The sequence below is a fragment of the Sminthopsis crassicaudata genome, chromosome 1 (genome assembly GCF_048593235.1).
Source record: "Sminthopsis crassicaudata isolate SCR6 chromosome 1, ASM4859323v1, whole genome shotgun sequence".
Classification (NCBI taxonomy): Eukaryota; Metazoa; Chordata; class Mammalia; order Dasyuromorphia; family Dasyuridae; genus Sminthopsis; species Sminthopsis crassicaudata.
Window position 1 is genome coordinate 348,573,690 of NC_133617.1, and position 142,533 is coordinate 348,716,222.

The 142,533-nt window shown below is 34.2% G+C and overlaps 1 protein-coding gene across 3 annotated transcripts; it reads left to right on the forward strand.

Moving 5' to 3' along the window:
* The first annotated feature begins 7,233 nt into the window (after positions 1-7,233).
* On the forward strand, positions 7,234-92,515 carry SLC6A3 (solute carrier family 6 member 3). Of its 3 annotated transcripts, XM_074279163.1 has the most exons (16): positions 9,394-9,602; positions 10,123-10,487; positions 12,351-12,679; positions 18,577-18,708; positions 29,267-29,498; positions 39,716-39,854; positions 41,914-42,048; positions 48,541-48,644; positions 53,548-53,672; positions 69,910-70,022; positions 71,430-71,558; positions 72,762-72,861; positions 77,057-77,157; positions 82,119-82,286; positions 86,059-86,130; positions 90,175-92,515. In XM_074279163.1, exons 3-16 carry the CDS (start codon positions 12,424-12,426, stop codon positions 90,196-90,198), a joined length of 1,830 nt encoding a protein of 609 aa, XP_074135264.1. In that variant the 5' UTR covers positions 9,394-9,602; positions 10,123-10,487; positions 12,351-12,423; the 3' UTR covers positions 90,199-92,515. The 3 variants fall into 3 exon arrangements, with proteins under 3 accessions (XP_074135266.1, XP_074135264.1, XP_074135265.1); XM_074279165.1 differs by lacking the exons at positions 9,394-9,602; positions 10,123-10,487 and adding an exon at positions 7,234-7,729; XM_074279164.1 differs by lacking the exon at positions 10,123-10,487.
* The last annotated feature ends 50,018 nt before the right edge of the window (positions 92,516-142,533 follow it).

The following is a 142,533-nucleotide window of genomic DNA, read 5'->3' on the forward strand; positions in this document are numbered from 1 at the left end:
TTTCAGTGCTGCCAGAGTGGTTTGATTCAGAGCAAATTGCTACTTCCCTGGTCTCAGCTCTGCAAGCTACTGACCTAGGTTTCTTTCTGAGCACCAGGAAAATGCTGCTAGATTCAGCCTCTATTAAGCAGATGGAAAAGTTCTATTGCTTCAGAATGGCAGCATTGTCAGCTTCTCTTTAGTCTGTGATTCTTATCTCACTTATTGTTCTGCTGGTTGGACTAAATACCAGAACTGAGTCTTTGTTCTTTTCCTGGGGATCTGAGCTACACACTCCTAGTACTTGCCCTTGAATTTCTTCCTTTTTTCAGGAGGAAAGTCCCAGAACCTCTTTACCACCAGGCACAAATCCATTCTGCCCTGGGTCTGTGAATTGCAATTGAGTAAGTGGTGACAAAGTTGCAAGCTAGTTTTAATCTTAATCAAAATCTTCCAGTATGAACTAAGTGGTGCCCTGGTATGGATCTGGGACATCTTGTCTAGTCGGTGCAGCCTCTCTTTGGGCACTGGAATGCTTCACATCATATTCCATCTTCAGTGTCTTCAGACCTCTGTGTTTGTTTCCCTATGCTGATCTAGGATGGACAAATGACTCACAGTTATTTCTATTGGATTTCCCCAACAGTATTTCATCTGGTATATTTTCTAGGTCTTTTGGGGGGAGTTTTGTAGCAGAAAGTTCTACTGACTGGATCCTGCTACTCTTTCATCTTGCCTCCCTATATAGTTATTTTTGAGGGAAAATATAATCCTTTTATTTTTTTATTTAAATTGGAAACTTATTAAATTTATTAGAGCATATTATTTCATGACTAAAGTTAAAGATTCTTGAAATCTTCTCTTTTATGAAAGAGCTCTATATTTATGACACTGTGATCTTAGTTTTAGTGAAGAAACACATTTCCCTAACTAGAGAAATTAATTATGAGAAGATAAACTTTCTTGCACTAATTCTTCCATCTTGTGGGTTTTTTATTTTGCGAGGATTGTCACCAAGCCTTTTAAAAGACTTATTTTTTTGGTTGCTTGCCCCTATAGATAAAAATGGGATATGCTCTTGATACCTTTTGAGATGGCTAGGAGTTACAGTGAATAGACAGTTGAATCTGGGATAAGAAAGGTCTTAATTCAAACTTGTAAGGCTTGTTGTAAAGCCTGGGACACAGAAACTGAAATTGTTTTCTGCATCAATTTCCTTATCTGTAAAAATTGAGCTAATAGAACTGCCAACTTCCCAGAGTTGTTATAAGGTTAAAATGAGATAATATTTGTAAAGCACTTTGCAAACCTTAAAAAAAACCATATAAATGCAAACTATTATTTTTAAAAAGAGTCAGCTAAATGGCACACTGTATAGAGCAGTAGAACCAGTGTCAAGAAGACTCATCTTCATGAATTCAAATCTGGCCTCAGACACTTACTAGCTATGTGACCCTGGGCAAGTTATTTAATCCTGTTTGCCTCAGTTTTCTCATCTGTAAAATAAACTGGAGAAGGAAATGGCAATACATTTCCAGTATCTTTGCCAAGAAAACCTCAAACGGGTTCATGAAGACTCAGATAGGACTGAATAACAATAAGATGTATTTCGTGGGCAAAGGGTCTTTCTTCTTCCTATTAAAGACATTTAGCAAAATATCATGAAGCAAGGGCAACTAGGTAATGTAGTGGAAAAAGCACCAGCTTTGAAGTCAGGTTGTCTTGGAGTCAAGAGTCAGGAGTCAAAAGGATCTGAGTACATAATCAACTTCAGGCACCTGACACTTTCTAGCTAAGTGGGCAAGTCATTTAACCCAGATTATCCTATTGCCCTCCCCCACAAACACCAAATATCAAAGAACAGTAGATAAAAATTATCTTAGTGGCAATATTTTAAATACAGTATGAACATGCTCACATTATGCTTTTTAGCATGTGAGAAGTACTCCAGAGAGTAAGAAGTAAATTTTAAAGTTAGAAAATGATGAGCAATTGGAAGTATTGTGGATCTAGCACTCATACAAGAACTGTGACTATAAAAAGGTAAAGAATAGTGGAGTGATTGCAAAGGATTTTAAGGTCAAGGATAGATTGAGGTTGTTTCCCCCCCAAGATAGGGAAGGTTTTCAGATAAGTGGCAAGAAGCCAGTTTGATGGGGAAAACTCAAAACTGATGTGGGAGAGGAATGAGGTAAATAAGGGAGCAAAGTGCCCTGAGTCTGAGAAGGAACAGGATCTGCATAGCACAGGGATTATCCTGTGAGTGGAAGAGATACTTCCTCTGAGACTTCAGGAATAATTCATAATAATAGATGACCTTTGTATAGTCTTTTAAGGTTTACAAAGCCCTTTACATACCTTATCTTATTTGATCCTTCCAACCTGCCTGTTTGGAAGGAAGGGGAGTTGTGTGAGGTTCAGTACCACAGGTATTATCATCTCCATGTTATTATTTTGGGCAACTAGGTGGCCCAGTGGAAAAAGCACAGGATATAGAATTGGGAAAACTTGAATTAAAATCCTGCCTCTGATACTTACTATCTCTGTGACTCTAGGCAAATCACTTTATATCTACCTCAGTTTCCTCGAAATGGGGTAATAGCATCATCCACTTCATAGGACTGTTGTGGAAATCAAATAAGATAATACTTGCAATCTAACTGCCCTTGAGGTTAATCCCCTTTTAATAATAATTGTTTGCATTTATATAGTGCTTTAAGGTTTACAAAGTACTTTACAAATATTGTCTCATTTTAACTTTAGAACAACTCTGGGAAGTAGATGCTACTATTAGCTCAATTTTACAGATAAGGAAACTGATGTAGACAGCAATTTAAGTTTCTATACAATTGACAATGCTGGCATATTTATTTGTTATTCAGTCATTTCAATCATGCCAACTCTTTGGGGTTTTCTTGTCAGGGATACTAGAAAGACTTAACATTTCTTTCTCCAGTTCATTTTACAGATGAGGAAACTGAGGCAAACAGGGTGAAATGATTTGCCCAGTGTCACATAGCTGTAAGTGTCTAAAGTCAGGTTTGAACTCAGGTTTTTCTCATTCCAGGTCTAGCACTCTATTCACCTTGCCAACTACCTGCGCTTTTAATAGAAGCTTGCCCCTTTCTCTTTACAGATAAAAAAAATCTGAGGCTCAGCAAGATTCATGGGTTATGGGTCACATGGTAAGCAAACATTGTAAGCCTAGAGCTGTTCTTTAAGTATGAGAGAATAGTTGTAGAGATACATTGAGAAGAGAGTAGCTTGCCAAGATTGTTTTTTTGTGTTTTTGTTTTTCCTGAGGCAATTGGGGTTGTGACTTGCCCAATATCACACAGGCCAAAATTGGTTTTGTTTATGAATAGATAGGTCTTCCATCCTTTCTCCTCTCTTGTTAAGTATCTAGGATGAATAAAGTATGTCTCCTCCAAGATTTATATGTTGATAGAGCTGATAACTTGTAAGAAAAAAGATGGCTTTGTAAGAGTATTGCCACTAGGCAATTGTGGGAAGAGAAAGATTTTCAATGGATTTCCTCACATCTTCACAGATCAAGTGTCACAATAAATAATCTTCTTTCTTGACTTCTCGGTGAAACTCTTGAGATTTCTAGAAGTGTATCATGAGAAATTGTTATTAATTGGGAAGAGCATAAAAACCCACTTTCCCATCAATCTCCAGAGAACAGTAGTTAAGGCAAGAAATGTAGAACAGGTGCTTTTTGAGGGCAACACCTGCTATAAGTGTTGTAACTAAAGATTTGCATAAATCTTTAGCTTTGTTATTGCTTATCTTTGAAGAGGATCTTGACTTGGGGAAGTCATACCTTGCAAGTGAAATTGGACTTAATTGAAGAAGGGCTGTGCAAAATCATCAGTCTCACTGATAAAATACTGTTTAGGGATTTGTTATGTTTCCCTCCTTTTAAGAAGAATAATAGCTAAAAATTTCATAACATTTTAAAATTTGAAAAGCAGTACACAAATACTATTTCATTTGATCCTCATAAAAACTCTGTCTTCTTCAGTTTCCTCATTTGTAAAATGAGGATTATTATCTGAACTGAAGGAAACTGAAGGAGACAGATATTAAATGACTTTTCTCAGCTGGGGTCACACTAGTAACATCTGAGGAAGAATATGAACACAAATCTTCCTGACTGAGTCTAACACTATCTACTACTATTTTAGTAATATTATGCACTATTTACTTGCTAGTGGGCAGTTGCTCTCAGAATACAATGTCCCACAATAAAGCATTGTTGGTGCAATTATGAAATGATCTAATCATTCTGGAGAACAATTTGAAATTGTGCCCAAGAGGCTATAAAACTGTATGTACCCTTTGATCCAGCAGTGTCACTACTAGGTCTATAGCCCAAAGAGATCATAAAATAGGGAAAGAAATTCACAGGTGCAAGCATATTGGTAGCTGCTCTTTTTGTAGTGGCAAGGAGTTGGAAACTGAGTGGATGCCCATTAGTTGGGAATGGATGAATGAGTTATGGTATATTCATATAATAGATTATTATTGTTCTATAACAGCTGTTGACTTCAGGAAAGCCTGGAAAGATTTATATGAACTGATACTGAGTGAAGTGAACAGAACCAGGAGAATATTGTATACAGTAACCACAAGGTTATGTGATGATCAGCTGTGATGAATTTGGCTCTTCTTAGCAAGGCAGTAATTCAAGATAATTCTAATAGACTTAGGATGGAAAATGCCATTCTCATCTGGAGAGAGTACTAGGGAGAGTGAATGTGGATTGAAGCATAGTATTTTCACCTTTTATCTGTTTGTTTCTTTGCTTGCTTTTTCTTTTTTGTGTTTTTCCCCTTTTGGTTTGATTTTTCTTGTCAAAAAAACAAATATGGAAATATGTTTAAAAGAATCATGCATGTTTAACCTATATCAGAGTGCTTACTGTCTTGGGGAGGGGGAAGGTAAGGGACAGGTGGGAGAAAAATTTGGAACACAAAATCTTACAAAAATAAATGTTGGAAATTATGTATATTTGGAAAAATAAAATGCTGCTGAGAAAAAAAAAAGAATACAATGTCCCAGGTTTCATGAGTGGGGGCTAGTAACCAAGAGAGTAAGAATGAGTGGATGAATCAACCATTTAGCAAATGGAAAAGATAGGCCTTGTTCTTAACAAGATCACATTCCAATGGAGAAGACAAAATATATGGTAGGTTTCAATTCCAAATGAAATGGAAAGGTCCCATAGTCCTTAGGGTTCAGCATCTGTTTTTAAATGTCATTTCCATTAATTATATCTATTGTTGTTGAACTATTTGATAGTGCCCTCAACTTTGGTGTTCAAAAACTTCCTTTTCAGGGTTTTAAAAAATGTGTTTGTATCAATTGCAGGACCCTTTAAGTCTCTGGAAACTCATCATCCTGTAACATCAAGTCCAACTGTGAAACTCACAGCTACTCAGTATCCTCTGCCTTGGAGTTCTTCACTCCCTCTGATTGGAAAGAGTAAAGAGCAAACATCTGGAAGGTCTTCTCAGATCTTCCAAATGTCTCATCATTTCTTCCATAACTTTGGTCCTCTGAACTTGGTCATGCCCATAGCAGTGACCTTTCTTTCTGAGCTTCTTCTAATGTGTTATCTTCCCCCATTATATTGAGATGTTTTTGAGGGCAGGGATTTGCTTTCTTTTTATTCCCAGTATTTAGCGCTGTGGCTGGCACATAGTGGTACTTAATTAATGTTTATTTCCTGATAGACTGATATTTGTCAAGTTGATCTCCAAAGCTCGATGGTGAAGTGGATAGAATACCTGGAATTGGGAAGACTCATCTTCCTGAATTGAGATCTGACCTCAGATACTTACTAACAGTGTGACCCTGGGGAGTCCACTTCACTTTATTTGCCAGTTTCCTCTTCTGTAAAATGAACTGGAGAAGGAAATGACAATCTATTCCAAAGCTTTTTAGGTTTAGAATCCTGAGGTAACTCCATCAGAGTCTGGAGGAGATGATGCTGCTTCATCTGGGATAGCTTGCACAATTTGCATGTCATGATAGCCCATCATACTGATTCCTTTCATTTGGTTTTAAGCTCTTTGAGAACTATATAGTATCTGTACCTAGCCTTCAACTTAGTAGTCTGTTTAATACTTACATGATATTTTTTGCAATGTATTTCCCTTTCTTTTTTAATAGCATTTTATTTTTCTAAATAAAAGTAAAGTTAATTTTCAATGTTCATTTTTGTAAAATTTAGTGTTCCTAGTTTTCTCCCTCCCTCCTTTACTTCCTCAAGACATCAAGCAATCTGATATAGGTTAAATGTATGCAATTTTTTAAACATATATTCATATTTGTCATGTTTTTAAAAAGTCAGATCAAAATGGAAAAAAAAACACAAGAAAGAAAAAACAAGCAAACAAACAATAAAAAGGTGAAATTACTATGCTTTAATGCACATTCACTCTCCATAGTTCTCTAGATGCAGATGACATTTTCCGTTCTGAGTCTATTGGAACTGTCTTGAATCATCATATTGCTAAGAAAAGTCAAGTCCATCACAGTTGATTATCATATAATCTTCCTGCTACTGTGTATACTGTTCACAGCATTCTGCTTACTTCATTCATTATCAGTTCATGTAAGTCTTCCCAGGTTTTTCTGAAATCAGCTTGATCATCATTTCCCATAGAACAATAATATTCCATTACATTCATATACTATAACTTAATCAGCCATTCCCCAACTGATGAATATTCAATTTCCAGTTTCTTGCCACCACAAAAAAAAAAAAAAAAAAAAAAGATGGCTACAAACATTTTTGCACACATGGATCCTTTCCTTTCCTTTATGATCTATTTGGAATGTGCTTCCCTTTCCATCCTTATTTTCTATTAAGTTTCCTTCAAGAGGTCTCCCTTCTAGTCAAATGATCTGCTAGCTGCTGATTCTCCTTCTTAAAAATTATTTTGTATTTTCGTTATATTTGCTTGCTTGTACACATGCTTCTTCCCCACTCCTCTCTCAGAATATAAGCTCTATGAGGACAATGACTGCCTTTTTTTTAATGCCTAGTGCTTTGCAAGTAAATGTTTATTGAATTTAATTGAGTTGAATCGAATGTTTTTATTTGTATTGTAAAGTATTACGAAACTCTTCTAAACCAATAGTCTGTTTCAGAGTTCTAGTTCAGTCCTAGGGACTCCATGCAATTCAATTAATTGCAACTGTCTTGGAAAACAGTATCCAGCAATTGCAGCCGTTACGACAACCAGTCCTCTGGACCGATTCAGTTAGCCTCAAGGAATTAAATAGCTTAACTACTGAGGGTACGCGCTCTCCTCTGCAAATGTCTTTGCGAACTGGGGTGGAAAGTGGCGGGGTGAGCAAAAGAAAGAAGGATGCAGCGCGTTTTCACGCGACATTGTGCTAGCACTTTATCTGCTTAGAGAAGGAAGAGTGGCTACGGAGCTTCTCGCTAATCTCTCGGAGTCAACTTGCGCCCCAAGCACTTGTGTTGGAGGCGCCCAGCTAGAAAGAGAAGAGAGGAGGGTTAAAGACAGTCCATGTAGCAGAGCTAGATCAGAAACCGAAAAAGAAAACAGAGAATCTTGGATAGATCACGGAGCCTGAATGGGGGCGGAGAACCTGACATCTGTATGGAAATATCCTGAGCTGGGACTCTGATACTGGGCGCTGGAGGGTCTGACATGCTAGGGGGCTCTGCTTAGCTTCAACGCAAAGATCTGGGAGTTTTGCCTGAAAGGTAAGTGACATGAATGGTCGTTTTAATCTCCCTTTCCCTTTTCGCAAAAAGCTGCCTGGTATGCCCCAGTCCTGCTGAATCTTATTCTCTGAGTGCTCCATAATGAGTTAGACAAAGGAAAATTGAGTTTTTTTGTTTTGTTTTGTTTTGTTTTTAATGGGGACTTCGGGGCAGGCCTTCCAGGAGCTCCATCCCAACTTCTCGAGCTGGTCAGAGGTCCCAACGAAGTCAGCAGGTGTGTGGAGGAAAGAGATACTGGGGAGATTCAGGAAGCCTCAGTACTGATGCTGCCAACTATCATTTATTCCACAAGTCACTTTACTTGAATCAAGTCACCTCTCTGGGCCTCCTTATTTGTGTACTAATTCGTATTCTTAGATGCATAAGAAGGGAGTTGAATTAGATCAAATCGAAACTGCTTTCCAGATCTAATAATCTATGTATCTGGGAGCGTAAAGAGGAGATTGTAGTTAGAAGAATCGCTAAATTAGACTCAGGTTATATTTTGAATATAACTCATAATAATAGAAATTTTTACATTTAATACATATCTAGAACCTGCTCAGCTTTTCTTAAACATAAAAAACAAACTGTTTCGTTTACCAAGTCCCCCAATCTTTGTGCAAAGAAAAAAAGGTTTGTAAATAGCTTACATATATAAAGTACTTTTAAGTTTTGAAACTCATTTTATGTACATTACCTCATTTGAAGTTCAAAGCAATCCCGAAGTACTATTATTGTTTTCATTTTACAAATGAAGCAACTTAAAGAGGGTTTTTTTTTTTAATTTCCAAGACAATTTAACTAGTAAATGTCCAAGATAGTTTTAAGAAGTTATAGATTTATGGATGGAAGGAATGTAGTACTCTACCTACCCCCACATAACTGATGGGCAAATAGAGAGATTAAATGATTTGCCCTCAATCATCTAAAGGGTCTTCCTGACTCCAAATGCAAACCTCTTTCCATTACATAAATTTGCTTACCTAGGTAGTAAGTAGGAAGGGGGCCAATGCAATCTGCTCAAACTACCTCTTCCTGATTAAGTCAAATCCTCCTTCAAAACTTTCACACATACAAACTACTGCGAAAGGCCTGAACTTTGTTTCATGGCGACTAAAGGCAGGTGATGTGGTTCAGCTACTAAGACATTCTCCTAGAGACTTTGGAAGATCTCAGGAAGCATGGTGATAGGAATTTTGCTTGGTCCGGTGCATGAAGTTAGGGCTTTAGCTGAGAATCTAGAAAAAGGGATTCCCCACCCCCGAGCGGAAGCAGAATCTCTCTCTCGCCAATTCTCTAAAATTTTGGAACTAAACTTTTAACGCAGAGATCTCTTTGCAGTTCCGAAAACAGGGTGCAGGGAATTTTGGGTGGGCTAGTCTCTTCGTTTCTCTACTTCTCGCTTCCCCTACTTCAAAACCAAACTCTTCGAGGGGAAGGGAAGAAGGGCAGGACGGAGGTGGGAAAGTCAACCACTTGATTTCAGTATTTTGAGAACCTTAGACTTGGGAACGAGCTGAAGGTCCGAAAGCATCTATCTACCTAGTACAGGGTGAGGGTGAGGGGTGGGGGAAGGGAAGAGGAATGAGGTCTAGGAGTGGAGAGCAAAGAGTGATTTGGGGTGGGGCGGGGCGGGGCGGGGCGAAGCGGGAGACAAGGCTCTCAGCTGGGAGCCCTAAAATGAGATAGAAAGAAACCTTGAGGTCCCGAAGAGAGTCAAAGGCCATACCCACTGGCTCAAATCTACAGAGAAGTCTGCTAGGCAGTCCCGCAGACTTGGAAGTCCTTCTATGAAGGTGAAACTAAGACAAACCAGTCGAGTCTTGGGGGAAAAACAATAATCTGGAGGGCCAGCTTCCTCCATAGCCAGGTAAGGAAGCGACTCGGGGAGAAGCCCTTGACTTCTACTAGGGTTAGGTACCTACCTGGCTGCACCTGTGTTCACCCACCACTCTGCCTCGGGGTCTTACGGACTCCAACCTTCTTCCCCCAAGCTCCCGCATCTATCCCCATTGCCCACTTTCCCCATTGTTCCTTCGCGTCAGCTTCTTCTCGGGAGAGGGGTTTTGCATCCACCTCCCCTGCACCCTCCCAGCTTGCCTTGAGGAGCGATTTCTCCGAAACTGTCTGGGCACAGGGTGTCCCTTAGGGTAAGAGAACTTTCACCCGTCTCCACGTGGGTTTGAGAATGAGGGTCAGCAGAGGCAGCAATTTAGAGAAAAGGTAACTAGAGACCGAGGCAAGTGGAAAGCACTCCCACCTCCCGAAAAGTAATATCATAAAGAATTAGTATTGAAAGTTCTACTCGGAATTGTTGAAAAACATAAACGTGGGCACGAATAGGCCTGTTTGAGATAAACTGGACTAGCATTCTGCGCTGTTTTTTTTAGCCATTTCGACCCTGGAATAAGTGAAGAGAAGTCTTTGTTTTGTGCTCCGCTACTTTGAAGCCAGAGTCGTGTCATTAAGAGAATCAGTCCTCTCTCAAACTCAGAAGAAACTCATTTCTTGGGCATTCGGGCAATATCTCCTCTCCGGAGTCTGGGACTACGCTGCCCACCTCCCCTAAGAAACCTCGTTCTTCTCAATCTATTTTTTCTAAAGCGCTGGTGAACTGGGAGGAGGAGCTGCTGCAGTTTGCCGAGTATATGCCATGCAAGAAAATAAATTAAAGGGAAATCATAGGTCCAGAGAAAACAATCCCATCCATTTTTTCCAGGGCACTGACTTGTAATGTTTTCCCCCCTTTAAACAGGTGAGTTTCTTCAGAGTATAGTGTGGTTCACCTAGTGGGCAGTCAGTATGTGTTTGTTGATGTTGTTTTGTGTCACGATTTCTTCTTTAGTGAATCAGAGAATCTGACAGTACATAAAGAGTCTGATTCGTTCCTCCCAAAGACATAAAGGAAACTGTGATCGGCAAGCATAACCCCCAATATTCATACACATAATTAATTTTCTCAACAAATACACTCTGTACAGAGCTTCACAAGAAAGATGATTCATTGGGGGTTAGGGTGGTGTGTCTGCTTTATGCCTGGCTGGGGAAATCTTTGCCTTTGATGTCACAGTACTCAAGGAAGCAAAAGGAAAACGTGCCCTGTTACCCCCTCTCCACTGAACTTAGTGGAAATCTCTCTCTTTAGAGGGTGAAGAGACTGGACGTCCATGGCGCTTTAAAGGAGAAAAATACTTACTTTCTGTTACTTGGATTTGTGTCTACCTACATCCAAAACGTGGTTAGTGGGTGTGTGTTAAATGGTTGTACTTACTTTTCATTTCAAGTTCATGGCTGGAGAAGAAACAAACGAAATGACCTTTTACAAAGCACAAATGTCAAAGCTTTGAAATCTAGGCAGATTAATGCCACTGACTACTAGGGTTTTTTCTTAGGTTTTTTTTTTTTTTTTTTTTTTTTTTTTTTTTTTTTTTTTTTAAACCAAATGCATCTTTAAGCAACAGAAATCTAAGAAGTCTATGTGCTGATTTTGCCCTTAGGGAAGACATGAGTCAAACATTGCAAAACGTTTAACAAAAAGGAAATAATTGACCTTAAGGTGATTTTCTTTGGAAAAGAGTTGCTGGGGAAATAATTACCTCAGAGATAACCATCGTTTTTACAATTCCATGTTCTTGTGGGGAGAATGTTACATGATAAGGCAACATGATAGGATAAAGGGGTGTGGACAGACCTGAATTCAAATCTTGCTACTTGCTTAAATAACCATGAGCAAGTCCCAACTTTTCTGGAACTCAGTTTTCTTATCTTTAAAAGGAACTATTCCAGTGGGGTTTGAATGTGTGATTTTTAATGTCTCTTTGAACTTGAAAGCTATGATTCAAATTGGAAGTTGAAACAAATATTTTAACCCAGCTTTTCCTATTGGATTGTAAATATTGGGAGGGAAGCATCATATTAAGAACAGCTCAAAGTGTGAGATATTGTCTTAAGCATGAGTAAAACTGAGGTATCTTGGTGCCCTTTTAATATCTTACAAAGAAATTTACTTAAATGACAAAGCTTCCTGATATATTAGATGCTTCTGGTTTTTCTCTCTTTGAGTGGATAGTTCATAATATAAATCTTGAAGCCATGTGCACGTTTCTTTGATATTTGGAGGAAGAGGAACGTAAGAGAAATTATATGGGGTGAATATTATATCATTAGGTCTTCATAGAAGAAAAGTTTGGTGGTGTCTTTGATTTTGTGTTGTTAAAGCTAACTACATTTTTATTTATAATTTTCAAATGATTTTGCTTATCTACATTTTGCTTTATATTTTTAGAATGAACTTAAAAGCACATGTTATTTTTAAAGGTTTGTTGCTATATGATCTTGATGAATATTAAATTACTATTGATAAACAAACTTTATTATACTCAAAGCAGGGAAAGCTTTTGGTACTGGAAAACCTTTATTTTTAATGTAAGGAGTACATTTATATTTATCATCTTTTCCCTTTAATAGGTGCTTTACAGCTTCATTCTCCATTATCTCCCTTTTCTATTCCATCATGTTTAATGCAACATAATATATGGTATATTTACAAATGGTTCTTGTCTGTTAAATAATTTTTTTCTTTCTTTCTTTGTTTTATATTGATGATCCACACAAAAAGAAGCTGAGAAACTTCATAATATTTCTTCATTCCCAAATCTGTGCATATTAAAGCTAGATCCCCAGTGGGACAGATGTCTTCAGTAGTGACCCCAGCTAAAGAATCTAATGCCATGGGCCCCAAAGAAATGGAGCTCATTCTTGTTAAAGAACAAAATGGAATGCAATTCACCAATTCAACTCTCATTAACCCAACCCAAACCAGCATTGAAACAGAAGAAAGAGAAACCTGGAGCAAAAAGATTGATTTTCTCCTTTCTGTGATTGGCTTTGCTGTAGACCTTGCTAATGTTTGGAGATTTCCTTATCTCTGCTACAAAAATGGAGGCGGTAAGGCCCACCACAATATTTCTGTGCATTTCTAATAGCTATAATTTAGGTATTTAATGGATAAGAGTAAATAGATACATAGACATTCACGAGTTTTACATAGTTTAATTGATAAAAATGATATTTAAATAGTATAATGGAAAGAGCACTGAACTATATGTCAAAAGACTTGGGTTCAAGTTTTGGATCTCTCACTAATTGGCTTTGCAACTTTGACCAAGGCATTTGACTTTTAGAAGTCTTGGTATTCTCACCAATAAAATGGCTGGAATGGATCTGATGATTTCTAAGCCTCTTTCCAAGTTGAGTTCTCTAGTAAGTCTATGATACTTCTGACCCATTATCAACATGGCATATTTAAGGCTATTTTTATACATTTAAGTGTTAAGATACTTCCAGTTATAGGAAAAAGGATGGATTTATGATGATCAATCTATAGTTTTAAAATCTCAAAATGTTAGTAATTAAAAAGAACCTTACAGATCAAGTTGAAAGCCACAAACAGGAAGTGATTCACCAAAGTTTTTTCAAGTAGCTAATAGCAGAGCTAAGACTATTTTGATAAAAATTATTCTTCAAATTATATAAAATTAGAATAAATGTATAGTTCATTATATAAGATCCCCAATGTATTATAAAATATTTGTGCAAACAAAAATAGTTAACAAATATTCTTTAAGTATCTACTGTGTATCAGATATTGATTGTTCTAAGTACTTAGAAACACATGCAAGAAAAAAAAAATGAAACAATCTCCACTCTTAAGGAGTTAATACTTTATCAGGGAAGACAAAATATGTAATTTAAGTATTTGCAGAAGAAATATGTGCAAAATAAATACAAAATTAATATTAGGTAACTATATTCAAGAGAGCTAAGGAAGGGGGCCACTAACATTTGGATGGACTGGGAATATCATGAATCATGTCTTGAAGAAAAAGAGAACTCCTATGAGATAGAGGGTAAGGAAGAAGCACATTTTAGGCATGGAGGTTGATGAGTAAAAATGGATGAAACAGAGAGGGAATAGAGTGCCATGAATGAAGAACAGAGGGAAGGTCAGTTTGCCTGAATTGTAGAATGCAGGGAGAAAAATGAGATAGAAGGATAGAAAGAAAAATTATGCCCATGTTGTGAAGGATTTTTAAAAACCAGAGGTGTTTATAGTTTATCATATAGGGAGTCTTTGGAGCTTTTTGAATGAGGCTGTGATTTCCTCTGATCTTTAAAGGATGGATTAGAGTGAGAGGAAAACTGAGGCAGAGAGATCAATTAGGAAGTCAGTTGTCCAGGCAAGAGGTATTGAAGGCCTGAATTAAGGTGCTTTGTAAGTAGAGAGGAGTTCAATTCTAGAAATGTTATGGAGACTATAACCACAAGACTGATCGTTGATGGGATTGAATGATTGCTTACGAAAAGATCCATTAAAACCTATAAAGTATATGAATGAAAATAAAAAATAGTACTCTACTATATTAGGGAGCTAGGTGGCCCAGTGGATAGAGTGCTAGGCTCAGAGTCAGGAAGATCTGAGTTCAAAGCCAACCTCAGACACTTATTGAGTCTGGGCAAGTAACTTGTCAATTCTCTCATGTGTAAATGACATGGAGAAGGAAATGAAACTACTCCAGTAGATTCCCAAGATGGAATTAGAGAGATTTGGACACAACTGAACAATGATAACAACTCTACTGTATCATTATCATCATCATCATTCAATTAGTTTAAAAGTACTTTAAGATTTGCAAAGCACTTAAAAATATTATTTCATTTGTTAATTATTATCTCACAACAACTCTGGAAGGAAGGTATGATTATTTTCTTCATTTGACAGATGAGGAAACTGAGTGAGATAATGGTTGACATAAATTGATAAGTGTCTAAGGCCAAATTCAACCTCAGATAGTCCAGAACTCTAATCACTGTTCCATCTATTCATCTGCCATTCAACTTCAAACTAATGAGTAAGCTACAATAAGTATTCACTAAACATTTAGGTAATAATAATTGTATCGCCTATTTAGAATCAGCGAGGAGGAATAGGGCAATGGAAAAGGCACTGAATTTTTCCAATTCTGATTCCATTGTTTATTATCTATATGTCCTTGTATGGTCCATTTAACTGCCACATCCTTTCCATTATACCATAACGATAATCTCTCCTCTGATGCTGACAATATCTTGGTACAGGCCCCCTTCATTTCACATTTGAACTGTTGCAGTAACTTGCTGCTTCATCTCCATGCCTCAACTCCCTTCTCTCTTCAGTCCATACTTTAGATGCCAAATTGATCTGATCAGGTCCAGCCCATGTCACACCCCTATTCAATAAATTCCTATGACTACTTGTTACCTCCAAAATCAAATACAAAATCTTCCCTTTTGTTTTTGCAGCCCTCCATAAATGGCCTCTTCCTACTTTTCTAGTTTTTGTTTACCTATTCCTCTTCATGAGTTCTCCTATCCATTCCCACTGGACTCCTTGCTGTTCCTTGCACAAGAAACTTCATCTCCCAGTTGCTCTTCTTTCCTGGTTTTCTGAATTCTAAAATCTCACTTGCAAAAATCCCTTTTAAATCTTTCTTAAAGCTAGTACCTTCCCTCTGGGACTATCTATCTATCTATTCATTTCTCTACCTATCTATTCATTTATCTATCTATCGATCTATCTATCTATCTACTACCTACCTACCTATCAACACATTTACCTATCTATCCACCTACTTATCTATCTACCTACTTGCCTGGGTTGGTTGTTGTCCTTCGTTCTTGAAGAGGACCAAAATGATATCATGATGTTACAATCAAGTTAGTGTGTCTAACTGGTTGATTGGACCAATCTACTTATCTATCAACCTACCTATCTATCCATTCATCTATTCATTTATCCATTTGTCTACCCATCTATCTACTTATCTATCCATTTATGTATTTATCTATCTATCCATCCATTCATCCAGTTTTCTACCTAGCTATCCACACATAAACATATATATGTATGCATGTATATACAAACATTCACACACATATTTATATATTTATATATATGGGTATGTGGGTATGACTGATTATACACATCTTGTTCTGTCTTATAAACTCTCGGAATAATTTTAATTCCAACTCTTCAAAGTAGTCTCCCTATTTGTTGGCAATGATAGCAGTGATATTGCTGCTGATAAAGATAACCTAGTAATAATAATCAAAGGATGTTTACATAATATTTAAAGACTAGAAAAATGCTTTACATACATCATCTCATTTGGTTCTCACAACCCAGTTAGATAAAGATGATAGGCATAATTATTCCCATTTTCCCAAGATTCAAAGATTAGAATCTGAGGACTTTCTTCTGCTGTGGAATATCCACTAGAACACTTCATCCATTAGTTGATATTATGTGAATTAGGTCAGAAAATGCCAATTATTTGCTTCCATAGATGCCAAGAAAGAACTTTTGGTGGATTCTTCTCTTTGCTTCCCTATGTATAGAGTGATCAATTGTGAAAACACATCCCCATAGCCCTATGAGGTTATACAATTGTTTCATTTGTGTCTAATTATTCATAACCACATTTGGGGTTTTCTTGGCAAAATTATTGGAATGGTTTTCCACTTCTTATCTCTAGTTAATTTTACAGATGAGGAATTGAGGTAAACAGGGTGACGTGACCTGCCCAGGATCACACAGCTAGGAAGTGTCTGAGACTAGATTTGAACTCACATTTCTCCTTATCTGTGCCATCTACTAAGGGAAAACTCCCTTCTCTCTACTACTTCTCCCATAAACTCATCCTCAAGCACTTCAATCCTAAATATCCATAGTCCATATCCTCTTCTCCCCTTGTGTTCAAGTATGCCCTCTGGATCTCCCACTCTGTTTTTAATGGACCCCTCTTAATCCTAAATCTTTAATAAAAATGTACTTATTCCATCTTCTGGAATTAACAAGTATTCTAAAAGATATTGCATCCATGGCCATCTTATGCACTTTCTCTTATGCTGCCCAGCATCCTAGATCAGAAGAAAAAGTAAACAATCTTTGCTTCTCATTGTCCCTTCCATACCCCCTTTTTGCCATTATTGAGTATCCCATCCCCCTGGGAGTTTCATTCAATCTGGCCATATTACTCAGACACAATTCCAGGGCAGAATTGTACATTGAAAAGAATTGGGTTTGGAGGTTAGAATCTTGTTTCATTGCTTACTATCTGTGATTTTAGGAAAGTTACCTAAACTCTCTGGACTTCTTCATCTATAAAATGAGGGGATTAGACTAAATGAACTCTAATGTTCCTTTTAACTCCAAATATATAATCTATTAATCTTCAGATCATTCTTTCTCTTCTCTCAAGGAATTTATGACTTAGCTTACTTTCTTCATCTCCACCCTAATATCTGCTTTTATACTCAAGGGTTTTGATATCCAGGTTCATATGCTCTCAAACATCTTAACCTCCTAGTTCATCAATCTTCTCAACTCCATGGCTTCCATCTTCATTTACTCAGCCACCCATAGGAGTGATCATATCACCCATAATTGTGCTACTACCATTATTTTTCTTACAGAGTTATTTTGTCTGATAATAAATTATTTTCCTTTCATCTATCCCTCTGCCTCACGCCTCCTAAACCTATTCTTCATTCTGACCATAACCTCCTATCCCTCTATCTCACCTTATTCATCTAATTCATCACTCCTATTCTGTCTCACTTTCATTCTAAACTGGAATAGGAAGACAAATGTGGGTAGTTCAGAATTGTAAGACAGAAAGTAGTACAAGATCGAGTTAGAAATATCTTTATTTCTAGCCTGCAACATTAAAGAATATGGTTACATAGCAAATTGACCAGAAGAAAAGTTTCCAATGGGAAATAAAATTTCTAACATTACTTTAGGGATTATGAGAATGTGTTATCTACCCATAGTCATTCATATTAATATCTGGGTTTTTGGAAGCAAAAAAGAGAAGACAGGTTTAAAGTCTCAATTCTATAATCCTCATTTATCATTTTCTTATTTTGTTTTTATATGAGGTTAATACCTCATAACATATCCATAAAGTCAAGATAACTGAAACTGTTTTGCTGATGAAATAGCATTCTAGGCATAATCAAGTTCAATGAATTGTTGAAAATCTAAAGGGTGTTCACAGTTGGGATGGTGGTCTTACAGCAGAGATATCAAACTTAAGGTCTTTGAGAGTCACAGCCACAAAACTCTCAAATGCTGCCTGCCCAAACCAGATTAACATGTAATTTATAATAAAATAAAAATTCAGCATAAATAATGTTAATCTGTGGTTTTTTAAGTCAATATGTGGTCCTTGGGGATTTGTTTATATTTGAGTTTGAAATCACTAGTTTATAGCACATACTCTGTGCTCCATACACATATGGCTATCAACATTCTACTATTCTCACAAAGCAGTAATATTACCAAGATTTCTACCAGTCCCAAGAAGTCTCAGTCCTGGCATATCTTTCCAGTTCATTGATTTCATAAAGATTTTCAATAATTCAAATCCCCCTTAAGTTTATATGCCTATATATATTATGGGGAGACAATCCTCTAATAATCCTCCAGTAATTTCTTTAGCAACCTCACTCAATGCCATTTAGCATGGCATAAAGGAAAGAGTGATGGCTTTGATGCTATTTAACACTATTTCTGACATTAACTAACTAATTATAGGCAAGTGTCATAACCTCTCTAACTGAATTTCACTACTTGTAAAACAAGAACAAGAATTCTTATATTACCAACTTCACAAGATTGTTATGAGGTATATGCATTTGGTAAACCTGAAGGCACTAAAAAAGTGGGCTTATTGCTTCAATGACAGGAATCCCAGCATATCAGTCACCTTGGTGATCACATGTTATCCTTCCTTTTGCAGGAGCCTTCCTGGTCCCATATTTGTTTTTTATGGTGATTGCTGGGATGCCACTTTTCTACATGGAATTGGCATTAGGACAATTCAATAGGGAAGGAGCTGCTGGAGTCTGGAAAATCTGTCCAATATTAAAAGGTAAAGTTGCAGCTTGGAAAATGGGATAAAGATCTTATTTCAATACATGGAAGAAAGAAGGAAGGAAGGAAGGGAGGGAGGGAGGGAAGGGGGAGGGATGAAGGAAGAAAAAAGAGAGGAAAAGAAGAATAAAGGGAAGAAAAAAGGAAGGAGAGGTCTACAAAAGGAGGGAAGGAAGCTGCGAATGATGGATCAATAAAGGAGAGAAGAGAAGAGGAAATGAAGGAAAAAAGAAATGAAGTAACAAAGGAAAGAAGGAAATATGGAGGAAGAGAGGGGAAGGGAGCAAGAGGGGTTGAGAAAAGGGCAAAAAGTGAGAGGGAGGGAGGAAGAGAAGAAGACTATATTAACTTACATTGCAAATAAGTAGTAGGTGTTGATATAAATGCAAGCAAAAAGAAAGACAGGCCCTGCCCTCATAGAGGTTAAAACACAATGAAGGAAAACAAGAACCAAAAGGGAACTGAGAAAAGGAGTAGGGGAAGAAGTTGAAAGCACTGAATATGGAGGCATGGATTAAAATTCCAGAAATCTACAACAGGGTTACAAGGGGAATGAAAACTTGCTTGGGCTGTTCCACAAAATGGAGGCCTCAGGACAAATTTAGTAGTGGGAGAAGAGGGGAAAACTTACAAAGAAATATCCTAGATTCAGAAAGCTATAGGGGTGATTGGGTGTTGCAGGTCAAGGAAAACTGAGGTGTTGAGGGAAGTTCCAGGATAAGGTAACAGCAGGGGTATAGTTTTGAGTCTGGAAGTTAGAAATGGGGCCAGGGAGCCATTTTGTAAATAATAAAAGTATCTACCATTTATGTAGATAGTAGTTTAAAAGCATGAATTTTAAATCCCATTTTTCATATATACACAATTATTTTAGCAATCTTTTTTAAAAAAAATCAACATTTTTCCAGAATTCCAATTCTTTAGTATTACAATGTATAAGTTTGTTTATAGGCAAGTTAGAAATGCTCATTTGTTTTGATGGGTCCCCAGCCTTTGTCCCTGAGTTTCCCCAAAAGACAGAAAAGGAGAGATGATTGGTCAGAGCTGAGGACTTACTCATACACATATACCTAGCTAAGGAATGTGGAGCAATAAACCTTTTATCTGTTGCTCCTTATTTTGTCTGCAAAAACCCCATTCTGTCTGATTCACAATACCTTATTAAAAGACATCTTGCCCGATCACAGATATTTTGCTAAAAGGCACTCTGCCTCCTTACCTAGATAAAAAAGGCATCCAGTCTTCTTACTTGACTCCTTCTTATCCTTCTTTTATAATTTACAGCCTTCTAGACTATTAGCTTGCTAGCTAAGCCCCAAATTTTCAGTATCTAAAGAAAGTTCTCTCTGAACTATTTCTAATTTGTTAAGATTTTTTTTAGGGGCTAGCCCATAAGTAATGGTGCAAATAAACTTTCATACTTTAAGAGTATCTCTTTGAATTTTCAAGCTATGAACCATGACTCTCACACACTTCATTTGTGGGTTTTGTTATTGATCTCTGAAACAAAGTACCATTTGCTTCAAAAATGCCTGACTTTGTATCCAGAACCTTTAAACAGACTATGCTTTTAAAAAGCAAAATAAGGAAATCAAGGTCATTAGGAGAGAGAATAAAAAGGGGTATTCCCAGGAAAATAGCTGTACAGAAGGAAATCATAAAGCAGAAACATTTCATACCAATCAGTTCTCCAAAGAGAACTATGAAGTTTCATAGTCCTCTTCCTTCCCAAGAACTGCCTCCAAGGGACAAATGCAAGGATCAAAAGAGTAGTACAATATAGTGAAAGATACATTGAATTTAGAATTAAAGGGTTTTGTACTTTCTTTTATAAGGCCTCTTATAAAGTCTCTGGGTTTCAACTTCCTTCTCTATAAAATGAGGGATTTAGAATGCGTGGTTTCTGAGATTCCCTTCAGTTCTAAACCTTATGATACTATGTTTTCATTGGGGATGAACATCCTCTACTTTAGAGGTAGATCAATCAACCTAACAGTAACCACCAATCCTAGCTCTACTTTTACCCGAATTAATGAATAAGCACTCAGGGTCTATTTTTGATTGTTCAATTTTCTGAATGAAGGCACCATAAGATTATACTGTTCCTTAACCTTGAAGTAATGACTATTTAGAAGAACTATTTATTATTTTTATTATAATATTTATTAGAACAATTTATCCACTTTAATAAAGATGAGCAATGTTCAGACATCAATATGGATATTTACTGAAAAGTTCTAATAGATAAATATGATAGAAAAGCCTAAAGCCAACATATTAGGAACCCAATGAATGATCTTGATTTCCGGACCAACTTATCAACTAACAGGTTGATTGCTTCTGTTTACTTTGTATTTTTCAAATTAATTGTCTCCCCTTCCTTAAGCTAGTCTGTCATGGTTTTAAAGTCCATCCTGGTCACTGTTCTCTGTGCACTCGCCAATTTATGTATTTCCTAAAATATGGCACCTCAAACTGAATACATTCTTCAAATATTATCCAACTAGAGCAAAGTATAGCAAAACAACCACCTCCCTACTTATGGACATCATGTTTTTCTTCATAGAATCAAAAATCACATTTGCTTTTAGGGCAATCGTATTATATTCTTGTAGTTCATTAAGACCTTCAATTATGTTTCAGATCATTGACTCTCTAGCCCATTTAATACTTCTGAAATTTATTTTTGAATCCATACATTTTTCCTAATATATTTTATCTTTTTTAATTTGGTTCAGTGTTCTAGCTGGTAAGAAAAATCTTTTGGGATTTTGACTATCATTTAACATGAAAGTTATCCCTTCTAAGATTTTTGTCATTGACAGGATGATCATGTATTGCCAATATGTACATCTGGTTGGGCCAACTCACTTCTTCAGTATTGAAAGCTCTGGTATCCCTAGTGATACTGCCATGCTTCTCTCTTCTGTTTTCTGTTGAACACCACATTTTCACTCTGAGCTGAACATCCCTTTTGACTTACGGTTGGTGGGCTACTCTCTGCTACTATCTGCTAGTTTTCAGCTATCTAACCACTTCAAAGCCATTTGCTATCCTCCGCTTTCATTTGCTACTGGTACTAATAATCCTCTCCTTGTAAGAAAGAAGTAAAGTTCTTTTTTCACATAGCCTGGAATTATGAGCCACCACATCCAAAAGCCAAAATCAGATGAGATACAGTCTTTTGCCAAATTTTTCTTTAAAAAAAACAAACTATATTTTATTTTTAAAATCAGCAAAAATTTGTGCTCTTTCCCTTCCATCCCAACCTCATCTCTAATTAAAAGCAAAAGAAAAACAAAATCCCCATGCATGTATAAAACATATAATCAAGCAAATTAAATTTCCACAATGACCATGTTAACATGTTAACAAAAAAATCTCATTCTGTATTCTAAGTGCTATCAGGAGATAGATAGGATGTTTCATCATTAGTAGTCTGAAATTATGGTTGCTGATTATACTGACAAAGAGTTCCTAATTCATTTTTAGTTGTTTTTCTTTATCATAGGGCTATCTCTTTATAAATTGTTCTCCTAGTTCTGTTTACTATATTCTGCATCAGTTCAAATGAAGCAGCTGTCTAGTGCATAGACACTAAGCTAAAGTTAGGAAGATCTGTGTTCAAACACAGCCATAGACACTGACTAGCTGTGTGATCCTGGTCTAGTCACATGACTTCTGTCTGCCTTGGTTTTCTCAGTAACAAGAGAACACCTTCTTTCATGGAGTTATGAAGATCAAATGACATAGTGTCTGTGTAGAACTTAGCATTATACCTGGCATAAAGCAGATGATTAATAAATCTTATTCTCTTCCCTTTCCCCAAATAAGTCTTCCCAGGTTTCTCTGAAACTATCTTTTTCTTTATTTCTTACAATAATATTTATATATCATAACTTGTTCAGCCATCTCCCAATTTATAGGGTAAGAATTCCATTCTTTGCCATTTCAAAGAATTATAAAGATTTCTGCACATCTTTAGATTTTTTGTGCCTAAGATTAATTTGTCTTAAACTACTCTCCCACTAATTCTTCCTTCTTTTCTTTACTTCCATTTTGCTGTTGAATAAGATATATTTTTGTACCTTTCTGTGTGTGTATGTATCATTCTGACTGCTACAGAAAAGAGTGAGGTTCAAGTGTCAATTATTTCCCTTACTCCTTCCTTCTTGTTTATAATACATATCTTTTGGACATTTCATTTTGTAAGATAATAGATTCTTTATGATCTTTATGGTGCTATGGTTTAGAGGGGACACATCTCTTTAGATTAGAATATAAGCAGATTATTCTCATTTAGTCCTTTATCAATGCTCATTTATTTGTCTCTTAATGCTTCTCTTAATTCCTGTCTCTGAACTTCAAAGCTTTTACATAGATTTGGTCTTTTCATCAACAATTCTTGGAAGCCCCCTATTTCATCAAAGGTTGATTTTTCTTCCTCTAGGGTTATATTAAGTTTTGCTGGATAAATGTTTCTTGACTATGAGTCTACATTCTTTACCTTCTGGAATATTGCATTCCAAGCTCTTTGACCCTTGATAGAAATGGCTGTTAAATCCTTTGTGAATTTGACTATTGATCTGGAATACTAGGATTTTTAAATTTCTGACTGCTTGCAATGTTTTTTTTTGTTTGTTTGTTTCTGTTTTTTGTTGTTGTTATTGTTGTTGTTGTTTTGTCTGTTTCTGACCTGAAAGCTTTGGATTTTGATTAAAGTGTTTCTGGATATTTTTATTTGGAGGTTTCTTTCAACAGGTGATTGGTAAGTTCTTTTTATTTCTACTTTGCCTTCTAATTCTAACATATATGGAAAGGTTTTTGTTTTTTATTTTTAGTTTCTCAAAATATAATGTTTTTATTTTAAATTTCATTTTGATCATGGCATTTAAGTAGCCCAATGATTTTTAATTTTTTTCATCTCATCAATCTATTTTCCAGGTCAGTTGTTTAGATACTTTAGATTTTGTTCTATTTTTCCCAGTCATTTGACTGAGTTTTAATATTTCTCATTGTCTTATGAAACCATTAATTTTTATTTGGTCCATTACAATTATTAGAGAGTGTGTTGATTGGGCAAGATTTTGAACTTATGTCAAACTGTTAATTCTCTTTCCAATTCTTTCTTCCATAGCTTTAATATTTTTCTAATAGTTTTTCTCTAAACCTCTTATTTCCTTGAAAAACATTTTAAACTCCTTTAAAAAAAAACTATTATCTTCATTTCTTCCAGAAACTTTAGTTGAATTTGTGTTTGAAGCTTCATTTTTCTTTAAATCTCTGCTTGTTGATTTTCTGGAGTCATTTCCTTCTTCTTGAGTTTGTCTTGAACATGTGTCATCATGATAGGTTTCTTTATGATAAGATAATTTTTTCTGTTTGTTAATTCTTTCAGTCTACTTTATGACTTTTGACTTGACGTTTGGCCAGACTGTGTACTTCTGGAGGGAAAGTATTGATTGGTCTTTTTTGCTACCTTCTTGGAGTATTGATTGTTGTATTATTCCAGAAATTCAGGCATATCTCAGTCTGGGGACCTGCAAGCTTTTAGTGTTCCCAAAGTGGTCTGATCCAAGATAAAGTGAGATTATTGTCTCCCATCCTTGTCTAAGCTCTGCAATTTCCTGACCAGAATTTGGTGTGAGCAGCAGAAAGACTGAGTGCTGCACTCAACTACTCTTAGCCAACTAGGAATTTCTATTGGTTCAGTGAGAGAAATGTAGACTCCTCTTTGGTCTGGAAGCCCTTCCTTCTGCAGTTTTCAGAAACACACTGCTACTGTTTTTGACTCCTCCCAAAGGGCACACAGTGTAGGACCTGATCTCAGATTGGAGAGGAAAGGGAAACAAGATCATTTCCTAAACCTGACTAAATGGATAGTGGGTAACAAAGCTGCCATTTGGAATCAGATCCTGTCAAGGAGCCCAAGTATGTAGGTCTTGAAGTACCCAATATGATTTTTGGAACTTTTTGCACTAGTACAAAACCTCCTTCTGTGCTGGAGTCCTTAATACATAATGTGCTTGGTACGAGACCCCATCCCCATTATCACCACACCTATCTGTTTTCCTGTGTCAAACTGGACTAGAAAAATGACTCACTCTGACTTCATCTTGAATTTCTCCATCAGGGTTTGGCCAAGTATATTTTCTAAATCTTTTGAAGGAAACAAGGCATTTTGTGTTTTGATGCTCTAGACCTTTTTAAATTTTTTTCCATTCATAACCCTTTTTTGCCCAAGAAATTTTTACATAATCCGGAGTGTATAGATATATAAAATAGTTACGCAAATCAAACATATACTGATAATAAATCATAATTTTGTGACCCCCCACATTCAGTTACGAGACCTTATATGGGATCGGGAATCAACTTAAGAAACCATTCTAGGCAACTCTCTAAAAGAACAAAAAGTTGCAGAGAAGGTGTCAATCTATAGTAGTAGAGAATGTCTCCCTATTCAAGAGTTTTTTGTGCCTGTGATATAACAGGTCCATTCCCTCCCTATTTCTCTTCTCCCCACTAGCAACAAGGGCTGATATAACAAAGTGGGGGCCAAACTGTGAACCAGAGTAGTGTCATAGAAGCTTCTTATAAAAGACCCAGTAGAGCAGAACTAACAGGAAAACCCAAAGAGAGAGAGGAGAGGGATGAAAGGATAGTTGTCCTTAAACTGAAAACTGTTCTTCGGAGATAATAAAACCCATAGGAAGCCCTATGGCTGGAACAGAAGAATCTTGGCAAAGGACTTATTAGATGTCTCAACTATAATTCCTTTCCCATATACAGGCTACTGTATTTCATAAGGTTTTGCTTGTTTTAGTATTGTAATTTGTATCTTTATAAACATAGGATCAAGGATTTAAAATTGCTTTAAGATTCCTCTATCTCTGGGGCTCTTTGGTCTCATGGGCCTCTTTGGCAGTTTGATGAAATCAACAACCCCTTTAAATGTTTGAAATAAAGTACATAAAATCAAAAAGAGAAACAAATTATATTGAGATCCTTATTAACATTCTAGACCATTTGTACCATGCCCTCCTGGCAGTTACAATTACTAGCCTGTCCTAGGCCCAACAGAGTACCTTTGACCACTGACCTTTGCAGTGTCAACTCTACCCGGCTCACCTCCTCTGAGGCCTTCAAAGATCTCTGGCCATGATCTCTTGAATCTATAGTTTAATAACCAGTAGCACGCTCAAGAACAGCCACATGTAATCTTAAAAGCCTTTATTATACCTACTCACATAATGCCCTGACTTGTGGTTCCCTAGTGAACACTTGGTCAGAAGATCCACGTGTTCACTACCAAAATCCTTACCTCTCTGGGCTATCCATTCTAGACCTCCTGATTTCTAGCTCAGTCTCCTCATTTCAGAGAAGACTGTTTTGGAGACCAGAGAGTTTAAATTGTTTGCCCAAGATTACCTGGATAGCACGTGACAGAATTGGGGCAGAAACTCAGATCTTCTCATTTACCCTCCAGTTTTGCCCTTTTTATAAAAGGGGCCATACTAGAAGCCAAAGTCATAATTGTCAAAAGTAGTATTTCATGGAATACCAAGATGCAGTCAGGAGAGGAGAAGCCTTTGTTTTCATAGAGTGTCTTCTTCACATCATCAAATGATTTAAGAAAAATAGTCACTCTTGAAAGTCACAGGGTATGCTTTCTGCGTTTGGTTTGGTTTTTTGAAACTTGAAACAAAAGGGTAATGTTAGATTAGCAAGAGAATGAATGAAGAGGTAAACAGTATGAATATTTTTCTTCCAAGCATGGATTCCAAACATTAAACAGGCAGTTTGTTTTCATGGCTAGGCTTGTTTTCAGTGTTAACTTTTATAACCAGGTCATTGTTTTAAATGAAATTTTGTCAAGAAAGCATTTTGAGACTAGTAAGAAGACTTGAAACAATCTGGACCTTGAATTATGTATAGTATTAGCTACAAAAATAGCAGGAATGTTTATTGAGAAAACACTCACTGACATTGCTTAGAATTATAAATTGTTAGAACTGGACAGGATCAGTTAATCTAACTTCAGTTAAGTCCAAAGAGACGACTTAAAAATTTTAAAATCTATTTGGTTGAAATGCTTGATAGATATTCTCTTTTGAAAGAGAACCAAAATGTTAGCAGTTTATAAGTTATTCTTTGTGACTTTGCATTTCACAGCACTTTAAAATATACAAAAAATTGTATCTCTATTGTTTAATGAGGAAAATGATATTCAGAAAAAATAATTGATCTTGGCAACATTTGATTTGAAAGGGATCATGGTTGCTCTCATTCTTTGATCCTTATGATTTAATAAATAATCAAACAATTATCAAGGAATGGAATTGTAAATATATGTATTTAAGCTCTTATTTTAATGAACTTTTCACTTGAAAGGCACATGCCTTTCATAAATAAAATAAAACTAAAAACATCACAATCATCAACTATGGGCCCCATCTTTTCCCCAGACCCATCATCTCATTAGTATTGAGAGTTCTTGTAAGGATCTTTCTTTTCCACTACATATCATCACATTCTTTGTAATTTAAAGTTTTAGAGAGCTTCCTATACACTGAGTGTTTATGACCTGCTTAGGGAGCACTGACTATGTAGAAAGAAAATCAGAATCCAAATTCTTCTAACACCAAGACCAGCTCTGCATCCATTTTGCCATGCTTCCTGATGATTTGAGAACTATATTAAATTTGTTATTGCCCCCAAAGCAGCTATTATGTTGATTTATTTCTAAAATATTTCCAAAGCAAAAATATGACTTGAATTCTCTAAAATGTAGCATATCTGGGGACTGGAGTGGCATAAAGATTGCAAAATTGGATATCCTAAAAATTCTTAACCTTTGTCCTCTAACACACTAGAAATTCTAATCTAGACAAAATCTGGCCTTCTCCCCACCTCCTAACCCCAGCTATAATTAGTAATTTGGCACCTGAAGCAATTCAGTTAGGGAGAGACAAAGCCCTTCCTTCTCATTTAATTAGTACCTATACTCAAATAACCCATAATGAAATACTTTTAAAAACAAAGATTCCCTGAGAAATATTTATCAAAATTATATTGTTCAGCTATTAAAAATACCATAATAACTGAATTTGTAACAGCAACTCTAAGCATTTATGAAGAATTATCTAGGCTATTTCACAAGCAGTATGACTAGTCTTTGGCCAATGTTTATTATATTAAAGTGAAATTAATTCAGGCAGTTGGGTCCCTATTATAAAACAGGGAGACTAAATTGGATGCTTTCTAAGATTTATTCCAATTCTAAAAATCTATGGCTCTATGACACTAAATATTTTAGAATAATTCTTACTAGCATGAAAGAAAAATTCTGGAAAGGATATGTTATTCTAAAATATTTAAGAAAATTTTAGTTTCTTGTGTTCAGGGTAGCAATTCCTAGTTCCAAATAACATTTTGGGGTTCAGCACCAAATTTTGGGGTTCGGTCGGTCATGTGAAGAATTTACAATAGCCATTCTCTTGGTAAAAGGTAGGTTTATAATAGGAGAAGAGGTTGCAAAACAGAGATATAATAGACACCAGAAATGGTAAATATGAAATAGAGTTGGGGGAGCATATGAAAGACAAGTTCCTCAGTGGAAGTTACAATTAGCCAGGAGAAGGGGAACACCTCATGAGGTTGGAGTATGCCCTGGGCTGGCAGCCTAACTCCATAGAGGAGCTTAGCATCCTAAAAGAGTTAGCTATAAAAGGATAGACACCATAAGGCATTGTAGGGAGATGAAAAAAAGACACCAGGAGGCAGAGTGCTATGGCAGGCTAGAACCCCAAAAATGATTTCACAAAAATGGCATGGGCCATGGACAGATATTTTTGGCTGGATAATGTTTAGTTTCTGGTTGTTTCAAAAATCAGAGCTAAATTTGAGATTCTAGAATTTAGAAATTCTTGGAACTTGGAGGTTGCTCACAAAAAAATAAGAGAATTAAATGGACATAGATAGTTTAAAGTGAATTTGCTTTGAGCAATGAATAAATTTATATTTAAATCAAAATAATAATGTAGTGAGGCAGCTGAATGGTGCAGTGGATACAATGCCAGTCCTGAAGTCAGAAAGATTCATCTTCCTGAGTTCAAAGCTAACCTTAGGTACTACCAGTGTGACACTGAGCAAGTCACTTAGCCCTGTTTACCTCAGTTTCTTCATCTGTAACATGAGCTAGAGAAGGAAATGGTAAACTATTCTAGTACTAATCTTTTCCAAAAAAAAACAACAAAAAACCCAAGTGGAGTCTCGAAGAACTACATCTATAACAATGATGTAATGGTAGAATACTTCTGAAATACTACATATATTAAGTAGAAAATTTTCATAGTCATTTAGATTTCTTGTAATAATACATTCCTCAGTGCAAAAGTAACACAAATGGGGACTTTCCCCTTTTTCTGTGAGAAAAGAGAATATTGACAAAACTATAAATGTTTTATAGGAATGAAGCTATTTGATGAGATAAGTAAATTGCCAATCGATTCAAAAGCTTGATCATTTCTTTCATTCCTTTTTCTTCATCTTAGGTGTGGGTTTTACTGTTATCCTTATATCCCTTTACGTTGGATTCTTCTATAATGTCATCATTGCCTGGGCTCTCCATTACTTTTTCTCATCCTTCACTATGGATCTTCCCTGGATACACTGTAATAACACCTGGAATAGTCTGAACTGCTCAGATACTCGTTTTTCCAACTCAAGTGACAACTTTGACATCAATGACACCTATAAGACCACTCCTGCAGCAGAGTATTTTGAGTAAGTAATAGCATGGCTGGTTCTGAGAGCAAAACATTTCATTTTCCTCTTCTAGAAACAGGAAGTTATGAAAAAATGAAATAGTCCCTAAAATAATTCTCACCCTTAGCCCCATCTTGATTCCTTAAATGATGTTGGCTGACCCTTAAATTCCCATTGCTACCCCTTAAGGAATGGCGCACTAGATAGAGTGTTGGACCTGGAGTGAGGAAGACATCTTCCTGAGTTCAAGTTCAGCTTCAGACACTAACTGTGTGACCATGGGCACCTCACATAACCCTGTTTGTCTCAGTTTCTTCATCTATAACATGAACTGGAGAAGGGAATGGCAAACCAGTCCAGTATCTTCTGTGCAATTTTTTATATTATTGACTTCATTGAGGTATTCAGGGATTTTGATTTGTCAAAAGAACTTTGAATCACTTGAATGGTCTCTTCACATCCTGTCTTTGAGATCAATGGCTTTGCCTTGCAGAGAGATCATGATATTGTCCTTTGCTTCCCTTCTACATTTCCCTCCACTTTAGTGTTTTGTATGTAAATCTGTTTATTTTTCTTTTTTCTTTCCTTGGTGACGATTTCTATCATTGATTTGATGTTTTCAATTTTTTTCATTGAGTTTTTCTCTCTCTGTCTCTCTGTTTCTCTCTCTCTCTCTCTCTCTCTCTGTCTGCTTTCTCCCTATCTTTATATATATATATATATATATATATATATATATATATATATATATATATATATATATATATATAAACACTTTCATCACATTTCATTACTAATTTTTGGGATTTCAAGGCAGAAATATATTTCTTTTCCTTTTGAGCCATTTTAGAAGTTTTAAGGCTATTTTATTTTGTTTTAGGGTTCTACAGGATTCATTAGGCATTGAGTCTTTACTTTGTATTGTGTTTGTTGAAAGCTTTGTAGTCTCTTTGAGCATTTATTACTCAACCTAGTTTTAGCATCTTTTCTATCCTTTATTCACTTGTGCTCAGGATTTTTACTGAGTTTTCTTCCTCATAATCTTTAATATTTCAGCCTTTTTTTTTTCTTATTTTTCTCTGACTTCTCTTCCTTTGCTGATGCATCACTGGGGCTGAACTACAAATGGCATTACTTTCCTCCCACATTAGGTGATTTGGGTTTTACAGGCTTTAGTCCCTACCCTTAAACACTACCCTACCCTTTGGAAAGAAAGGATTGGCCTTAAGTATTTTTTTTTTTCTTTCAGGATCAGCACAGTCACTCATGTTGCCTCAGTTCCTATCTTGGTTTTTATCCTTTCCTTCTCTGACTGGTCTGGTTAGTATATAAAGCACTATGGTGAGGGTCAGAGGAGGGCATGAGGAGTACTCTTGGCAAAATCTCTATACTCCTGAGTTTCTTTATAATGACTTCCCCAAACAGAAGATATCATGCTTCCATTTTCTCTGTGGCGTGGCAGAAAGTATATGCTACCTGTTTCAGAGTGGGGAATAAACAGGGGGATAAAAAAGTGTGCTGGCAAATCTTTTGCAACAGGAGACTAACTCAAAATAGACCATACAAAATAGACTATTTGTGATTGCTTCTCATGCCTGGAACAGAGAGGTCGGAGTGAGATGGGTGCTGAATGAACATTTTGTAAAGATTAACATTCTCTATGTTCATTCATAAGGTTTTATATTGTCCAAATTCTCTTTATTTTTTGGTCTGTGGATTCAATAGTAATTGTAGAAATCTTCAGTTTCTTTGTTATAAAAAAAGAGAGAAATGTGTTTCTATTTGATATTTTTCTAATATAAATTGTATGCTATGGTATGGAGTTCAAGATTCCTGCTGGTCTTGATCTATTCTCCCAAATAAAAAATTATCATTTTTAACCAAGAAGCAGCACTAGTTACAAAATATCAAAAATCCCACCAAGTTAAAAAAATTGTCTCTGCTTGATTCCTATTACATGCATATTTTGTTTTAATCAGCTTCCATATGTCTATCTGAGTGTATTTTATTAATTGCCATATGCAGAAATGTTTCTATTTTTCATATTGATAAATAGGATCTATTCATTTTCAAAAAAAATAAGTTTATTCAAGCCTTTTAAAAATAAAGTGAATTTTTAAAGTTTTTAGAATTACAAATCAGGGAGTTTAAAAATTGAACAAAATAGATTTCCTGTGAAAATCAACCTAAGTATTTTTTGTTAATTTTATTGTTGCTTTTTTTCTGATTTTGCCATCAACTCAGTAAAGTTTTAAATTAATTTTATTTTTTAAAAATATTCTTTTTGAATTTTTTAATTTAATGGAACTATTGTAAAAATTAATTTTGTAGGGTTTTTTTAAAGTCCTGAGTCATTTTGCTTTTCACTTAAGTATATCCTATTGCCAGGTGAAAATGGGCCACGTTTTTCATGAGAATTATGTACACACAGAGCTGTACTACAGATATATTACTCTTATCAAGCAAATTTTGTATTTTTAATGAATCCAAGAGAATAGAAGTGTCTAGAGAAAGTAGAAAATAAGAAACTTTCACTTTCTCTTTGGTATAAGCACTATACACCCTGGGCAAGTCACTTAACCCCAGCCTCAGAAAAAAAAAAAAAAAGAAAAGAAAAAAGAAGCCTAGTGGTTGCTTGAAGGAAGTGATTCATGTAAGTCAGTTCATAGGGAGTCACTAATAAAATTATCAGGAAAAAACAAAACCAAATTTAATTATTCAGATACCAAGAGAAAAGAAATATACTTTTCATATTATCTGAATATGATGTAGGCATAAAGAAAAATTGTAGGATGTTGAAATGATTTCTGAAGGGAGTTACAAAATTCTCTGTACAATTTCAGATTTAAAATCAAAATTTCATCAAGTTTTAGTTGTTTAAAGTTCAACTGTTGCCTACATCTGTAGCAGAGCTCTGAGACCTGTCAACAAAATGGATGAATTAGGGATCTTAATAGTAACATATAAAGCCAATGACTGCTCTGTTGTAAATTTAGCATGTGTAAAGGTGCATACAGCTCCAAATACCTTTCTCCTTTTCCCTCCATATTTCTCTTCAAAATTTTCTTTGCTCTTTTTCATTTTTTTCTTTGTTAGCATACTTGCCAATATTTTTCTTCTTGTTTAGGGGGAATAGTTCAATTAAGAATTGGACAGTTTCATTGCAAGGCCAGAACACTGACCTTGAAATAATTTATTCCTATGGGAATTAGGAGCCTGACACATCTTATAGAGTCTTCTAATTTCACCAATTCAGAGCTAGCAATCCAGACAGGCTCTGACAAAGGCAGCATTTGCTAATGTTTTGAAAAACGTCAAATATTCATTTGTTTCATTATTTTTAATAATTGATAAAATAAGTAAGGGGGAAAAGGTTCAAGGAATGAAGATGAGGTCTCCCCATGTAACAGTAAGGTAAGTAACAGTGTCCCCATATATAATGGGACTAAAAGTGACACATGTCACAATGTTGGGATTGAGGTTGGATAGCTAAGGAGAACTTGGGTAAAGAAAATTATTTTTTATTTATTGTCAACTTTGCATAAAATATTACAAAGTCATATGACAATGCTTTCACTTCAGATTTTAAACAGGGAGCTAGGGGACAAAACTGAGCTATATACCTGTTTAAAGGCAGGGTGAACTCTCAGCTGTATGACCACTTTTAGAAAAATATGATGAAATCTCTTCAAGTTATAACAGCAACAGATGTGGCCTGCTTAGGATAACATTCAGGGCACCACTTCTTTATTCCTAAAACCTATGACTTTTTAAAATAAAATTCAAGATGACACTTGTTATTTCCTCCCTCCCTCCCTCCTTTTCTCTCTCTCTCCTTCCTTCTCTTTCTCCCTCCCTCTCTCCTTCTCTTCTTTCCTTCCTTGCTTCCTTCCTTTTTTCTTTTCTTTTCTTTTCTTTTCTTTTCTTTTCTTTTTTTTTTTTTTTTAACACTGCCTAATCACACTAATGATTCACACTGGATTTACAACCCATTTAGGATTTACAACCTATTCATACTGATTGATGTTGAACTTTACCTCCCCCATTCCTATGTTTAGTAATTTTTAGTTGGTTTGTTTTTGTTTTGGGTTTTTTGTTTTGTTTTGTTTTTTTAGCCATGTAAGGCTTTACATTTGGCTACCTATTATTACGTTAGCTATGTATGTTGAATTTCCTCTTAATAGATGCAGTCCAATGTTTCAGTTTTTCCAGATCCTTTCAGATTTTATTTCTGTCATATAATATGTTAGCTATCCCTCTCAGATCTGTGTGATTTGTCAGTGGTATTAGAATGTATCCAAGTCATTGGGCAAAATGTTAAAAAGAACAAGGCCAAGCTTGTGGATCCTGACTGAAGATTGCTTTCCACATTAATACTCAAATCATTTACAACTATATTTGGAACTCTGATCAACACAATGATTAACTTTCATTCCATAGGACTACTAATTAAGAATTAGACTTACTGTTTGACAGAGTCATGATGGACTAATATGCAAATACATTTTGGAACATGACCAACATAGGAATTTTTTATGCTTGATTTCTTATATATTGAAAGTTTTTTTGTTTTGGTTTTTCCTGATGAAGATTGGGGGATGGGAGGAGATGGAAGGTAAGGAGAAAAATAAATGCTTGATCATTGAAAAATTTTGATTTAGAAAAAATTACTACTTTTTGGATGTTGCCCTTCAACCAATTCTGGATGCTTCTAAATATATTATCCATGCCACATCTCTCCATCTTCTTAATAAGAAGAGCATGAGATATTTTATGAAATGATTTGCTAAAATCTAGATGGATTATGTCTACAGAATTCCTTTCATCTACCAATTTAACAAACCTAGAAAGAAAAGAAAAAAGGGATGATGTTAATCTGGAATGAATTATTCTTGATGAAGCCATGGTTCCTTTTTGTAATCATAACTATCTTTTCTAAATGTTCACTAATCATCCCTGTAATGATCCATGCTAGAGTTTTCCTCGGGGCCAAAATCAATGCTCTATAATTTTTGGATTAATTTCTTCACTTCTTTGAAAATCAGTTACCTCTCTTGTTTTCCACAAACTCAAGTATTACTGACAATGACTCAGAACCACTTTTGCCAGTTTTTAAAGATGTAACCCATCTTAAATAAGATATCACCTAAATCAGTGACTTGAAGATATCAAGGGCATCAACATGGTTTCTTACTGTCTCCTTACTTATCTTGGATATAAGCTCCCTGTTGAGACATTTGTGTTTTATCATTTTCAGTACAAAGGTCATTCTCTTTGCTAGAGAAAATAGAGTAAAATAATTTAGTAGCTCTATCTTCTGTTGGAAGTTATCCCATCTACTCCAAATGAAAGGTCATATCACGTCTTTTATCCTCCTTTCAATAAAGTTAAAAAAAAACACTTTTATTTTGGGAAGCAAAGTTAACCCTTCATTATTCTGAACTTTTAGCATTCATGATACTATTTTCACAACACTGTGGAATGTTTTTATATTTGTCCTTTTGTTACCTGACTTTGTTTTCATAATTTGTATATTCCCTTTTAAAATTTAAGTTGATTGACAAATTCTCTGTGTATACTCATTGGTCTCTTCAGACAACTTCCATTATTTTCTTTTTGTTGGAATTATTTACCTCTATGTCTTTAGAAAGTTTCTCTCCCATCCTAGGATGACTCCTCTTGTAGACATTTAATCCATAGAAAATACCACTAATGCATGATGTATGTACTTGTTGTGATTTCTCAAATACTATATGTACATGCATTTTATGTGTGCCATGTGTACATGTGAGTTGCATATTATGTAAGATGCAATAAGCACATGCCCTCCAAAGTTGAAAGATAATTCCTATTTCTTCTTCCTATTTCTTACCTAATGGCTATGATCTATTAGTTCTTCACTTCAGAGTATGGATAAGTAAAAAAGGAAACAAACCAGACTCAAATGTCTATTTTCCACTTGTTTTCTGGCCTAGAAGACCAGTTGAAACTATTAACTAAAATTAAGTCTCTAATTTCATACAAATATAAGAAGAAAAATAATTCTTGCCCTCCTCTAATAGGAACGCAACACATAAAAGAAAGCTCAAAAGAAAGTCCCATAGAGAAGGTGCTCACATAAGGGTATAGTAGAAAAAATCTGGAGAGACAAGAGTGGAACTTGGTAAAGGGTAAAGACATGGCTGGCCTTGATACATTATTTTAACTGAATGTTCTTGAAGAAATCCACCAAACATAAAAGGGGTTCCAGAGGCAGAGTACTCTTCAATTGTACCTGGATGAAGGGGAGGCTTCAGGCAAAATAAACTTTCTGGATGAGAGAAGGCTGTTGTGATGAGGTGGATAAAGACCAAAGGCATAGAAGGAGAAGTTGGAAATCAATGAAAGAGAAAGCTAAGATATATTAGGGAGAAGATTGGAAGGGAGAAACAAAAGATCTTCTTCTTAAGCTCCCTGAAGCATTGGATCAGAGTTAATGAGGTGAAAGAAAAAAGGGAAAAGTAATAGATGACTGGGGTTTCAAGACTGAGTAAGCAGGTGGCAGAAATAACTCATTTCTAAAGAGTCTAAGAGACTAGTTAAGGAATTAATTACTCATTTTCTATAATGCCTTGAGATTGCAAAGGCTTTAAAAGAAATTGATAAGTTGAAAGGAGAAGACTTTGTGGGGGAAGGAAAAGAGAAATGATGAGTTCAGTTTGGAGCATATTGAATTTTAGACTACCAAAGGAGTGTAGAGAAAGAAGAGAACAGATTCAGGGATGGAGTCTTGATGGATTTCCACACTAGAGTTCAGATGAAAAAAATAAATATGTAAAGGAAAGTGAGGAGGTGTTAGGAAAGAGAGAATCAGAAGAGAGCAGGATATCCAGATTATCAAGAAGGTGTAGTCAAAAGTATGAAATACTGTATAGAAGTCAAGGGAAGGGAAGGACTAAGACTGAGAAAATCTGATCACTTCAAAGGATGCATCAAGAGAATTAATCTCTTAAAAAATTTCACTCAGGGTAACATCTTTTCTAGCATGAAATGAGGTGTATATGTGTGAGGAAGAGACAATGGAGGAATACTGCACATAAATGAAGTATTCTCTTTGTGCTTTAGTTGCTTCCTCTTTTTCAATCGATTATTTTACAAATTTTTATTACAGCAGGGCACTAGTATGTGGTTATCTCACCTCTGCTGGGTTTTTGGAGAGAGGATAGCAAATTATATAAACATTTTTACCTCTAAAGGACTGATTTTATTCTCATACTGCCAGTTGGTTCAAACAATACCTGAGCATAGGCAGAAAGCGAATAAGTATTTATATGAAGAAATAAACTTACTTTTATGTAAATGGTTTCAATGGCCTTCACTATGATGGTCCTGTATTATTATTATATTCTTTTGATTAGTCTCCTGGCCCAAAGTCTCTCCCCTCTCAAGTCTATCATCCTGCCAAAGTCATTTTATTAAAGTGTAAGTCTGACTGTCATACCCCTATTCCAAAAATTTCAATGGTTCCCTGTTACTTCCAGAATCAAATATAAAAATTTTTTTTTTTGTTATATAAAACCCTTCCCAACCTGGCTGCTTCCAAAGTTTTCCATTCTTCTTATATACTTCACTCCTCAACATGTACTCTATTATCTCTGACACTATGTTCCATCTTCTGGCTATCTGAATTTGCATTGGCTGGAATTCTCTCTCTTCTCATTTCTGCTTCCTGGCTTCTGTGACTTCCTGCAAGATCGTCCAAATCACACCTTCTGCAGAAAGCTTTTCCTCTGTTTTCTTTTTTTTCTATCCCCCAGCTGCTAGTACTTTCCCTCTGGGATTACTTCCTTTTACATTTTATAGATCTTATCTGTACATAGTTATTTAAATGTTATCTCTCCCATTGAATATGAGCTTTTTAAGTGGAAAAGCCATGTTTTAACTTTATTTATATCCCCAGAGCTTATCTCAGTACCTAGAACATAGTAAATGCCTGCTAAATACTCATTGATTGCTTGATTGGTTATTGTCCTTTGTTCTCCAAGAGGGCCAAAACGACATCACTAAGTGAGAGTGGAGCTCCAGTATGTTCAACAGTGGCTGCTCAGTCGAATATAGGCTTGGAATGATCTGTTACAGGTCAAACACAAATAGTCAATATGAACATTTGGGGTAGCTTCTCTCATTTTATGTATCTTGCCTTTCTTTTAGGCTAATTCAGTTCTGCTTTGCTTATAGAACAGAGCACTTTCCCTATGCGGGCACACCATGCTGGACAGCCCTGTGCCAATGTCTCCTATTTCATACAATAGATTCTAAAATTCTTGAGAGATACCTAGAGAGTGTCATTGTATCACTTTTTCTGACCATCTTGTGAGTCCTTGCCCTGTGTGAGTTTTTCATAAAATCATTTTTTTTTTTTGACAAAACTCCATTTGGCATTCAAATAATGTAGCCAATCCAAAAGAGTTGTGCTCTCTAGAGTAGAGTTAACTTACATGGACTTAGGTATATTGAAGTAATGTTTATCCCGATCCTTTATAGAGAGACTTCTGGAACAATAGTTTATATTAATAGAACAGTAGCTTATTTCTACCAGATCCCTCCATGTTTACAAATTCACTTGAAAATCTAATAAAAAAAACTTTAAAGGTCATGTTTATTAAATTTATTTAAAATCAACCAGATTTTGTAAATGTGTGGGCTGATTTGATTTCATTTAAGTCCTGGATAGGGGCAGCTAGGTGGCGCAGTGGATAGAGCACCAGCCCTGAATTCAGGAGGACCTGAGTTCAAATTTGATCTCAGACACTTAACACTTCCTAGCTGTGTGACCCTGGGCAAGTCACTTAACCCCAGCCTCAGGGGGAAAAAAAAAGAGAATGAAGTCCTGGATTTCTAATTTGTATGGTTAATTACTATATTACTAATTCTCATATAGAGCTATGATTACCATATTGGAAACAGTGGAAACAAACATATATATATATGTAACTTCCCAGTCTTAGGGTGACAACACTTCTCCCTGGAGTTTATTCAAGGATTTCTATGAAACTTTCAAAACTAAAAAACAAACATCTTTCATTTACCCTGATTTTTAAAATCCCCATAATTTATTTGTTATTTCTGTGACAGCTGGAGAAAATCATTATATTAAACAAAGGAAGCTATGCTGTTAATTCCAGAAAAGTCATGAAAAGTCACTATTGTGTTCTTGTATAACTATTGGCTATGATATTTGGCGTTTTGCTTAATCATCGTTTGAAATATATATATATATATATATATATTTTTTTTCCCTCAGTCCCCCCACTTGAAGACATTCACAGAAAAAGAAGTGAAGGAAAATCATATTTTTTCTTTTTTTGCTTTTTTTTTTTGATCATCAACAGTTGCACTTTTTTTCCCTCAATACTATCTTATATTTCCAAATACATGTAAAGATAGTTTTCAACATTCATCCCTGTAAGACCCTGTATTCCAAATGTTTCTCCCTCCCTCCCTCCCTTAATTCTGCCCTCCCTAAGACAGCAAGCAATCTGATATAGGTTAAACATGTGTAATCCTTTTAAATATTTCCCTATTTGCCATATTGTGCAAGAAAAATCAGACCAAAAGGAAAAAAACCATGAGAAAGAAAAAACACAAATAAACAAAAGGGAAAAGGGAAAATACATGGCAGGATGATAGACTTGAGAGGGGAGAGACTTTGGGCCAGGAGACTAATCAAAAGAATATAATAATAATACAGGACCATCATAGTGAAGGCCATTGAAACCATTTACATAAAAGTAAGTTTATTTCTTCATATAAATACTTATTCGCTTTCTGCCTATGCTCAGGTATTGTTTGAACCAACTGGCAGTATGAGAATAAAATCAGTCCTTTAGAGGTAAAAATGTTTATATAATTTGCTATCCTCTCTCCAAAAACCCAGCAGAGGTGAGATAACCACATACTAGTGCCCTGCTGTAATAAAAATTTGTAAAATAATCAATTGAAAAAGAGGAAGCAACTAAAGCACAAAGAGAATACTTGATTCAAGACAATTCCATCAGACTTGGAATGGAAAATGCCGTCTGCATCCAGAAAGAGAACTAAAGACACTGAATGTGGATCAAAGCCTTGTATTTTCATGCAATCATTAAGTACCACAGATGAGGTTAAATACCTTAGTCACCTGGCTCTAAATCCTTCATTTAGCCTATGTAGAAATAATAGAATTGTATACAATCTTTCTCCTCTTGATTTTTCAGACGGGGAGTGTTGCATCTTCACCAAAGCAAAGGAATTGATGATTTGGGCCTTCCTCGATGGCAGCTAACCTCCTGCTTGGTTGTAGTAATTGTGCTGCTTTATTTCAGTTTATGGAAGGGAGTGAAGACATCTGGAAAGGTAAAGCTCATTGACAACTAGATATTACAGAATCAAAGATGCACATAAGTTCAAGATGTTTTTGATAGTAACAGTATAGTTACTATCAGAACCAGGATTCAGTATTGTTTTCTATTTTGAAAGATGATTATTCATTAGTTTAAGTGGACTATGTTATAGATGTCAGTATAAGAAAGGGTTGGCTGAATCTGTATCTCTGAAATGAAAAACATGTAAAATAAAAACATGCCTATAGAAATGAAAGAATTTTACCTAACTATCCATAGAGATAATACCTGTTGTCTAGGTTATGAAGTTCTATGATGATCAACCTCCATAACTTGTCCATTACCATATTTATCTTGGATAAGCATTACAGATGGATCCTATCGGGGGCCTAGAATTAAATAGGAAGAAGAGAGCAGGCCAAATATGAGCTTCTTAAATTTTTTCCACTCATAACTCATTTTTACCCAGGAAACTTTTACATGGTCATACACACACACACACACACACACACACACACACACACACACACATACCTAAAATAGACATACAAATCAAACATTTACTGATAAGAAATTATAATTTTGCAATCTCCACATTCAGTTTAAGAAACTTTGGAATAAATTACTTTTGGGAAACTGCAAACCTTCTTTAATGATCCCAAATTTCTCCTTGAAACAAAGATCAACCTTTTTAGTACAAATATTCTACAAATGATGTTATATCACAGAGTCATGGAACACTATAATCACCAAAGAATGCAAAATGAGTATCACCTGGGGCAATGCAGAGACATGTGGTAGGTGAAACATGCTGCAAGTCTTAAAACAAGCAGCTAAGAAGAAGCAAAGTAAAGGTATCAAAGAAATATATGACCAAAAAAAGAAGCTGGGCAGGTCTTATAGTCAAAGCTAAAAGTAACTAGTGGTCAGCCTTTGTGTCCACTCATATCCTTAAAGTATCAAGAAGGAATGCCTCCTCCCTCTCTTATATATTTGTGGCCCATCTCTGGTAAGGATAGAATAAAAATCTTACAACATGGGTCATATTCTGCCTCTTTGGAATTGATCACACATTCACTTATGTATTTGAGTATAAAAATTAACACAGATTTTCATTTGTTAATAAGCAACAATGGCTTTAATGAAAGAAGGATGCTTTATTTAAAGCAAACTAATGGCAATCCTTCATAGGCAAAAGAAAAAGTAAAGAGGACTCTAATGAATGACTGCACTAATAATATTTTCATGCTGTGGAAATTATCATGGTATTTGGGAATGAGAGAGAATGTAAGCAAGTAACCATTTTATCAAACATATCAAACATTAATCAAAGTAACAAAAATGTAAGCAAAAGACAATTCCCACATTTTTGTGGGAAGATGAATGTATCTATTGAAATTATTTAGTCAGTAGACTTTGAAGAAATTACTAAATATTGGGAAGCAAGCTGAAATGCTAAAGATTAATTGCTTGCAACTAAGCATGTTATTTATATAGATATCAATTAAAAAACCTTTAACCTCCAAAAAATATTTATAGTTATAAAAAAAAATTACTAATTATGCCTCTGAATGAGGTCCAGATAGTACCAATTCTGGGGCAGAGCATGAAAGCCAAGATAAAAGGAGAAAATAGTTACTTTTATTTAATTGTCTTAATGTAGCTGAATCCTATATTTTTTTCAGGTATGTTAGATATCTTAATAGTCACCAATAAAAAATCTTTTTCCTTTTTAAAACATTTTGGTATATTATGCTCATAAATTTGGTGCCTACTTGTTTTTAATAGGTCAATTTATGAGTATCTAATACCTATAGTTATTCTTTGTATAATGCATATGTGGATATGCATGTGTGTGCATAAAAAAGGGAGAGACAGAGAGAGAGAGAAAGAGAGAGACAGACAGACAGACAGAGACAGAGAGGGGGCTCAGAGGGAGGGATGGAGGAAGAGAAGGAGAGAGAGAAGAGAGAGGGAGAGAGATGAGGAGGGAGGGGAAGAAGGGAGAGAGAAACTAAAATGATACAAAGAACAAAAATGAAGAAGGATAATTATCATGATTTTCTATTCAGGTGGTATGGATTACGGCCACCATGCCATATGTAGTCCTCACAGCTTTACTACTACGAGGAGTCACCCTTCCAGGAGCCATTGATGGTATTAAAGCCTACTTGAGTGTTGATTTCTATCGTCTCTGTGAAGCATCTGTGAGTGTGTGTTCTTTATTCATTTATGAATTCATTTTATATCACCTAGAATGTTTATGACAAAGACTTATCTATTCTGGGGCTAAAGATTCATTAGGGAATCAGGAGTTGTGTGCCATGGTACACCTATAGGGAGATTATTTGTATAATTCATAGGGTCCTTAAAAGAACCTACAGTAATGTGATGTCAATGGGAACAAGAAGATCAGTTGGATACAAGAGATATATTAGATAGGGAATTAAATAAAACTTAGTAAGTAAGTAATTGGATTTGAGAGATGAAGGAGAAGAAATATCTATAGATAATCATGACCTTTTCACTTATCTTTTTTTCTGAACCAAGGCCCTAGAATCAAGAAGACCTGAGCACATCCTGTCTCTGATTTTCTGTAATTCTGGGCAAGTCACAATCTTATAAAGGCATCATTTCCTAATGAATAAAAAACTGTTTCACTCTTTGTGACTTCATTTGGGATTTTCTTCACAATGATGCTGAAGCAGTCTGCCATTTCCTTCTCCAGCCTATTTTATAAATGAGGAAACTGAGGCAAACAGCATTAAGTGACTTGCCCAGGATGACACTAATAGCAAATATCTAACCCCAAATTTGAATTCAGGAATATGAATTTTCCTGACTCCAGGCCTAGTACTGTATCATTGGGCTGTTTCCTTATTTCCTTTACTGGGAAACATGTTTATTAGTAAATTTATCAATAAGGTAGGGGAAGATGCTGTGACAAGTAGAGTCCCCATCATTGAGTCGATGTTTTGTGCATCATGATTAACACAAGACAAAATAGTGATCCCATCAATGCAGGCCCTCTACCAGTTCAAACTGAAATCTATCTCTACTCTATCTTCTATGAATCTTGTTTATGTTAATTTATAATTCTCCACTGAAGGCCTATCCAATATACTGTGGTCCTTCTTGTAGGTCTTTTTCAATTTAACATATGTCAAAGCAGCACTTAAGCTCTCTCCACTTATTATCTCTCATTTGTTCAACAAGATGGGGCTCCATCCTTTTTATGATTATATATTTGCTTCCTGATATATATTTTATTATTTTTCGAATATTGAGCATAACTGGAAAAATGATGCAGCCTATCCACATGCTATGTTTTTCTCTGTGACTCTTTGGATTATGGGCACTTTGGTCTTTCACAGATTATGATAATCCAGGGTTGTCACCTGTACAACATTTCTGGGAGAATATTTTTTAAAGATGTGTTTTTACTCTGGGGAGCAGCCTGTGGTTGTTAAAAAGCACTGCTCATTTTACAGATAAAATGTCATTCTTTCATCCATTTGCTTTGATTTGGCCATGATTCATATATCCATATGCAATGCAGTTTTGGATATTTGTACCACCATATGACTTCAATGAACTGATCATTCAACTTCAGTTCTTAATCTGGACAACAGACATTTTTCATCCAAGAAAATGGATTCTCTTTTGAGCACATAGATAAAACTTGATAATATTCTAGGATTTGATGCATTTAGCTCAATATTATTCATAGGAAAAAAACATATGGAAGACCTCACTGTCAATTGAGAATCCCTTTTCCATTTGGATCTTGGGAAAGACATTAAAGGCAGAAAAGGCCCTAGATTTGGAGACAAAGGATCTGAGTTTGAATCTAGACTATCTAGATACAAACTAAGCCACTCTAGGCCTCAATTTTCTCATCTCTAAAATGATAGGATTGTTCCTACTAGCTGTAAAAAATATGATTATCTTCCATTACAATACTGAACACTTTTGCAGAGAAAATCATTCTGTTTTATGTCTGGATTGACATTAATGACCAGAAGACAGATACCAAGTACAACCAGAGAATATAAGACACGATAGTAGCACATAGGAAATACAGACACACTACAATTATCATGTTCTCCTCCCACCACTTCACCCTCTGAAGCTGCTTTCCTTGGCAGTCACCTCGCAGGGCAGAGCACTAAGAATAGCCAGCAAAGGAAGAGTCTGTTCTTCCTCAAGACGTTTCATTCAGTTATTTCACTGCAACTATACCAGTGCTGCCCAAAAGAGAGTTGTGACCATTCTCACGTCCACCAAAAAATAGAACCACCTATCTCCTCCTTCAATGTTTATTCATGTTAGAGTGGCAGCAAAATCCCTCACAAACATTCTGATTGATCTTCTAACTTCTCCTGATTGTATTACTAATATAGAGGTATTTTCCTATATATCCCAACTATCCAAAATATCCATTTTGGAAAGGGATCATCTTCATCTCACAAAGGGAGGGGATTGGAGAGGACCATTTGCTCTTTTAAAAGGATCTAAAACAAAGTAGTTTTTATTTGTTTGTTTGTTTTGTTTTGTTTTTACCATAGTAGGGGATGTGAAGATTCAAGTGGCTCCTTTGCTTGTGAAAAAGCCAAAAAAGTTTCAGAGCATTTCAGCAGATACAAAGTTCTTTTCTCCAAGGCACCTTCTTCTCCTGGACCTTATTTGCATGAGGAAACTTGAACCCAGTGCTATTTGACTATCATCAAATAAATAAATGATGTTTGCCTAGTTAAAACTTGGCCTACAGAATTAAAATTTGGGAAAATGTAGTGATTAGGTTACCCTAATCATGAAGAACATTGAAAGAAAAGGCCCAGAAGGAGTGGTAGAGCTAAGATGGTGGAGTAAAGGCAGGCACTCACCAATATCTCTCCTAAACCACTCCAAATTCCTTTAAATAATGACTCTAAACAAAATTTTAGAGCATTAGAGCACTCAAAAAACTGAAATAGAACATTTTCCAGCACAAGGAAATTTAGAAGCTCAGCAGAAAATATCTTTGACAGACAGCAGGGTAGGAGTCCAGCATACAGTCTTGGTGTAGGCCACATTAGTGCAGCCCTGGACCCAGGCCCCAGCTGGCTCCAGTGTCAGTAAAGCAGGACCTTTGAAAAAAAAAGTGCTCTATATCGTAAACTTCAGTTTTAGCTCTCTGAATTTGGTCTTTAAGGTAACACAACTGGAGAAATTTCTATCATTTTAAAGACTAGGAATGAGCATAACAGTAGCCCAGCCAAAAACTGAAGATAAGTCTGAAATTGGAAATGTCAGGGAGAAACAAGAGTTGACCAGTGATCCTCTCAAAATCCAGACTTGAAGAAAAACTTGCCCTTATTAATACACATGGAAGATGCCCAACAGATTGTATTGACATTGAAAAATGTCAAGTTAGATATTGCCAATTCTCCTTATTTCCCTTTCCCCCCCTTAATTTCCCCATTATAGTTCTAAAGCCATAGGTGTTACTACTATCCCCATTGTACAGATAAGGACTGAAACCAAGAGGTTAGGTTACATGCCCAGCTAGTAAATCACTGAGGTAGGATTCAAAGTCTTCTTGGTTTCAGGTCCTATCTACTATCATACCTAGTTCTCTCTCTTAAGAAATAGAGGGAGAAGGGGAGAGGAAGAGAAGAAAGGGAAGAGGGAAGAGTAAGGGGGGAAATGAAGAGAAGAGAAGGGAGAAAGAAAAATGAAAGAGGGAGAGGGATAAGCAGGAGTGAGAGAGGGAAAGAGAGGAAGAAAGAAAAGGAAGAGGAAAGAAGTTGAGAGGGAGAAAAGAAATGAAAAAGAGAAAAGGGGGAGAGAAAGAGGGAAGGAGGGGGAAAGAAAAAGAGAGAGAAAAGTGATGGGACCATGGAGACTCATCTATTAATTCATATTTTTTGAGTAAGAAGTTATAGCTTTCTTCCTTTATTTCTTATCTGAACAGAACAACCACTTAACTGCTTCTTATTACTTCTGATAGGTTTTGGTAAGTGTAATTTAATCCTCTAGTCTTTATTTTATTTTTATTATTGTGCTGAGTCAGTTGGAGTTAAGTGACTTGCCCAGGATCACATAAAATCTTCTAGTCTTTTGAGAACTGAAATAAAACCTAATAATAATAAAGCTATAGATTCTTGAGTCAGTAAAAGACTTCTAGAGTCATTATAGATAATTTGAGATTTGGAATAAGAAGATTTAAGTTTCAGTCCTAGCTCCTGTGTGACTTTTGGCACATGATTCTAGATCTATGAACCTCCATTTCATCATTTATAAAATGAAGGGTTAAGACTAGATGGTTATTAAATTCATTTATAGCTTTAAATATGTCTCAGTTCCATATCCAAAGCTTGATTTGTATTCATTCTCTCTTTTCTAATTCTATTGATACTATATTAATATAAATACATCTCACCAACCATCCCAACTATCATAATAATTTCTCTATAAAGGCAGCATTTTGTAATGAATAAAGAAGTTACATTCTTTGTGACCCCATTTGGAATTTTCTTGACAAAGATACTGGAATAGTTTATCATTTCCTTCTCCAATTCATTTTATAGATGAGGAAATTAAGACAAACAGGATTAAGTGGCTTGCCAGGGTCACACAAATTTGAATTCAGGAAGAAGAGTCTTTCTGACTCCAAACCATCACTATCCACAGTGCCAGTTAGATATCCCATCATGCTATTACCACTCTTGTTTAACAGATAAAGGTCATATACTTGACCCCTGGTACACGGAATATGCTTAGTCTCTGCATCCCTCTTTAGGAATTGAGGGTGAAATAAATTTGGATCTAGAGAGTAGAAGGATGAATTCTATTATAAGTCCCTTCCAGAGGATAATCAGGACTCTTCTGAATCCATAGTTGTTCCTCATCACCCCTCATTATTGACCTCTCTATCTAAAGAGAATGAAAAGTCATGAGTTTAGGATTATAAAGTGAAGGAGAAATGGTGTTCTTTATCTGCAAAAGAACATTGAAGAAGGATACTGAAAGAATATTTATTACCAAGTTCTTCCTGGTTTCTTCCTCCTCTATCTTCCCAGTCTTCTATTCTATCCACTGAATGGATTCCATACATTTTTAGGTCAGCACGGTAGATGGGCAGGAAAAGTAAGTGTGCTTCATGTAGTTGCATTAGGGCAGGAAAGAATTGTCTGCAAAGGATAAATTGGGAAGAAGGCTCAATCACAGGGTTAGTTCTGTCCAAAGAGCAAGAGCTCTTTTTTTTTTCTTAATTGTATTTCATTTTTTTTTTAAATTACATGCAAAGATAGTTTCAAACATTCATTTTTGTAAGATTTTGAGTTCTAGATTTTTCATTTTTCTTCCCTTCCTTCCCCCTTCCCTAAGACAGCAAGAAATCTGATATAAATCATACACGCACAATCATTTTAAACCTTTTCCACATTAGCATGTGTTGAAAGAAGAATCAGAACAAAAGAAAAACCACAAAAAAGAAAAAAATTTTAAAATAGTAAAAAATAGATCTGCATTCAAACACCATAGTTCTTTCTCTAAATGTAGATACCATTTTGTTTTTGTGTCATCTTCATTTCTAGATATATCCCTCTACACACCTACATACCACACATCCCCATATCCAAAAAAAAGAAAAAAAAAGAAAATCTAAAACAAATATCCAAAGATTTTAAAAAGGAAAGTTAAAAAAAAGCTAAGACTAACCAACACATCAACCAAATTCAATATTATATACAATGCTCAACATCCACAGTCCATCAACTCTGTAAAGAATTAAGAGAGGTCTATTATCATATTCAGGGTGTGCCAGAACCAGCTCAAAGGTAATTGTTAAATTTTCAGTATGTGCCTTTATACTTCCACAGTATGTGGAAAAATAATCAACTTTGGAAATCAGCAAAACTTGCAAATCAGGGTTTGGTTTATTGTTTTGTTTATTATTTAAGCCTAAGAAAGTATTAATAATGTAGAATAGACTCAAGTGGGCAGGGTATTATCACCTATCCTCCCAGAAATAGTAGTTAAACATTTACCAAGGCACTTCTCCTTATATCTCTTCTGAGCCAGGCTTAGTCATGGACTCTCTGTTTCTTAAAGATGCCATAGAAAAGCATCTCATTAAGATTTTAGGACACATATTCAATTTATGAATGTGCAGAGTAACCTGAGTTTTATAAATTACTTTTCTTACAGATGTTATTGCATTACAGTTTTATTTTTGAAACCTCTTTTTAATAGCACTTTATTGGCATATTGGGTTAAAATAGCAATTAAAACTATCCTGAAAAGACACTTCTTTTAAGAATATTCTCTTTTATGTTAAGACCATAGGAAATATTTATTCTTTAAAATATAATTTGATACTAATCATGTTTTGAATAATGTTTTCTTTTTAATAATGAGTTAAGTCTAAACTCATGCCACTTTGCATAAGAAAGAACAGGACACAGGACCCAGGCACAATTCCCCTCTGCAAGAACTCAGGACATGATAACTGAAAACAATAATCTGAGGGGCAGGATTGGGTACATGCATGCATGCAGCAGTAATTTGCAAAATTACCTTGTATTCAACTCTTATCTTTCATCTTTGGACTGAATGAGTTTCCTGCAATTATCTCTAATAACAGCTTTCTCTTTTTCTTGCTCTCTCTGTCTCTTTCTCTTCTTTTGTGTATTTGATTCTGGATCTGTTTGTAGGTTTGGATAGATGCTGCCACTCAAATATGCTTCTCTCTTGGTGTTGGTTTTGGTGTGTTAATAGCATTCTCCAGTTACAATAAATTTACTAACAACTGTTACAGGTAAGCTCTGAACTCTTACCTTTTAAAGTATTTGAATAATCAACTGGTGGATCATTTATTTATTGAGATTTTAAAATAACTGATAAAAAAGTTATTGCCTGGAAAACAAGAAGGAAAACTGCTTATAAAACTTAGAAACTAGACCTTCAATTTATCCTTTTTGTGTATCATAGATTTAGGTAAGCTGGTGAGGCCTGTGGAATCCTCAGAATAATGTTTTTAAATACATAAAATAAAAAAAATTGCAAAAGAAATAAATCATATTGAAATATATTTATCACACAAATTTTTGGACTGCACGGTAACAATTCTCCTACAGTATCTTTTTGAATAATTTAAAATTAGAATTAGGATGTTTGTCTAAAGTCAATTAAAATACACATATTAAATGTATAAAACAAAGAATAAAATATCACCTCTCTAATTCTATAGGATTTTCATGTTCCTAGAATTGATGAATCTAGATGACACTTGAGAGTATCCATGTATAGGAATTGAAAATTTTATTGAAAAGTTCCCTGTTAAGACCTACATTTTTTTTCTTTATAACTTCAGCCTTCCTTTATTATCCCTCCCACCCCATCACTTTCAACCCCTCACATTTTTCTAATAAGTTTTCCCCTAATAGTAGTCAGCAGTCTGGCATCATTATATTTATTGGGAGCTCTTCTAGGACAGCTAGGTGGATGAGTGGCTCTGTATCAGGAAGATTCATCTTCCTAAGTTCCAATTTGGACTCAGACACTCACTATTTGACTCTGGGCAAGTCATTCAACCTGGTTTGCTTCAGTTTCCTCATCTGTAAAATGATCTGAAAATGGCAAACAACTCCAGTATCTTTCCCAGCATCATATTTGAACTAAAAGGGACCTCAGAGGTTATATAGTCCAACTTCTTCATTTTACACAATGATTTAATTAAGGCCTAGAGAGATTGGACTTGACCAAGTTCACACAGATTTCAGTGACTTCCCTGACCCATACTACCATGTTAGCTCCCACTTCTTGTCATTGCTAAATGTTTTCCCCTATCTGCCCCACTCCTTTTCTAATTCACAGAAATGTGATCAAATATCAATCAATCAATCAACAAACATTTATTAAACTATTGTGTGCCAGAAACTATGCTAGATCCTGGGAATACAAAGTCAAAAATGAAAAAAATATATATAATCTGAAATTTAAAACAATGACATTTAATCTTAGTCCAAAGCAGTAAAACTAGAAAATCTGAAGCTCATTTAAAGCACATACCAAATTAAGGAGTTTGACAGCATTCAAAATATATATTCATAACATGCTATAAAAATAATCTTTAAATTAATATTTATACTCTTGTGCACTACCTTCACTTCTGCAGAGGAAAATCTGAAATATGTTGTAAAGAACATTGAATAATTCTGAGTAGCACTAGACTGTCCCTGGATGCGTCTGTGAATGGAAACAATAGAAAATCTGATTGCCTTTTATCACCATGTTACTAAATTTTTCTTCTTTCAAATGAGATCAAATTAAATAATATCTCTGATGATTGAGATAATATTATAAAACACTTAACATACTGTGTGACATAACAATAGGTGCTTAACAAATGTTTAATAAATTCTTTCCCTTTTCTCTTCTTTCCTCCCCAGAAGCAATTGGGTAAATTAATTTGGGGCTGGGTTGCCTTTTAAAAAGTGGTAACATGCAGCTTGTTGACATGAATTCACTGACCAAAGAATCTGACTGAAAATAACCCAGGGATTTTAAGCTGGTGTCTTTGACCTTTATAGACTGATTATTTACCTTCTTTTGTATCAAAAGGGATACTGTACACAGGAATATGGAAAGACCAAATGAATAGCAGGGAAAGAACAAAGCTTGATTTCTGAACATTTTGATTGCTTTAAATAATGTTTATGGAGCAAAAACTTAAAAGTAATAATAATGATTAGCAATCAGTTTATGGAATCTCCTTCCAAATTGCACATTAAGACAATTTATTTATTTGCTTGTTTGTTTACTAAGCCACTTTAAATCTGAATTATCATGTTTGGATTTTCATTTCAATGATCATTAGTTTTCTAAAAAGCTAAATAAAAATAACATAATTTGCCCAAATAATAATGGTGATGATAAATACAAGAAATCAAGAGTCTTCCTGTGAAATTGAATGTTCGATATCTACCCTTCCTCCTAGCATATACTTAAGTGATTGACTAGAGGCTAAATGGCCACTACTTGAGTGAGGATGGTAGAAGAAAGTTATATATTTAATTAAGGGTTGGACCAGATAACTTCTAAGATCCTTACCAACTCTACAACTGTTTCATTCTATGATTCATGATTCTGGACCTTCCCATTTCCTCTACTATTTATGGAATGAATTTTTTAATCCTAGAACCTTCATTTAAGAAAGGCATAACAACTCAAATATTGTTTTTGGAATATAGTAAATATACACATTGAATTCCATTAAAATATTCAAATGAATCTGTAATCTCCTCAATTTGGGAATTCTCTCCAAGAATTCAGATTGCCATCCTCTGGCTCCTATCCCTTTTATCCTCGACTCTTGCCATGGGACTAGTCATTTTTCTCTCTTCCAATCATATATTTCTTGAATGGTACTAAAATCCTTTAATTTATTATATCAGTCAATAAACATTTAATAAGTGCCTACTCTATGCCAGATATAGACTTTTAATCAGTTCAGGAATTTCTACCTTTATTTCTTTGATTTAAATGTCAGAGATTTTAATTTTTGTATCATATTTCTGGCAGAGGGATAAAAACTGGAACTATAACATCATTGGTATAGGAAATTCCTGGGTGGGGAGACTACTTTTATGAGCAGTGTGGCATTTTCTATGTGGCTTCTAGTCTTAGAGAGCTGCCCAAAAGGCAAAAGTTTAAGTGAATTTCCCTGTGTGATACAGCTAACATATGTCTGAGACAAGATTTGTACCCACATCTTGGCTTTAAGGGCAGCTATCTATCCATTATGCCAGTTTTCTTCTCTATCCAGTTACTAATTATATCCTATTTACTGCCCAGCATTGTGTGCAAATAAGCATTTACTTGAGGAACCTTTTGAAAGCTAAGTTAGTTAAGGAGAAGCAATACATTATGGGCGGACCTTGATGTTATTAAGTTTTCACTTCAAGTCCCATATCTAAGGTCCAATATGTCATCCTGAGCAAGTCATTTTATTTCTCTGTGTCCCAGAACACTCTTTAAAACTTTAAATTGTAAAATAGTTGTTAATCTATATTAGTAGAGGCGGTTTCTTACCCCATGAAATTATGGATCTGAGCAAAACATTAGGAAAGTCCCATGAAATAATGTATTTCCAATTTGTCTTCCTCACCTACTTAATCTGAATAATTCTTTGATACTATACTAAATTGATTCCCAGAAGTCCCCCTTTTATTGTTATTTTTGTATATGTATCTGGGTATACCTTGATTTCTACATACGAGGCCAAATGACATCATAAAACATATTTTTTTCTGTATGTATCAGGTAAGTATAATTAACTGGAAGTCACAGAAACTTTTTTTTTTTCCAATATGGGAGTGTGTACATAAATCAGCTTAAAAAGAGAAGAATTATATAGATTAGTTAACTGGTGGCACAGTGGATAGAGTGGCAGGACTAAAGCCAGACTGAGTTCAAATCTGGCCTCAGACACTTAGCAGCTAAATGACCCTGAACAAGTCACTTATGAAACCTTGTTTGCCTTAGTTTCCTTATCTATAAAAGGAACTGGAGAATGAAATAGTAAACCACTCTAGTATCTCTATCAAGAAAACTTGAAATGAGGTCATAGAGTCAGACAAGACTAAATAACTATACTAAATAGTATAGTTATTTAGTTATAGTTTAGTTATCAAATAATTATACAGAACTTCACCTAGAAAATGTATATTATCCTGAAAAAAAAAGTCAATATGCCCATGATACATTATTCTAAGAGAGATACTAATGGTCAAAATTTGGCAGTACAAAAACCTTTTGGCACAAGTTTTCTTTTATGATTAGTATTTGGTGAATCAGGGAAATATGCTCAATAGCTGGCCAGTTTCCTATTTTAATTGGTTTTTGTGGTGGAATGAAAAAACTTCCAGTTTTCCGTGTTACTGATCCAGTACTCATATTATAGGATGGAGACAAAGAGGTTTTATTTTTCCTTTTCTTTTGATACTGAAATTGATTCAACTCCTGAACATCTGAGCAGGTTGCAATCAAGATGGAACAAACTTCTGCTTTCTTTCTCCCTCTTTTCTCTTTCATCCTTCCCTTCACTTACCTTTCCTCAACCTTTCTTCCTTACTTCTCCTCTTTCCCTCTATTCATCTCATTTCCACAAAAGGCCCCAAAAAATGGATAGAGGAAGCTGCATGGTCTAGGTTGATAAAGGAAAATATTTTTTCCTTCCTATTTCAAATCCAAATTTTGCTTTAAAAACAAAACAAAACAAAACACTGATGGAGATAAGGCTGTTCTGCAAAAGAGTTCCTCATCTGTTCCCTATGAAGTAATAAACAGGACCATGAGAACCTGAACAGCTCAGGCTCTTGTTGTCAGATGCCCATTTGAGCATATTCATCAGAAGGTCAGAAAGGTCCCCAGAGGTGAGATTGGTATTGCTCTTCTGTGAGGTTACTATAAACACAGGAGAGCTGCTTTGGATAAAAAGCTTGCAGGAAACTACTGTGTTAATCACAGAGTTGATAGATCGATCATTTTCATTCTGAAAAAAACAGGTTCCTTTACAAAAATGCCTTAAATGATGGCCCTGCCTTCCCCCTTAGCCCCATTTCTTCAAGTCCCAGCAAATTAAGAATAATGAGTTGAAAATTACATCTGTTCCCATAATCTTCTTCTGCTTCATAATGACTTGTTTTGTGTTTTCCCAGAGATGCGATTATCACTACCTCTGTCAACTCCCTGACAAGCTTTTTTTCTGGCTTTGTCATCTTCTCCTTTCTGGGCTATATGTCACAAAAACACAATGTGCCCATTGGTGATGTGGCCAAGGATGGTGAGTATATGACGATGACCAGTTCTTACACATGAAAGTGTCTTTGATCTGAATTCCTTAGCCATAATCTTGTCCTGACACATTTTGTCTTAGATGTCCACATGTCATTGTAAACTCCTCTTAGAGGAAGGTGACAGACTTCCCAAAACTGGAGGAGAAAGTTAAAGTTACAAGAGGGTCTCTATTTGAGTCATTCTTTAAAATGGTTGAGAACTCTCCTAAAATACTTTCAAAATGCAGCATGGCTAAATAGTCTTAAAGATAATGGCTTCTTCTAAAAGTTTCCCAGTCTATTTCTCAATATAATATATTATATTTATGCTGAAAAACAGAGGCCCAAGATTGTTTCCATAGGATGGGTTATCTATATTATGAGAATACTTTTTTTTAAATAGATGCTACTCTTTGTGTTAACAGGGTCAGATAAAAGGAATTCAATCAATCAATAAGCATTTATGATGCCAGGCACAATTCTAGGTAGTTTCTGGGTATATAAATCCAAAAATGAAATTATTCCTGCCTTCTACTCAAGAAGCTTCCATTTTATAGAGAGAAAACAACAAAAGCACTATAGAAAATACTTACAAGTTCATTTCAGGAAAGAGACACTATTAAATGAAACAATCAGCAAAAGCTTCATAGAAGCTGTAAAGAAAACAAGGGATTCTAAAGGATGGAGGTAAAAGATAAAGTACATTTCAAATACAGGCAAATATTTGTATAAAAACATGGAATGGGGAGGTGAAATTTAACATGTGAGGAGCATCCAGAAGACTAGTTAGGTAAGACTTTAGAGTGCATAAATTGGAGCAGGTTGTAGAGAACTTTAAATAGCAAATAAAGGAGTTGATATCTTATCCTAGAGGAGATAAGGGGGCATTAGATGGAATCCAGTGCTGTTGTGCCCAGAATAAATCTGTTCAAATTCTTTGCCAGTTGAAAAGTTAAAAATTAAATATAATTCCAGATGAAATCACTTGAAAGCATGTTAATGAATTTCAAAATTTGCCTCTGAGCATCTAGAAGGTCTGCAGTGATGGCACAGTGGATAGAATACCAGGCCTGGAGTCAAGAAGACTCATCTTGCTCAGTTCAAATCTGACCTCAGACACTTACTAGATGGGTAGGTCACAACTGTTTACCTCCATTTCCTCATCCATAAAATGAGCTGGAGAAGAAAATGACATACCATTTAAGTATCTTTGTCAAAAAAACCCCAAATGAGGGTCACAGTGAGTTGGACACAATTGAAAAATGATTGAAAAACCTCAACAAAACTAGAAGATAATGACAGGGAGAAGGCAAACTGGCAGGAAAGAGTCTTCTTATGCTCAGGTGAAAATTAGGTCAAATGGATGAATATTAGACTTGAAATTAAATGCATAAATTGTTTGTTTGAGACCACCTTTAAACTCCCATCTTTAACAATCTATGTCTAAAAAGAATAATCTATGCATGGTTTAGAGAAAAGAGACTGGGAGAGGCTTTCATATATACATATGAAGAAATACAATGTTCACTTCCATAATTTATTCCACCAGCACTCTGGGAAAACACAAAACAAGTCATTATGAAACAGAGGAAGATTATGGGAACAGATGTAATTTTCAACTCATTATTCTTAATTTATGGAACTTGAAGAAGTGGGGTTAAGGGGGAGGGCAGGGCCATCATTTAAGGCATTTTTGTAAAGGAGCCTGTTTTTTTTCAGAATGAAAATGATCAATCTATCAACTTTGGAAAAAGCTACCATTTCTATAAGTCACCCATGATGATTTTGCCAAAAATGAGCACATTCTTATATAGTGGTATGGTAGGACTAGTAATACTAAATCATGTCTCAATTTGGAGCCACAGGAAATCTCTAGAAAATTCAGCTTCATGTTGAATAATTTATTTGCTTTTGGAAAGTTGGATGAGTTCAGGTAATCCTAAAACTAATTTCAGTTTGGGACATTTTTTTTAATGTCGCCACTAATTTGACAGTGTAGGCAGGGCCTTAAAGCCCTCGGTCCTCTTCTGTAGTTGCTGTTACTCACTGACAATCTTCAATGCCCATTTTGGCACTATTTCCCTGAGGTGCTGTTTGTAGTTTGAATAATTCTTTCCACCTAAAATTCAATTAGGGTTATACTAAGGCCAGTTGAACAAGTGATATTTGTGTTCATGTAATTATAAACCATAGAACATTTTAAAATCTTGGAACAGAAATAGAGAAGGAAGTAAAAAAAAAAAAAAAAACCAAGGCTAGTGGAATTTACTCACTATTCCATTTTTGCATTTTTGCTGCTGGTTTTACCCTTTATTATAAATAGTAAGTGCTTCTGCTTATAAAAACCTCCATTAACCCCTGATAGTAAAGGTTAAAATCTTCCATCCGCTTCAGTGACAAGCAAAGTAAATGTCATTTATGATTTTAATTCTCCAGAAAATATTAACCTACCTAAAGAAATGAAAGAAGAGGATGTTGATTTTACATTCTGCAAAGCTTAGATACCTTCTTGTGCGTCGTTTGTGGCATTTGGAATCCATAGAGGTGTCTAAAGGCAAAGACTCTATTTGAAAATGTGCTTCTGTTTATTTAGGAATGACGAAATAGCTTAGTTTAGAATGTACATTATAGCCTGTTCTTAACTCCTTCTAATAGGAAGTTTCAGAAATCTGTAACTGGATCAGAAAGAGGACCTATATTTAAGTCCTCTTCTTATATCCTTAAGTCCTACCTTCCCCATCTGTAAACAGGGAATTTTTTACCTCTGAGTTTCTTCCATTTCTAAATCTGGGATTTCTCAAGGTCATGTGGCCTTAAGGTTATTGCTATATACTTCCCAGGAACTGCACCATATCACTATGATAATATGTTTAGGTTCTAGAAAGTTTGAAATAGAAAAACATTAATTGCTAGAATCTGTATATCTTTGAGAAAAGTAAAAACATACCATATGACTTGATATCCTATGTATGAAAAACATATTAGAATTATGATCACCTTTTTAAAAATTATCTTTGGTAAAACTTTCTACTCTATGGGGTATAATTTGCTTCCTGATGTGACTCCTTTTCTCAATATATCTAATCATTTCCCTCTTTAATCCATTAGTGTGCATCTACAAAGATTGCAACCCTTTTATTAATAATAATACTTATGTAGCAGTTTAAAAAGTGCTTTAGATAATTTATTTCATTTGATTCTTAATAAAACCCTGTGAGGTAGGTTATTAATAGTCCCATCTTACAGATGGGGAGACTGAGACAAGGAAAAGTAAAGTGGCTTATCCAGGGTGATGCAATCAATAAGGCAGGATTTGAACTTTGACCTTGTTAATTCCTGGTCCTTTACATACTTATTATATTACCTACTTCCCTACTATTCAATACTTGAAAAAATATGTGATATTTTAGGTGGGTTTTCTTCATGCTTTAAATAAGAAGGGGGAAAGGGGAAAAAAGGGAAGGGGAATGAGCATTTACAGGGTGCCCACTATGTGTCAGGAACTTATTACTTCATGAATTGTTAGACCTCAAAAAATTCATAATCTAGTGATCAATGTTCTGTTGTTGAATCTAGGCTAATCTTTTAAAAAGTGGGAGTCCTTTTGTAGTCTATACTCAAACAAAGCTTTTTCCTAGGACATAGTGATATGCCCTTCAAGAAGGGGAAAAGGGGAGGGGAAGAAATAAGCATTGATGTGGAGCCTACTTGGGTGAGAGGTGAAGGTTAAGTGGGACAATGGATAGAGCAGTGGGCCTGGAATCAGGAAGATCTGAGTTGAAAGTTGGTTTCAGACATTTCCTAATTGTGTGATCTTGGCAAAGTCACTTAACCCCAATTTGCCTGAGTTGTACAATTTATAAAATAAACTGGAGAAGGAAATGACAAACTATTCCAGCATTCTTGCCAAGAAAATCCCATCACAAAGAGTCAGATACAACTGAACAAGATCAAAATGCCTATTATGTGCTTATCACATTTGATCATTTCATTTGGGAAGTCATGATCACTTTCATACCACGATGAGTCATTGAAGCAGGACTTGAGAGAAGAAATTTTCTTTCTTAAATTACACTCAAAAAATTATACCAGCTGTCCAAAAAAATGTATAAAGCATCATTGAATTTTCTTCTGTTTGGAGTTATTTGTGCTGTACTTCTTTTTGCTTCCTTCACACAAATGAGCTTCAGCATAGAGTCTACAATTCACTTCCAGAGAATCATGATGTGTGCTCTATATTTGTATCCCATGATCTAGCCTGCTCATTCTTTGGATTCTGTTGGAACCAGGGCTACAGCTGGAAGAGATACCTATCTGAGAAAGACAATAGATTTGCAGTTTTTTTAACTATGTAGAACTGGGTAGGTCAACTTAGAGAAGTTGGAAGGAAGCAAAGTTGTGAGTTTTTTATAGCTGTTTGGCACTGGCTTAGGTGAGAGAATAGAATTATTAATGTAGCATTTATGTTTTATTTTCTATTGTCCATTACTGGCACTCACATCAAAATTAATCTTCACAATAGTTCTGAAATAGGTGAATGACAGTTCACAAAGGAGGAACTTAAAGTAGAGAATGGCTAACTATTAATAATTCTTACCTTTAATAAAAGTTCAAATGGCTTTACAAGACATCCATAAAACCTGATTATACTCTCTTCCACACTATTTCCTTGTTTGAAAAGGGGGAGCTTGCCGATCTAATCTCATGTTTTACTATGGCTTGGGTAGGCTTGTAAGAAGAGCCAAATTTCCCAGGCCTTTATTATCACAAATTAAGTGACTCCAATTAAGAATAAAGGATTTTTTTTATAGGGTAGAGGGTAAGGAGAAAGGTGAAAAGAAATAGAACTCAAGAATATATTGTTGTACTGATTCTGACTTAGCAAACTTCACTTTGACTTCAAGCCCACCTTTTCCTATGCTCATCACTTTCTAAACTGCCACCTCCTGGACACAGAGCTATTTCCCCCAGGATCTTGCTACTCTAAGAAAATGTGGAAAAGGTTAGAGGTCGTGTTTCCTTACCTTTATGCTCAGGAATTGAGATGACCCGTGTTTTGAACTTGGAAGGGTAAGAGTCACAATTTTTGCATTCATTTTTAATGATATATTTTCTGTATTCTGATGCTTATGGAAATAGAGCTCCCTCCAGGAGATAATACAGTCCCAGCCACCCTCTCTAGTATTGGGTATTCCTTGGAAAGGTTGTATGGTACAGCATAAAGAATACCAATTCTGGAGTTGGAAGACTATGTTCAAAATCCTGTCTCTGACATTTGTCCCCTGTGTGACTTTGAACAAGTCCCTTAATTTCTCTGGACCTTGGTTTTCTTTTCTTTAAAAATAAGAGGCTGAATTAAATGGCCACTCACTTTGTTTCTAGCTCTAATATAGGATCCTATGCTACCTCAAAATTCTTGGCTAAGAAGAATCATTCTCTTTGTGTTTTGCTTTTGCTCCCATATCATCATTTGGTTATTATCCATCTATAACTTTTCCTACTTAGAGATTCATTCCATCCATCTTCATAGACTTTCAGATCTTTTTCATAATCTTGTAGTCAGTAATCATAATCACTAATCAATTAAGCCTTACTACATGCAGGCACTGTACTAAGTATTGGAGATATAAATATTGAGAAAGAATGACATCTCTTGCCTTCAAGGGGTTTAATGTCATGGGGGAAGACAATACACAAAATAAAGTTTAAAAGTAGGGAAAAGAGTACCCAAAGATACCAGCCACAGAGGCAAACTTGATGGAGAAGTAAGAAAAATCCCATAGTAATACAGCCTAGGGAGAATTTTTTTTTTATCTGCTGGCTTTCAGGCTTTTCAGACTTCTTTCTGGGGGAGTTCATTACTTGCTTATAAACTTGCTCCCTTATTTTTGGACATTTCAGAATCCCTTTATTTCATCCAATCTTCACTACTCCAGTGTCTGGGAAATACATAGTCTTTCTCCTTGCTATAGGCACACAATCTATTTGGCCTTTAGTCTCATCTCCCATTTCTGCCAACAGTTTGCCACCTTGATCGTCCAGTCTCAGAATTGAATGGGATTTCAATGACCATTTGAAAAGAATCCCCTTTGCAACTTCAAAAACAGTCATCCAAACTTTGCTTCCAAAATGTCCAATTTAAAGGGAACCAACATTATTTGAGGCAGTCTATTTTACACTTGGATAGCTCTAATTGTTTATCATATTATCAAACCTAATCTACTTCTTTGCAATTATTTGCTTCTGTCTTTGAGGGCAAAGCCAAACAGATCTAACCCTTCTTCTAGGTGACAATGCTTCAAATTTTTGAAAATATCTATAATGTTATTCTTTCAAGCTATAATTCTATATTTCTACTTTCACAGCCACATTTCTAGGTGTTATCTGTGATAATGCATTTCCTCACCTCTTATTCATTGGAAAACTGTTAATGTATAAAGGGCTACATAAACATGACTTTCATGGCTTTTATTTGTTTTGGGTTTTTTTTTTTTTTGAGCATACACAACATCCAAAGTAATGAAATAACTAATGATGAGAGAAAGATTGAAGATGACAGTGAGGGATGATTGATGGGTTGTGCTCTTAGAACAGGTGGAGAAGGTTGAAAACCAGGACATGAGTAGAAAGATTGTTTCTGACATCTTTAACCTCAATGACTGGAACAAAAATGGAAAAGAAAGGCAAAGGGAGAGTGGGATATTGAAGTACAGGACTGGGAATGTTGTGGGAGCTTATGATAGGTAGCCATAGATAGTGTTTCTGTAAAGCAGCAGATGAGAGGAACAAGAGAGGAATTAAATCTGGGTTTAAGCACAGAAGAGCCCAGTTAATCAGAAAAATACAAAATAAAAGAATTGCCACTGAGCAGTAATGGCCTAGTTGAGATTAGATAACTTTGAATTGAATTGGTTTTTCAATGTGTGTCAACTTATGTAATGATCATGATGGCAATAATTAAATGGTAGATAGTTTCAAGAAAAATACTTGACTGAATGATTATAGATACTAGAGAAATAACACAATGAGAAAAGAACTAAAGATTTAGTCTGTCTTTTTTGAAAGTATTATTAGTTACAGATAATTGTGAGAAGTGCTTACTATTTATGCTTAATTCCTATGCTGACAATAACAATTCAGCAATAAAGCCAAAGAAGCCTTTTAACTATTATTATAACTGGAAATGATAAACACTAATGCTCACTCAATGACTTATTATTCATGTAAAATGGTTATTCTGCTTATAACTTGAGTAAACTAGAAGAAACATTGCCTTTGGAGAGGAGGAGTATCTAACTCAGAGGCAGGTAAAAGTGTACAAAAGAGGTTAATAATGGAGCTGATGATAAAATTAGATCATAATTGACTATTGGATCTAATTTCATTTAATAGTCATTGAAGTAGACAACAATCTCCATTTTATTTGTCAAATTTACTTTTAATGTTTTTGAAAACCAGGAAAACAATTTATTATTTTGGCTAAATACTGTCATCTGTTTAAATAGTACCAAGAATAGTAAATATGTCTGAACAAATAGTGCTGCCTGAAAGATGAGTTGCAGTTGGTGTCAATTTCAAAATAACAATTAGTTTAAATTCCAAACAGATATAATAAATATACAAAAGAAATAGAAGAGATAGGGGAATGTTTTGTGTCTTACCTCTTGTTTCTAGTATAATTTATATAAAAATACTTACCAATTTTAAAGAAATTATGAACAACTGTCCACAAGTCATAAAAGACATGAACTTTCCATATTGCCTGCATCCCAGTCTGGCTTCCTTTTCCTCTATCACCTTGAACTCTTCTGTCTTCTTCTGAAAGTATTTATGCAATAAATGCAAAGTGATTCTGTATTATTTCATAAAAAGAAGATAGAAGAAGATGAAGACCCAGAGTGGTTGTGAACTGACTTTTACTAAATAACCACATCCTGTGGATGCCAGCTGTTTTCAGCTGCTCTTTGAATTGTGACTTTGGCAGGATGCTGCTAAAAGCCAAAGAAAGTCAAACAAGCTAGCTTCATCTTTTGAAAAATGTCCAGAAGACGTTCATAGGTCAGGAACCCACAGGGGAAAAGCAATTGGTATCAAAAGTAAATTTATCACATCAGTTCTCCACCAGTTAGCCACAAAGTCTACCAACGAGATTAAAAGGAGGCATATCTTGCTTCCAGAAAGTATAAAGGGCAAGGAGAATTTTGCAATAAACTACATAGAGTACACACTGTCTTTCTACCATGACCACATGACTTTTATCTAGGCTTAATATGCAATATGTTTCTTCCTTCTAGGAAAAAAAAATGTAGAAATATTGAGGGAATGTTTCTCTACAGTCCAAGATTTTAGGGGGGAAAATTAATTGTTCCTCAAAAAATGAAAGGACTTTAAAGGAAAAGGGTGAAAGAATTTAACACAGAGAAGGAATGGAGGAAAATATTACTGAATACTTGGAACTGAATATATTTAACAAGCTCTTTCTGTAGAAAGAAGATCTGAACTCTCTTTTAAGGAAAAATCAGCTACTTATGGACTTTAAATTGACAATATGGATCCATAGTTATCAAAAGAGAGATGATACTTGAAAGGGTTAGTGAAAGATGAATAGTGATGATTAGTGACTCTGATGAAAGATTAATACTGGGTAGTTCTTTGTCAACCTGATAAGAAGTTTGTGCTTATATATCTGGAATATATATGGTAAGTGATGAAGCACCCACCCTCACTTAGATTTGTCAAACATAATAACTATTATCCAGGGCTTACTAGTGATTCAAGTGGTGAGTGACATAATGCTGTCAAAAGAAATCTAGGAAGTATTGTTAAGGATTAGGAAGTCCTAGAAGAAAAAAATGAAAGCTTTATGGAAACTAGGGTTAGTTTTTTGTTTGTTTTTCACTGAGCTGTTGATTGAAAACAGGGACTTTGAAAGAGAAATTTGAAAAGTGAGCAGCTGGATTAAAAAGGTGTCTGAAAAATCAATCAACAAGTATTTATATGAATACATAGTATGAATCAGATACTATACTGGATACTATGTTACTGAACAGATTAGCAAATGAGTTACTGTGCCAATGATAGCAATCTTTGACAAATTACAGAGAATAGAAAAAGTACCATCGGACTAAAGAGGAGAAAATATACTGATTTTAAAGAAAGTATGAAGACTGCCTATAGTAGGCAAATGAAATTGATTTGATTTCTAGCCATATTCTGAACCATACTATGATCTCTAAAAACCTAGAAAGTCATTAAAAGCTATGAAGCATAGCTTAGTTTAAAAAAATCATGACAGAAAACTTTAATTTCTTTTTTTGATAGAGCCACTAGATGAGTAAATCAGAATCCTGCTGATACAGTTTACCTTGGTTTCAACAAAGTTTTGACAAAATCTCTCATTAGTAATTTAAATCATGGTTTAAATGATTAGACCCAATATGTTGTCATTAATGACTCATATTACCTAAAAAGAAGTCTTCAGTTGATTCTATAGGCATCAGTGCTTGCCCCTCTTAACCTTTTTTCTTTTTATACTTAATTGGCATGTTTTATTTTTACATTTTAAACATTTATAAATTATCCTCATTCTGTGAGATATATCTATATCCAAGAAAAACAAGTAAGCAAAAATTAACAAAAAAGTAACTGCATCTGAAAGTGCGTATAACATATATGCATGTGCTTATAAGTATATCCTTGCCTGTTATTTAAAATGTTTTTAATTTCACTGCCCAGTCCATTTGAAAGTAAAAGAGAAAAAAATTTCTTGTAACAAATATGTAAAGTCAAGCAAGATAAATTTCCTCATTATTTGCATACAAAAATATTTGTCTCATTCTAAACCTTAAAACTATTGCTTCTGTGTCAGGTGAATAGTATATTTCTCCATCAGTCCTCTGGAATCATGAATCATCATTGCATTGATCATAGATCTTATAGCATTCAAAGCTGTTTGTCTTGACAGTGTTGTTATTGTATAAATCATTCTAGTTTTGCTCATTTCATTATGCATCAGTTTATAAAAGTCCTCGAAATTTTTTTTACAACATGGATATTACAATATAAATTGTTCTTCTGATTCTATTTACTTCACTCTGCATTAGTTCATATAGGCCTTTCCATTTAAAAAAATATTGAGTTTCTTAATTTCTTACAGCACACTAATATTTCATCATATTCATATACCACAAATTTACTCAGACATTCCTTAATTGATGGACTTCTCAATAATTTCCAGTCTTTTGCTATCCCTACAAGAGCTTATACAAATATCTTTTTCTTTAGAAACATTTTTTTCATCTTTTTTTATCTCTTTTGAAACTAGAATTAACAATGGTATAACTGAGTCAAAGGATACACATTCTTTCATAATATTTTGTATATAATTCCAAATTGCTTTTCAGAATGGCTGCATGCCCCATCAATAATATGCCTATTTTTTCATAGTCTGTGCAACATTTATCAATTTCTTTCTTTCTTTTTAGTTATCTTTGCCCATTTGATGGCTATGAAGTTTTCTCTAAATACTAGTCTTAGACTTTTATTTTCCATATGCCTATAGATAGATAGATAGATAGAGTTTCTTTCCTTGAGAACTACTTGTTTATATCCTTAATTAATTTCTCAATTGGGGAATGAATATTACTCTGATAAATTTGAATTTATTATTGACCTTACATAACTTTATAAGAGAAACTTACTAGATTTTTCCCAATTAATTTATTATATTTCTCTGTATAAAATTTAATTTTATGTGATTAAATTATTTATTTTATCTTCTTTGAGCCACTCTATTTTTTTATTTGGTCATGAACTTTTTCTTCTATCTGTAAATTTGAGACAATTTTTTTTCATATGTTTCTCTAGTTGTTTATAATGTATTTTATACCTATTTGTAGCTTATCTTGGTATAAGGCATGATGTATTGGTTTAAATCTAATTTCTTCTATACTCCTGTCCAGTTTTCCCAAAAATTTTTATCAAATAGTGAGTTCATATCAGGTCTTTGTGTTTATTGAATATCAAAGTACTAGGTATTTTTTCTTCTCTTAATTGTATACCTAATCTACTTCACAGATCAATCTTTGTACTTTTTAGTCAGTACCAAATTGTTTTGAGAATTACTTATTTGAAGTATAGTTTGAGATCTGGCACTGCTAGACTCCCTTTGTTCTCACTTTGTTTCCTTTATTTCCCTTAAGATTCTTGAACTTTTTTGCCTTCATATGATTTAAAAAAAATGTTTCTAATTCTGTAAAATAATTCTTTGATAGTTTGATTGGCATGGTTTTGAATAAATAAGTTAATTTAAATGGTGTTGTTATTTTATTATATTCACTTCTCCTCCCCATGGATGATTAATATAGTTTCCAATATTTAAGTTTGTCTTTATTTCCATAAATAGTTGTTTGTAGTAATATTTACATAGTTTTCATATAGAATTCCTCTTTCTACCTTTCCCTGCTGACTTTCACTGGTATTAAATGGAAGTGCTGATAATTTCTGTAAATTTGTTTTATGTCTTTCAGGTTTATTGAAGTTATTGGTTACTTAAATTTGTGGGAAGGGAGGGTATTTTTTGTACCATCATATCATCTGTAAAAATGATAATTTTGTTTCTCCTTTGCTTAAGCTCGTTCCCTAGGGTTTTTTCTTACCTTATTGCTATAGCCAGCATATCTAGTATTATGTCAGATAGAGGTAGTGATAATGGACATCCTCATTTCACTACTTTTTAATTTTGTTGGAAAGGATTTTAGTTTATCTCCATAACATGTAATAATAGCTCTTAGATTTACTTTTTGTCATTTTAAGGAAAGATGCAATTATTCTTATGTTTTTTAACAGAAATTTATTTTGTGTCAGCTTTTTACATATTGATAAAATTATGTTATTTTTATTAATTTTAACTTACATGGTTAATTAAGTCAGTTTTCCTAATATTAAACCAACCCTGCATTCCTCACATAAATTTAATCTGGTCAGAGTGGATATATAATCTTTGTGGTATATTTAATCTCTTTGATAATGTTTTACTTAAAATACATGCATTAATGTTCACTAGGAATTTTCATCTATCTTTTTTTTTTTTTTTTTTTTTACTCTCTCTGCTTATATATCAAGACCATAATTATGTTATAAATTGAATTCGGTAAAACTTTTCTTTTTCCATTTTCACATATAATTTATGTGATATTTAGAATTAATTGTTCTTTGATTTTTTCTAGAATTGTTCAGTTTCTTCCTCTGAAATATATTTGAATTCTCTATTTCTCTATTTAAATTCTACATTTCTTTCTCAATTAATTTGGATATTTCACATTTTGTAAATATTTTTTTCCTTTCAATTACTGATTTTATTGGAATGTAGTTGATCAAAATGGTTTCAACAATACCTTTTATTTATTCTATGCTTTTTATCATTCTTTTTATCAAAGACTTATTTAAAGGGATGGATGCCATCCTTATTAAATTTAAAGATAACACAAAGCTGCAAGGAATAGCCAATATTGGATGGTAGAAGCAGATTACAAAATGACCCCAGGGAAGCTAAAAGTAATAAACCAAATATAAAACTATGGCTTTTTTTTTTAAAACCAAACCTAAGATTTAATTGATATAAATAACTTTCAGTTTAGAAAACCACCTTTCTCTTTTAATGAAAATTGGTACCTGTTCTGCAATTTATAATTTTAGAGTTACCTGGGGCACTGGGAGCTTAACTGATGTTCCCAGGGTTATTCAAAGTACATCAGAGGCAGGAAAAAAACATATGTCTTCATGATTCAAGGCCATTTTTCTGTCCATTATACCATACAAACATACAAGATTTAAAAGAAATAAATGTAAAATCCTACTCTTGAATTAAAAAATCAGTTCCCAAAATGTGAAGTGGAAGAGGCATAACTTGACAGACATTCTATCTGAAAAGATATAGGAAATTTAGAGGTCTATACCTTATGAGTTTACAGTGTGTCTTGGTATCCAAAAAGAAAATAAAACCTCATGGGATCTTGGCCTATATTAAGAAATGTAATATTTACAACATTGAAAGAGATAATCTTATTGTACAGATCCAACTCTCATCCAGAGTTTTCAATTTGGACTGCTATCTTTTTTTTCAATGGTATTTTATTTTTCCAAATATATGTAAAGATAGTTTTCAATATTTATTTTTGTAAGACCTTGTGTTCTGAATTCTTCTCCCTCTCCCTTACTTCTCCTCTCACCAAGACAGGAAGCAATCTGATATAGGTTAAATATGTGCAACCCTTTTAAACACATTTCCTTATTTGTCTTGTGCAAGAAAAATCAGACCAAAGGGGGAAAAAAAACCACGAGAAAGAAAACAAACAAACAAAGGTAAAAAATGATGCTTAAATACAATTCAGTCTTCATAGTTCTCTCTCTGGATGCAAATCCATTTTCCATTCCAAATTTATTGTAATTATCTTGAATTATCTGTTAAGAAAAGCCAAATCTATCACATGTTTCAGTTCATCAATAGGAAGATCAGAGAATGAAGTCATCACTAGATTTGTGACTGGTCACAGTAGACTAACAATAATAATAATAACTGGTATTTATATAGTGCTTTTGGGTTTGCAATGTGCTTTGCATCTATCATCTCATTTGAGCCTCATAACCCAGAGGTTATGTAGAGGGACATTTGTGAAGTATCTTTTAAAGAAAGATTCTACTTCTGCTTCTTGGCTTTGGAGTTGCAACAGTGGGTGGAAATTACAGATATCAGATTTTGGTTTAATGTATCTAGAAGGGAAAAACTTATTTTATAGGTAAAAAGCTGCATGTCCCTTAAAACTTTTTCAGGAAAAATCTGGATAACCTTTTGTGTGTGTGTGTGTGTGTGTGTGTGTGTGTGTGTGTGTGTGTGTGTGTGTGTGTGTATAAAGGATTCTCATAGATACATTAGACTTGATTTCCCTAGAGCTCTCATTCAACTTTGAAATTTTGTGATTTATTTGAATATCATCCTAAGCAAAACATTGCTATGTTTGCATGTGCTTTAGAAATAATTAGCTGTTTTACATTACCTATGCCTCAGTCTCCTTCCGTTAATTTAGCTAGCCAGATGTCAATTATATTAATTTTGTTATGTTTCATCAAAACAATATGGCATCAAGATTCTTCCTGGTAGAAGGATTGTCTAAGATTAATCTGTATTAGATAGCTTGTTGTCTCATGGAGAGCAAAAGTGGAGAGAAGGAGAAAAGAATTGGAACACAAAATCTTACAGAAATGAATGTTGAAACAGTCTTCTTGGTAGGTAGTATGATGTTGCAGTTCTGTATTTCAAGATATCAACACCAGATGACTCTGGTAGAGTGAATGTGTATGATGTGCTTATTATCCATTGATTACAGAATATATCTACTCTGCTTGGCTCCCTCCTAAATGTATTATTTAAACTAATAATTTACATTATTTGTTCTCCCTATATTTAATAGTGGTTTTTTTCTCTCTTTTTTTTTTTTTTTTGAATGAATGTGCAACTCAAATATACAAATGAATCTGTAATCTCATTGATTTGCCTATTCCCTGTACAACCTAAACATACCTACAATCTGGGTGACTGTTTATGCACGTTCTCCAATGTTCACTGCAAAGGATCTATCCAGCTTATTTAAGGTATTCTTTGATATCTCCTGATATTAAGAATATACCTGTGGATCACTTGGAGCAGCTAGGTGACACCATAGTGGAGTTAAGCCTCAAGTTAAGAAGACCTGAGTTCAAATACAACCTCAGAAAGTTATTAGTTGTCCCTGAACAAGTCATTTTGCCTCAGTTTCCTCATCAGTAAAATGAGTTAGAGAAGGAAATAGAAACCATTCTCATATCGGCCAAAGAAACCCCAACTGGGGTCATGAAGACTCAGACATGACTGAAGCAACATAATCAAAGTAGATCACTCAAGCTGTGCACCTATTATTCCTCAATCATTCATCATGTGATCAGCCCATCTTTATAGATACATTTTCCTGATGTCATCTTTTATTTCTATTCTTTTAAGTTTTTACTCTGTTATCTATTAGATTTTAGGCCCTTTCTATGCCTCTCCTTTATTTTCTGTGTGATATTTATTTTCATTTTTTCCAAGTATCTACTTTGGCCTTTTTAACTTAAAGTCTTTAATAGTTTGACTGAAGCAGTACCCATTCAGTGAGTAAGGCAAGGTAAGAAATGAGGCAAAGAATGGCCTGTTTTACTTAGCCAAAAAAAAAAAAATCTATCTGGGAGAGGAAGATCTTCTGGGTTTCTGTTCAAAACAGAAACAATTTCTGCTTACATGCACTCTGAGTTAATCAAGGTCCAAATAATGACCAATTTGGGGGCTTGATCTGGGACCTATTATTGACCAGTCAATGAGAGCCAGGGTGATTTGAAAATTTTAGACCAGATGATTCAATAAATTATTTTTCTCAACATTAAAAATACATAAGATTATTTTCTCCCAACAGATAACAGTTATAGATAAATTAATTAGAATCTAAAGAAAGATTCTATTAAATATATATATTCTGTCATTGCATTTATTTTTAATAAGATCTTTCTTGGAGTACTCTGTCCAATATACACTTCACCATCTAAGAGAAGACTAAATTATAAGTGTTGATGATAATTAGAGGATTGGAAAAAAATAGGACCTATAGGAGAGATTGAAGGAACAGAAATGTATTAACTTGGGAAAGTTTCCAAAGAAAATGTCTCATGCAAAGAAAGAGTGGTGATTAGTTCTGGGAAGGACTTTTTTTTTTCCTACATTTAATTCTCCTTTACAACTTTTAAGTACATATAATGCTTTGCCATTGTGCTCTACTCTTTCCTTTTCTTCTTTCTTTCTCTTTTCTTTTAAATTCATTCCTATCTTCTTTTCCAGATTCTATATATGTGGTTTGGAGGAGGGGAGAGCATTAGTCCTAATGAATGGTGATCCAAAAAAACTTTCTAACCTTTTTCTCCCCCCTAAGCTCAATGTGTTGTTATAGAAGAAATTTTAGTTGGAGAGATTTTTAAAAATAATTTCTTAATAATAGAAGGATATTAGAATGGGAGAAAAAGGAAGAAAAGAATGAAGAATAAAGATTATAAAAAATAAGACTGTACAAAATATTTTCAGCTGGAAACTTTGCAAATAGGATAATTGTCTATTTTTTTTTTCAGGATGGCTTAGGTACAATCAAGAAGAAAAATCATTCAATTACCATTTTTCTTTCTCTTTAGGACCTGGGCTTATTTTTATCATCTATCCTGAAGCAATTGCTACTCTCCCTTTGTCCTCTGCTTGGGCAGTGGTTTTCTTCATTATGCTTCTCACATTAGGGATCGACAGTGCTGTGAGTAACCTTGGAAGAACCATGCTCCCAGAAAATGCACTAGTAGCTGACAGAGCTAAATCTTTATCAGTTCCATATAAGGGAATTTAGAATTTAGATCTTACAAAGGAGCATCCTTTCTCAAGATTCCATACAGACTGATGTCCTTTGATTATTACAATGTCATGCTTTTTATTTGTTGTCATACCCAAGCTTACTATTTATTGTATGTTAATCACATTTGAGGGTGTTTCCTACTGTACTTTTATCTCAGAGAAACTATATCTTTAAAAAAAAAAAACTATACGAGATTTTTTTTCTGGAAGATTTCCTCTAGATCTTGTTCATCGTGTGTGATTTCATGATGGAAAGAAAGGGTTTAGGAGGGGTAAAATATTCTCATGGTTTGGATATTTGGAAATTTTAGATCAGATGATTCAATAAATTATTTTTCTCATGTGAGTTCTTACAAGTCTTCAACAGAAGCTACTCTTTCTCTGTGCAAGGTTACCTGTTCTCTTCCTGATTTTTTTACCTTAATCATCTCTTATCATGGATCTTGGAGACTATTGCAGTTCAATTCAATGTTATTTGAATAACATATATGTTAATTAATAACTTTATTAATTATTAACTTAATGTCATTAAGTTCAGTGCTAATTAAGTCTTTATTGTGAGTGAGGCATTCTTTGAGGTCATGGCAAAAAAAATGCTATTGAACATTTTATATTTTACTTGGACAATATCAAATTTATATAAACTAAGTATATTACATTGTGAGGAAGAAAGGTGAAGAAAGGAAGAGATAAGACAAAGGTTCTAAGAACATTAAAGGAAGGAAGGAGAATTAGCAAAACTGAGACCACCATGCTTGTGGTTTCTGGTCCATAGAAACTGTATCCATAAGCAGGCTAGTTCCACATTAGAAAACAAAGCAAAACTCTGTATTTGGGTTCATGTAGATGTTTGCTTGGAATCTTACTTAAATGGATCAGGCAATAGCTACAAAACTGAACAATTATGATCTCATCAAGCACCAAAATAGTTATTAAATTTTTTCTATCCATGATCTAAATTTTATTCACCCAAGGAAATTTTTCTATCACCTCAAACAACTGAGATATCTGTTATTGTCATGTGCCTGCATATTCCACAATCATTTTGTGCCTAGAGACACACAAGAGATATTTATTAAATTGAATATATGATAAGAACAATAGTGAGGTGGGGGAAAGGACAGCATGGTGGTTTGGGGTGATAAGAAAGAAAAAGTAGTTCCATTGCCTTAGGACAGACACCTTGGATCAATATAGAACTGTATAATCCTGTTTCCATTCCTCTTCAAATCTACTATGATAAAGGCAAACCCTGCAGAGCACAAGGAGCTTTACATGTAATTTCTTTCTTGTTCTGTCTATTCCATTTTAGATGGGAGGAATGGAGTCTGTGATCACTGGACTGATTGATGAATTTAAGTTTCTCCACCGGCACCGAGAACTGTTCACCCTGTTCATTGTCTTGTCAACATTTCTAACCTCCCTCTTCTGCGTCACCAATGTATGTCACCGACACGCTAAATGTTAATCTGCCAACTTGATTCCTGAACTAGGTCTTCTACTGACGAGAAGCCCCTTTAAGCATGAGGGTATCTTTCCTGTGTACACAGTGTTTATATATTACATTTGGTTCTGCCAGATCAAATTTAAGCCCCAGAATTTACAGAAAACAGCAACTTCTAAGGTTCCTGTGACTTGTCAGACCTTCATTACCATCTAGGTCACTGAACTAACTTTAACATCAAAGCATTTTGCTGAATTAAAATATATTTTCAGGAATTTAGGATTTAAGATTGGAATTGGAATTGTTCCAATTAAAATTGGAACAAAGAGTCAAGTTGTTTTGGGACATGGCCAATTTGTTTTACTTGATTATGAGTATATATCATGAGGGTTTTATTTTCTACCCCATGAGAAGGGGATACAAGGAAAAAATTATTAATTTTAAAAAATATAGTCCTCATAGTATTTTCCCCCTTCTACTCTTAAATTTAATATTAAGTCTTTGGAGAGAACAGTATAGGCAAAATCCAATTTGAGGAATATCTGTATTCCTAAAAAGTTTCATGTAAATTGAGTTCCTATAAGCTGAATGATGGTTTAATTAGTGTAGATTGTTGTTTAATGACATTCTGTTATGAATCCTTTTGTAAGTAAACAGTAACTTTTGTGAAATGAGTAGTCACCTACTAATCAGGAGCAATGTGATCTGGGGAAAACATTGAATTCAAAGAGACTCTGTATTCTCATCTCTGCTCAATTTCTTATTAGTAATAGCTTGTACCTGAAACAACACACTTGACCTCTTTGGGTCCAAGTTTCCTCATACATAAAATGAAGGAACTAAGAATGATCTCTGAGGTCCTTAGATTCTATGATCTTTAGCAAAAATAATAATGGACATATTTATAATACTTTAAAATTTAGATCTCATTATTTGTGACAACTTTGTGAGGTAGGTAATGTATTCATTTTTATATTCATTTTACAGATGAGGGAATTAGGTCCAAGAAAGGTAAAGTATTTGCCCAGGTCTTTCTGATTTCACATTCAGTGTTTTAGGCATTATATTATAATTTCTCCTCAATTCATATTTAATGCAATACCTAAAACAAGGTATCTTCATACCTTTGAGTATTAAGATATTGACTATTAAACATTCTTAATATTTTGAATCTCTGAAAATCTCTTACCTCTTTCCTAGGGTGGCATTTATGTTTTTACATTGCTGGATCATTTTGCTGCAGGGACATCTATTCTTTTTGGGGTACTCATTGAAGCCATTGGAGTTGCATGGTTTTACGGTAAGAAAAGATGCCAAATGTGATAATGTTGTAAAAAAAAATCACCCATGCATATGTACTGTCAAAACAAATTATAATTATAAAATTAATAAATTATAAAAAAAGAAAAGATGCCAAATTTTATGATGGTATTATATGGTTGGGAATGGGTCAGAAAACCCAGTTTCCTTGAATTCTTTGTGACTAGATCTGAGTTCCCTTCAGCATGCATATTAGTTGTACTGATGTTTTCATTAACAAAGCTAACTTGAAGATACAATAAATATTAGCTCATGAAATTTAGTTTCTGACTCCCTAGAATATGAAGGAATGTAGACCTGGCAATTGTTTGGTTAAATTAGAACAGTATAAATAGGCTGGCTAGTCAAGGCATATAAAAAAAAGTACTACATTGATTAAATTACCCACATAATAATTAAATTTCCAATGAATTTTGTGCTACATCAACAGTAAAAATATGTTCCCAAATATAAGGGTTTTTTTGAAAAATGTAATTATAAATTCTGATGGAAGTTAGGAGGTGGCACATAAATGTCAAAAGAGTAAGTTAAAAGTTCTTACTTATCAACTCTAAGCCAGCTTGGGTATATTTCCACAGTAACTTATAACTTACTATTTATAACCCCTGGCTCAGAAGCTACAGTTCTGACATCAAATAGATTATGTTTGGAGGAAACCTGTTGGAGAGTTCTTCATAATTATATTTGTATGTATTATATTCAGAGGCAAACCCTCTGAATTTCTCTTTCACAATTTCCCCCAAAAAAGTTCTCAGCTCCCAAAAGAACACCAGCCTTCCAAGGCAAAGGACATGGAATGAGTTATTAATAAGCAAAAATTACAGAAAGTACTTGTCTCTAACTTCATAGTCAACCAAGAAAACTATCCCTTCTGGTGGGAGCCATGTATAGACTCTAGGTATCACACTGGGTTTGAAATCTCCCAATTTGGGAAAAGAACTAAATACTCATAAAAAGTTAAGTAATTTTTTTTCCTTTATTGATTCCCTTTCCCAAAAGTCTTCCCAAAAAGTTGCCAAAATTTTTCTCAAGTTTTGTAATGCTATCCTGAAGTTAAAGTTGAAGTCCCCACCATAGGAAAAAACTCTTAGGGTTTCTACAGAGTTGATTCCTCTCTCCTGGACCTTCCCAACTCTCATGACTCAGCACCAGTGAAAAGGACATCTGGTTTTTCTTTTCTTTGTAGATATGTGCCTCATTTCACATCAAATATTCTGTGGCTTCCTCCAGTCTCCCTCCTCTCCCCCGCCACATACACAGTATCATTCTCTCTTTAGGGGCATCATGTAGAACTTAATGACAAGGTCTCATCACTCTATTGCATTATTAATACAGCATCTGCAGCTACCATCTGCTTCCAACTCTTTGGCTTTCTCAAAGAGAATTATAGCTCCTTCCCCCCCACCAAGAACCTGCCACCATATTAGTTAACAGATATCCAGATTGTTTTTATCCAGAAGCTAGTAAACATGTGAATCTCTAGGCAGCTATGAAAATTCAACTCAACCCATGGTTTCCAGAGCACACTCCTAGTCAATTTAAGTGACTACATTCTTTTCACTTCTTCCCCACTCAGGATGCAGTCAGTTGATCATCTCCTCATCCTTTGTGGTTAAATCTTTTTGACTTTAGGTAAAAATATTTGCATCCTTTCCTAGGCTTAGGTCATATGATTACTCTGATGCTCCAAGAAGTATGAAGAAAACACTACAAAATTTGAAGGGAAGAGGCAAATCTAAATCCCTCAGTGACTGCTCATCCAATTACTGGGATATCAGTAGTTTGTCCCATTATACTTCTACTAGTGAAACAGTCAGAGATTGTTCCTTTATATGAGAAAAACAACAGAAAATAGACTCTTCCTTTCAGATAAAGTTTTCCTTCTCTATGATATCCTGACACAGTCCAGTTTCTTCCTTTTTTCCTTTGCTCTATAGAATATGTATAGAGCTAAAAAGCCCTTGCATCGTTTAAGAAAATAAATATGGTTTTTGCAGAGCAGAAACTATATTTATTTCCTCAAAAGAAATATGGACAAGAAAATAGACCAGAATATTTATGTCTGATGCAAAAAATTCCCACTAGAGAAGTTTTTCTAATTTCTCCCATCAAGGACAAATGCTCATAAATAGCACAGCAACATTTATACAGTTTGGGAAATGTGTTTTGAATTTAGGTGCCAAAAATCTCTGTCTCTCTGTCTCTCTCTTCTCAATCCCACTTCCATTCCAAAGAAGTGCTATATAAATTTGTTGGCTGTTTAATGAAACTTTCAAATTCACAAATAATTAATATTAACATTTGGGGAAAAATAATTGTTTTAATCTCATGCTAAATTCAGCACAGCACAATGTCAGTCCCTAGTAGGTACTTAATTAATGTTTATAAATTGATTGATTACAAATATCTTTATTTGAAAAAGAGTGATTAGGTCTGGACAGTAATTTGGGGGGGCTCCAAAATATCACTTAAACTTTGCTTATGAATAATATATTCTTCCATAAACTTAATATACTTTTTTATAGTTTATCTTTCCATCAATCAGTTAATTCAGAACATTGCAAATGGTTTCCACCACACAAAACCCCTTAAAGACTGGCATGCAAGCAATACCTTACATTAATAAAAGTCTAAATATGCCAAGAAATCAGGCCTGTTACATGTATTCTAATTGCACCTCAGCCAATTGGAAGTCTTCAAATGATTTTAGGAGTTTCTCTTTATCTTTCCACCATAAAACAACAAGAGAAAAATTCTTTCCAAAAGATATAGCTCTAGCTACTAGATTCATTAAGGTTGCTTCATTGTATCCATATTTTTCTGAGGAAAAATTTTTTTAGATTACAGCAATCATAATTTTAAATGGAAATATCATTTATAAAGGCTAAGAGAAATCTATGATTGTTAATGATGTGAATTTATTGCTTTGATTAGATTATAAGAACATTATAGAATGTAAGATAAAAGACCATAAATGCTAAAAGTTATACTTACTTCTAAACCTGGGTCTCCTTGACAGCAATCCAACTTGCAGGTTTGGAGCCTTCAAAAAGACCCCCTGAATATGCCATTTACTGTACCTAAAATTCTTATTATTAGCTAATCTATGGATTAATGCTATAATGAAATTCAAATGTTACTAGAGAGAGAATATATTAAGATACTAGTATCTCAGTTTGAATTGTTTTATTGTTAGTTACCTGACTAATTTAATCATAGCTGTGGTGAATGTGGGGTCATGATAAGGGTCTACCAAAGTAGGGGCCTTCTGAAGGCCCTCTAAGCTCTAAGACTCAGTTCCTGACTTAATCTAAATTTAACTCTTCTGACATCTGCCATATAACATCATATTGAATTGTTGAAGAAGAGAAATGTTGGGATTGGGATGGTCCAATCACTGATAGGATTTAGTTGATGGAAAGGCATATGTTATGGGTAAGATTTGATGTGGAGAAAAGTAACCAAGTAACCAATTTTCCCAGATTGGTAGAATCTCACAGGACTGGCTCCAAGGAGCTGGAGGTAACCATTAGGGTCCTGGATTCTTGTAAAAGATGGGAATGGCAATGAAATGGCAGAAGAAAATACAACAGAGAAGATAAAGGAAGGCTATAGATGGGCTTTGCCTGTTTCACATTTTTGCCTGACTTGTACCTGTAAGGTAGATGCATTATTTTGCCTCTCAGAGGAAGAACGAAAAAGAAAGAACAACAAAAACAAGAACATCAAGAAGAATAAGAAGACCAAGAATAAGAACAAAAAGAGGAGGAGGAAGAAGAGAACATAAGGGAAGATCTTAGAAACTAGTGCTATAAGATCTCCAAATGAAGTAATTGTTGGCAGAACAAATGTACTGCATACTCTCATTATCACAAGCCAATTAATTTCTGAGTTATCTGCTTCAATTCAATTCCTCAGTAGATGTGTTTAGCCCTGGGCCATCCCCACTGCAATCTTTCCCTCCTCCCCAAACTCAATATGGCAGGTCACATGGCAGCTGTCAGAAGAGTCCAATCAAGAAGGTATCCAACATGCCTTCAGAAAGCCCCAACCAAAATGGACAGCTTTCATGAGCCAAATTCACATCCCCTGTGATCATCAATGTACCCAGTGACCCTCCATTATATATCATGATGATATATATCCATTATTGACTGTTTCTCTCTCTTTTTCAGGTGTTGGTCAGTTCAGTGATGACATTAAACAAATGATTGGTCGAAGACCTGGTTTGTATTGGAGACTTTGCTGGAAGTTTGTCAGCCCCTGTTTTCTTTTGGTAAAATAATGCTCTTTTAACATTTTTAAAGGATAATTGTGTGATCATTTTTCACTCTTCATAAGTCTTTATTAGTCTTTACTACTTACCTTTCTTCATTGCCTTCCACAAACAGACACACTCCTTTGGATTTTAAGGAGGAAGCAGGTTTGATTAGGGGAAAGAGTATGTAGAGGACTAGTAAACCTAGGTCCAAAATTTACAATTTGGGGCAAATGATTTAATCTCTCTTGGCCTCTGTTTCTTCCTCTATAAATTGAGTACATTGGAATAAATTATTTCTAATTTATAAATTCAGTTTCTCTATTAAGCAAACTGACGGAATTTGGAGTACTTAATAAAGAAGGGTCACCAAGGCTATTTTGAAATAAGGGAATTTAGAGGTAGAACCTGTCACATTTCCTTAAGTAATATCTCCAGAAATGATGCGGTATTGTTTTTGGTTTTTTAAAGCCCTATATCTTGGATCCTTTTATTTTCTAATTTCTTCCTTTTGTGCCTTCCTAGAAAAATGGAGATTTTTAAATCTTAAAAGATTGAATCCTAATCTAACAAGCTTTTTAAGTAGCTACTGGCTATACTCTTGCTACTTCTGTCTTCATTCCTTTTTGATCAGAAATAACTGATACTGAATTGCCCTTGGGGAAGAGCTAGGACAAAGTAGGAGAGTACCTATACATGCTCATTTATGATCAAAATAGAAGAATTTATATCTTCAAAATGGACCAAAGGAAACTAGGAAAATTATCCTCTAATGCTTAAGTAAATCTAAAAGCTCAACACCTTCATCATTTCCTTTTGTCAGGACAGGTTAGTTCCCCTGGTTTCATTGTGGTTATACTGAAGTAAAGGTCAATAGTTCAATCCCTCTACTGTCCAGTTTGATTTATACAAATAACAAAATGCTTTTATCCTCAGCTGCCCTATGGAGTTTGAATCCTGGGCCATCCAATGGTCACAATAGAGGGCAGCTGGGTCAGTGTAAACCTGTCAAGATTATGAAAATAACTCAAAGAAAATTTCTGCTAATGAGTCAGTAGTATTGTTTTGTTAAGGTATTTATTCAGTGTCAGTCACTAAATACTCAATACCATGCTAAGTTCTTGGGGAACTCAAAGGAAAATTCTTACACTACATTCTGTCAAGAAAATAAAATTAACATATGTGAAACAATTAGAAAACAAATCAGAGCAAGGGTTGTCTTTGTTTTTGTGTCCCTCATAAAATTTAGCATTTTAACATGTTCATAGTAGGCACCAATAAAAATATGTGAACCAGTGACTAAATTAATATTGTAGAATGTTCTAATTGTTCAGAACCAAGCTAATTTTATTTCCAAAATGATGACCATTTAAAGCAATTTTATGAAAAGTCACATCATATACAGCCATACTATAATTAATAGAACAATTTTAAATTTCTTTCTGTACCCTAGTTTTGTGTTTTACTGTTGAAACATTTCATACCTATCCAATTCTTCATGATTCCATTTGGAGTTTTATTGTCAGAGACATTGAAGAGTTTGGCCATTTCCTTCTCCAATTCATTTTATAGATGAGGAAACTGAGGCATATAAGGTTAAGTGAGTTGCTCAGGGTCATATAGTTAGTAAGTCTCTGAAACCATTTTTTTAATTCAATTGACTCTAGGCCCAGCACTCTCTACACTGCCCATTAGTAGCTCTAGTTTTAGAAAAATTAGAAAAGTTCAAAGAAGAATGAAATACTTCTGAAACTCATTTGAAATTCTCTCCCTTTTGATTAGCTCTCTTTTATATATCTCAGTCTAAATTTTTAAGATATAAAGATTTTCCCTGACAGATCTTTTCTGTCCCCTTTAACAATTAACTCTTCAATAAATGAAAAACTGTAGTAATATTTTTGAGGCTTATTTGAGATCAAGGCAATTTTCACTTATCAGATAAAATTCAGGTCACATTTTATGAGGTCACATGAAAGACAATATCAGGAGATTTTGATAGGTCTCATAAGATGAATTTAACAGCTATTCATTTCCAAAACAGAAGAAATCTTTATAATTTTACTCATTGTAAACATGTATCATAAAATTTTGAACCTACAATAATATTTTCTATAATAACACAATTGTTGTGTAGTAGAAGGGAATAATAAATCATTATTATTTTATATGTATGATAATTATTTATGTGGCTGATCATTTGAGATTTTCAAAAAATCAAATTTATTGAAAATGGCACATATGTAGAACAAATCTCTCCCAGATGGTTTCTTTGATTCAATCAGAGTTACAATTGCAACTCGTCTAAAAGAATAATTTATACCAAATCAAAGCTGTTTGACATGTGAAATTATAGCCCTGTTGAAAACAGTTCTTTTTCATAAATGTAGTGCTTAATGGGTAAAATAAACCCAGAAAAAAATGTTACAATAACAACTGGTGAGAAATTAAGCTAACCTACCACCTCATCTAACCAGAACATAGCCAAAAACAAGGAAGTAAGCCCAAACAATTTTTGAACACCTAAAATAATTGCAAAATCCACACACTAAAATCCATGCACTTTCATCCCAAGCAAGCTCCTCAGGTTCTTATTTACATTTATATCAGTCTTTTTTTTTTTTTTTTTGAACAGCTACATCATTTAGCAAAGACCACTAGACCTGAGATCAGAAGACCCAGACTCAAACCCAAGGCTATTACTTCCAAGCTTTGTGACTTTGGATAGTCACTTAACCATATTGAGTAGCAGTTTCTTCATCTGTTAAATGAGATTAATTATAATTCACATAGTACAAAGAGTGCTGACCTGGGTCCAAATCCCATTTCTGGCATTAGCTGGGCAACCATAAACCAATTACTTACCCTCTCTGAGGCCCCATTTTGTAAAATGGGGATAGTTACCTGAAGTACCAACTTCATAGATACTTCACACTCTCCTGTGTCATCATAAAACACATAAGAATTCCTAACAAATTTTCTCTTTATTCATATTATTTTTACATTTTATGAATAACTTTCTAGGAATTTGAAATTTTATTCAGGTATAGATTGCTTGAATAAGTAGTCTTGTTAAGAAGAAACAACAAAAAGATATTGTTTTTAAATAATATTAATAGCTTTTGTTTTCACATGATCTTCATTTTTAAAAATATCTTTCCTCCTCCCTACCTTAATGTATCTTTTCTCCTCCTATCAAGTCATTCCTTATAACAGAAGTTTAAAAGAAAAGGAAAAAAATAAAGCAGTTTAGCAAAACTAACCAACATATCACCTGAATCTGACAATATATATGACATTCCACATTCATAGTACCTCAGCACTGCAAAGAATGGAGAATGGTATATTTTCTTCAGGAAGAAATCTAGTTTGGGGGGGGGGCTTTCTGTTTGTTTTTTTACTTTTTTATTAATTTTATAGTTATAAATTTTTGACAGTATATATGCATGAGTAATTTTTTTATAAAATTATCCCTTGTATTCATTTTTCCAAATTTCCCCCTCCTTCCCTCTACTCCCTCCCCTAGATGACAGGCAATCCCATACATTTTACATGTGTTACAGTATAACCTAGATACAATATATGTGTGTAAATCCAATTTTCTTGTTGCACGTTAAGTATTGGATTCCAAAAGTATAAGTAACCTGGGTAGATAGACAGTAGTGCTAATATTTTACATTCAATTCCCAGTGTTCCTTCTCTGGGTATAGTTGTTTCTGTCCATCATTGATCAGCTGGAAGTGAGTCCCTTTCCCCTCTTTAGTATTTCTTTGGGATATAAGTCCAGTAGTAGCACTGCTGGGTCAAAGGGTATGCACATTTTGATAACTTTTTGGGCATAGTTCCAAATTGCTCTCCAGAATAGCTGGATTCTTTCACAACTCCACCAACAATGCATCAGTGTCCCAGTTTTCCCACATCCCCTCCAACATTCATCATTATTTGTTCCTGTCATCTTAGCCAATCTGACAGGTGTGTAGTGATATCTGAGTTGTCTTAATTTTCATTTCTCTGATCAGTAGTGATTTGGAACACTTTTCATATGAGTGGATATAGTTTCAATTTCATTATCTGAGAATTGTCTGTTCATATCCTTTGCCCATTTATCAATTGGAGGATGGTTTAATTTCTTATAAATTAGGATTAATTCTCTATATATTTTGGAGATGAGACCTTTATCAGAACCTTTAATTGTAAAAATATTTTCCCAATTTGTTACTTCCCTTCTAATCTTCTTTGCATTAGTATTGTTTGTACAGAAACTTTTTAGTTTGATGTAATCAAAATCTTCTATTTTGTGATCAATAATGATCTCTAGTTCTTCTCTAGTCATAAATTCCTTCCTACTCCACAGGTCTGAGAGGTAGACTATCCTCTGTTCCTCTAATCTATTTATGATCTCATTCTTTATGCCTAAATCATGGACCCATTTTGATCTTATCTTGGTATATGGTGTTAAGTGTGGATCCATATCTAATTTCTGGCATACTAATAGGAAGAAATCTACTTATCAGAACCACACACTGTTTGGTTTCATTTTTTTTTTTTTACAAAGAACATTTAATTGAATAATCACATGATTATTGAAAAATTAAGGAAAAAATCTAACATGTTCTAGCCAATAAAATGATTTTCTTCTGCTAAATAATTGGATGCTGAGACAGTGTGACACATCAGATAAATCTGGTTTTGGATTTAAGCAAACCAAATTCCGATAAGTATAGCTTTGTAAATATGGATGTCATTTAATCTCTCTGACCTTCATTTCCAGTGGGGATATAACAACATGTGGAATATCTTTTTATTTTCAGGATTGTAATGTGATTTAAGTGAGATAACATATAAAGCACTGTGTCCTTTTAAAGTGACAGCTACCATATTTTCCTAGTGTCTTGCATATATTAGGCACTTAATAAATGCTAGTTGAATTAAACTAAATTGGTTATTTCTTGACTTTTCCTCTTTCCCTCCACTGTTTTCAGTTTGTGGTGGTGGTCAGCATTGTTACATTCAGACCACCCAACTATGGAACGTACATCTTTCCAGACTGGGCCAATGTGGTGGGCTGGATAATTGCCACTTCTTCCATGGCAATGGTACCGATTTATGCTACCTACAAATTCTGCAGCTTACCTGGATCTTTTCGTGAGGTGTGTATTTTGTTTACAATGCTGTACTGGGTTTTTTGGTGTATTGCAGAAGCAAACATAGTATGTTTTCATATCCTGGATTTCAGTTATCCTTTTGTTCAGGAAGGTAAAGAATGGAGGCAATAGTTACCACGGCAGAAAGAGAAGGGGATATAAAATGCATATTTTATGTGTGTATGTTTGTGTATATGTATATATCTATCTATCGGTATATATGTGGTGTGTGTGTATAGATAGACAGATTGACAGACAGGCAGATAGATAGATATTGAACTTGGCAGTGCTGATATAGGTAGACAGATGCTTGAATGCAGGTAGGGGTGAGATTGGAGGAAAACTAATCACCACCTCATGCTCTAGCATATCCAATTGTGTGACACAATTTAAATATATTTGAAAAACATTGGTCTGGAGAATTCTATATGTGCACTTTTCAACAGTAACATTCTTCAACACATTTTGGGCTAAAACTGAGTTCTAACCTTGGTTCTGATAGTAGCATATTCTTCGGCAAATTACTTAACTTTCCTAGATTTCAATTCGTTTATTACCAATTAAGCAGAATGAATTAAATTATCTCAAAGGTCTCTTTCAGCTCTATGATTCTATGAACACATAATTCTTGGGGAGGGGGGAAGGAACAATATTGAGGCCTAATATTCTCTTTAAAGTTACATGAAGCCCATTTTAACGCAGAAAAATTAGAGATTCCCAGAAATAATCCTTAGTTTTCATTCTGTGATATTTCTTAGAAATTGTTAAAATTGTAATGAACATTGAAATGATGTTGCTCAATATCAGTTGTGACAAATGGTGTCTCTAGAGGAGAAAGGGAATGAGGGAAAGGAGGGGAAATAATTGCCATGAGCTATAAGGGCCTTCTTAAATTGCCATTGGGTTTTTTATGGGACTTAGATATAGTTTATAAAGATTGAAATTAAAATTGTATCCCAAAGTTTGATTTTTTTAAAAAACTTTATCCATCTAGCTAGCAGTTATAGAGTTAAAACTGCTGCTATTATGTTGTGTGACTTTTGTTTTCATTGAACCAATTTGAAGTTTTATTGGAAAAACCAACTAAATAGATCAAACTCTATGAAAAAACAAAGCTGTCCAGAGCAAGGGTTTCAAATCACCACAGCAAGGGCCAATTTTGGCTTCTTGCAAATGTTAAGCCTAGAGTCCAGAAGACCTGAGTTCAAATCTGGTCTCATAGACTTATTGGCTGTGTGACCCTGGGCAAATCACTTAACTATATTTGCTTCAGGTTCCTCATCTGCAAAATGAGTTGGAGCAGGAAATGGAAAACCAATTCAGTATCTTTGCCAAGAATATCCTCAAATGGGGAAACAAAGTGTCAGACATAATTGAAAACAACTAAACAACAACAAAACTTGTATTGCTAAATGCTCTTCTAAAAACTTAGAACTCAAAAAAAAAAGTTTCTTCTTTCTCTATGAATCTTGATTATCACACTCCTACCTTCCTTCTCTTCTTGGGTCCCCATACTTAATCATTGCATCTCTTCATAAACACATGCACAACACACATACACAATTGGAAAGACATTGCACAGAAGCTGAAATGAAGAAGAAATAAGCAACATAACATTTAGATATTTTATAAGACCAAAGCATACTAAAATTGAAAAACATTGATCTGAAGTGCCTGGAGTACTCTCTTAAAAATTAGAGTTTCAGGGGGCAGCTAGGTGGCGCAGTGGATAGAGCACCAACCTTGAATTCAGGAGGACCTGAGTTCAAATCTGATCTCTGACACTTAATACTTCCTAGCTATGTGACCCTGGGCAAGTCACTTAACCCCCGCTTCAGGGGAAAAAAAAAAAAATTAGAGTTTCATCTCTCACATACTTTCTTACTACTATTCTTTTCTTTTTCCTTCATAGCATTTTTTTAAATTTTTATAATAGCTTTTTATTTTAAAAATAGATGCAAATATAGTTTTCAACATTCACCCTTGTAAAGTTCCCCTTTCTTCCCTCCCCACCATCCCCTAAACAGCAAGTAATCCAAAATAGGTTAAATATGTGCAATTTTCTAAACATATTTCCACATTTATCATACTGTACAAGAAAAATCAAATCAAAAAGGAAAAAATGAGAAAGGAAAAAAAGCAAGCAAACAACAACAAAATATATAAAAATACTATGTTGTGATATATATTCAATCCCCATAAGCTTTCAGGATGCAGATGGCTTTCTCCATCACAAGTCTAATGGATTTGGCCTGAATCACCTCATTCTTATTATTCTTAAATAAATAAATATGGAAACACTACTGTAATGAAAGAAAAAGACAGATACATGGATATTTCACAATCACTCAGAAAGTATACTGCATTGACTACAAAAGGGAGGGAGAAATATAAAAATCAAGGAATAATGCTGAAGAATTGCTGATTTTAAAAGCACGCTGTCTATCCAATTGTTATCTGCCATAATTTTCAATAACTTAGAAGAATAAGAAGCACTTTGGCTTAGAACCCTGAGCCTCAGGAAAGTCTAGTCCAAGATTTCCCAATAATAATAAGCAAAGCTATGAATTTAAGAATCTGCCACTCTTGAATCTGTTTGTAAGAGAAGTCACTACCAAACTATGTCTGGCTTTGCTAGAAAAGTGAAGAGAGTAATTGCTTCTCCCTCAAAAGACTGAAGATTTTGGCAAGACAGTTGTCATTTCCAAAGAACTGTGTAAGAAGAAAATTGGAAAAGTCTTCATAATTTGACAAATGGTAGTGTGTGCTTGGCTTTGTAATTTATCATATCTATACCCATTTTGTGATAATGTTGATACACAAGACAATGTACAGAGTTTTCCGAATGTATTTCTCTCATTTTGAGCCTAGGAATTTTTACTCAGAGAAAACCATTTATCTAGGCCAGCTAGATTGTAACAGATGGTAGATTAAGGGAAGTCTTTGGGTGAGTTCCTTTTGATTCCTCCAATAATTCATAACTCTTTCTACAAAAGTCCAATTATTGGACAATATAATAATTATTTTGTGTATTTTTGGTCCATTTCAGGCCTATCAACTTACAGTATTTAATTGTCTTGACAATATTAGTTAAGACCTCTCATCAAAGAAATGTTAGCATTTTTTTTTTTAACAAAATACCTGGGAAAAGCTATCTAAATCAAAGTCAGGAGTCACTAGTAATAAGTTTTAGGTTATCAGGGAAGTTATTTTGGGACATAAGTCACAAACTTTAACTATATAAGTGTTTAGTCTGTTTATACAAGTAATATATTATAGTAGGAAACATTTCACTTTACCTATGAAATGAAGAAAAGTCAATATAATTTCTTATACTTGTAAAATCTTAATAGGTTAAAAAAAAGTTATAGGTAGAACTAATTTTAAATATAATTAGTTGAGTAGTACAAGGAGCTAGATCCATCAGCCCTAAAGTTAGAGCTAGACCTGGGATCAAATCCTGATTTTGCCACTTGGTAACCATATGACTTTGCACAAGTCACTTATACTATCTGGACCCAAGCTTATCATCTATAGAGTGAAGTATTCTGATTAAATATCCTCTGAGGTTCATTTAAGTTCTATATCTATGGATCCAAAATTCATTAAATTGTTTCTGTGAAGATGACAATCTACTAATTTGATCAATTCATAGACTAATACTTATAAAGTTAGTTAGCTTTTTCAGAAAAGACATTGATATAAAAAGTAAGCCAATCTCAACCCAGCCCTGGATATCTTCTAATGTTAACTAATATTTTCCTTGGATTTCTTTCAGAAATTAGCTTATGCAATCACTCCTGAGAAAGAACATGGCCTGGTAGAAAATGGGGAAGTGCGTCAATTCACTGTAAGTAATCACTGCATGGAGAAGAAAAATTTTTAATCTTGAGCAGTGGCAGACGTTTCAGTATCTCCTGACCCTGAGCATGTACTGATACAGACTGTGACCTCTCTACCAACTTGCATGAGGTACCACTGATGAAAGCATCTTTTACCTGGTGACCCACTTTCCAATAGCCACAGTTAGGCTGAACCTTGGGCAACAGGTGCAAAGTTCATTGCCAGGCATATACCAATTAGATTTGCCTCTGAGAACCCAAAATTACATCTAAGCTGTCAAACATGAGGCATCAGGCTTCAAAGAGGGCTTAGATTATGTATTTAATTAATGAAAATATATTTATTGAGCTCAAATACAATAAAATTCCTAAAAGTAGATAACTAGTTATCCACATATTAACTAGTTATCCATAATGTTATCTGTTTAATGTTCACCTATACAAGGCACTATTTTATATATACTGCATATGTCAGAAGAGCAACACATTAAATCAAAGCTATAGGACATCTTGATGAAATAACTTACACATATAGCAATAGCTACACTTAATTAGAGCAATGACCTAGCTTGCTAATTATTGAGAAACTTTCCATTCCTGTGATTAGATGAACAATTCTGGGTAGTTTAAACTCAGGAAATTTACCCTATTATTGCCTTGACTTAAATACTCCATTTTAGCCTCAAGAGAAGCTTCAGTGGTGCTGAATTTCTCATTTTCTATTCCCCAATTAAGGTATGAGAGTATGACTATATATTCTAAAGACTTAGGTTCTATATAAAGAGAAAGATGAGTTATCTTCATGTTTGCTATGGCTACTGCTTTAGATATCTCTATAGCCAAAGCAACTAGACAATACAGTGGATAGAGCTCTGGCCCTGACATTAGGAAGACCTGAGTTCAAATACAACCTCAAACACTTATTAATTATGTGATCTAGGGCGTCATTTAACCTCAGACTCCATTTCCTCAATTATAAAATAGAGGAAATAATAGCATCTATTTCTCAGGGTTGTTGTAAGGATCAAATAAAATATTTGTACCTGGCTTTAGGTGTTATATACATGTTAGCTATTACTATTAGCCAATAATGGTGCATGTGCTGATTTGCTAAAGTCCTGATTTCATGGTTTTGTCAAATGGATAAGGTTCAAAATTAGACCAAATAAAAAACTGCCATAATAATAGGGTGGATATGAAATGTCACTTGAAGCCTAAATGGCAATTTGTTCAAATACATCAAATCTTAAGAAACTAAAATAGGCGGGTAGATAGTCATTATCACTGGTTTGTATGCCTGAGATTTTCTTTTAAGTCTACAAAATAAAATAGAGATATAGATTTTAAACCTTTCCTATTATCTGATTGAGTATTTAGAAATCCTTTCAAGGTCTAAATTCTAAGATTTCAGCCATACAGAGTAACTGGTGAGCCCAGTTATTTGACTAGTTGGGATAAAATTTATCAAGATCTAATATTTGATCCTCACAACCCTGTTAAATAGAAGGTCTGGATTTTGTTTTCATTTACAGATGGGGAAATTGAGTCTCAGAGAAATGAGTTGCAATGATGTTGATAAAATGTTAAGAGATGGGATTCCAAATTCAGAGTCCTATGCTACATAACCTATTTTCTATACCATCAGCCTGCTGAGGGGTTCTGTAGCTAGAGCACTTGATCTGGAGTCAGGAAGTTATTGTTGTTGAGTCATGTCTAATTCTTCATGGAAACCCATTTGGAGTTTTTAAGCAAAAATTCTAGAGTGGTTTGCCAATTCTTCTTCCCATTTATTTTGGAGATGAGAAACTGAAACAAAAAGAGTTAAGTGATTTTCCCAGTGTCACATAACTAGGTATTTAAATTGTTGTTTTCCTGATTCCAGAGCCACTTAACTTTCTGTTGTCAGGAAAACCCAAGTTCAAATTTTACTTCACTACCTGTATGAATCTAGACAAGTCACTTAATATCTATCTTTCTCCGTTCCACAGCTATAAAGTGGAAACAGTAATAGCACTTACCTCTCAGGGTTATTGTGAGAATCCCATGAGATATTTGCAAAGTGCTTCACAAACTTCAAAATACTATATAAATGCTATTTATTGTTGTTATTATCAGTCACTTCCTAATGATATATGCCTTTCGCTGGGGGTTCTCAAAATGTGGTTTGAGGACTAGGACTAGTCTGTGATGTTCCCCTAAGTGATCTAAGAAATGCTCAGAGAATCATAGATTTAGAGCCGGAAGGGGACTTGGAAATCATGTAGTACAGGACTTCTTAAACTTTGACCATTCCTCACACCTTTTCTCCCAAGGAAATTTTACATGACCCCATCTTGAATCTGAGCCGAGGTGTTTCTTGAAGTGTTTCTGTATGCACAGTACCAAGGCTGCAGTGAATTTGCATGGGCTGCTGGAAACACTTTGGATTCATCACCTGTTTGATTTTTAATTATTTTTTTGGCTATTATGTTCAAAAACCTTTTAATGTTGCCTAATTTTTTATGATCCCTGCATCAGATTACATAACCCCATATGGGGTCATGACACAGAGTTTAAAAAGTTTTGATCTAGGCCAAAACTACTGATAAAGAAACTGAGACTAAGAGTAGATAAGTTAAGGGGGGACAGGTGGTATAGGTAGATACAACACTAGAGTCAGGAGGACTTGAGTTCAAATCCAACCTCAGATACTCTAGTTGTGTGACTCTGGACAAGTCACTTAACCCAAAGTTCCTCAAATTATAAACAAACAAAAAGTTAACTTAAGGCCACACAGTTAACAAGAGGTCTATTGTCACAAACTTAAAATATGAGGTCCCTATACTGTTTTTTTTACAAATTAATAATAACTGCCATTTCCAGAATACTTTACATATGTATATGTAAATATATATAAAGTATTTACATGTATATATATGTGTGTGCATATATATATATATATATATAAAATCTCATTTGACTATAATAAATAAAAGATTCCCTTTTTGTTACTTCATCAAAAATAATGCTAATCTTTCCTTATATTTCAGCTGTGTGACCTTGATGTTCTGAGTCAGGTCTAATACACATCAGAATAATATTTCTGAGATCTTTGTAGATAATAAAATGTGATTAAAAACAACTTTACTAATCACAAGAATTTTTTTTAAAAATACAACTATGAGTTGTATAAAAGAATATAAAATTCTACTCTATTCCAACTCCATAATCACTATCTGTACTGTAAGTAGCAAGGAAGTCAAATAGCTTCTTCACCACCTTAAAACACAAGCCCCTCCTGATTTAAGGACATTAGGTGAAATAAAAAGAATGAATTGAAGAGAAAATAGAAGATGGGGAAGGATGGTGGGATAGAAAGAAAAAAAGAGTTGGAGAAGTTCCTGCCTGGCAGTAGAAGCATGGATATCATCCCATCTCCTCCTGTGCTCTGACTGGATAGCCTGGCCACTCTTCCTCAGTGAAGGCACCTATAATATCCCACTCAGCAGAGAGATAAAACAATAAAGTCCTACCAAACTTGGGAAAGGCCCTTCAACTCTGTGAACGCCATTATCCTCATCTCTAAATGAGGGATTTGAATTGATATGCTGAAATCAGCTTCTACCAGCTAGTCAAATGGCAAATTGTCAGTATAAGCATTTATATCTTTGAGATCACAGCAGGTGAAATCAAGAAGGACTTGTTTGTTGATTTTCTAGATTTAAGAAAGTTATGGAGAAAATATTAATTAGGCAAATTAAACTAAAAAGGATATAGTGAGTCCTTTTTTTTTTCTGGAGAACTTTAAATATTTATCAGCATTCCCCTGACTAGGTCCCTTTCTGCTTTAATATTTTATTATTTTATGTTGAGTTTTCTTTTGCAAATGGCAAGTAGGAGCAGAGATAGTGAATAATAGTAGGCTAAGTGACTCATTGAGTGTTTAGCCTTGTTGCAGTGGTTTATAGACTGAAAAATATTGAGAACCATTGGCATCAATTACTTCCATCCACTCCTTAGATTTCCCATATAAAGCACCATTCAAAATGGAAATTTATTTTCTCTTTTTTCAGCTTCGCCATTGGCTAATGGTGTAGAATTATGTGAAGAAAGAAGAAAATGTGAATCATCATAGAGAGAATAATCAAAACATGAACTGATGGAGAAGGGAAGGCTATTTTTACTATGTAACCTCTTCTTTACTGCAAAGGAGAAAAAGAAAAAAGAAAAAAAACCTTTCTCTTCTGACTGCACAGTGTCTGCACCAAGGGATAAGTTACTGTTATTGTCCTGTGCTGGTTAAATATAGCATACAATTAGTGTGGTGAGTTCTTTGGTTCAAATGCTCAGTCACTACTAGGAGGAAAAAGTAAATCACTTTATGCTACTCATGCAGAGCCCTTTGTCCAAATCACACTTAAGGTCACAGGAACATAACCTACAGCATCTTCATTATGTTTTCTTGGTGAATTTGGAGAGAAAGGAATGTCTTAGTCAATATCTATCAGAAACATGTTATGCTGCAAATTTGAGTATTATTAACTTCTAGATAATTTCTGCTCATCTACAGAAACCAACTATTCCATTTTGTTTAATTGTGAATAATGTGAAACAACAAAAAAAGTAATTCTTGATTTTAGACCATTTAAAAAAATCTCTAGTTCAAAATTAAGGCTACCAAAAGAAAAGAATTATTATGTATAACATATAATAGTGGTATGTTTAGGAAACCATCAAGGTCAAATGTATGGTAAGTATGATCAGAGATTTTTTAAAAATTCATTTTCACTTAGTTGAGAGGAAAAAATAAGTTGAATTAGCTTTATGCAACTTTAGATCTAGTAGCTTGGAGAATTCAGGACAATCCAATATGGCTTGGTTCTGAACAGTTGACAGAACAGTAAGTCACATTTATTGAGCAATTTCATGGACCCAACAAAACAGAATTTCAGAACCACAAAGGGCATTCAGTTGCCAAATGCAGGTACAGTTATGTGAATCTCATAGCTATGTATCATCATAGGTATATCTAATTATGAAGTGACCAGCCAATCTATGCCCAATTTTATAATATAGCGAGAAACATGTTCTGGAATATTAGCTGCCTACATAATGTGTGTCTTGATTTTCCAATCATAGCCCCTCCTCAGACATAGTACCATTTATGAATGATTCATTCTTGCATGTCTGACTTTGTAACAATAATGTTACCGTGCCACAGACTGTAATTTGCTTATGGAATGAGACAAAATCTTGAAATGTCATATAAATACACTTCACCTTTTGGGTATAGTGATTAAAAATACTGTATTATAATAGTTCAGATTGATTGGCAGAACTTGTTTGAAATTATGATTTTCTTTCAGAGATGAAATAAAATTCATTTGTTGACACTCAGTGCCAATATCCTGCCAAGGAATTCAGAATAGCACAACTTATAGCCTAGTTCTTCTTTTGACTAAGCTATCTGCCAACAGATTTATGCTTGACAGCTCAAGTATTTTCATTTTCTACTGCTAGAGCAGTGACTTAGCTTGAATGGATTTTTTTCCAGTGGTCATGAGAGGAGATGATTTATTATGATTGAGTTATTCAACTCTAAATTCATCCACACTGGAGAGTCATGATAGGTTGTAGGGAAAAAGGCAAAAAGGATAATAAGAAGACAGAGATGCCTTATAATCTAGCCATGCACAACAAAGCCAGAGGCCATATAATTCATGTTGCTCTAAACCTAGAGTTCTTAACCTTTTTGTGTCATAGATCCCTCTAGAAGACTGGTGGAGCCTACACACCCCCTTCTCTGAATGTTTTTAAATGCATGCAATAAAATACACAAAGGAAACCAATTATATTGAAATAGTTATTTTTAAAAAATGCTTGAGTTGATGGAATTCAGGTCAAGAACCTCTATTCTCTCATCACAATTCACATTATAGAACAATGTATCATGTCACAGATTCACATATGAAAACTCAATTCAAAGATATGAAAGAAAAAAAAGTTGACATAAGAGAACAATGATGCTTAAGGAGGAATACATTCATATACTATAACTATCTAAAAACAAGCAATCCTAAAACATATCCAAAATGTGGAATACAGTAGCACACTTGTACTGTCAAGAGACATAGATTCTAATTTCTGCTGTATCTTTTGCTATCCTGTGAACTTTTAACAATTTATAACCAGTCTTACTCATATGATATAGGGCAAGTACCTCTCAGAGTTATGAGAACCAAATAACTTACTTGTATAACCATTATTTATTGATTTGTGAGAAGAACTAGATTCTAAGACAATGTTAAATGTAGAATATGCTACCCTATAATTAGTAATGGAAAGAACCTTTTGTGTTAAAAAAAAATATTATTATACTCTGGTGCTGTACCATTTGAAAGAATGAAAGAAAAAGGAATGAAGGAAGGAAAAAAGAAAGAAAGGAATGAGGGAACAAAAGAATGAAAGAAGGACCTCTATTCTAAACTGAACAACTTTGACTTAAGGCTAAAGGTATTAATTATTAATTTTATTTCTTTTAAATATACACACTGGACAACAATATTCATTTTAATGTTAGGAGAATGTTTTTAGATATCATATAATAAATAGGCAGAAATATTACATAATGGGGTGATATTAAAAGTTTTGCTCTTATTATGGCTGCTTCCAATCCTTAATTATTTAAATATACCTAACAAGAATATTTCATCATAGAAATTTTTCAAAAATTATTGAGCTTATTATGTGACATTTCTCCATGGAAGGAATACATGTCATTATTCTAAGCATATGTTGAGAGCTTTTGAGTCTATACTGTTTGTATGAAGACTTGTATAATAGCTACTGAAAATTGAGGTGCTGTTAATGAATGTGGAAAAATACCAATGACTTTTTTTTAAAGCAACTTCTAGTTATGTCTTACCTGTAGATTTCTGAACCTATGAGTCTATTTCCCAGATGTCTAATGCATGTGGAAAATGAAGTCTGACCAATGGCTATAGAACTTTGTGGGACATCATAGTTTGTTGTCTATAACTTTGTTTTGTGCTTGTGATAGAGAGGAATCCAGTTTATATATTTTTCTCAGTTTCAAATTTATTGTTTCTATGTATTTTGTGTGGAAAATTTGATGTCATAAATGTTGATTCATGTTTCACTACTCAATAAATATCTTGTCTGGGTCACTACTAACAATAAAATTCTAAATAGAAAAAAATCCTACCTTAAGAAAATGGGCACTATTTGTTTCTGTTGATTTAATTTTTGATTGTTTCTCATAGTTAAAAATTCTCACTTAAGCGAACCAAGTCTTTTAGTAAATAAACCATGAGATCTTTGGTACTATTATATAATTAAAGATAGGCTACACGTGAGTATAAGACATCCCACCAAAATGAGATCTATCTGAAAGAAAACTAATGTACAGGTAATCACTGAAAAACAATACATCTCTTAAGCTGCCCTTCAGTTTGAGAAAGAGAAGATGAATTAATAGTATGACGAGAATGAGTGGTTACCAATATGTAGCCTGTACACTATAGTCATATTCTTGGCTTATCACAAGAAAGCAAAGAAAACTGCTGGAATGATGAGTGGATCTCTTAGAATAAACTTAGAGGAGTTAGAAAACAAGAATCATTCAGGGATAGATGGAGAACAATCTTAGATTGCCTTTATTTGCCAAATTTACAAATTATGTACCTACATTACATAAAGCATAGGAAATGGAACTCTGATTTCATTGGTATGGGGAAATTTGGGATAAGGTAATTCCCTCTACTAATGCAAGTCAGGGCATTCTTTGCAATTTATAATCTTAAGAGTTCCCTAGAACACAAAAAAGTTAACAACTTTTTTACTATTTTATTTACAACTATTTACAACTCCACTAAGTCAGAATAGAAACTTAGACCTCTATGTTGCTGGTTCTGAGATTAGTTGTCTTTGTACTGAACCTCAGTCACAATGAACTCCATGTTCTCTGTCACTATCTGTCTCTGTGTCTCTTAATCTTTCTTTTTTAACCATCACTTCTACTAAGCAGATAGATCTGTTTTGAGAAAGCTACATATAGATTTGAAGATAAATCAAGATCTATCTCAGTTTAAGTATAGAATACTTAAAGTAATAGAATACAGACAAACATAGGAAAATAGCAAGATTTTTAAAGTGGGAAGGGAACATCAGAAAAGATTTCATGTAGAAGCTAGTATTTGAAGTATCTTGAAGGAAGAGATTCTGTAACGTAAAGATGAGGACAGAATACATTACTGATATGGAATCAGCTAGGGCAAAAGCCAGAATACGAAGATGAAGTACCTTGTGAAATAATTAGAAAATAAAGTCAATGAGGGTCATTCCCAAAAGATAAAAGAAAAAAATGACATAGGAGGCTTGAGGAGAAAAAAGAAGATTAGGAATAGCTGCTGTGAAGGGTAAGCAAAAATTGATCTGAAATTTATATGCAGCATTAAGAGCCTAGTCCAGATTAGATGACATCAATTTATAGTGGTCTTATTAGCATGTTTTTCTGACTTCCTCAAGTGACACTTAGAATCATCCAAGTTAGGAGAGAAAGAGAAAGACACAGAAATAAACAAAGGGGAGAATAGAGACAGAAACAGAGACAAAAGAAGGACAGAAGGCTATGATCAGAAAGAAACATAAGTTCACAGCTCATGGATAGGTAACTATTGTGGGTCATGGTGTGATCAAGCCCCTCTGGGTGGATAAAGTATAATGAAAGTATAGATCATGAAGGATAAGGGTAATATATTTGATGTATACATTGAAGTCCTTGAATATGAGAGCAGGGGTTAGGGTGAAGGAGGTTGTAAGTCAACAATTGAACTATTAAAAAAAAAAAAAAAAGAATAAGAGAGAATGACCTAGAGCTTGTTTCTTGACTGCAAAAAGGATCTGGACAGGTTCATTTAGATAGATGGAAAAAATAACAAGGAGAGGTTGAAGCACAATGCAGCAGAGGGAGGTCTTCATGTGGCATTGAGGAAGGAGAGAGGAGTGTGCTTCTTTCTGGGCCAATGTCCCAGTGAAAGAAATTCTTTTAGGAGAGCTGTGCTTTCAAGAGTACAAGAAAGCAGAAGGAATGTAAGAAGATAAACATCTAAAGTGAAGGGGAATTTGTTAACATCAGAATGGAGGGGAATGGGTGGAATGAAATAATACAAAGTAAAGTAAGCAGAACCAAGAATATAATATATACAATAATTACCACAATGTAAAAGAAAGAAGAAAACAACTAAATTCCAAAAAATTTTAAATGAATATAACAAAACAACTACATTCTGAAAAATTAAAAGTGAATATAAAAAATTAGAAAGATCAAGCATGAAGGGGTAGAGCAAAGATGTCAAAGAGTAGACAAGTCTTTGTTTGAGCCCTTCCTGGCTTCCATCAGATCAACACCAGATCAAGCCTCTGTGCAGGTTTTGGAGTGAGTGATAACCCATAAATATTTGGAGTGTAACAAATTTCCAGCAGGAGATATTTTGGAAGAACTTCAGAAAAGAGCTGTCTCAATTGGGCAGAGTGTAGGAAGAGAGGGGAAGTGGCCCAGTTCAGGATCAATACAGGGATCTAGGATGGAGAGGTCTCCTTAAGCTGGGGAATCTCCTGGGATGCTGGTTACTCTGTCCTAGTTCAGAAGCCAGTGGATCAGCAGAATACTGTGAGACTCCAACACAACTACAGAAAAATAGTGAGCCCCTGGACCCTAGCATAACACTGGAATGACTACCCTTACTCGGCACAGGAAGGAAGCCAGCAGCACTAGTCCCAAGGCAGCATGAAGCTAATGTTACTGTCGAAGAAATTTGGGACAATCTCCCCTAAGAACAAACATCAACCTTTAAAAATGAGCAAAAAGAGCTCTGACCATAGATAGCTATTATGAAAACAAGGAAGATCTCAAACCCTGAGGACATTAAAGGCAAAATGTCTCCAAATGAAGTCTCAAAAGATATGAATTGGTCTCCAACTTAAAAGGCTCCCTTGAAAAAATTCAAAAAGGAACTTAAAAGAAAGATAGCAGACTGGATTAAAAGCCAGAATCCTACAATATCTTGTTTACCAGAAACACATTTAAAGCAGAGTGATACATATAGACATACAGATTAAAGGTAAAAGTCTGGAGCAGAATCTATTATGCTTCAGCTGAAGTAAAAAAAAAAAAAAAAAAAAAAGAAAAGACAAAGAAAAAGGCAGGAGTAGCTGTCCTGATATCAGATCAAGCAAAAGCAAAAATAAATCTAATTAAAAGAGATCAAAGAAGGAAACTACATTTTGGTAAAGGGTACCATAGATAATGAAGTAATATCAATACTAAACATATTGGCACCAATTAGTATAGAATCCAAATTCCTAAAGGAGAAATTAAGAGAACTGCAAGAAGAAATAGATAGCAAAACTATACTAGTTGGGGGATCTCAATTTTTCTCAGAACTAGATAAATCAAATAACAAAAAAAAAAAAAAATAAGAAAGAAGTTAAGGAGGTAAATAGAATTTTAGAAAAGTTAGGTATGATAGACCTTTGGAGAACAGTGAATGGAGACACAGAATGATTTTTTTTTTCTCAGCAGTACATGGAACTGACAGACAACTGACTATATTAGGGCATAAAACCCTCAAAATCAAATGTAGAAAGGCAGAAATAGTAAATGCATCTTTTCAGATTATGATGCAATAAAAATTACATGTAATAAAGGGCCGGGGAAAATAGACCAAAAATTAATTGAAAACTAAATAATCTGATCATAAAGAATGAGTAGGTGAAACAACAAATCATAGACACAATTGATAACTTCATCCAAGAGAATGACAATAATGAGACAACATACTAAAATTTATGGGAGGCAATCAAAGTAGTTCTTAGAAGTTTTATATCTCTAGATGCTGTCTTGCATAAAATAGAGAAAGAGAAGATCAATGAATTGGGCATTCAACTTAAAAAGCTAGAAAAAAGAACAAATTAAAAACCCCCAATTAAATACCAGATTTGAAATTCTGAAAATAAAAGGGGAGATTAATAAAAAAGAAAGAAAACTATTGAACTAATAAACAAAACTAAGAGTTGGTTTTATTTTTAAAAATACATAAACCTTTATTTGATTTGATTAGAAAAAGGAAAGAAGAAAACCAAATTGCTAGAATGAAAAATGAAAAGGGTGAATTTTCCAACATGAAGAGGAAATTAGAGTAATAATTAGGAGCTATTTTGCCCAGCTGTATGCCAATAAATTTGATAATCTAAGAAAAATGGATAAATACTTACAAAAATGTAGATTTTCCAGATTATCAGAGGAGGAAACAAATTACTTAAATAGTCTCATTTTAGAAAAAGAAATTGAACAAGCTATTTTGTTAAGATTTCCTGCTAAGAAATCTCTAGAATCAGATGGATTTACATGTGAATTCTATCGAATATTTGAAGAACAATTAATTCCAATATTATGCAAACTTTTTCGAAAAATAGGGAAAGGAAATTCCTTTTATGACACAGATATGGTGCTGATACCTAAACTAAATAGGGTCAAAACAGAAAGGAAATTATAGACCAATTTCCCTAATGAATATCAATAAAAATAATAAACATTAATAAAAATCTTAAAATATTAGCAAAGAGATTACATGTTATCCCCAAGATAATATACCATGGCCAAGTAGGATTTATACCAGGAATGCAGGGCTGGATCAATATTATGGAACTATTAGAATAATTGACTGTATCAGTAATCAAACTAAATGAAATCTTATGATTATGTTAATAGATGCAAAAAAAAAAAAACATTTGACAAAATCCAACACCCATTTCTATTAAAACACTAGAGGACATAAGAATAAATGGAGTTTTCCTTAAAATGTTCAGTAGCATCTATTTAAAACAATCAGCAAACATCATATGTAATCCGGATAAAATAGAACCATTTCCAATAAGATCAAGGATGAAACAAGGTTGCCCACTATCACCATTACTCTTCAATATTGTATTAGAGATCCTAGCTTTAGCAATAAGAAAAGAAAAAAGTTAAAGAAATTAGACTAGATAATGAAGAAACAAAATTATTACTCTTTTCAAGGACAGCTAGGTGGTACAGTAAATAGAGTACCAGCCCTGAAGTCAGGAGAACTTGAGTTCAGATCTGGTCTCAGGCACTTAGCAATTCCTAGCTGTGTGATCCTGGCCAAGTCACTTAATCCCAATTGCCTCAGGAAAAAAAAAGAAAGAAAGAAAAATTATCACTCTTTTCAGATGATATGATGGTATACTAAGAGAGCCTCACAGAATCAACTAAAAAACCATTAGAAACAATTAACAACTTTAACAAAGTTCCAGGATACAAAAGAAATCTACATAAATCATCAGCATTTCTATATGTTACCAACAAAGTTCAACAGCATTAAAGATTCAAAGAGAAATCACATTTAAAATAACTGTGGATAATATAAAATATTTAGAAGTCTACCTGCCAAGACAAAATCAGGAACTATATGAACACAATTACAAAACACTTTCTACACAAGTAAAGTCAGATCTAAACAACTGAAAGAATATCAAATGCTCATGGGTAGGCTGAGCTAATATAATAATGATAGCAATTCTATCTAAATTAATCTACTTATACAGTAACATGCCAATCAAACTGCCAAGAAATTGCTTTACAGAAGTAGAAAAAAATTATAACAAAGATCATTTGGAAGAATAAAAGAGCAAGAATTTCAGGGGAATTAATGAAAAAATTGCAAATGAATGTGGCCTAGATATGCTAGACCTTAAACTAGATTATAAAACAGTAGTCATCAAAATCATTTGGTACAGACTAAGAAATAAAGTTGTTGTTCAGTGGAATAGGTTAGGATCACAATTCACAATAATCAATGACTATAGTAATCTAGTGTTTGATAAACTGAAAAACCTCAACTTCTGAGATAAGAACTCACTATTTCTCAAAAATTGCTGGGAAAAATTGGAAAATAGTATGGCAGAAACTAGCATTGACCAACACCTTCTACCAAGATAAAGTCAAAATGGGCTCATAATTTAGACATAAAGTATGATACTATGAACAAATTGGAAGAACAAAGCTAGTCTACTCAGATTTGTGGAGAAGAAAGGAATTTGTGGCCAAAGAAGAACTAGAATACATTATGAAATGCAAAATGGATAATTTTGATTGTATTGTTAGAAGTTTTTATACAAACAAAACACAATGCAGACAAGATTAGAAGGGAAGCAAAAAAAAATGGGAAAAAATGTTTACATTCAAGGGTTTTTATAAAGACCTCATTGAGAAGTGACTCAAATTTATAAGAATACAAGCTATTCTCCAATTGATAAATGGTCAAAGGATATAAACAGACAATTTACAGATGAAACTAAAACTATTTCTAATCATGAAAAAAAAATGTTCTAAATCACTACTGATCAGAGAAATGCAAATTAGGACTCTGAGATACCACTACACACCCCTCATATTGGCTAAGAAGACAGGAAAGGATAATGATAAATATAGGAGGACATGTGGGAAAACTGGTACACTAATACATTGTTGGTGGAGTTGTGAACTGATCCAATCATTCTAGAGAGCAAAATAGAAGTATGCCCAAAGGCCTATCAAACTGTACATACTCTTTGATCCAACAGTGTCTCTTTTGGACCTGTATCCCAAAGAGATCATAAAGGAGGGAAAAGGATCTACATTTGCAAAAATGTTTGTAGCAAACCTTTTTGTAGTGGCAAGGAACAAGAAACTGAGTGGATGCCCATCAGTTGAAGAATGGCTGAATAAGTTATGTTATATAAATGTTATGGAATATTATTGTTCCATAAGAAATGACCAGCAGGATGATTTCAGAAAGGCCTGGAGAGACTTACGTGAACTGATGCTAAGAAAAATGAGCAAAACCAGGAGATCATTGTACATGGCAACAACACGATTATGTGATGATCAACTCTGACAGACGTGACTCTTTTCAACAATGAAATGATTCAGGCCAATTCCAATAGACTTGTGCTGGAGATAGTCATCTGCATCTAGAAAAAGGATTATGGAGACTGAACATGTATCACAACATAGCATTTTCACTCTTTTTTGTTTTTGTTTGCTTGCTTTTTTTTCTTCTTATTTTCTTTCCTTTTTTGATCTGATTTTTCTTGTGCAGCATGATAAATGTGGAAATGTGTACAGAAGAATTGCACATGTTTAACATATGATGGATTACTTTCTGTCTAAGGGAGGGGTGGGGGAAAGGAGGGAGAAAAATTTGGAACACAAGATTTTACAGGAGAGAACGTTGAAAACTATGCATATGGGGGCAGCTAGGTGGTGCAGTAGATAGAGTACCAGCCTTGAATTCAGGAGGACTTGAGTTCAAATCTGGTCTCAGACACTTAACACTTCCTAGCTGTGTGACCCTGGGCAAGTCACTTAACCCCAGCCTCAGGAAAAGAAAAAAAAAAAAAGAAAAAGAAAACTATGCATATATTTTGAAAATAAGAAGCTAAAAAGAGAATAAAGCAGGATTTGAATGAAGAGATATGAGAAGACAAGCCCAGTGCACCACTTTGCAGAGGTGAGAGGTCTACAGATGTTACATATTGCACAGGCTTACAGACTTTTTCAATGTATTGATCAGTTGTATTGATCTTGTTTTTCTCTCAAAATTTTTTTTTTTACCATATGGGATGATCCTTTGGGAGAGGGTTGGGGAGAAATTCTCAAAAATTATGGTGATATAAGAAAAAGAAGTCTGAAAACTTAATTTAAAAGTTTTTTAAATGGAAGAAATGTGAATATGGAGAGACTGGAGGAACATAGATTGAAGAAGGCTCAATGGAACAAAACTAAGTAAGACAGTATTTAAAGCAGGGTAAAAAAGAGAAGAGGCAAGTAGGTGGCTCAGTTGAGTCAGGAAGACATGAATTCAAATTCAACCTCAAACACTGTTTGACACTGCTGAACAACAAAAGCAGAGTTAAATAGAAATAATGCAAGACAATGTTAGAAAGGGAAGGAGGTAGGGAAGATGTACCTCTGTAGCTAGAAATGGAATCCAAAGAATTGAAATCAGGGGACCAAGAGGTATAAAATTGCTAACTAAAAGAGAAATTTAAGTATCACCTGATTGGAATTTCTACCTATATGTAAATTAGTACTGGCACAGGTAAGTTTCCTCTAAACAGAAATATCTGCTTTTATTTACACAGATACTGAGGGTAGAGAGACAAGTAGGTAAACTGATGATGCCCACCCGCCTGCTTTGCAGCTGGTTTGGATCTCCATGCAATTATCAGAAAGCATTCCTAATGTTCCAGTGCCTATTCCAGTTTTATCTCATCTCACACTAGTGTTTAAAATTCTAACATCATTATCATACAGTATTTCATAAATTTATTCAAATTGGTTTGCCTCATCCCCAGCCCATTAAGATTTTTGTTACTTTCCCGATTTCAAATGATCCCCAAAATGTACACTCAATAGAGATGAATGTGCATATAGATTAATTTAATAGTCTGGGGAATTTAAATGATACAATATTAAAACCCCCAAACTTCCACTGCTCCAGAAAATGTCTCAGATCTCTGTCTCATTTTCACCCAGATAATAGCTGTTCCACAGAAGTCATTTATAGAATTGGTTTATAAGGCATCCTCCTAATATCACAATCATAAAAAAAAGAAAAGCACAGCCTTTTCTGACACCAAATGACTGGCCCTTCTGTGACTCTTCTATATGGAGGCCATTCACCAACTTATTGGCTAATGAATGTCTTCTGTTGCAGTGATTTCCAGAGGGTCTCTCTAATGTCTCCAACGTTTTCTTGAGTTGCTTCATGGGCCCAGTTCTAACAGTGATTATTCTTGTCATGATACATTTCAAGTTGACTAACATTATTTGGAGATGAGATAAATGGAAGGATGGATGAATAGCTAGATGGATAGCTAGCTAGCTAGTTAGATAGATAGCTTTAGAATTTATTGAGTCTATCCCCCTCATTTCACAGATGAGGAACATAGACACAAAGACATCAAGGTGACTTGTCCAGGAAAATACAACTAGTAAATGTCAGAAAATTTTAACCCAAGGAATCCTGATTCCAAGTCTATTGTCCTATCTATTAATTCTTGATGTCACTCCTTAGAATATGAGTTAACTTGGGGAAAAAAGGAGGTCTATGATTAGATCTCAGGGGGTTGGTAAATATGAATAAAGAATAATATGTGTGTACAAATATGGATATAATATCTTCATTTTCACTAATCTCTAACTTAATTTTACATTTCCTTCAATTATTTAATAACATTATTCTAAAATGAGATCTATAGGTTTCATCAGATTGTGAAAAGAAACCATGACATGCATACATACACACACACACACACACACACACACACACACACACACTAAAGAATTCTTGTACTAGAATTTTCTTCTTGTGTTGAAACAGCAAATAGGAAAAGGTAGAGGAGAAAGTGTTTGTCAGGACCTCGTGAGATTGCTGGAACAAGAAGTCTCTTGTGTGAGATTTTTTTCTAGTCTGGCTGATGAGAACTAGTAGAGGTGGTTGCAATAGGAAGCATTTGATTGCAGCCTCAGTCCCTTAGCATTATCTAGGAGCATCAGGAAGTAGCTAGAATATTGACATAGTTGGTTTGGAGGTGGTTGGAACTTGGCTGGCTGCTGTCAGTACAGTTTCATGGAAGGAGAAATGAAAGTGAGATATATAGATATAGATATAGATACATAGTGAGAATATACCTTCAGCCAGAAAGCAGGTTCTGAGCATCTACAATGAAAAATTGTAGATTTGACCTAAGAAAAGAGATGAATGTGTAGGATAATGGCTTAACCCATATGGAGGCAAATTGCAGGATTGCCCTCCCAATGGAAGTGATAAGGATAAGGACAGAAGCTAAGAAGCACCACGGTTTTAGATGTGAGTAGAAATGTTGCGTAGCTACTGTCTATATACCCAGGTTACTTATACCTTCGGAATCTAATACTTAACGTGCAACAAGAAAATTGGATTTACACACATATATTGTATCTAGGTTATACTGTAACACATGTAAAATGTATGGGATTGCCTGTCATCTAGGGGAGGGAGTAGAGGGAGGGAGGGAGGGGATAATTTGGAAAAATGAATACAAGGGATAATGTTATAAAAAAAATTACTCATGCATATATACTGTCAAAAAATTTTATAATTATAAAATAAAAAATATATGTGCACAATTAAAAAAGAAAGAAATATTGTGTAGCATTTATATTTTTTTCACTTTTAGATTTTTTTATATTTTAATAGATATTTGTCAGTGAAATAGCACATGTAAATAATTTATAAATAAGTAAATAAACACCTATTGGAGGGCATTTTAAAAAAGTTTTTTTGTTGATAGAGGTGCGTAATTAAGTATAATTTGAGACCACTGATATTAAAAAATACATTCTTTACCTCTGTCTTCAGAAGCTTTTTCTCTCCCATAATACTTGTTTCTCAACTTCTACATAATTTTTTTATTGATGTTGAGTTGCTTATTTTGTTCTTTGAACTGCCTTAATGCCTTCTATTCCTTTAATTTTTTTATTTCAATTGTTGATTGAGAGATAGAAACTGAATCTGCTGTTTCATTTGCATGGGAAACTCCCCAGGTAAGGGGAGTACTTCTTATATATATACTTCTTATAGGTTGGCACTTATAATGATTAAGGCTTATTAGGGAAATCAATAATAAATAATTCTTTTGTTTTCAGAATTCTTAAATAATAATAATGATGACAACTCGTTATCATTATTATTACCATCATTGGGTTATTTTCCATTGGAAAGGTTCAGGTAGAGGCTGCATATCTATACGTCAAGCATTTTGTAACAGAATCTTCTACACTGCTTAGGAAGTTATGAGATCAGAAAATTTATAGATATAAAATATTTATTCTAAACCCTTAGTTTAGGCCCACAGCTTTCCCAAGTCATAGAGGGAAAGAGTAGCAGAATTGGAATTCACAATTTCTCAGACTCCAAAGTTGGTCTTGTCTCCTATGTCCCTTGTACATGCATGTGACGAGTCCAAATTTTATATTTCCTCTCTTGCTAGGCAAAGAAATGGTAATCTGGTATTTACTCTTCAGAAGAGAGATTGTTCTGATAAATGAAAATGTGTTAATTTTATACTGGCTGAGGAATTATGTTTCTTTTCCTATTAAACACAGTGAATAAATAAACTTGAGATGAGCACAGGAAGTATCTTGCCCATATATCATCTTTCATCTTATTTGAAGAGTGGTCTTTAGTCTTAATGTCCACATTGCATTTTAACACAGAATCTTAATCCCTTAGGAATCTGACCTTTAGACTTAAAATCTAACAGGAAAAAAAATCAAGCAAAACATTATAATATTTCCTGAAGGAAAATCCATCTTAATAATAGTTTGATGTCAATGGAATAAGTAAGTTAAAGGGTAAGTGTGTTCATCAGATACTTATTTTCCATTTTATTGACTTAAAAATTTTTAATTTAACCCCATACATTTGTAAGAACAACTCCTAGATATTCTAGCAAAGACCATGAGCCACAAATCCATTCTTACCAATTGAAAAAAATTGACTAAAATGCCAAGGAACATATGACATCATGCAAGAACAGTTTGCATACTTCTGTCATAATTAAATACTGTCTTATAAGGATAGGTTACAGCAAAACAAACCACCTTGCTTATTTCCTCTGTTAATTGTACTCTGACCTGACTTCCCTGTTTTGAAACTACTGAGGCAAATTCTAGTCTTGTCATTTCCTCTCTAGATCTGATAGGCTAGAAGCTATTGGCATCCCCTAAATCCCCAGGTTTCACTTCTCTCTCTTAGTTTAAGACTCAGACCATATTCTCTTTTCCCCAAAAAGTATCTTTCTCTCATCCTTTTGCTTTGCAGTGTAAAGGGGTTATTTAAAGACTTTTCCAGGACTTAGATATTTCTATATAATTTGATTTTCTCTCTCCTCCAAAAATGCTAAATGCCAGAGAAGTGTATTTAGATTTGATGGCTTCGCATGCATGACACAAGCTATATGATATGTATGTGAAGATGGAGGAAATTGAAGGAGAAAAATTTGACATCCCTACTAGTTGTCTCCCATGGATTAGACATATGACAGTCAATGTATATTTGAGCAGCATCTATTCAATGAGGCTATTGTAGGAAAAGGCACAAATCACAATGATGTTATAATTTTTAGATGTTAGAGCCATACATAGGACTTTAGAATCAGTCATTCCATTTTCTTATTTGCCCTTGAAGTTGTAACTAAGAAAATCACCTAAAGTTTCTATAATTAGAATTCGTGTATGATAGCCTATTATGAGTTAACATTTGGGTCTCAATGGTGCTCTGCTGGAATATAGGAGGTTTACAAAGACACTGTTTTTCCAGGCTGTATCTCTCTTGAAACTTGTGTGAGGTTGAAGAGGTTGAAGATGAATTCCAACAAGAAAAAGGATTATAATTGACAAGTGATCAGAATGTCATATTTTGGGAAAGGTTACTACTTCTTCATATTTTGTTTGTACTAATTATAATAGTTATGAATTTGAGACTGAGTGCCTTGTAACTAACTTAGAGTATCTAAGAAGAAGTCAGAGGAATCGATACATATGAGCCAATGAAATTGAGTCTGGGAGTAGTGGAACCTGAATATCTATTTCATTTGGTACCCAGAACTGAATACAGGACCTTGCTTCAAGAGCATCCCTTGTCCTCTTATAATGGAGGGCACAATTATTGACTGTGGAACTGGTCAGAAGATTTGTGTGAATGCATATACATGTGTATGTATATGTGTATATGCATATGCATATATACAGACACATACATCTTCCTCAAGGATGGGAAGAAAGAAGAAAAAGTGAGAAATATGCAAAGAAATTTCAAAGAGTGAAGGAAGGGATCTAGGGAAGGTCAATTGGAATGACTTTAGTCTGTATAAAGTAGGAGAACTGACCAGTTGTAAGTATGTTTTGAGAGATAAAAGGATCTGCTATTATAAGATTAAGGAGAAAGGAGTTTAGAAAAATTGCTATGGGAAGGGATAGAGAGAAACAATACGGTAGAATAATAACATTGTACAGTCTTGCAGTACTGTGTACAGTGTTTTGATTTTCTTCACTCCACTTTGCATTAATTTGTGTAAACCTTTCCAGGTTTTTCTGAAAGCATTCTACTCATCATTTTTTTTATAGCACAGTAGTATTCCATCACAATCTTATTCTACAACTTGTTCAGCCATTCCCCAGTTTATGGGCATCTCTTCCATTTTCAATTCTTTGCCATGACAAAAAGAATTGCTATAAATAGTTTTGTACATATAAGTAATTTTCCTTTTTAAAATCTCTGGGATACATATCTAGTAGCAGTATTGCATATACAGTTTTAGAGCCTTTTGAGCATGTTCCAAATTCCTCTCCAAATAAATACCCAACTCCATCAACAATGTATCATAGATATATTTTTGTAATTAACAGATTGAGTTAGGTTAGATTATAAACAGCTACTCTTGAATCTAAAGACTCACTGGAGTCCCCAAAGATCCAGTTAGTCAGAAAACAATAGAATTGATTTTCAAGATATTGTGGTATTCATTTGATTTGTGTTCTCATGAGAAAAAAACAGGTCTAAAAATAAATTTTCAATGAAAAGAATTGCTTTCACCTTCAGAAGACAGTCGGCATGATGTAGGGCCTGAATTGAAGTCTTGCTTTGACACATAATGCCTATGTGATCTTGGGCATCAATAAACCCCCAGTATGGCAGACAACTCTCTAAGACTAGAAGTTGCTTTGATAAAGGGAGTTTCCTCATTTTGAGTTCTTTGCAGTTATTTATGGAAATATTTTTTCATGAATACCCAATAAAAATCATATCAAACTTATTCCTGTTTAAGGAAAGGGGAAGCAGCTAGAAGGAGGTAGAGAATTTAGGACTCTAAATTTTTTTTAAATGTTAAAAATTTTACATGTAATTGGAAAAAAAAGAAAGCATTTTAAAAAGAAGAAAAAAGTTTGTCTTTCTATCAATACTAGCACCTAGTATGCCTGTTGATAACAGTCTGCCATTATGAAGTATATCAATCAACCCCCAAGCATTTATTCTTGCTTACCCTCTGCCAAAATTTGCTAAGTTCCATCAATATAAAGTCAAAGATAGAATTCCTTATTCTTTTTTCTATAATAAATCATCTTTATTTTTTTTAATTTTTAAATAGTTTTTATTTATATATATGCATGGGTAATTTTTCAACATTGACAATTGCCAAATCTTTTGTTCTAATTTTTCCCCTCCTTCCCCCTTCCACAGATGGCAGGTTGACCAATACATGTTAAATATGTTAAAGTATAAATTAAATACAATATACGTATACATGTCCAAACAGTTGTTTTGCTGTACAAAAAATCGAACTTTGAAATAGTGTACAATTAGCCTGTGAAGGAAATCGGAAATGCAGGCGGACAAAAATAGAGCAATTGGGAATTCTATGTTCATAGTCATCTCCCAAAGTTCTTTTGCTGGGTGTAGCTGGTTCAGTTCATTACTGCTCTATTGGAACTGATTTGGTTCATGTCATTGTTGAAAATGGCCACATCCATCAGAATTGACCATCATATAGTATTGTTGTTGAAGTATATAATGATCTCCTGGTCCTGCTCATTTCACTCAGCATCAGTTCATGTAAGTCTCTCCAGGCCTTTCTGAAATCCTCCTGTTGGTCATTAGAATACCTTATTCTTGAGGTTAATGATCTTATTGAGGAATTTCATGCATTGTTCTTTCTGTTGCATTCTGCATGATCACAAGGTTTTGCTTTTCCTAATTTGTCATAGTTTAGATGCTTAGATCATTTCGGGCAGCTGTATTATAGAGTTACACAATTTTTCTTTGACCTTCCAAAGTAACTTATAGTCTATAAACATTCTGTGGATACAACCGGAATAAATCACCCAATACTGATGTCCACACAATGAGAAAGATGTTCATCAGTCAATCACTATGTGCAGCTAGCTTGTGGGCTTCTGCACAAAGGTACATAGCAAAACCACAGAACACTAACAAGCTCTGTTTATAACTGACTTTTAATTTTCTAAAAAAAAATGCTAGACAGTGGGGAGTCATGCAAAGAGCACCTGCCTGGCCATCATGAGACCTCAATTTATATGCTGTCTCTGCCACTACCCTTCTGCAAATCATTTAACTCTATTTTCTCAACTTCTAAAATTTAGGCATTGGACTCACCAGAGATTCTTAACTTGGAGTCTATGAACTTTTTAAAACATACATATTTATAAAACTATATTTCAATGTAATTGTTTTCCTTTTTGTGTTTTACTTTATACATTTAAAAATGTTACTCAGAGAAGTTAGTTCATTGGCTTTGACACACACACACACACACACACACAAAAAGTTAACTGTTGGGTGACTTGTAAAGTTCTTTCCAATGTTGATATCCCATGATTCTAAAGCAGAGTTTCTTAACCTTAAGGGTCATCCTATTTGAGGGATGCTTGTTTACCTTATTAATTGCCTTTTTTTTTTTTTTTTTTTTTTTGGCCACAGTCTGGTGGGACACAGTGATGCTTCCTGTTTCAGGTGGAAGTGATTATCTGATTTTTCTAGAAGTGGACATGCAAAGAGCTCTTTGGTATCACTGAAGAGCAAATGTAATTTTCATCAGGAAAAAATCATTGCTCCTTATTCTAGAAGAAAGAATTCACAAAAAGAATGGAAAACACGTGCACACACACACAAGACCACCTCCAATAATTGTCTGGTCAGTGTTTATCCTGATGGATGAGTCATTAAATGAAATCTAAACTATGGTTTGTACCTAAAAAAATAAAGCCAAATCCAGCACATAACCAGGACTAGTCAGTAATGAAATTACATGATCCATACAAAGTTCCTTTCAATATCACAGCATTGGATTTTTTGTTGTCATTTTGATTTTCTTCTCTTTTAAAAAAAATCAAATTAACATAAGCTTTATCAATTTTGTTAAGGCTTCTCAAAACTACTTTTTAGTTTTATTCATTAATTTCATAGACTTTTTGTTTTTCATTTTATCTTTATCATTTTAAAATGTCTTAATTTAGGTTTTGTTAATTTTTTTATTCTCTATAAAAATTATACACAGTTCATAAATTTTCTCTTCTAATTTGTTAAAGTGTGTTTACAAAGAAATAACTTTTTATCTTAGAATCAGCTGCATTTCAGAAATTTTTGATATGTTTTCTCATTATTGTTCTCTTTCATATGCTGACTCATTATTTCTATGATTTGTTTTTTGATCCACTTGTTATTCAGGATGTTATTAAATCTCCTTTTAGATTTGTATCTTTTGTTTGTATTTCCTAAGTTAGTTATAATTGCTATAATGTTATAGTCTAAAAGGGATCTGATTAATATTTTACCTTGTATTTACTTATTTTTCTTCTTCATGATCTATTTTATAAAGGTATTATGTGATATTGAGATATTAATTCTTTATTATTTCCACCAAAAAAAAAAGTCACATCATTTGGACCAAACTTCTCCAAAGATCTGTTCAATTCTGTATTTTCCATTCTGTTTAGCTCCTACTAGATTTATCTAGCTTTTAATGGAGGAAAATTCTAGATTCCAGCAAGTATTATAACTATATTTGTCTTGTTTGTTCAATTTCTTTTTCTAAAATGGGACTATTTAAGTAATTTATTTCCTCTTCTTAATCTGGGCAATCTATATTTTTATAAATATTCATCCATTTTATCCAAAATTTATTAGCATGTAGTAGGGGAAAATAGCTCCTAATTATTGCTCTAATTTCCTCATTGGTAGAAAAGTTCATTCCTTGTATTCTGATAGAAGTGGATATCTTCAACATAGAGAAGAGCTAATCCAATTCCAACTGATCAATGATGGACAGAATCAGCTACACCCAGAAAAAGAACACTGGAAAATGAGTGTAAGCTGTGAGCATTTTTGTTTGTTTGTTTTTCTTCCCAGATTATTTTTACCTTCCGAATACAATTCTTCTTTTGCAACAACAACAACAAAATTAGGTTCTGCACATATATATTGTACCTAGGATATACTATAATATATTTAATATTATGGAAATGCCTGCCATCTAGGGGAGGGGGTGGAGGGAAGGAGGGGAAAAATTCGGAACAGAAGGGAGTACAAGGGATAATGTTGTAAAAAAAAAATTACCTATGCATATGTACTGTCAAAAAAAAATGTTATAATTATAAAATTAATAAAAAAAAAAGTTTTCATTTTTGATACTAACAATTTGATTTTCTTCTTTCCTTTTTCTAATCAAATTAATTAACGTAAAGGAACTCTGATATTCCTTCCAATTCTGGGGTGGGGTTTTTTTGGGGGGGGTATTGTTTTGAAACAATTGGGGTTAAGTGACTTGCTCAAGGTCACCACAGCTAGGAAGTATTAAGTGTCTGAGGCCAGCTTTGAACTCAGGTCCTTCTGAATTCAGGGCTGGTGCTCCTTCTACTGTATCATCTGATGCCCCTTTATTGTATTTGTCTTTTTGTAATTCAATTCATTTTTACTTCATGAATTCAGATGCTTTACCATTTGTTACATATACATTTGATATTAATAGTGTTTCATTGTTTATGGTGTCTTTAAATACATTGTAGTTTCCCCATTTATCTCTTTTGGATATGGTGAGTTTTTATTTTGCTTTCTGATAGCATGATTGCATCTCCTGTTATTTTAAATTACCTGATGCATAATAAATTTTATTCTGTTTGTCATTTTCATTCTGTATGTTTTTAGAGTCTCTTGTTTATAATAAACTTTTTTTCTTTATCCATTCTAATGATTTAATTTTTTAAATTAACTCATTTACATATAAGGTTTCAATTTTTATTTTGTGTTTTCCCCTCTTTGTTTCTTTTCCAGTTTTTACCCTCTTCTCTCTTCATAAAAAATAAAAATTTAAAGGAAAATCTAATTATGAGATCCTGAATAAAGAGTAGGTCATAGAACAAATCACAGAAACAATTAGCAAATATGGGAACAGCAATAATAAGACAACTATAAAAAAGTCTGGAATATAGCTAAACAATTATCAAAAGAAAAAATACGTCTCAGAAAATATGTATTAACATGCCTTAAGTCAACACATTATTGTGGCAGTTCATTTTGCTTATATTTCTTTGAAAAGTAGATCCATAGGTTTTTTTTTTTTCCTCAACCCCTTCACCACTGCTTTCATTTATCTGCCCCATACCAAGTTAGTTGGATTTAATTCATTTCTCTTTTTTTTTTTCATTTTATTATCCCGTCCCTTTCTTTATCCTAACCAGATAAACATATTATATGAAATCATCCCACCCCACCCCTGTAACATCTTTATTTAAGTAACATACTTTTAGGGTATTCTCTTCCAAGAGGTTTTCATTTACTTTTTCCACTTCATCCTTATTTCTTTCCTCTTTCAGGCTAATTGAATTCCTAGTCTACTGTTTATCCCTTTATTTGTCCCTTCTTTATTTCTTTAATATCTTTCATGAAAATAGTGCTTCTGTAGTTCCATAGCTGAGCTTCCTGATCTATCCCACTTCTATATGATTTTATTTGTAGATCTTCATTCAAGTTTCCTTTCCTTGATTCTTTTGTTTTGGTAGGCCTTCTCCTTCTATGCTTACCTCTTAGAAATACCAATTCTTGAAGAAAGCAATAGAAGTCACTTTCTGTCATGCGTCTATTCCAATTCTGCCCTCACTTATTTTTTCCTAAGCAGTCCTAGAGAGCTGATTGTTAAATTTTCAATATGGGCATTCACACTTCAGAAATAAGCAAATTATAAACCAGAGTTTTATTTATTTGCCTATTTGTTCATAAAAGAAGCTGTTAATAATATAGATTACACTTAAAAGTGTGTCATATGCTTTTTTTTTTTTCAGAGAGATGATTGTTAAACATTTACCAACATACTCTTGTTCCAAAGGATCTTCAATTTTGGATTCAATTCTACTATGCAAATTGTCCCCTGAAGAAATAGACATCATCTCATAGGGTGTTATGCAGTCCTGGGAAACACAACTCTTGTTTAGAAAGAGTGGTCAGAAACTTATTTTTAGATGAGTAAATAGATGTCTAGAAGAGAAAATTATCTACATGAGATCACACATCAAGCCAGGTTTCCTGACTTTTTCAATTCTGGAGCCATTGGCTCTAAAACAATTCTGTCTCCCGAAAGCAGAATAGAAAAATGGATGGAGCCATATTTTAGCCCTATTTTAGGACATGGAATGAATTGCCCATGAAGAAGTGCTTTGAGTAAGTATTGAACTATATGGTCTCTGAAGTCCAACTCTGGGATTTTATGCCTCTATAAATTTCAAGATCCACCCAAAGGCAAAACCAGACCCTTTTCATCTTGCATTAAGCATAGAATATAGTAGAATGCTTTTCCCATTTTCTCCTTAGTTCCATTAAATTTTGTTTGTTTGTTTATTTGATATAAATTCATTATTACATTAGAGTGGTGAACTCCTATTGTGGAAATTTCCTCCATCAATACAAATTAGCAATTTATCTGTCAGAGAATTGTCAAGAGCTTTGAGAAACTAAATCACAAGAGTGGCTTACCCAGATTAAGACAGTCAATATATTTCAAAACTATGCTTTGAACCTAGGATCTCTTAACTCTAAGATAGATGCTCTACTACATGCTAGATACATGCTGCCTCTCTAGATATCCTTATCTGACTTCCATAGATTAGAGTAAGGTGGGGTAAAGTGAGGAAAATTCAGTTAACCATTTAAAAAATCTTTTTCCTTCTCAAAATTCCCTGAGCTACCTGGTTCCCTTTTCATGAAGAAAAAAAAAAAATACAGTTTTAGGATGAACTACCTAGGGATTTTCTTTTACTGTAGAATCCAACCAGCCTTCTCTAAACAACTCTTCTATACCTGTAGCTGCCTGCTACTTTCCCCTGAAACTGGGTTTCAAAGAAATGTTCTCTTTAAAATGTTCATTAAAGGGGGGCAGCTAGATGGCCCAGTGGATAGAGCACCAGCCCTGAATTCAGGAGGACCAGAGTTCAAATCTGGTCTCAGACACTTAAACACTTCCTAGCTGTGTGACCCTGGGCAAGTCACTTTACCCCAGCCTCAGAAAAAAAATGTTCATTAAAGAAGCACATTTAAGATGCTGGGATGGAAATTCATGTCTAGTAAATACAGAAAACATTGATTTTTGCCAGTCCTTCCATCAGGACTTTAAACAAGCTTGTGCCTCAGCTACAGCTACAATTGGCAGGATGTTAGCCCAAACAGATGATACTCAGGGTAATTTCATCTCCAGGCAAGACCACAAATCAAACACCACCTATTTAAATGCAGATTGCTTTCCTTTCAATTATATCTAACATTAATGACAGATCAGAATGTTTTAGTGAATGAGTGGGATTTCAGAACTGAGAAGAGAACAAGTTAGGAGAGCTGTGAGGGGAACCTGTGACCTCCAGGTCATTCCTGTGCTCTCCTGTGTGGGAGTATGCTGGACCCTTTCTTCAGTTGCTGTTGTGACTCATCATAAAGCACTAATGCTCCTAGTGTAGGATGGCACTGTCATGGGAAGACAGTTTTGCATATAGAAAGCATGCTGGATTTGGACTTAAAATACCTGGGATCAAATCCCAACTCTGACATTTACTAGCTATATGGAAGTCAATATCTTCTGAATCTCAGTTTCCTCATCTCTAAAATGGGGATAACGAGATTCATGGTCTATTTCATTAAAGGTCCTGAAGAAGAAAGGTATTTATAACCATTATGAATATTATGTAGTATTTATTAGAATATTTAGATTCTAATAATAGAATTATTAGAATATTAGTAGAATGCCTCTGTACACAATCACTAGATAAAATAACACTATTCACTGAGACTAAGGGAACTGAAAGGAGCAGAGAGAGATGGGATTTCCCACTATGAAGGCAAAAATTGCTTGTGATTTATGATTTTAATGCTAACAAAAAGGCTGTGGTTAAGTTTCTTTTGTGTCTTCATTTTAATAGTACCATGGCAAAGGCATTTTTTTACTCACAACCACAAAAGCTTCTTCTAATAGTCTGAAAATATTTCTCTCCTTTGACCAGGCTAAACAGCAGAAGCAGTCAGCAGAAAAAGGACTTTTTTACTTTGTGCATAGGAGGGAAACACACCAGAATGCCCAAAAATCATCCCTTCTAGTTGTATGCCTCAATGTTTTCTTCATACAAAACTCCAAAACTCCCCTGTTTGCAGATCTTAAAGTTCTATATTAAAATAGGCAATGAGGTGGTTTTATGGATAAATGGTGGACGGGGAATTAGGAAGACCTGAATTCAAATAATACCTCAGACACTAGCTGTGTGACCCTTAAATCTTTCTAAATAAATGAGTACAATAGGGTTGTTGTGAGAAACAAATGAGAAACAAATAAAAGAGCTTTGTAAAACTTAAAGCAGAGCAGCTAGATGGAGCAGTGGATTATAGCACCAGTCCTGGAAAGGAGAACTTGAGTTCAAATGTGGCCTCAGACACTTAACACTTCCTGTGTGACCCTGGACAAGTCACTTAACTCCAATTGTCTTAGCCAAAAAAAAAAAAAGCTTAAAGCAATATATAAATGATAGTTATTATTACCACTTTTGTGCCTTTCCCCTAGCAATCTCCCATGCCCATGATGCTCTCCTTCCTCACCTTTATGGCATAATAGTCCCTCTTTTGCACATGTTGTCTACTGGATATAGAGATTCTTAATGCCCCCCCCCCACCCCTAGTACTTATGTTGTCCCTCCCAAACAACCTGATTTTTAACTGCTTTGTATATAATTGTATCTATTCATTGCATATTATATATATATATATATATATATATATATATATATATATATGTATGTAGATATATGTATATATATCTACATACATACACATATATGTATGTACACTTACGTTGTTGTTAAGTCATTTTCTTTTTCTTTTTCTTTTTTTTTTTTTTTGGTGAGGTAATTAGGATTAAGTGACTTGCCCGAGGTCATACAGTTAGTAAGTGTTAAGTGCCTGAGGCCACATTTGAACTCAAGTTCTCCTTGTCCAGGGCTGGTACAATAATTCACTGCTCCATCTAGCTGCCCCTGGTGAGTCATTTTCAGTTTGTATTCTACTCTTTGTGCCACTTGCAATTTTCCTGTCACAGATAATAGAATGGTTTGCCATTTCCTTCTCCAGCTCATTTCACAGATGAGGAAACTGAGCCAAACAGGATTAACTGACTTGCCCAAGATCATCAACCTAGCTAGTGTCTGTAACCAAATTTGAACGCAGAAAGATGTCTTCCTCACCCCAAGTCCAGCACTCTATCCAGAGCATCATGTAGATGTCTATATTTATGTATACATACTTATTTTCTTCCCGATAAGAATATATACTTCTTACAAATAGGGATTGTTTCATAATTTGTATTTATATTGCCAGTACCTGGCACAGTACTTTGAATATAGTAGGTTTTTAATAAATAATTGCTTGTTTGACTGGTAAGGCTTTATCTGAACATTTCACTCCTACTAACTTCCAAGCTCACAGAAGTAAAGCCATTAGCCAGGAACATTCTGCCCCTAACATCCCAAGCATATGTTCATGCTTAATATTAGATTGATTCAGAGGAATTTTATGGACAGGAAGTTTTCAAAGAATTGATCTCAAAGGACAGAGAAAGAGACAGACAGAGACAGGAACTAGAAAGTCTTGGAATTCCTGTTTATACTTGCTGGGTACCACTAGGAACTACAGATAAATTTTTCCAAGAAGCAAACACAGAAACAGAGACAGAGACAGAGACAGACTGTTTAGATGATCAGGAGTCTCCAAATAGCAGGTATTGGGATTTTTCCTTCTTCCTTTTTTTCAAGAAGGAATGTAGTATGCCTGAGAGGAAAGGGGAAAACACATTAGGCAATGCTGGCAATTAGCAGAGTTGGTTGTATCTTAAGATGATTTGAACAATCCCATCTACTTGATAGTTATAGAGGATATAAGGTGCTTCATTAGTTCCAGAATAAGTGGGGACCATTCTCTCAGGCTGGAGGTATTTAGATAACAAAGGACAAACAACAGTCATGAATGAGCTAACAAGCATTTATTAAGCACTTAATATGTACCCATCATTGTGCTAAGTGTTAACAACACCATTACAAGCAAAAAGATATTCGAAAAAAAAAAACTAAAAGTGAGTGAAGGGGAGAATGAAGGTGGGGAAGAATGAGAGAAGTCCAAGAGGAGTGCAGCTTGGAAAGAAATAGAGTTGGCTAGCTTGGATAGTCTCCTTAAATGGAGATTCTAAGAGGAGTTGTTCAGAGAAAGGACCTTAGGGCAGAATCTACATTAAAAGGATGAATTCCTGGCCTGAGATGATCTTCTTAAATATGATGAAGAAGTCCAGAGGGAAATGAAGGGAAAAAAAGATGAATCAGAAGATATTCCTAGTCTTGAGACCAATTCTTTGAAAAACTTCCTGTCCCATTAAACCTCAATAGTTCCTTGAAGGATTGTTTCTATCTATTCTTTGGGAGGGATATTTCCAGTGACAGATCACATACTCTCCTCCATGACCTTCACCTAGTTGTCTAATATCTCATATCCCAGAAAAGCTGAAAAGTATGCTCAAAAACAATGGATTTCAGGGGATCTGGGTTTGAATCTATGCTTTATCACCTGCCAAACAGGGAAAACTCTTAAAAATTTATCTCCTTGATGACGCAGATTTCCCCAGATACCTAAGAATGTTCTAATTCAATGAAGAGTTTGAGATTTTTCCTAGCTATAAAATGAAGATGCTGTTTGTTTGGGTCTCCTTTCCTGGAACATAAGTAACTAGAAAGTGTTGGGACTCCTGCTGACACCTGCTGGATGCCACTGGGAACTGCAGTCTAGGCAAGACAACTCCAACTGAAACTCCTTCCAGATGGACGCTCCATCCTATTCTCCTTTACCTGTTCAGATTAATAATAAGGCACAGGTGAAAAAGATCAGAAATCAATTTCATTTTCCTATTAGTGTCACCCTTCCTTTGGGAATTGCAGTTGGTATTTTATACCATGTTTTGTATTTTTCAAGCATTATTGAACATGTATAATTAACCCTCATGTCCAAGTCTTTTGCATATACAGAAGGGATGATGCTTTGGGGCATTTTCTCACTCTTGACTCATAATCCCAATCCAGGAAACCTAGAAAATTGTCTTCATGGTGGTTACTGATATACTAAAAGTATAGCTAGTTTGCAATAATACATAGGAACATTTCATTAAAAAGGAGGGCAAGCAAATAGAAACCCTGGGATGAGAGAAAGAGGAGCAGAACAAGCATTTATTAAATACCTACTATGTGCTAAGTGCTTTACAAATATTATTTCATTTGATTTTTATAACAATCCTTGAAAGTAGTTGTTATTGTCATGCCAACTTTACAATTAAAGAATCTAAGTCAGACAGAGGTAAGGTGATTTGATATCTGACATTGGGTTTGAACTCACATTCACCTGACTTCACCCAGCATTCTAAGCATTGAGTCACCTAGGTTGTCAAAGTAATCAATCATTAATGCCAAAAACCTAAATCAAAGAGCGCTTCATTGAAAATAGTGCTGAGGGTCAATGTTGAAAAATTACCCATGCATATGTTCTGTCAATAAAAAGCTATAATAATTAAAAAAAACACATTTCATTTGTTAACCTTTGCTGTTCTGCCTGGTTCCTGGAGCTGTTGGAGTCATGCCATTTGTGGTCAGGCCCAAGAGCACTTGACTGAAGGAGCTTTTGACTTAAGGTCCTAAACTGTTAACCTACAAGCATCCCCATATACATGTATACAAAATTGTAGAGCATTCATTTTCTAAAGCAGAATATATGAAGAAGGTTAAAAAAAAGAAAGAAAAAGAAAATAGTGCTGAATTTGCAGTCAAAAACAGTGGGTTCAAATTCCAGCTTTTCTACTTAATAGCTGAGTAACCTAAGGAAAGTCACTCTTATTGTGGGGCCTCAATTTTTACAGTTGTAAAATCAAGAGCTGAATTAGTTGGCCTTTATGACATGATTTGGTAAAAAGAATACTTTCAAGAAACCTCACTTCAAACCCCAGTCCTGTAACTTCCTACTTATATGACCTTAGGACAGCCATCATCTCTCCAGTCTTCTCTCTATTCAACCCTAAAATGTAGGGTTGGACTAGATGAATGACCTCAAAGGTCTATTCCTCCTAAATCTATGATTCTGTAATCCTAGTTTCTTTTATATCTAGGCTGATGATCTTACATAAGTCATGAGAATCATTGTTAGATATGACTATGAGGGTTCTTCTTGTGGAAGACCACCTTGTCCTCTTAAATCCTACATTGGTCCACTTCATTCTAATGAATGAAGGGAGACATTGTGTTGGGGATGACATTTCCCTTTGTCTTCCCTTCCCACAAGTCTTTATGACTTTGTAGAATATAGCCTATAATTTCTCAGTCAAGACCAATAATTCTTCATAGCATCCATCAATCCTTTCATACCATATCCCCAGTTAAAGATGAAGGCAAAAAATGTTTAGCCTTCTCTTCTAGTTTCCTTCTACTTTCTCAATACAGGAGAGCTCCCCCACTTCTGTTTCACCTATTCATCTAGTTATCACCTGAATCCCAATGGCTCTGAAAAAGAGAATGAGATTAGTGACTTTGCATAGCCCTCCCCTCACTTAAATACAACTCACATGTTATGGAATCACTTCTTTGATGTCATGTTCCACTTCAAGAAGGAAGGACAAACAACAACAATATCCCTATCCATCAGTATTTATATCTCTTGAAGAAGACATTTAATTTTTTTTAATTACTCAAATAGGAAGGAAAAAAGCTTCTCATCACTCTTTATTTATGGTTTCATCTTTAGAAAGCTCCTCAAAGATGAGAAAGGTTGGTATTTCCATTTGAAAAATGGGAGAATTTAAACCTAATGGGGTTACGTGATCTGCATAGCAAATGAGCAGCATTAAAGTCAGAACTAGTACACAGATCTTCTAACTTCCAGTTAAATGTTCTTTTCATTACACCAGAGGTGTCAAACGGGAACCAGATGGCAGTGGTCTGCAAAACTTCCTAGTACAGCCAGAATCAAATGTTAATATAATTAGGAAATGTTTAACAAAATGAAATTTAAAAATACAACATAGACTTGTTAATTTGCATTTCTAAGTAAACATGAGCAATGTCCATTTCTAGTTGAGCTAGACAACACTGTAGCAGATCAATTATTACCCTAACCAGGCTTCATCCCTATATCAGAGTAAAATGTAAAAGTATTTACTGTTTAACATTATTCTGTGTAATATACAATATAAACAAAATTTCATTGATGGACATTTATAGTTTATAATCCAGATATAATCTGCTTCAATTAACAATCAGTATTAATCTTATTTATTTAATGTGAAAATAGAGAATTATTCATTAATTTGCCAAATATCTTTCCCCAGAATCACAACAAATTAGTACTTTCTGTTTGTCATCATACATTTATTAAGATTGTATAATGTTTCTCCCAATCTCTTATACCTATAGTTCCAGGAAATGGCACAGCCACTAGAATAAGAGTGTATTAAATCACCCAACATATACCCCCAGCAACTCTGGTGGTATACTATAACTATATTCTCTAACTACACTATATTGCAAAATTATTTCACAAATTAAAAAAAAAAATCAGTTAGGGACCAATCAACTTCTTGAAGCAGGAAGAATTACTTGGCCCTTCATACCTGAGGAATGTGTATTTCTTGAAATTAAGAGGAAAAGAAAATCAAATTTATTTCTATTGTTAAACATTTTTAAAGGAAAATTAGGCTGCAGTTCTAACTAGTGGGTATAATTATTGCTTTGCAACTGACAATTATTAGCCTTTATATAGCTATCATTGTATGACAACTGGAAGATAATAAAAGCAGAAAAGACTGAATTCTGTTTGATGTCAGTTCTATGTAAAAAAAATTTTTGGAGTGTATTAAGTGACTAATAGACCTACTAATACTTAGAGAATAATTAATTTTCTATCTCCCAAACTAATGTCATGATTTTTAATATGTTAATTTCATTTACAACCTTTTGGTTTGTATATATTTTCCCATATTTTATTGATTCTAAAGCAAAGCAGAATGTAAACAAAAAAGAACATTGAAAAAACTATTACAGAGCATTCTGCAACTCAACTGAGTGAAAAGAAAACTATAACAATATGGGATCAAGAAAATGTATTTATTTGGTCTTTTTAAAAGCTACTATTTGAGAATGTTGTTTTCTGTGGACCTTTGGATTGTCCTGTTCCCTTGGAGCTTCCTAGAGTGCTATGGATTTTAAGGAAGCAAATTGCTGCTAGGAAGAATATCTGCTGAAGGGAAGCCCAGTGAGGCTGAAGAATGAGGATGGTCACTCTTGGTTTCTACTAAAAGTTCCTGGCACTTGCAGGCCCAGAGATTATGGCAGTCTGAGATCATTCTCTTTAGTTCTTTGTGCCAAACTCACTAGACTTGGAGCCTGAATCTTGAATTTTATTTCTCATAATCTACCTCTTGGATCTTGTTGAAATTTGTTGCTTTGGTTCAGCTTCCTCTGATTGGTTCTTTCTGCCTGGTTTTTAACCTAATTTGTTTGAACTGTGTTCCTCACCCTTACCAAGAATTTCCAAGCAGTCTAATCCTCCTGCTCATCAGATCATACTCAGTATCATGAATCTCATACTGGAGCTCTTGCAGCCATAACTCTGGCTTTGATCTGGGCCAGCATTTGGGCAATAGTTCTTTTTTTGTTGGACTCTGGGCAAATTCTCCATTTCTATATATGGGGGAATTGGTAAGTATGACACTTATCCTTTGTAAATTTGTAGATTGTAAAAGTCCCACTAGAAGGGCAAAATTTCTGAGGAAGAGGAAACAAGCCCCAATTTTGGCAGAACACTAAGATTTAAAAAAAAAAAAAAAAAAAACCCTGTATAATATCCCTGAGGGAAGTGAACTTACTGCCATGCAGTCATTTTTGATTGCCCCTTTGGGGCACACCTAAACCACAGAGTCTCCACTGGGCAGTCCAAAGGGCCTTTCAGGAAAGTAGAATTCAGCAGAGGAAAAGAAAATAGCATTGATTGTGGATTCCTATGAATCCACTGAGTTTTCACATTCCTCTAAGTGAAATAAAGGTTGTTCTATATTCAGTTTCTCTCTGTTAGCCTAGATGCTTGCATAGAAAAATGAGGTCCCTCTTCCATTTCCTATAGAAGCCTAGATAACTAAGCCAAGTTCTGATGTCCATAGGAAAAAATTCTGGGTTGACCAAAAACAAAATCAAATAATGAGATTCTTAGGTGATCCAGGGTGAGATCACAAAGCAGAGAACGATTGGTGGCGAATTCACAAAGATTGAATACATTCCATACAAATTCAGAGCCATGGGGTACACATGCATTTTCCTTATACATATGTGTGTGTATATACATATATATATATATATATATATATATATTTATATGTCTGCTCTTACATAAATTAAAGAAATTGACAAAATTGTTTAAAAATATATTTTTTAAGTATTTTAGGCAAATGATGTCTTGCAATTGATTTTGAACAGGGTGGAATAGTGATCTGCCATCTTACCACCTTTGAGGAATTTGTTACTAGTCTGAGAAGGCTAGCTGCCTCTCCCTGAAGGCTACAATGACTTTAGCACTGTGGTCTGGGCATATAAGAAATCAAGAGCAGTGATTCCTGCTCTTCATCAAAACAGGCAATTATGCTAACAATTATAGATCTGAGATTGAAAGAGAGGCTAAAAGCATAAACACTGAATAGAAGCTGTTTGATAATATGTGGCAGCAACACAGAATCGATTTTCTCCTGCCAAGTAAAGAATAATTTCCATTAGTTTGTTGGTTTTCACACGTTGTTTAGCTTTCCATTTGCTTCAAAAATAGGTTTCCTGAGGTAACTACAAAACATATAATATTGACATCAAGTCATATTTAAATGTTAGTGTTACCTACTAACAGCCTGGGTTGTTTTTTTTTTTTTTTTTTTTTTTGGGGGGGGGGTTTCTTTGCAATGCAATGAAGTGATTAGGTTCTGAGTTGGTTGCCTGAAACTTTCATTTATACTGATTTCTCCTCCAATTGGAAATTTAAGTATCAGTGAGGAAATGGAACTAATACCTTGTCAACTTCTGACAGAATTGACAAGTCTAATATTTTTAGCACTAAGAATTGAACAGATCTAAATTTCAATTATTTTGGAGAAAATTCATCACACATCATATACTAATACTTCCTTTCCCCATCAACATTCCTTCTTTCTAATTATATATAAATATATACCTATACATAATTTCATACATATGTACATATATACCATATACCAAGAGTTAATATGCTCTGACATTCATCACCTATGAAATATTCATGTTTTTCAGTTTTTACTTTGGGATATTCCAAATCTTCAAATGAGTCCACTTCAGAAATTTAGTCCAAGTTTAGGCTGAATTAATTGTTTTCTTTGTAACCATGTTTAGTTGTTAATATCATTCAAAATCAGAACTACTGTCTCCTTTCACGGATATATTCCCAAAGTCTTAGGAATTTAACATCTTTGGATTTTGATAGTAGTGTGTTTTTGACACTATATACAGCAACTCACACAAACAAATTTCTCCTTGAAAACTTGGGTGTATGGTTGTCAAAAAAAAAAAAAAAGATATATAATTGAGCATTTTGAAATAATTAGAACTCAGAAACTCAAATATTTGTTCATCAAAAAATTGAAAGTTATCTCAGCTAGAAAACAACTTTGCGCAGAAAAGATTCAAATAATACTAACAACTATCCACATTACACAGTCTTTGAGAGGGAAAGAAGTACAGGGGCTAGAGCAAAGGGAATGTTTTCTGACATATGAAAGAAAAAAACCTGCTATTTTAAAATTTTTTATTATTTTCTGTCTCATTCAAAATAATTTTTTTTACATTTGTTCTTAAGATTTTTGAGTTCTAGGTTCTCCCTCATCCCTACCCACAATTAAGAAACCACATGTGAAGTTATACAAAACATTTCCACAAAAGTCAGTTTGTGAAAGAAAATATGATCTTCCACCCTAATGAAAATAAAAACCCTCAAAAATTATTAAAAAGAGAGAGAGACAGAGAGAGAGAGAAAAATTTGTGGATGATTGTACTATTGAGAATAACAAAATCATTTATAGTTGGTCACCCCAAAACATTGCTATTACTTTGTATACAATATATTTTATTTTATTCATGGAGGACTTTCCAGGTTTTTTCCCTGAGAGCATCCTGCTCATCATTTCCCAGAGAACATAATATTCTATCACAAACATATACCATAGTTTATTGAACCATTCCCCAATTGATGGGCATCCCCTCAATTTCTTTTTTTTTTTCTTTTTTTTTTTTTTTTGTCTTGAGAAGAGAGCTACTAGAAAGCTGCTATTTTTAGAAAAAAATATATATATATATCTCAGGTGATAGAATAGAGCAATAATGATACTTTGCTCAGGTACTAGTGAATTTTTTTTTTTTTGGTAGGAAAATGGGTTGAAACACTTTGGAATTCCTGGTAAAGAAACAAGGTGGGAGGGAGAGAAAGATATCAAAAAGAAAAGGGACAAAATGTCACTCCCTATGTCCATTTGTTTTTATACTGACTTTACTTCTTCTGGAAGTCATGATGTCTCTTTCTTAGAAAAAGAAAGGAATTTGGAAGGCAGATCATTAAAACTAGCTTCCAGGGTGAGAAATCCTAACTTCTTCATTTTTAAGAAAGTTAGAATGGGAATGACCTAAGAGGAAATGACTGCTGTTTCTGATTTTGGGTGAAGTCTAGATCCCTTTCATAGGAATAGATCTTTACTTCTCCTTTTCCCTTTGTTTATATATCTTTTACGGTTCTTTAGGACCAATCTGGGACTTAGGGAGAAGAGAAGAAATGAGAAGAGGACTAATCTTCAGTTGGTTAATGGGTAGTTGGATAGATAGACAAACAGACAGCAAGACGAAGATAAAGCATTGTGGTAGGGCATGCAAGAAAAACTTCAAGGAAGAAGATAGTCCTTGTCCTCAGGGCTTACTTTCTAATGAGAGAAAACTTTTGGGGAGTTGGGAAGGAGGAAAGATAAGGTGAAAACTCACATATATCAAAGCTCAGAATACATTTCTGGATAGGGGAGTACATACAAAGTCCCTGGTGGAAAGTAGTGGGGATAATGGCCAAAGTGGAAATGTTACACTTAGAAGTAGCACAAAGGGTTTCATAGCCAGATCCAAGTTCATCCTTATTTAGTGCTGACCCCATCAAGAGAGAATAATGGAATCTCAGAAATGTCCTTCCCCTAACTTTGAGTAACCACTTCTTCAGATCTTCAGTCTGATCTTTAATGTCCAAATAGGATCGATTTGATGGTCTGTCAAACTCTTCAACATTTTTATTATATCTTCTATAGGCCACTACTAGCAATCTAGAAAGCAGCTAGAGTGCACTAGAGGACCTAATCACATGGAAATCTAGAGAAAAAGGTCCTAAAATCCCTACTTTCCTTTGAATTTATTATGTGATGTTGGGCAAGTCATTTAATCTATCTGAGCTTCAGTTCCTTTATTGGTACAATGGAATGATAGGACTAAGTGGCCTAAAAGATCCCTTCCCGTAAGAATGTTCACCACATAGATTAGTACAAGGTTTAATATCCTGGACTGAATATTAGAGTTGGAAAAACTCTTGGTGAAAGCTTACCTAAGATAACACCTTCATTTTATAAATGAGGATACTGGGGCCCAAAATGGTTAAGTGCCTTATCCAAGTCCTCTCTTTTCAAATTCATTGTTATTTCTAATATTCTAAGTAATTGTAGAATTGGATATGTCTTGGGAGTTTTCCAGGAAACATTTTGCCAGCCAAAAACATTTTCAGTTTACATACCTAATTAAACTCATTGGATCTCCTGGTCATACTGCTTATAGGAAACTAGGTGGCACCAAAACTGCATCTTTGTTACTGGTTTCAAGTTATCAAATTCTCTTTGCAGCCTAACCTTTTTCCTCCTGTATGACATCCATATATATATATATATATATATATATATATATATATATACTATAGTACAGCTTTTACTGATGGTGCAATGTGATTAATTGTCATTAATGTAATGTTAATGACCTCTAAATGCTGAATATATACTAAATGTTAGTGAATTTCAGAGGACTGATGTTTTTATAAAAAAGGCAAATCAAATGTTAAATCCAGTCCAAAAGATTTCTTGGAAACAATTTGTAGCAGTGTGTGTATGTGTGTGTGTGTGTGTGTGTGTGTGTGTGTGTGTGTGTGTGTGTGTGTGTGTATAAAACTATGTTTGCCTATATATATGGATTTAATGTTTGATTTGCTTTTTTTAGGTAGAAGCTATACTATAATACATCTATACTGGATATGTGTGTGGATATATATATAAATCCATACCTGTGTTAACACGTATACATATATTTTAAGTCATTTTTCATTCATATCTAACTCTGTGATCCCATTTAGGGGTTTCCCTTTGCTAGTCTTTTGCCATTTCCTTCTTCAGCTCATCTTATAGATGAGGAAACTGAGGCAAACAGGCATAAGTGACTTGTCCAGGATCATATAGTAAGTCTCTGAGGTAGGATTTGAATTCAGGAAGAGGAGTCTTCCTGATTCTGGGACTAGGGTTCTATCCACTGTGCCACCATTATACATATTTTCATATGTGTAAACATTTTCAGATCACAAATATATAAATATGTGTATGTTACTTAAGATCACTAAAAGTTATTACAATCTCCTCATTTTGCTAATAAAGTCCAGAGAAGTGGAATTGTTCTCCCAAGATGACTCAAGTAGGCTAAGGTCAAAGAAGTAGCACCAAGTTTGAATGCAGGTTTTCTGAATCCAAATCCAGATTTCCATGACAATAAAACTATACTATTTTAAAAACACACTATAATTCTGATTTCTCTGTGATTTATGCCAACTTTTCCCTAATACATACAAGTTGATGATATTTTATTCTACATTTAAATATAAAAATACCATAAGCAATAATAACCTATTTGAAATTCTTGACATTTGATTCACTTTCATTTTTGTCAGACTAGGTCAATCTCTAAAAGCTTGGAGGGTATATATAAAAGCAGATTAGTACTTTAAATGATATATGCCTTACTAATACTTCTGAGGATTCTTTATTTCCATTTTTCTCACAAACACGCAATAAACCATGTTTGCTCCCCTATTGCTAGATGCCTCTGACTCAAGGAAACTCACATCCCTGACATTTGCTTAGAGCAATGTCAAGTCCTTGTCCATAGGTTGTACAAATAAAAGTCAAGGATAACCCATTGCCTTGGGGGCTGAAGAATTCATCTTGAGGGGATTTGTGAGAATTAAGAGAGAGAAAAGTCAAGGAGGATTGAGGGAGGTTTCATAGTCTCTTCCGTAGAGTTTTAAGAGCGTGAGGGGAAAAGTGCTTCAGGGATTTGGTGATTTGAATTTTGATTTCTCAGTTCTGAATGAAAGAAAACCACTTCAAGGTATCTGTCTCTTCCTCTTCCTCACCAACCCTCATACTCTTTTGTACAAGAAACAGCATGTTACAATAAGTAAGTATTCCAGACCAATAAGGGTTCATATCCCAGATCTGATACTCTTGCTACTTTCTTCACCTTCTCTACTCCTTCACAAGAATTAGAATGGTATAGTGGCAAGCACTCCAAATGTAGAGCCAGAAAGTCTGTGTTCAAATCACAGTTCTGATGCTTTTGTGATTGTGACATGATTATGACATGATTATAACTCAGTTACTGAACCATTCTAAGGTTTAGCTTCCTGAACAGGGAAATATCAGGATTTATACTACCTATGTCTTTGGGGGCATTGTAAAGAAAAGCACTTTACCACTGAATATTAGTTGTTATTTCTTTTCCTCCTTGCTTATGTCCCCTTTGTCAACCAAGGATGAATAGATAAGAAAGGCATTATTCTAACTTGAGGAGTATTATTCCTCCTCCCTAATTCCCCTTCCATAAAGGACTCTAGACACTCCAACTAACCTAATCTCTTAGCAGTACAATTTTCCCATTTGTACTTGATTAGCTTATTTAATTACTATTGCACTCTTTAGAAAATGTTAAAAATTCCTTTGGGGAGTCTAGTGCATTCATTCATTCACTTAACATTTATTAAGCACAAACTAATTATTTTGTCATAGTAAAAATATAAATAAGACAGTCATCAAGGGACTTAGAATAAAAGTTATACATTTGAGTTTTCATTAATTAAAACCTCTTCCTTGGTTTACTCGTTAGCCTAATATGCTTCATTACTCCATCTAGTATAGAATACTATTTTGTTTATGTGGCACTTTGGTCATATAATATTAATAGCTGAGATTTCTGTAGTTCTTTAAGTTTACAAAGCACTTTCCTCACAACAGCTCTCTGAGGAAGGTAGCAGGTATTAGTATACCTCTATAAAAGATAAAGAAAGTGAGGTTTTGTCAGGATCTCATACAACTAGAAACAAAGCAGGAACTCACATCTTTATTTTTGTATTTCAAGTCATAATCTGCTGAACTATTTACTTTTTTCCTCATTGTTTTTATCAAACAGACACTAAAATGTTTTTCTTCCTTCCCCCAATAAAATCCTCTCTTATATAACATATTCTATTCAGCTCTGGACTCTTACCACTTACTACTAGGTTCAATAGGGGAACTAATATTATATTGAGGCACTTATCCAATGTGTAGGGATATAAGCCCTGACCTTAAGTCTCTCCCTTCCAAGATTCTAGGCTGACGTAGACTGGGTTCAGAAGTCTTAGGAGTTGACCAATCCTGTACCCAAGCCCTCAGAGGGTTGGATTTTCTCTTTGGTTCATTTCTCCCATCTAAAATTAATCCTGGAAAATCTCCAAAATTAAACCTATAATCTAAAACAAAAATTTAAAGCATTTAGTCCATCAGTATCTGTCAAAACACCCTTCTGTCCTTTTTCTCACAGCCCAAAATATTCTCTTCAAGATGGTTATACCATCTTGTAAAACAATAAGCTGCAGCTATGTGACCCTGGGCAAGTCACTGAACCCCAATTCCCTCAGCAAAAACAAAAACAAAACAAAAAAATCCAATAAGCTGTCATTACTGCCTCTGGGAGAAAGCAGGAAAGGAGAAGCCCTCTCCTGCAGCCCTTTAAAGCATTTTGGAAGAACATATAAGGGAAAAGGCAAAGACAGTCAAAAACATCTAGAGTTCAAGCAATTTGCTGTTGCTTCTTTTTTTTAAATAGCCATAAGGGAGGAAGCAGATCCTTCTTCAATATGTGGTATTTAAAAGTTTAAGAGATACAATTTCTGGGTGAGTTAATCATAAAGGCTTGCTATGAATCAAACTTTGTCACATTGTTACCCCTCACTGTTAGAGCTAGGACTTGCTAAATATTGGTGTAAATATTAAGATTTCTCCACACTGCCTCAGGTCTTACCACTAAGTTTGGAAGTTTGGCATATGTTTAATTTGCCTCCTTTGAAGCCATTTCCCTCACCTTTAAAATTAAACTTCTGTTCGATTCTTGACTCTGTTGTATCTGGCCTTCTCTGTTCTGCTCCAGCCATTTACAAGTTAGAGGCCAGTTTGGTCATGCTGACATTAATTGGTGTCAGAAGTGGGATTGGACATGGAACTGGGCCATTTAACTCTACTGTACAAGCAGAAACAGACTAGATGCCACTGGAGATTTATTTCTCCAGAGTCTGATGAATCCTCTGTCCTTGTCCCTGCTCCAATTTCCGGGCTCTTGCTTGGGTCAAATTTGCCATTTTTTTGTAAGGAAAACTCCAGTACTCTCTGGTGACCCAATTCATCTTAGAGCACTCTAAGTAAGGCTATCTTTTTGGAATGCTGTTTCCCTAACCAGCTGCTCTTACCTATTTTGTTCCAGCTTCAGTGCTCCCTACTCCTCTCCAGCAGGCTAAGAGAGTTTGGTTATCTCTGTGCCTTTGTTAAATTGGTAAATGTTGGTTTGAATTTGACTATGGATTATAATTGCATGCTTTAGTGAACTTTTTGCATTTGTTTGTGCCTGTCTTGTTATTTTGTCTGTGTCTGTGTCTTTGTAAAATGTAAAATGTCTGTATCTTGTTTGTTTTGTTTATAGATTATTACCTTGAATGATTTAAAATACAGTCAGGAAGGGCGGTAGCCAAAAAGTTTCATACTTGAAGCAATTTTCTCAGTAAGTATAACTAACACCCACTTTAGGCTTTCTGTGGGAGATTAGGTTATAAGAAAAAACCCTGCAAGGCACTTTTTCTCCTGCCATTTTAGTTTTGAATATATTGAATAGTCAAAAATAGAGAAATAAATAGAAGTAAAGTAACATAATCAAAGTTTGTAGAACTGTTTAAAAAAAAATTTAATCAGATTCTTGGAGATTGATCATTAAGGAATTTGACAATTAATAATTTTAAGATTGCAGGGAGAACTCAAGGGACTTAGGGTAATTCCAGGAACTTAATCTTTTCTGAAATATCTTAATAAGTTTTGGGGTACCCCTCTGCAGAATTTATTTTAAGGGAAAATAAAGATTAAATTTCATAAAAGCTAAATGTTGTTGGTATTTCACCAGAAGACTGATAGCTTCATTGTTCTGTAGCAATGAAGGAAGGCACCTAGTTTGGAAGTAATTACAGAGTGAAGAAAGAAAAAATAATAATAAGTTAAAAGTTTGTACCTTAAAAGGCACCTCTAGTTAACCCTTCCTTAGTCAGAGACTCACTCCCTCTATTCTGTTAATTCCTCTCATCTCAGATCAGATTCCCACCTAGAAGGGTTGAATAAGTGTTGGCAAAATGTAGGGAAACTTGAGTTATGTGCTGATTGCAGAAAGTTATTAGCTGTGTAATCTTAGACAAGTTATCTCTGTTTGCTCTAGATCTATTAAAGATCTATTAAAGAGATAAAAAAATAATAGTACCCACCTCCCAGCATGGTCGTGAGGATCAAAATAATATAATAATTGTAAAGTGCTTAACACAGTGACTGGACTATGTATGCTAAGCACTAAATTATTATTATTCCTTTAATTAAATATAATTGATCCATGCCCAATAACTCAAAAATGGGTTTAAAATGCCAAAGGTAATAAGATTAATGATTTTATCAGATAATTTATAAATGTAACTGATAACATCTGAAATTTTGTTTCATGTTTTAATTATATGATATTGTTTATGTCATTATTGCATTTCAAAATTCTATTATAAAATTTGAGAGATTATTATAACAGAAATGCTGAACAACCTTTTTTAGCTGGATACTGTTAAATTATTAATTGGGCTTTGAAAAATATGATTTTAAGAAATAGATATTTGAAAATTATTAAATGTTTAATAAGGTATATTTTGTTATAAAGCAGCTAATAATCTAGAATAGCAAATTTTTATTTAAAATATTGGCTATTATGAAAGTGTATATGATGGTTTAAAGATATAGTTTCAACATATCAATGATTAATCAACTATCAAGCATTTGCTAAATATCTGAAACCCCAGAATATGAATAGTTTTAATTTCTTTTTTGCAATTTCTATTTAAAATATTAAATTTCAAATTCTATGTCTCCCTCTCTTCCTCTCCTTCCTTGTCCTTGAGACAGTAAGCAATAAGATATAGTTACACATATGCAATTATGTAAAATATTTCTATATTAGTCATTTTGAACAAGAAAACTTGAATAAGGGGGGATGAGAGAAAGAAAGTGAAAAAAGCATCTTCTGTCTGTATTGAATCAATATCAGTTCTTTTTCTGGAGGCAAATAGTATGCTTCATCAATAATTCCTTGAGATTCTTTTGGATCACTATATTGATTGCTAAGGGTAGCTAAGTCATTCATGATTCTCCAACAAATAATATTGCTATTATTATGTACAATGTTCTCTTGGTTCTGGTTACTTCACTATACATTAATTCATATAAGTCTTCCCAGGTTTTTCTGAAATCACCCAGCTTATCATTCTTTACAGCATAACAGCATTCTATTATAATATTATACCATAGCCTATTTAACTATTTGTTAATTGATGGGCATCCTTTTGATACCCAATTCTTAGTAACCACAAAAAGAGCTGCTATATATATTTTTGTACATATAGGTCTTAATGCCTCCCCCTTTTTTTGGATGTCTTTGGAATATACCTAGCACTGGTATTGCTGAATCAAAGGGAACATATAGTTTGACTGCCCCTGGGTCATAGTTCCAAATTGCTATCTGGAATGATTGGATCAGTTTACAACTTCACTAGCAATGCCTTAATGTTACAGTTTTACCAATTCCCCTCCAGAATCCAACATTTTCCTTTTTGGTTGTATTAGAAACTTAGATAGGTGTGAGATGGTACCACAGAATTGTTTTAATTTTCATTTTTCTGATCAATAATGATGTAGAGTATTTTTTTCAAATGATTATAGATAACTTTCATTTCTTTATTTGAAAACTGCCTGTTCATATCCTTTGACCTTTTATCAATTGAAGAATGACTTATATTTTTATAAATTTGACTCAGTTCTCTATATATTTGAGAAATTAGACTTATCAGAGATACTTGTTGAAAAAAATTTCCCCCATTTTCTGGTTGCATTGGTTTTATTTTAGTTGCATTGGCTTTATTTGCACAAAACTTTTTAAATTTCATATAATTAAAATTATTTTTTATAAAAATACAAATAAATGCAAAAATATTTTGTAATGTTCTCTATATCTTCTTTGATCCTAAATTCTTCCCTTATCCATAATTCTGACAGATAAACTATTTCATGATCCCTTAATTTGTTTATGATATCACCCTTTATATGTAGATCATATATCCATTTTGATCTTATCTTGGTGTTCAGCATGAAACGCAGGTCTATATTTAGTTTCTGCCACATTGTTTTGAGGTTTTCCCAGCAGTTTTTTTGTCAAATAATGGGTTTTTGCTCCAAAGAGTTGGACCTTTGGCTTTATCATATACTGGATTTCTATAGTCTTTTACTAAAATGTATAATGTACCATACTATTTCTTAGCCAATACCAGGTTGTTATGATAATTACTGTTTTATAATACAGTTTGAGATCTGATATGGCTAGACCAACTTCTTTTAATTGTGTTTTTTTTTTTAATTGATTCCCTTGATATTCTTGAGCTTTTGTTCTTCCAGATGAATTTTGTTATTATTTTTTCCTAGCTCTATAAAAGAATTTTTGATCATTTTATTGGTATAGCACTAAATAGATTAATTTAGTTAGAATTTGTCATTTTTATTATATTGGCTTGGCCAACCCACAAGCAATCAATATTTTTACAATTATTTAGATGTGACTTTATTTATATGATAAGTATTTTATAGTTGTGTTCATATAGCTCCTAGATTTGTTTTTGCAGGTAGACTCCCAAGTATTTTATATTGTCTATATTTATTTTAAATAGAACTTCTATTTCTCTCTTTTGCTGCTGGACTTTGTTGGTAACATATACAAATATTTTTTTTTTTAATTTTTTTTTTAATTTTTTATTTTATTTTATAATTATAACATTTTTTGACAGTACATATGCATGGGTAATTTTTTACAACATTATCCCTTGCACTTACTTCTATTCAGATTTTTTCCCTTCCTCCCCCAACCCCCTCCCCCAGATGGCAAGCAGTCTTATATATGTTAAATATATTACAGTATAATTTAGATACAATATATGTGTGTAGAACCGAATTTTTTGTTGCACAGGAAGAATTGGATTCAGAAGGTAAAAATAACAGTTTACATTCATTTCCCAGTGTTCCTTTTCTGGATGTAGCTGGTTCTGTCCATCATTAATCAATTGGAATTGGATTAGCTCTTCTCTATGTTGAAGAAATCCACTTCCATCAGCATACATCCTCGTACAGTATCATTGTTGAAGTGTATAATGATCTTCTGGTTCTGCTCGTTTCACTCAGCATCAGTTGATGTAAGTCTCTCCAAGCCTCTCTGTATTTCTCCTGTTGGTCATTTCTTATAGAACAATAATATTCCATAACATTCATATACCATAGTTTACCCAACCATTCTCCAATTGATGGACATCCATTCATCTTCCAGCTTCTAGCCAACATATACAAATATTGATGATTTATCTTGCCATATAGAAATAGAAACAGTTTGCCTTATTGAATTTATTATATTTTCTCTTTCTTGAGTTTTGGTTGTTTTTGTTTTAACTTTTTATGTTCTCTTTGAGTCTTATATTTGGAGATCAATTTTTTTTTTTCAGCTTTAGTCTTTTAATTAGATATGCTTAGAAATCCTCTATTTCATTCCTGGATGGAATCCTTTTTCCTTAGCTTTCCAGTATATCATATTCCAAGCCTATGGTTCTTTAATAAAAAAGTTGCCAGATTCTATATAATCCTGACTGTAGCTTCATGTTATTTGAATTGTTCCTTTTTGGATTCTTTTGATACTCTCTCCTTGATTTGTGAGCTCTGGAATTTAGATGTTCCTGGGAGTTTTCATTTTGGGATCTCTTTCAAGTGTTAATTGGTGGACTCTTTAAATTTCTATTTTGCTCTCTGGTTCTGATATATAAGAACAGTTTTCTTTGATTTTTTTTTTTTTTTTGATTATGGTTTTTAGGTAGTCCAGTAATTCTTACCTTATTTCTCCTGGATTTATTTTCTAGATCAGTTGTTTTTTCCAATGAGAATTTCACCACTTCTTGTTCTTATTGTTTTTCTTCTTTTTCTTCTTCTTTCTTTTTTTTATTCTTTTTCCTTTTTCTTTTTTGATTTTGTTTTTTCTTATCTTGATGTCTCAAAAAATCATTAGTTTCTACTTTTTCAATTCTAGTAAAGGAATTATTTCCTTTAGTGAGCTTTTGTACTGTCTTCCATTTGACCAATTCTATTTTTAGTGAATTTTTTTTCTCAGTAAATTGTTCTACATCTTTCCCCATGCTATTGATTCTTGTTTAATGATTCTCTTATATTTCTTTTCCAAATTATTTTACTACTTCCCTTGTTTGCTTTTTAAAATCCTTTTCAAAAGCTCTTCTAGGAATTTTTTGGGGCTAGGAACAAATTAAAGTTTTCTTTGAGGCATTATGCATAGCCATTTTGACACTATTGTCCTCTTTTAAATTTATACCTTAAACCTCCTTATCACCCTAGTAATATGGTCAAGTTCTTAATTTTTTTTTTCATGAAAATTTTGTTTTTACATGAAAATTGGGTCTGGTACTATACTGTCCCAAGTGTTTGTGCTGGGATTTTGGGTCTTCTTTGGCTTTCACTTGGTTTCAGGGCTTAGCTGCTTGCTTTCTCTGGAGGGTAGACTTCCCTTCTGGTTTGTACTGGGGGAATGGGAGATCTCTGGTGGCCTCAGCTGGGTGGGGGAATTTAGCTGCTGAACTGCTCCAGAGGTGGGAACTTAGCTGCTGTGTTCCTATGGTAACAGAGTCTCTCTGCTTGTAGGCCCCAGGGGACATTTTTTCCACCTGGTTAATTCTGAACCTTGTTTTTAACATTCTGCGACTAAATGATTGACTGTCAGATATGACTCATGCTTGGAATCATACAGGGCTAAGGGAGTTTTCTTCGCTATTATGACATAGTTATGTCCCTATTTTTCTTTTTATAGAAAATTTCTATAATCAAGAAGTACAATATCAAATTTATTAAATAGTAGATTAATACTGGAACATCTCTGAGTTACTATAATAGAATGCAAGTATGAATATCTTACAATTTTAATCTGTATTTTTGATCACATTATAATACAGGGATGATATCCTTTTAAGGGGGAAATGATTAATCAAAGTAATAAGAGAAATAATGTGAAAGCTTTCTAATTAAATGGAACAGTAAATGTTAAGTAAAGCAATAGGATAATATTGTTTTCTCTGAAAACGAAATACAAATGGGTAGAGTGTTTGCCTTCTCACTGGGCAAGGGAGAGACTAAAGGAAGATAATTTTAAAAAATAAATGTCTAAAAAATTAAATAAGTAAATACTTGTCAGGAAAAAAAAAGCACTATATACATATACATATACATATGTACATGATCGGCTTCCAAATTTATTTGTCATGGAAATTCAGGCTTTAAACATGCTTCAATAATAAGTTTTTCAACTTGGATTAAAGATTTTTACATAGTAAAGAAAGTGAAGTTATTATCCCATGTAAAAAGCATCTGATATTTTAAAAGGCAGGAGAACTTATTTTACAGTTGGACCCTCATAAATTTTTAAAAGATTCTTATATCAGGTACAGGATTTAAGATAAGGATAGAAACAGGAAATAGAAAATATAAATTGAAGTTCTCAGAAGTTTCAGAATAGGAGAACTAAATTTACTAAATTGTTTAAGTCTCCTCAAAATTAGTACATTGTGGACCCTTTAAGTAGTTTGATCTGTACTTTAGTGCAATTTATGAAAAACCTATTGAATTATTTGATCCTAGCTCTCCATGGCTGGGAACTGAACTATCTCTTTATGCTATATAAGGGACCTCTCACAAACTGAGAGGAATCTGTAAGGATTTCTAATGTGAAAATGAAACACATCAATTAAACTTTTTTAAAAAATTAAATATTTTGTAAAAGAAAAAGTGGCTCTCAAACCTGGAAAAGTAAATCCAGAGCTAAATTCTGGGAATTGTTCTGAATAAGAGTGGGAGAGCTCAATTTCTAAACTGAATAGGTGACAATTTTTTAAATTGAGAAATGATTTTGATATTCTATTTTTTAAATTAAATCAACAAATCAAGGGAAATGATTATGTAAGAATTCTTTGGGTTTCTTCTTTACATATATTTGATGTAAACACAGGCACATATCTACCAAGATATTATTAATCATAATCATTTGATCTATTGATAAAATAAAACAAACTAATCCTTGGTTTTCCTCTGGATAAAGCATTGCTTTATCCATCTCTTGTTTTAAGAAGACCATTGCTCTTTACTTATCTCTTTGTGGACTTCTTGAGAGAAATGAGTGCACTTCTGACGTCAAAATATATTTTCTACCCAGATGCCCAGTTGCTATTTACATTTTCAGCTCCTGGCAAGATAAGGTAGTTTGTGTTTCATCTTCTCCACATAGGGGAATGAGCAATGGAATTGATTCACCTCTGATATTTGCAGTTCAAGCCTGTCAATTGTACCCACTTCATCCATCCTTTAAATGGATTTTTGCTCCCAGTTGCACTAGAAAGACCAAGTTGGAATGGTTACTGATGTTGAGGTTAGCCAGGTCTGTGAATTGCTTTCCAAACATTGCCAATCCCTACTATGAGGTAAACCAACCTTTCTAGGACACGAATGCCACACTAAACTTGTATTTTTCTAATTCCTTAATATTTCATAAGTATTATTCTCATTTTTAGATAAAGATGAAGCTCAGAAAGGTTAAGTAGGGCCCAGTCTCTTTCCTGCCTGGGAAAGATGGTGATATGGGGGAAGAATTCTTGTTCTGCTCCAGTCTCAGGTCAATGATGATAACCAGGGAATATGGTTTCTGTTTTTTATTCTGTTTGTTATTTAAGTGAAGGAGGATGGAAGTGAATATGACTTGAAACTTTTTTTTAAAAGGAGAGCAATTCACCAGAACATCTAGGAGTGGAATCCATACTTTGGTCTCAAAGCCTGGAGCAATTTATGGAATCAGGTCAATGATGACACAAACTGGGATTCACTTGGCTATGCTGAATTTGGAAGTGAACTTGGTGGTACCAGTGCAATGCAGAAACTTAGTTACCTCTGAACTTGTTATGTGGAGGAAGACTGTAATCCCAAATATTGGAGGGAAATGTCTTGTTTTATCTCCAGAGTAAATATCACTTTGTAGAAGTTATTGTTAACTAATTGGGGTTTTATTTTAAGGTTAAATGACTTATCTAAGGTCACAAAATAAATAATAAAGGCAGGATTTAAACCCAAGTTTCTACTAGTTCCAAAGCTAATGCTTTTTTTTTTCATTATCTTTGTCGCAAAGTATAACATAAGCTGTTTACACACTTTCTGACATTTAAAATTCTTCACAGCCTTTCTCCCTTCCAACTTTTCTAATCTTACTTTTTTCTCCTCTCCATAAACTTTACCATCCAGCCATAGAGGCATGTTCCTAATTCTTCAAACATGATATTCCATTTCCCATCTCAGTTCCCATACCTAGAATGCTTTCTCTCCCAAGCTCCAACTCCTTGGCTTCCTTTATGAGTCAACTTAATCACGACCTTACCCCATTGGCATTTCTGAGTCTCCACATCATCTCCAGGAATATCTTCCATCTATTTAGTATTTATTTTATATATACAGATTTATATGTGTTTTGTTCTTCATTTTAATATAAGCTCCTTGAGGGTGAGGCTGTTTTTGCTTGTATTTCTAACAATTAACACAGTACTTGGCACATCATAAACAATAAAATGTTGTTTGATTTTGATTATACACAGTAGATGCTGAAAAAAATATTTATCTAATTGTATTAAGGGCAGGACAAATTTCAATTTTGCCTTTGTGTCAACACTACCTACCATAGTAACTTGCATATAAAAGGCAATTTGTAAATGCTAGTTGAATTCATTAAATTGAATTAAATGATGCTATAATGTCTTCTTTTGGGTGAGAGATAATGCAAATTCATCTATGAATATTATATGATTATGTTAAGATACATTATATTAAATGTGACCCCATGGGAGAGATGGAAGACATCTTTTCTACATTCATTTGTATAGCAAAACAGTCTAGATAAAGTTCATAGATTTTAGAGCTGGAAGGAAACTTAGAGGCTAGGATTTGCTGCAAGCAAGTTGTTGAGAGTCAATTGTTAAATTTTCAGTGTCAGCATTAACAGCTCAGTAATCTGAAAACATTCAAATCAGGGATTAAATTTTTTGTCTTTGCAGATTATCTAGACATAAGAAAGTGATGGAAAAATGTTTATGTTGCAAATTAAGCTAAATTGGTGCTGCTTAAAGTCTCCATTCTATTTTAAAAAATCTTTCTCATAGCTGCCAGTGATTTTCTTTAATTGCAGATCTCTACTTAGTTAACTCCAATGACCTTATAAACATCTCTGCTTGGCACTTAAAACCCTTCACAACTTAACCTCAATCTACTTTTCTGGCCTTGTACATTACTCCCCGGTGCACACATAATACAACTAGTAATCTCTCTATTCCTCCCACTTAGTGTTTTATCTCCAGTATTTGCATCTTTGTACTGTCTACCTCTATTTCTAGAATAAGAATCTCTCCAAGACTCAATTCAAGCACCACTTTCTATCTGAAGCTTTTCTTGAAAACCCCTAAATGTTGTTGGTCTCCCTTCCCAGCACATTTGTATTCATTTGAACATGTTCTTTGTACATTTGTTTTATTTATGCTTATCTACATACATGTCTATATAAACACACATATATACATGTATATGAACATGTGCATACACATACCAGTGAGATGATACAGAAAGATTGTGAAGCAGTGAAGACCCAGTTGATGTTATATAACATAAATTTGTAGGGACCCAATCAGAACTGTTGCCATGATTTTTTCCACCTTTGTTCAGCAGCTCTCCTATTTTTTCAGTGTTCTTACACTTACTCCCTACTATACATTCTTTGATTAAGTAACACTGGCCTCCTGGCTAGTTCTTAAACAAGACATTCCTCTTTTAGCTCTGAGCATTTTTTCTAGCTATCCACTATACCTGGAATGCTCTCCCTCCTCATCTCTGCTACCTTTTAGTCCAAACCAAAATTCCAAATTTTACCGATAAACCTATTTAACCTCTCTTAATTCTAGTACTTTCCCTCTTTTAATTACTTCCTATTTGTCTTGTATGTAGCTTGTTTGCACATATTTGTTTGCTTCTTACCCCGCCCCCCCATTAGATTGTAAACTCTTTGAAGGCAGGGACTGTCCTTTGCCTCTTTTTTTGCATCCTCTTAGTGTTGGCATCTGCCATATAGTAGGCCTTTAATAAGCGTTTGCTGATTAATTGAATTCCAGTGCCAAACACAGTATTCTGTGGATAGCAGATACTAAATAAATGTGAAATTTGCCTATCTGTGTGATTATACAGGCAGAATATTTTTTCCTGCACCAAGGACTGAATTATATGCATGCTCATCGAATGTCAGAATTGGAAAAGGATCTTAAGAGATCCTTTTATCCAGCTTCCTTTCCAAGAGAGACAAAATGTGACTTGTCCAAAGAGCAGAACTGGGCTTTGAATCAAGTTTATGCAAAATGTAGCACTTTTCCCACTCTATCTTTGAACCTTCCACATGTAAATAGTCCATCCTGTAGATTACAGTTGGTTTGTGGTCTTTACCTAAATATTCAGAACTACTTTCTGAGCAGATTTTTTTTCAATCATGTGATAGGTAATCACCATCAGGGTGTTCTACTGTTATTCTCTGAAAAAGGCTTCACCCACTTAAGAGATATGGTGTGGCAAACATTTTAATTCTTCTTATGCTTGGATTTGATTTTACTTGGTTACAAAATGATGGAGACTACATAACCTATAAATCTTCTACATCTAATAACTTAAATGCTGTAGCCATAGATTTCTGTTGAAAGCTTTGCCTTCCCATTGCCATTTAATATTGATTCTCAAAATATCAGACTAAGATCAAATTTGTCTTTGATTCCAATCTAATAAACATTTAATTAGTAACTCTTATGGGCAAAGTACTGTGTTAGGCCTTTAAGTGATAAAAGAATCTTGAATCCTCATTAAGAATTGATTCACTTCATAGAATGAGGGTTCATGGCTCAGGGTCTGTGCATGTACCTATAAAAACAAATTGGTAACTATTTTAATAATAGTTTAAAAGTTTATAGTTAAGATAGTTAAAGAATAATTCTACTCTTTTTAATCCTATATAATCTAATGCATTTAAAATCTTTATAATCTATTCTTTCCACTGCCCTTCACACACACACACACACACACACACACACACACAAAAAAAAAATGAAAAAAGAAAACCTTCATTGCAAATACACATAGTCCAACAAAACAAGTTCCCACTTTGGCCATGTCTGAAAACATGTCTTTCTGTATTTCAAGTTCATCTTTTTGTCAAAAGGTGAGTAGGTATGTTTCATCTTCATTCTTTTAGATTCCTGGTTTAAGATTGCCTTTATCAGGATTTTAAAGACTTCCAAATTGTTTTTTTCCCTTAAATTGACGTGGTATAAATTGTTCTGATTCTGTTAATTTCATTCTTAGTTTATAGAGATCTCCTCAGTTTCCTCTGAAACTGTCCATTTTGTCTTTTAAGGCACAACAATTTTTCATTCATATTACAGATTCATATACATTCATATACTATAATTTGTTTAGCCATTCCCTATTAAGACAGCTCCTTAGTTTCCAGTTTTCAGCTACCATGAAAAGAACTATTATTTTTGTACACAATGATTCTTCTTCTTTTGATCTCTTTGGGAATATATTCCAAATATATATTGATTGTTTCAAATTATTTTCCAGAATGAATGGACCAATTTATAACTCCACTGAAAGTGTACTTAGTTGTTAAATCATTTCAATTGTATCCACCTTTTAGAGACCCCATTTGGGGGTTTCTTGGCAAAGAAAACTGGAGCGTTTTGCCATTTCCTTCTCCAGCTCATTTTACAGATGAGGAAACTGAAGCAAACAGGGTGAAGTTACTTACTCAAAGTCACACAGCACCTCAGGCCAAATGTGAACTCATGAAGATGGGTCTTTCTGATTCCAAGCCCAGAGCTTTATCCACTGTGCCACCTAGCTGTACCATCAGCGTGCTAGTGTGGCTGTTTTTCCAGCAATCTCTTTCAAAATGTCATTTTCCTTTCTTGTCATCTTTGCCAGTCTAATAGGTATGAAGGGGAACTCCAAAGTTGCTTTAATTTGCATTTCTTTGTTAGTGCTTTAGAACATTTTTTCATATAATTGCTGAAAACTTCAGTTAGAAAGTATCTGTTCAAATCCATCAACGATTTATCTATTGACAAATGACTGTTACTTTTATGAATTCAAATAATTTTCTTGTAATCTTAGATATAACAACCTCATCTAAGAAGCTTGATGCAAGCATTTCCCCAGTTTCTTATTTCTTTCTAATTTTAACTACTCCCTTCCCTCCACTTTCTCTCCCTTCCTTTCCTCCCTTTCTTCCTTCCTTTCTTTGTCTATTTTTTTTTTTTTTTTTACAACATAATATTAGAAATATTTTGTATGGCAACATGTATAATGGGGGCAGCTAGGTGGTGCAGTGGATTGAGCCCTTGCCAGGGAGTCAGGAGGATCTGGATTCTAATATGATCTTAGACATTTAGTAGCTGTGTGACCATGATGGGGGTGAACCCTGAAGCTGTCCTCCTTGACTTTTGGGGTGATCTCTGAAACTCTCCTCTGGCAGAGACGCACCCTCAGGGCAGTTAAGTGGTTTCATTAAGATTAGCCCAAGAGCACTCTCTTCTAAGCTCCAACTTAAGTGGTCTCATTCAGCTGGACCTGATATAAGTGGTAATATTCAACTGAAAATCTAGGCCTGGGAGCAGTGACAACATTGAAGGAATCTCATTCAATTGAAACCACAACAGACAAATTTTAAATTCATATCTTTGCAGAAGTCCGAGGTAGGATTATGCTTTGCCATGGGACCTCTCCTCTTGCCCAGCTGCCTGACAGGACTCCAGCTGCCTGACAGGACTCCTGCCCACTGTGGAGAGACGGGCTCAGTGATAAACTTTTTTATTTCTCTGCTAGCACCTCTTGCAACTGAGGAGTCAGTCTTCCTAGCAAAGCTGGGCCAACAATAAACTTCCCTTTTGCCAGTCAGATTTCTTCGGTGAATTCTTTCCCGTTGGTTCTGTCTCCCACCAAATGGTATTCCCACAACTTTTTTCGTGCCACTAACCGAATCAACCCTAGGCAAGCTGCTTAGCCGTGCTTACCTCAGTTTTATCTGAAAAATAAATTGGAAAAGGAAATAAATCATTCCAGTAATTTTTGTCAACAAAACCCTAAATGAGAATTAAGACACGATTGAAAACGACTAAACAACGTGTATAATTGCTATCTTACTGGCGCCTTCTCGAGAGAGAGGAGTAAAGAAAAGAATGTGGAATCAAAATTATAGTTTAAATTTTATTTAATGTGATTGGGAAATATGTAACAAAACACTATTTTTTAAAAAGTGTAAAAAAAGAAACCCTAGATTTGGTCTGGATGGATTTTTCAGAACG

Coding starts and splice junctions, on each gene's coding strand:
- SLC6A3 (XM_074279165.1), top strand. CDS start 12,424: ATGTCTTCAGTAGTGACCCCAGCTAAAGAATCTAATGCCATGGGCCCC. Junction 39,855..41,913: donor GAGTGAAGACATCTGGAAAG/GTAAAGCTCATT, acceptor TTTTCTATTCAG/GTGGTATGGATTACGGCCAC. Junction 70,023..71,429: donor CATTAGGGATCGACAGTGCT/GTGAGTAACCTT, acceptor ATTCCATTTTAG/ATGGGAGGAATGGAGTCTGT.